This window comes from Stegodyphus dumicola, chromosome X2 (genome assembly GCF_044657685.1).
Source record: "Stegodyphus dumicola isolate Sdum_Otavi_A_Nest chromosome X2, ASM4465768v1".
Lineage (NCBI taxonomy): Eukaryota > Metazoa > Arthropoda > Arachnida > Araneae > Eresidae > Stegodyphus > Stegodyphus dumicola.
Genome location: NC_140781.1, coordinates 139,269,802 through 139,413,980, shown reverse-complemented (window position 1 = coordinate 139,413,980; position 144,179 = coordinate 139,269,802). Strand labels below are relative to the sequence as shown.

Below are 144,179 nucleotides of genomic sequence, written 5' to 3'. Positions count from 1 at the left end.
GAAGGAAATCACATCCGGTAAATGAGTAAAATATAATTGTGATGACATATAGCTGTATTGTAGATATTCAGTCATAGGATAAATACAAGTAAGAAAATAATTATCTTCCAAAGAGGCTATAATGTGAAGGAAACTTTTTATTATGTAATAATTTCTGTTTAAAGAAAATAATTGTATCAGTTACTTAAAACACCAGCCTGATAAATGTTTTTAAGAACTCAATATAAGTAAGTAAGTTGACAAGTGGTCACATGGATATAAATGTCTAAATCACCAAATTAAGAAATTGTACTCAGTGTGATTTGTATTTTAATAAACTTTTTATTTGGTTTAAAATGTATTGCCTGTATGAAACCCATTATATGTAGCAGTATTACAGGCATTCAACCTTCGGGTAAATGCAAGTAAGAAATTAATTTTTCTCCAAAGACGTTACACTGTTAAGGAAATATTTTATTATATATGTGTTTAAGGAAATTAACTGTCACTTAAAACACCTGCCTGCTAAATGTTTCTAAGAACTTAATATGAATAACTAAGTTTACAAGTGTTCACATGCATATAAATGTATTATCAGGTTCTGCGTTCCTCCTTACTTGCTCAGGGAACATTGACTGTCCTGACTCGGAATAGGGAGCTTACTAAAGCTATGTTCAATAAATTTGGGAAGTAGACAATACACACAGGAAGGGTATACGAAACCCTTTATTTTTCTTTCTTTACAATGATTTCTGGACTTCGGAATACAGAGGCCAACCACTTGTGGTCTGAACGTAAGAATATAAAAATATTAACTAAACTCTAACTAAACTAACTTTGGATTAATCAAACAAGTGCTTAACTCCAAGATTGGCCGTATATTAACAAAAAGCCGTATGTAGTACAGAGAGCTGCTAACACTACGATACGTTTAAAATTATCAAGAGGATTAAACCTCTGGCCTTGAAGGCAACCAGCAACCGAGTAAAACTACTATGGCAAGCGGCCTGCTTCTAGTAACTCCTTCCTCTCTCTTGCTTGGCAAAAAGCCACAACTTAAGTACTTGGCGTTCGCAAGACAAATTTGCATAAATAAGTTAAAAGCTTTTAATTCTGGTCGGAAGTAGAAAATAAGAAGTGATAGTAAAGATTTAAAACAAAATAAACGTTAGTAAAACATAGGATCCTTACATACTTCCCGCCAGAGTTAATTAGTTTGAAACTGAGGTCTAAAACGACCTTGTTGAAAACTTTTAGCTCTAGAATCTAACGCTAGGCCAATCTTTTACAAGCATTTCTCACTAGAAACTAGAAATTAAAAAAGTCGTTTTTACATTATCAACTCCATGGACAATTACTTTTCATCTGTACTTGCATCTAAACAGGAGTTCTTAGTTGAAATCTGGTTCCTTCCAGATATCTGGAAGGAAAACTAGTATAATGAAATGTTACACAATTAAATGGCAAGTAACATGAATACTTATATTTCTATATTAACATTCTTATTTCATTCATGACGTTATTTAATTATCTTCCCGTGCTCTCTGACATGTGTTGTAAAGGAAAACACCAAACACGAACGTGTTTATGTACAAGTGTTCAACACTACCGCCTGCTATCAAAACACTAACGTGTTAAAATTCAACATAAAAGGACCTCAGAACACACCTTATATTCATCTCTAAACCCTGAGGTACTATTCTGAAAAGTGGCTAACTCTGAAGTGTAGCGTCAGAGAGCCTAACTACATTCATTCAACCTTAAACACATATTCACAATAATTTGCTCTTTTTACAGTCACACGAATAAGTTAAAATTTTTGGCATTACTTTCACTTTTAACATATCACAGTATTTCTTAACGTTTAAAATAACAGTTCACATTGTATATAAGGACATATTAACATGCCGTTAATTTTACGCATTTTAAAACATACATTAGTAGTACATTGTTAACACTACATTTCAATAGTCTTTCAGACTAAAACTTCTTTCTTGCCAGAATCTTTTAACTAAAATTTTATACAATAACTTTTACAATTTTCTTAAGGTACCTTTCTCAAAGATTATCAATGCTTTTACAATATTCAAGTATTTACACATTCCTCTTATACATTAATTTTAGTTTTACTCGCGAGTAATTGAAAAACATAATACCAAAATAGGTAACAACTCATTTCTCGCCTTTTTAGCGATAAAGGTAGACCTCACATGAGGTAAAACTTCTTGAATTCTGTCATTTGCAGTAAGAATGAAAGATTAACTTAAGGTTTCAAAGTAACATAAAGTTTTACTTATCTTTGTGATATTCGGACAGTCTTCTTTCTGATCAGTCCTGGAAGGTAGCGAAGACTACGGTTTGGTTTATCTTCCTTCTTGTGCGGGTTCGCCCTTCAGTTCCTTCCTCCATGAGCTTTCTTTTCCTTCCAGTCTGGTCAACCTTTAAGACCTTCTTTTTAGCCTCTGCCTGTGGTCTCGGCCGTTTGATGGCAGCTGGTCTTGGCGGAACCGGGACAACTCTCTCTCGTTCCTGCTTGGATCTCGTTGCTGGCTGTTAAAATTTTTCTTGCATCTTTATATCTGCAGCTGGTCTTCCTTCATCAATTCGTCGACATTTGCTGCGTAGACTCCTATCCGATGGGTAGATCTTCCGTTTGGGAGCCGGGTTATAGTTGCCGTCATTTCTCCTGGCTCTCTTTGCATTCGTCGTACTTCTCCCTTCTTCATTCTGGGGGTGGTCGTGCTCTCTCTTTTCTGGTCGGTGGAACGGCTTCTTTTTCTTGTTACCTTCAATTTTCCAACGGGGAAACTTTCTTTTCAATTGCTCCTGCCTCCTAATGGCTTTCCCTTGTGATTGTCGTTGTTCCACCTCTGGAGCTTGTGCCTGCAGTGCCTGCCGTGGCGGATCCTGCAAAAGATCTTTAAATATTGGCATTTTATTATGATTATAGAATGGTTTTCTCTGGTCAATGTTTGCGGAGCATGTTTCACGATTCCTGGCTTTTAACACCACTACAGCCTGAGTTATTTTTTCTATGACATATGGTCCTTCAAATCGTGGAAAAAACTTGGCAGTTTTATCTTCTGGTGCTGAAGAAAGTGAATGCTTAATTTTTAACACTTCATCTCCTACTTTATAAGTTACTCCCCGTCGTTTCATATCATAATAAAGCTTCTGTTTTCTCTGTGCTACTTCAGTGTTCTTTTTTTCTTCTTTAATTAATTTTTCTATATCACCCATTTTAAAATCCGGGACTCTTTTTTGAACATAAAGTAATTTATCTAACGGCGTTATAATCTTTCTGCCTAAAAATAACTCAGCAGGAGTTTTGCCCGTCGTATCGTGTTTTGAGGTCCTAAGGGCGAAAGCTAATTCATTGACATAGTTATCCCAGCTTTTATGAAAATTTTTAACATAACTACGCATAATTTTCACTATATTTCTATTGACCCGTTCCGCTATATTTGATTGCGGCCGATACGGGACCATTTTTAAATGACGTATGTCCAGTTTTTGGCACATATCTTCAAATATATTACTTCCAAATTGAGGACCATTATCCGATATAACTTTTAGAGGCGCCCCGTATTTTAAAATATATTTATTTAAAATAGAATCAGTAACTAATTTCGCGGAGGCTCGTTTTAAGGGAACAATTTCGGTTCACTTACTAAAATGATCAACCATAACAAGGAGATACCGACTTTTATTTAACTTACTTTTTGGGAAAGGGCCCAATAAATCGATGCCAATTATTTCATTTGGAAATTCGGATTTAATGCTATTTAGAAACCCGGCCGGGCGGAAATTAATATAATTAACTGCTTGACATGTTGGGCAGGAGTGGACATACGCCCTTGTTAACTTTTGCAGTTCAGGAAAATAAACTGCTTCGCGAACGCTTTGGATGGTTTTTCGAATACCAGCAAGAGAAGCTAATGGGCAGTCGTGTAACTCCTGAAGTATATTTAATCTAAGACTAGCTGGGATAACAGGTCGAAATTCGTTGCTGGAATTCGTAGTTTTTGTATAAAATAATAGACCATCTATTAGTTCGTAATGGGCCGCCCTATTTCTTATCGCCACAATATCTTGGTGGCTAAAACTTTCAGGATCCTTTAAATACTCATAAATATTTTTAAATTCAGGATCCTTACCCAGTTCGGTTATTACAGTTTCTCGGAAATGTATCGTACATGCTGTGAGCATTGCCACCTTTACAGTATTACCTTCTTCATCTATTTTTATTCTGGATAGGGCATCTGCTACGAGATTTTCCTTTCCGAGGGTGTGCTTGATTACCAGATTATACTCTTGTAACTTGAGTGCCCATCTTGTTAACCTTGGGGATAAGTTTTTCCCTGAGTACAATCTAGTTACCGCCGCATGATCAGAGTACACTGTTATTGGCGCCCTTCCAAAATAGACTCGGAACTTTTGCACTGCTAACAGAACTGCAAGTGCCTCTCTCTCAGTCGCGGAATAATTTCTTTGTGTTTGATTTAAAGTTCGACTAAAAAATGCCACGGGCTGCTGATTTTGTGACAGTACCGCTCCTACCGCATAATCCGAAGCATCCGCTGAAATTTCTAAATTCTCATCATTTTCAGGAAATTTCCAAGCAGGGGCTTGCTTTAATGCTTGCTTTAATTTTTCGAAAGCACTATTGGCTTCGGCCGTCCACAAGAATCTTGCCTTTTTCCTTTTTAATTTTAACAATGATTCAGCAATAGCTGCAAAATCTTTTATAAAGGACCTATAATATGAACAATGTCCTAGAAAAGAAGAGAGCTTTTTCGCCGTATTTGGCGGCGGATACTTTTGCACAGCGATTATTTTTGATTCGTCTGTCTCGATTCCTTTCTGAGATATTTTGTAACCTAAGTATTTTAATTCAGGGGCTGCAAATTTGCACTTTTCGACATTAACTTTTAGACCGGCCTCATTTAATAATGAAAACACCTGTCTTAAATCCTGTACATGTTGGTCCAGATTATCACTCGTAATAATGATATTGTCTAAATAGATAAATGTGGACTTTCCAAGAACAGGCCTTAACACAATGTCCATACATCGCTGAAATGTTGCCGGTGCCCCTGAAAGGCCAAATGGCATACGCAGAAATGCATAAGTGCCAGACTTGGTTATAAAAGCAGTCTTAGGCACGTCCTCAGGCCTGATCCCTATTTGAAAATAACCATTCGTTAAGTCTAAAGTCGTCATAAATTTGGTTGATTTTATGTTCCTTAAAATTTCTTCTATAATCGGTAACGGATATACCGGATATTTCGTTATGGAATTTAATTTACGGTAATCAATAGCGAATCTCCACCTTTTTGGATGCTCCAAAGGATAATCATTATTTTTCTTACATAAAACCACCGGACTAGCATAACTACTTGAGATAGGCGTTATGATCTTTTTACGTAGCATATCGGTAATATGCCATTCTATAATTTTTTCCTTATTCTTATCATACCGGTATGCTTTGTGGCGAACTGGCAGTGAATCTCCGGTGTCGATACTATGGTTAGTAACTTGAGTAAATCCGGGAATATCACTGGTTTCATCGTCAGCTTAAGGGACGCTTTGTTAAAATCCAGCGTTGCTTCTGCCTCTGAAAGAAAATCTATCCCTAAGATGACATGTGCTTGCAAATTCTTTACGATAAAAAACATAATCTTTACTTGCTCGTCCTTGATACGAATGTATAACGGTAATTTACCTATGCACTTGCATCTTTCTCCCTGCGCAGCTAACACTGTCATATTATCCGAATTATATATGCGGTATTTACGGAAATACTTCCTAAAAAAATCTTCTGCCACACAGGAACACTGCGCGCCTGTATCCAGGAGTGCGGTGGCTGGGATGTTATTCACCAACACTTCAATCTTTGGAAGAGTCAAATTTTTCACCATCACTGTATTTAACTTGAAGGAAGAGGGGTTTTCTTGGCCTTCGGATTTCCGCACCCTCCCGTCAGCAGAAATCCGTTTTAGTTTAAATCTTGTTTCTTCCTTTCCATGCCTTCATTGACATAGTTATCCCAGCTTTTATGAAAATTTTTAACATAACTACGGATAATTTTCACTATATTTCTATTGACCCGTTCCGCTATATTTGATTGCGGCCGATACGGGACCATTTTTAAATGACGTATGTCCAGTTTTTGGCACATGTCTTCAAATATATTACTTCCAAATTGAGGACCATTATCCGATATAACTTTTAGGGGCGCCCCGTATTTTAAAATATATTTATTTAAAATAGAATCAGTAACTAATTTCGCGGAGGCTCGTTTTAAGTGAACAATTTCGGTTCACTTACTAAAATGATCAACCATAACAAGGAGATACCGACTTTTATTTAACTTACTTTTTGGGAAAGGGCCCAATAAATCGATGCCAATTACTTCATTTGGAAATTCGGATTTAATGCTATTTAGAAACCCGGCCGGGCGGAAATTAATATAATTAACTGCTTGACATGTTGGGCAGGAGTGGACATACGCCCTTGTTAACTTTTGCAGTTCAGGAAAATAAACTGCTTCGTGTACGCTTTGGATGGTTTTTCGAATACCAGCAAGAGAAGCTAATGGGCAGTCGTGTAACTCCTGAAGTATATTTAATCTAAGACTAGCTGGGATAACAGGTCGAAATTCGTTGTTGGAATTCGTAGTTTTTGTATAAAATAATAGACCATCTATTAGTTCGTAATGGGCCGCCCTATTTCTTGTCGCCACAATATCTTGGTGGCTAAAACTTTCAGGATCCTTTAAATACTCATAAATGTTTTTAAATTCAGTATCCTTACCCAGTTCGGTTATTACAGTTTCTCGGGAATGTATCGTACATGCTGTGAGCATTGCCACCTTTACTGTATTACCTTCTTCATCTATTTTTATTCTGGATAGGGCATCTGCTACGATATTTTCCTTTCCGGGGATGTGCTTGATTACCAGATTATACTCTTGTAACTTGAGTGCCCATCTTATTAACCTTGGGGATAAGTTTTTCCCTGAGTACAATCTAGTTACCGCCGCATGATCAGAATACACTGTTATTGGCGCCCTTCCAAAATAGACTCGGAACTTTTGCACTGCTAACAGAACTGCAAGTGCCTCTCTCTCAGTCGCAGAATAATTTCTTTGTGTTTGATTTAAAGTTTGACTAAAAAATGCCACGGGCTGCTGATTTTGCGACAGTACCGCTCCTACCGCATAATCCGAAGCATCCGCTGAAATTTCTAAATTCTCATCATTTTCAGGAAATTTCAAAACTGGGGCTTGCTTTAATGCTTGCTTTAATTTTTCGAAAGCACTATTGGCTTCGGCCGTCCACGAGAATCTTGCCTTTTTCCTTTTTAATTTTAACAATGGTTCAGCAATAGCTGCAAAATCTTTTATAAAGGACCTATTATATAAACAATGTCCTAGAAAAGAAGAGAGCTTCTTCGCCGTATTTGGCGGCGGATACTTTTGCACAGTGATTATTTTTGATTCGTCTGTCTCGATTCCTTTCTGAGATATTTTGTAACCTAAGTTGTTGCATCAGGTTCTTCTATTTACAATAAAATTAATGTAAAATTCCTTACCTGCTGCATCTTCAGTGTTCTCGACGCCAGGCTTCTAATAATCACGTTTTCCAGTAAGAGTTTCTATTACTGCTAACAAGCCATCTTGTCTTTTAATTATTTATTGAAATAAAAAGCTAATATACACTATTTACAAGGTAGGTGATAACTATTTTAAGACAGTACATTTTTAGTTCTGAGTCTTTACGCTCCTCTGAGCGGTTCCAATCTCTACTGCTTCTCGGAACTTAATTACAGCAAAAGTAAAGGAAGAGATGCCCGCCACCTAGTGGCAAGAATGTGACATCCTCCAACCTTTTGATTTTACCTCGATAAGATGGGAAAATCAAAACAAAATTTATCAATAATCAAACAAAAATTCAAGTACAACTTTCACAAATATGAAAAGTAACTAATGCTCTAAAATTAATACTTACAAAGAAGGATTACACATCTAAACATTTTCTACATTACATTCATACCATATCCAGATAACATGTTCCAATTGACAACTGTTAGGACAATTAAATTTCTAAAATACTGAAAAGAAACAAAAATTAGTATAGCAATTTAAAAATATGTAAGAGGTTTTACAGTTTTACGTCCATATCTAGTTTGATAGTTCATATCACTGTTACACTTATCGGCAGAGTTTTTTCTGTTCATGGTGAAGTCACTAAACAAGTTAGATCTATCAAGTTCGAGAGGATAAATACGTTTCACAAGTCTTAGGAGTTCACCCGTTGCAGTTTTCACTTTTACAACACGTACTTCGTTGTCTTTCCCAGGATATAGTTCTACAACACGACCTATTGGCCAATCTATTCTCTTCTTGTTGTCGCTGCCGACAAACACCAAGTCTTTTTTGTTGATAGTCCGAGTCGATCGTTTAGATGGTTTTTGCACTAGGATAGCTAAATATTCATCACGAAATCTTTTGCGAAAATGTTCTCTTAAGTTCTGCAAGAACTTGTATATTTTTGTCAGATTGATGGTATCCAGGTAGTCTAAGTCTGGTACTCCGACGTCGTGCACATCTTGTAGAAACATTGAAGGAGTTAGTACCGTCGTAAGATCATTTGGATCTTCTGAAAGGTACGTAAGGGGTCTTGAGTTAATCACTGATTTGATATTACAAAGTATAGTCAACATTTCCTCGTAAGAGACACAGGACTTGCCGAGAACATTTCTCAACATCTTCTTTACTGTTTGTACCAACCTCTCCCACCAACCGCCCCACCATGAAGCAGTTGGGCGATTAAACTTCCACTGTATTCTCATACTAGTTGAATTACATTCTATTTCTTTCCAATCTATCGATCTTAAAAGATTTTCAGTTCCAACGAAATTAGTGCCATTGTCGCTGTAAATAATACTTGGACGACCTCTTCTGGCAATAAATCTCCTTAATCCCAATATGAACGCATTTATTGATAAACTTTCTATCAGCTCAAGATGTATCGCGCGATAGACCGCGCAAGTAAAGAGCAAGATCCATGCCTTTTTTCCTTTTCGTAAATAAAGAGGACCGGCTACATCGACTCCGGTCACTTCAAACACCAGAGCATCTCTAACTCGATCTTCAGGGAGAGGTGCTGGAACAGTCTCTATATTCTTTGCGCTATATCTTCTACAGCGAACACACTTCATAAGAACTTTACGTACTGTTTTCCTTCCTCTCAGGACCCAGAATTTCTGTCGAATATTGGCTAGTACGAATTGCACACCAGCGTGGGATAGTCGCAAATGGTAATCTAAAATTAACCTATGAACTAAGTTATGATTTGAGGGCAATACAATTGGACAGAGAAAATTTTCTTCTTCCTCTCTTCTAGTAATCTTGGTCTTTAACCGAATAAGGCCATCTGAGTCAAAAAAGGTACAAAGGTTGTTAACTTTAAGTTCTTTGCCAAATGCTTCTATTTGTATTATCTTGCATATTTTCTTTTCTACAGTTTCTATTTCAGGGACTGTGAGTTCTCCTGATTGTTTAGAATCTGGTCTTCTGCAGTTGTTGATAAATCTGCATATCCAAGCAGTTATTCTTAACATTTTATGGTAAGATGAATATTTCTCAAAAAAATGTTCTACCCTTTGCGTATTTAGTGCAGAAATGACTGATTTCCTTTTTTCTGAATTCACTATTTCCATGTCCGGTATTTCCCTTTGTATAGGCCATTCTTCCTGATTTTTCTTCAGCCAGTCGGGGCCCTCCCACCATCTAACTGCTAAAAGTTGTTTGGCGGTGCAACTTCTTGATGGAAGGTCAGCTGGATTTTTTGTTCCAGCAATATGTTTCCACGTTTTTGGATCCATCAGTTTCCTAATCTCCCTGACTCTGTTTTCCACAAAGACAGCCCAGACAATCTCTTCCCTTTGAATCCATGTCAAAACTGTTGTAGAATCCGTCCAAAAATGCGTTTCCATATTTTGCCATTGCAAACCATTTAAAACAGAAGAGCATAGTCTGGCACCTATCGTGGCAGCTATCAATTCCAGACGAGGGATCGTAATAGATTTTACGGGAGCTACTCTAGACTTCGATGCCAACAGATGAACTTCAACTCCAGAATTCGTCACAGTTCTCAAGAAAACTGCAGCAGCATACGCATTACTACTGGCATCACAGAATGTGTGAATGCTGCAGAACTTCCTATTGTCCTTGCTGGAATGTATCCAACGTAGGAGGGATATTTCTTTTAAGAGAAAAAGGCTTTTATGCCAATTCACAAAATTTTGTTTTGTACTCTTGTCGACTTCAGTATCCCAAGAAATTCCTGTTTTCCATAGGTTCTGCAACAATACTTTAGGATACAAGAGAACAGGACTCACAATACCAATAGGATCAAATATTTTGTGTGTTACAGCGAGAATTGTTCTCTTCGTTATTATACCCATTTCAAAATCTTCTAGCCAATTCAGATTCAAAGTTAAATTATCTTTCTGACAGTTCCATAACAGACCCAATACGGGTGAAATAGTTTCCTGTTTCAGGTTATCTCCATTATGTAACCAACCTCGAAGATTAAACTTTCCTTCATTCATTATTTCTCGAGATTTTTCGATGAACTGAATCATCTCGGATTCTTTGTCAAAACTGGCAACAACGTTATCTACGTAGAAGCTACGCAAGAGTTTAGCTATTATCTCCGTATCATATGAAGAATTTTTCCTGTACTTTTGTAGATGGAATTCTATAACAGCTGCCAAAAGGAAAGGACTACTCTTAACCCCAAATACTACCCTAGTATGACGAAATATTTTCGTTTTCCTTTCTTCCACATCATTCCACCAGAAAAACCGAAGCCAGTCTCTATCTTGAGGCCTTACACTGATCTGTAAGAAAGCCTTTTCAATGTCTGCTATAGCAGCAAACTTGCCTTCCCGAAATCTCAACAAAAGAGATGGAATTAGTTCTATCAAATTTGGTCCACACTCCAAACACTGATTTAGAGAAGGAGACGATTGTTTCCTCGCAGACGCGTCAAACACCGGTCGAATTGGTGTTGAGCCATTTTCTTTGATCACCGGTCTATGTGGCAAATAATGTCCATAGTCAACCGCAATATTTTCTTTAACTTCTTCGATCACTCCTAAGTTACACCAGTCATTAAAAACTGCATTGTATGAAGAAAATAAATTTTGAGATAAAAGTTTCTGGGTGGCAGATTGTAGACGTTTCAACGCTAAATCCTTGTGGGTGGAGAGTGGTACATGATTCTCCGCCCACGGAAGTGCGACTTCATAACGCCCTTCTTCGTTTAGAGATACAGAATTTTCGAATTGCAATTTTGCTTGCAAATCCCTTTCCTCTCTAGCCTTTTTTGTAACTGGATCTGTTATTCCGATAACATCAAGCCTCCACAGTTCTGACAACGTGGCATCAGAAATATGTAAAGATAACGAAAGCGTGGAAAAGGAATTTTCTATTTCATAATTGTCAGTGTTTGCTTTCCCCATGACTGTCCACCCAAGTCTTGTACTTACAGCAACTAATCTTCCCCAAGGAAGAACTTCGATTTTACCTGTAAATAAATTTGCAGCAACATCTGCCCCTAACAACAAATGAATCTCTTGGGGGTTCTCCTGGAATAATCTGCAATTTCCATTTTCAAAAACATCACTGACGTAAATTCCTCTTCTTCTAAGTTCCCCAATCCAGTGTATATTTTTGATTTTAGGGACCGAAGAACATATTTTTCTTTCATCCAATACATTGATTTCGCAATTATACCGTTTATCTACGCTACCCAATTTTATTCTATAACGTTTATGTTTTTCCGAAACTTCTATGCCACCGAAAAGTCCGTGGGTTACACTTTGTTCACCTAAGCTTCTTAATTGTAACCTTTCTGCTGCATACCTGCTTATGTATGAGTTTTGACTTCCGGTGTCAATTATCGCTCGAACAAATTGGTTATTCCCTCTTCCATATATGCGAACAACTAAAGTTTGCAAATATACTTCTGAACATCCTGCTTGATTTGAAAGTACTTTATTTTCTATCTGTTCGTCTTTTTTAATTTCCGAAACCTCGACAGAAGGATTTTGTTTATTACACATAATAGTTGCATGTTGTTTTTTACAAATAGAACAAGTTATTTTTGTTCTGCAGTTTTGAGCCAAATGGTGTAATTTTAGGCATTTATAGCAAGCACATTTTCTTTTTAAAATGTCCCTTTTTTCTTGTAATGATAAGCCGGAAACGAAACTACAGTCATAAGTCTTGTGAAATTGATTACAGAAGACGCAGTTCATATTTTCCTCTCTGCATTCGGATTTTGTAAACAAATCTGTAGCGGTCGGAATCTTTGGTTTATTATGTCTATTTGAGAGACCATATGCGCTTTTTGCAGGGGGGGGGGGAGAAGACTGTCGCCGATCGGATACTTTTTGCTGTTGCGAAACCGTTGACCTTGTGCGTTCACGGGATGAAAGTTCTGCGTGTAAAAATGACATTAAATCTTTTATGTTATAATCGGTGCCAACATTTTGTGTTCTATGAAATTCAAACGTTAATTCTGAAGGCAATAACTTCAAAATCATCGGACACAGCAAAGCGCTGTAAGATTCCGATACAACATCTAACGCTTCGAGACATCTAATCTGCGTTTGTACTTTATCATACAAGTTACGAAATGTTTTTATGTGATTTGCATTTTTTAATGATTCAATATTCAGCAAATTATTCATGTGCGCATTAATGAGAATGTCTCTCCTTCCAAAACGGTCGTGTAAGATTTGAATTGCTGAATCATAATGTTTTGGCGATAACGGAAGTCCTTGAACGCAGCTAGCAGCTGTTCCTCCTAAATATGCTTTCAGGTAATTAAATTTGTCTACTTTGTTCAATGATTCGTTATTATGTATTGAGGACTCAAAACTATTCCAAAAAGTAAGCCATTGACTACTGTTCCCATAAAATACGGGAATCGAAAGTTTTGGTAATTTAACATTAGGTGTATCTTTTATATTTTGCTGTGTGTTCGGTGCATTTAAGTCATGATTAAGTTCCTTAATCCGTTTCTTAAGCCTGAATTTCCATAACGTTATCTTCTCGCGATATTGTTCTGTAATTTCGAATTCATTTTCGAATTCATCTACACTCAGAATTGGTTCAACTTCCACATCGGCATTAGATAGCGTTTTGGTTTTAGCATTAAGCTGTTCTAACAATCCTTCGAGCTCATTAATACTACCTTCAGATTTATTTAATTCACTTTCGATTTTCTTAAATAGTTTTGTAACGGCAGTTCTTAAGATACTTCTTTTCTTTTTTAATTTATCTACTTCAGCCATTATCTTTCTTAGATTCAAACATTTACACAAAAAATATACGTCTCATGAAAAACAAATATTTAACTCTTACTTAGAAAACAAAATTATTCTTTTGCTGAATACTTCAAGAACAAGTATTAAAATCTTCAATTTTAATATTCAGCTTTTGAATTCACTTTATTAGAACTTTTCAAAAAACCTCGAGTCCCTGTTCGGGCGCCATAGAAATGTTGCATCAGGTTCTTCTATTTACAATAAAATTAATGTAAAATTCCTTACCTGCTGCATCTTCAGTGTTCTCGACGCCAGGCTTCTAATAATCACGTTTTCCAGTAAGAGTTTCTATTACTGCTAACAAGCCATCTTGTCTTTTAATTATTTATTGAAATAAAAAGCTAATATACACTATTTACAAGGTAGGTGATAACTATTTTAAGACAGTACATTTTTAGTTCTGAGTCTTTACGCTCCTCTGAGCGGTTCCAATCTCTACTGCTTCTCGGAACTTAATTACAGCAAAAGTAAAGGAAGAGATGCCCGCCACCTAGTGGCAAGAATGTGACATAAGTATTTTAATTCAGGGGCTGCAAATTTGCACTTTTCGGCATTGACTTTTAGACCGGCCTCATTTAATAATGAAAACACCTGTCTTAAATCCTGTATATGTTGGTAATTTACGATAGTGAATTGCAAAACGCCACCTTTTTGGATGTGTTACCGGATAGTCATTATTTTTCTTACATAACACAAACGGGCTAGCATAACTACTTGAGATGGGCGTTATGATCTTTTTACGTAACATGTCTCGAATGTGCCACTCTATAATTTTTTCTTTATTTTTATCATATCGGTATGGTTTGTGGCGAACTGGCAGTGAATCTCCGGTGTCGATACTATGGTTAGTAACTTGAGTAAATCCGGGAATATCACTGGTTTCATCATCAGCTTAAGGGACGCTTTGTTAAAATCCAGCGTTGCTTCTGCCTCTGAAGGAAAATCTATCCCTAAGATGACATGTACTTGCAAATTCTTTACGATAAAAAACATAATCTTTACTTGCTCGTCCTTGATACGAATGTATAACGGTAATTTACCTATGCACTTGCATCTTTCTCCCTGCGCAGCTAACACTGTCGTATTATCCGAATTGTATATGCGGTATTTACGGAAATACTTCCTAAAAAAATCTTCTGCCACACAGGAACACTGCGCGCCTGTATGCAGGAGTGCGGTGGCTGGGATGCTATTCACCAACACTTCAATCTTTGGAAGAGTCAAATTTTTCACCATCACTGTATTTAACTTGAAGGAAGAGGGGTTTTCTTGGCCTTCGGATTTCCGCACCCTCCCGTCAGCAGAAATCCGTTTTAGTTTAAATCTTGTTTCTTCCTTTCCATGCCTTCCTTCTTTTTCCACTGGCCTTCAGACTTTTTTTGTGGCTTACTATTGAACTGTCGACGTTCGCCGGTTGTTTTTGGATACTCGGGTTTCCTTGCCCACTTATTCGCTTTGCTTCCGTAGCTGTGTTCTTGACTTTCCTGTGGTCTTGGCGCACCAAATTGACTTCGTTGCTCATACTGACGTCTTCTTTCAATGTCCGCCGTTCTTCTACTTTCAAACTGGATTGCTAGCTCAAATAACTTTTCCAGTGTAGTCGGATTCCTTAATTCAATAAAGTCTTGTACTTGGGGAAGTAACCTCGGCAAAATCACTTGAATTATCTCAGGATCCGGTTTCCATACAAGAGTTTAAAGACGTGAATTTTTCTTAAAATAAAGGTGGAAAGATTTTCGATTCGTTGCTGATATATGCTGAAAAGTTCCGCTTCTAATCTTGCACCATCTCTTAAGACAGGGAAGGCTTTTACTAAGGCGGTCTTAAAATTTTCGTAAGTATAGGTGGGACTTCCCGCTTGACCCAAGAGGCTTCTGCCTATACATTTGAACCAATTAAGCGCTTGGCCCCACAAAGCGCTGGTAGCTAAGGTGACTTTCTGGAACTTATGTACTGGATACATCATGAAGTGGTCATCCAATTTTTCCAAAAATCTGGTTACCGGTGAGTTTCCATTAAATGTTGCTTCTGGTTTCATCGATGCGCGCATGGTCTGGACGATGTAACCAAATCCTTCCAGGGCGGCAGCTGGCATTTCTGGATTCTGAGCCGCTTCTGCAGGCAGCACAGGTTCTTCTTGAAACTCGACCATGTTTATTCTTCTTCGTCGGGCGCCACTAGCAGGTTCTGCGTTCCTCCTTACTTGCTTAGGGAACATTGACTGTCCTGACTCGGAACAGGGAGCTTACTAAAGCTATGTTCAATAAATTTGGGAAGTAGACAATACACACAGGAAGGGTATACGAAACCCTTTATTTTTCTTTCTTTACAATGATTTCTGGACTTCGGAATACAGAGACCAACCACTTGTGGTCTGAACGTAAGAATATAAAAATATTATCTAAACTCTAACTAAACTAACTTTGGATTAATCAAACAAGTGCTTAACTCCAAGATTGGCCGTATATTAACAAAAAGCCGTATGTAGTACAGAGAGCTGCTAACACTACGATACGTTTAAAATTATCAAGAGGATTAAACCTCTGGCCTTGAAGGCAACCAGCAACCGAGTAAAACTACTATGGCAAGCGGCCTGCTTCTAGTAACTCCTTCCTCTCTCTTGCTTGGGAAAAAGCCACAACTTAAGTACTTGGCGTTCGCAAGACAAATTTGCATAAATAAGTTAAAAGCTTTTAATTCTGGCCGGAAGTAGAAAATAAGAAGTGATAGTAAAGATTTAAAACAAAATAAGCGTTAGGAAAACTTAGAATCCTTACAGTATAAATCATCAAATTAAGAAATAGTGTTCAATATGATTTATATTTTAATAAACTTATAGTTTGGCTTGAAATTTATTGTCTGTATGAAACCCATTATATGTAGCAGTATTATAGACATTCAACCTTCGGGTAAGAACAAGTAAGAAAATAATCATTTTCCAAAGAAGTTATACTGTTAAGGAAACATTTTATTATATACTAATATCTGTTTAAGGAAATTAACTGTATCTGTCACTTAAAACACCTGCTTGATATATGTTTTTAAGAATTCAATATAAATAAGAAAGTTAACACATTATCATATAATTACTAAATGCCTAAATCACTAAGGTAATAAAACCTAAGCACATGTCTTTTTTCTGTGACGCAGCAACTAACCCTACTCGATAAGGTTCCCTCCCACAGCTGACCATTCCTCTCTCCCGGCCCAGAACTGTCATTTCCTCTACTTGTACAATCGTGCAAGTCCTTATGAACAAAAACTTTCTGAGAAGGATGTCGGTGAGTTTCTAGTGGTTTTAACAGTTCAATGTTTTTCTGTAGTTCTTTGGCAGAAGTCTTAGTGTCCAAGATGCTTTTTGGTTACCTGGTAACCTAATAGGTTTTCCGTACACCATTTGCGCAACGGTGTAGCTTGTATCACCACGCAAAGCCGATCTTAATCCCAACAAAACTATTGCTAAGGTTTGAGTCCGTTTGATAGAATTATATGCTCTGATTGCAGCCTTCCAATGCATACTTTCAATTTTCACATTGATCCTGGGTGATATGGCGTTGTGCATATTTTAAATTCACAAATAATAACAATGTTTTTGCATTGTGGGTGATCTGGCGTTGTGCATATTTTAAATCTACAAATAACACCAGTGTTTTTAAAACATTCGGTTTTAAAATGACTGCCTTGATTAGTGATTACACGGAACGGCATTCCAAAGCGCGAAATCCAGTGATAAAAAAAATTCTTGAGCAACAGTCACATTTGCTAAAGGAATTGCTTCGATCGAACATGCGAATCGATCAATGCAGGTAAGGTAGTACGTTTCACCTTCAGAAATAGAAACGGGCGTATGATATCAACATGAACAATACTGAATATATCATCTATTTGTTTATAAGTGGTAATTTGTGCACGCCGTATGTCTGAAAATTTTGTTTTTTTAATTAATGGATACAAGATTTTGCCCTTTGGTTGCTATCCTTTCGATGTTGAGCCAAAAGCTATTTGTTTAACTGTAGAGTTCGCACCAGGGGGAGCTAAGCTGTAAATTTTATGAAATATGTGCTTCCGAAAATTTTGTGGTATATAAGTGGGAGAATTCTGTTTTTGAAATGTCACACCAAAGTAGTTTACCAGAGTCCAAACGATATTAAAAATGTAAAGATGGTTTTGAGCGTAGTTTGTTAAGATCTTTATTATCGATTTGTGTATTCGCAATTTTACTATAACCAATTTCAGAGATAGATTCTATGCTGATAAGGAATCTTCAATAATATTTTCTTTTCCGCTAATGTGAAGAATATATGTTGAATACACTGATATATATTGCAAATAACAAAGCTGTCTAGGTGATGCTTTGTCTTTTTTTGATGGAAACCAAACATCAAAGGTTTATGCTTAGTGTAAATTGTAAATTGTCTTCCTTCTGGTATATGATTGAATTGTTTCATCGAGAGGTTTATGCCTAACAGTTCTTTATCGTAAGTACTGTATCCATTTTGAGCATTAGTTAATTTTTTAGAAAAGAAGGCGAAGGGTTTCCAACTGCCTTCGCCTAACTGTTGCACTTTTTTTACATTGCTCAAATTTTTATTTTGCTTTTTTGGTCCATGGTGTTTTACTCTTATCTTTTTTCTTGGCACTTTTTAAATATTCATGGACTATTGCCTGATTTTTGACAGCATCCTTGATATATTGTCTACAAAAATTAATTAGACCAAGAAAATTATGCAATTCGTGAATGATTTCTAGCAATCTGTAATTCAAGATGACATTTCCTGTTTCAGGAAGGGATTTCGACCCTTCCAGAGTAATCAGATATCTGATAATTTCTATTTGATTCACTCCCGTAACCTACTTTCCAATATTTATACAAAGACTGTATTGTTCTAATCGAGAGAAAATTAATTTTAGATGCTCTAACTGTTCGTCTTCGTTGGAGAAAATACTGAAATGTCCATTTCGAAAAACACTTCATTCATGAATCGTTGAAACGTAAATGGAGCGTTCTTTAACCTGAAGCTTATTTACATTAAATTCTTATAACTAAAATGGCGTTATTATTGCTATTTCCTCTTTATCTTCTTCCGCAATTGGAATCTGAAAGTAAGCTTTAAATAAGTCAATATTTAAAAATATTTTCTTTTGTTTTAATATACGGTGAAATTCCTCTATTCTAGGGATAGGATAACGAGAAGGAATTGTTTGTGCTTTTTAACTCTTATAGTCCCCTCACGGTCGCAAACTTCCATCCTTCTTAAAAACTAAATGAAGTGGACTGGCCCATGGAGATTTTGAAGGTCTAACTATGTCATTTTCTAACATAAATTTGAAATCCTGTTTGGTCAATTTTAGTTTATTTGCTTTTAAATGGAGAGAATAAACAAGAGGGCATTTAGTATCTACTATAGGGTGCTTTACGTTACGTTGTGAGTTGCAAATTAAGGGATTGGGTTTTGTTAAATTGGGATACTCTAATAGAATATTTGCAAATTTAGTATTTTTATCAGTCGTGCTTATGCTATCCGCAATTGTTACGCACGTAACATGACTTCAAATAGATAAACTTAGTGACGACATCTATTAACTTTCTGTTATGCATATCAATAAACAATTTAAATTTGGTTAAAAAAGCTGCGCCTAAAATAGCTCGATTCACTTTCACGATTACAAAAGCAAATTGGAATGACCGACGACGGCCTAAATCCAGGGTTAAAATTTTGGAACCGAAAGTGGGTATTATTGTTCCATTTGCAGTATATAATTTAAAATAATTACATATTTTATGGTTTGATGTTGTCGGAATGATTGATAAATCAGCATCTCTGTCCACAAGAAAGGGTACCCGGTTAGTAGTATACAAATACGGGTTCACCTGCACGCGGTGTGCGGTGTGGGCGTGGTCAACGACGTCACACAGAGGGCGGGACCAAAGGCAACGTCATCACACTAGGAGGCGTGGTTTCGAGTGGAGTTGAGTTGTTTTTAGATTGCTGATTGAGTTGTAGACCTCCTGCTTTTCATTTAAAGTTAGTTTTTTTTTAAATTGGCAACGGGAAATATTTTCTGCATCTTAATTTTGATGATATAGCGATGCTGCCCTCTATTAATGAAAAAGTGAATTATATGTTTTAGAAATATATTTTTTAAGTCTGGTGTTAAAATTATTCAATGTGCGACTCTGAAAACAATATAAAAGAAACAAATATAAAGAAAAGACTTTCCTTTAATGAAACTACAAGATAATTTTTTTTTATTACTCAATTTTATTCTGATACTTTTATTCTTTCTAGTTTTCCATGAAACTTTAACTTATTTCTCAGGTTTTCTGTTCATAATAACATATTTATTTACTGTCATATTTTTTTAATACTTAACGTTTCTAATTTGTAATATTTTATTTAATTTCCACATACTATTTTTTTTTCATACCTTTCATACCATTTCAGCATACCCTGATTTTTAACTTATATATTATATTTCACAAACGTTCCCGCACATGCTGTTTATTTGTTACACTACTTAATTTTAGATGCAATTTCACACTTTTTTTAACGTTATAATGTTCAATATATTCTGAATTTTAACTTCATTTACTTTTTTTAAACCATTCTAGTATTCTATACACACTTTAACTTAGTGGTTTGAAATTCTATTTAAAAAGAAACGTTTATTTTTCGTGATCTTAGTTCTTTTACTAAATTTTCTACAGAATTTCTAATTTCTTTTACATGTTTAACAATATCTTCCTTACATTACCGAATATTTTTTTAAAAAACTTAAGTCTATAACTGTTAATTGCGTTTCTTACGTTCATGATTTCCCTTCTGTGTTTATATTTCTTAATTCTAGTTTAACTTATTTATTATAATGTTTTTATTTCCTTCTCATCACTCGTAATTCCAACATTTTATCCCTTTTTATTCATTTTAACGATATGGATTGTTTTCATTTACTCCATATTCAAATATTTCCTTACAATTTTTAAAATACTTGTTTTATTCTCCGATCATAATAGATCATCTACAGGTTTTACTCAGAAATTTCCATTCACAACTTTACAGTTTAATACCATTTATATCTAAATGCATTTCTTTCTCATATAGTTTTACGATCTTCAAAGTTTCTAACATCATGTTTAGTTTTAAATCCCTATTACCTTTATGTGTGTTGATAATTTTCATTTCTAATTTTACAACCACGTTCAGTGTTTCATCCACACATACCAAAATATTTCTTACATCTTCTGGTATTTAGTCTATGTCATATTTCAGTACTTCAAATGAATTTACACTGCTCACACTATTATTTTTTCATGTTTTAGAGACACTGACTATATTAATTTTACTATTTTTCATACACTAATTGCATCTATGTCAGCACTCATGATAAAGTAGCAATTGTTTTGCATCACATGCATAAAGAAATTCTTAAAACCAACTTTTTCAATATCGTATTCAAATTACTGTTTTCCAGATGGGAATTACCAGTATTCTTTGGTTTTACTCTGTTACATCTTTTTAAATTTTAACATCTTACTTTTAATTCTAACATACATCTTTCGAACAGTTTTTTCTTTTAATAATAACCTTACCTTATTTGTTCAAATTAATTCTTTATTTCACCTTCTTTACTATCTTTTAATACCTTCATAATTCACTATGCAAACGCAATGTCTTTCACTGACATTCTGTTTGATAATACCACAAGTTTCCTTAATTGACAAAAAGCGAATTATTTCTCATTTCAAAATAGAACTACTATATTTTTGCACAAACATTACCTTCATCCATTCAAGACGCCCCTTAACCTGTAACTGATGTAGCGATAGGAAAGGAGACTCTTATCATATGCTCTTTCGACATTTGAGGTTTTTAGAACTTCTTTGGCAAGTATATCAGTACCATCAGAAAATATACTTGACATTTTTACTCAGTTTAAAGGCAACATACTGTTATAAGAATGGTTTTAGTTAAATTTATAACACAAATAAACACATTTTGTGCTAAATAGGCATAAACATTTAGATTCAGAATATTTCTTTTTAATCCGATGTAAGACTTGAATTTCATTCATGATACGGATTGTCTCTTGACTTTTTTTTTTTTTTTTTTGTTTATCTTACACTAATAGAAAATTTTTATTTTACAAGTTCAGCTTTTAACGAAATAGAAATAAAAACTACGATACACCTGCTGTTTTTAAGAAAAGGAACTTTGATATATTTCTGGAAATGTAAATGCTTTTAGAGTTTTCTTTCAATAACGTTGATTTTCATTACTTTACTAACTTCAATAATTCTCTTATTAGCTAATATGAATGAAAGAAGATTGTCAAAAATGTGACACAGTATAATTCTTACGAACATATGTACCTTTACCAGCATACAGATATTACGGATTGAAATGAAGAAAGATACAGATATTTTACTCCAATCTACATTAAATTTAAAAAAAAAAAAATATTTAAACTTTCATACATTCCAAAGAATAAACAATAGATATTGTTATGTTTGTATATATGAGATAAAAGTTTTATGAATGGTATCTAAAGTAATGCTTAGAACTTCATAAAAGCGAACATTCACTGAGTGCTAGGGACTCGGCTTGGAAGACTGAAGCATGATTGCTTAGACGGAATTGTGCTTGATAAATTTCTTCATTGTTCGAAAAGACCGTGAACGCTGTCCCTACTCGTCCTGAAATTTTTGAACCGTCAGAAAAAATCTTTCTTTGTTGTCCTGAGGGTGGCGATTTGCACCAGGAAAGGATGGGTAGATCTCTTGGGTGTAAGTCAGGGGGATCTTGGAAGCTTTCTATGCTGACATAAGATAGATGTAAATCTTCTTTAGTGTGAAGGTCCTCTTTGTAATGTAGAAGTCGATAGATTGATCTCTCTAATTCTGCTATTCTGCTTTTAGGTCGAGTGGGAGCGTGCCAGCTAAAACCTGATGTGCTGCGGTTGACGTGGTGCTATACGCACTGGTGATTTTTAACAGGATTACTCGCTGTATTTGATGTAGTTTTTGACATATTCTTGCTGTGCCATTCATCCAGACTTGTAGTTAAAAATATACGTAATATGATTTCCATATTTGGAAATGTCGATACATTTTTTGTTGTCCTTATAAATCGTAGCATGTCAGATGGCAAAGTTAAATTTTGGCTTTTACAAAGTAATAGAATTGTAATGGTTCCTCATCCAATTCTTTTTATCGTCTTCACTGTGCCATTTTTTTAGTAATGTTATATCTTCAGATTCAATTGATACATTGTCATTTCAGTTTGTATGAAATATTTTAAAAATCTCATTAATATCTTTGTAACTTTTGCTACGTGGTGTTTTAGTTCAAAAGAGATTTTGTCACATATTACGTAAAAGCAATTTTGTTCAATGGCTTCTTGACTCTGATTACATGAACTTTTGTTGTCCTCATCATTATGAACTGCATGAAAAATTCTTTCCGTTTTCGCGACCTTTTATTAGTATCGGAATAAGTTTATATTTCTGAAATGTTTAATGTCTCCGCTTCTATTTCTGAAAATAAATTTATTAAACTATTAACATAATTAAATAAATTGTCAAATATACTTGCCGCAAACGAGATTGACATAGTAGGGTTTTGTAAGAATATACTGCTTCCATTTATTCTAGAAATAATTTATCCCAAATAAGTGTTAATGAAATGAATTCTAAATTATTATTATTATTATTATTATTATTATTATTATTTTGCTATTTCTCCGGATTCCAGTTTTGCAGAACATTTATGAGATTCATTTAGAGATATATGAAGTAAAGCATTTTTTATTTCGTTGAACCCAGAGCGAATTGCATTAACTGCGTCAGCTCTACAAGACCACCTTAGTAGCAGTTTTTTTTTTTTTTTTTTTTTTACTGTAAAATGTTTGCTATTTTTTCAAAACTTTTTTCCATAAAGTATTCCGCCTACGAGTAGACGCCGAAAAAAATGTATAAATGGTATTCGATAAATTGTGTTTCAAATATTATTGCAAACATTATTCACTAGCACTACTTACTATCAGATTTAACGAATGTGAAGCACAAGGAACGCAATGGGCTGTTTGACTATGTTTTTTAATACGGTTTTGGAGCACATTGCATTTCCTAGCCATATTTGCCGCATTGTCGTAGTTTTGTCCTCTACATTTGCAAATATCCAGACCTAATATTTCAAGGTTTTTTAAAACTTCATTTTCTAATGATTCTCTCGTGTGCGAAAAAATTAGTAAAAATACAAAAAATCTCTCTGTTGGGATTCCGTCTTCGGATATATTACGCAATATAAAAGTTAACTGCTCTACGTGTGTTATATCAGGGGTAGAGTCAATTATAATGAAAAATAATTGGCAGCTTTAACTTACGATACGAATGTTTCTAATACTTTTTTTTTTTTTTTGTTCAATATTTGAACTCTCGGCCCTTATAAACGGTCAACTTTAACCATGTATACCTTCCAGTAATTTCAGAAATGGAAGGTACTGGAAATTCCTGGGCAGCCAGCGGGAATTGTATAGCACCGGAGAAAGCATCGGTCCTCTGTTTTTAGTTCAGAGTTGACATCGAAGTATTGAGAGATCTCCGTGAGAGTTTCGTTCTTTATGTAAACTTTGCATTGCGTTGTGTTTAACTCTCTTAGCAGTTTGAAATAAGTGCTTGTGCCCTATCATGGTGAGAAGACCAGTACGAGAACATTTGTGGAAAGTTCAAGAACTGTAAAATGTTTATTTTGGAAAAATAAATTTTATCAAGCTATCGCCATTTCCAGTGAGCATTAAATCCATTACGAACCCTTATGCACGCAACACTACCTTACAGCATTGTAGACATAATAAAATAATATTTATGGTTAAATTTTAAGAGACAGTAACGGGGTTTCTTCTTATGTCATATTTTAGAAATGCGTAAAATGAGGTTACAGATTCTACTAAAATAATGCAGAATAAAACCAATACCAAAGAAGTTATAGAATATTCTTCCCATAGTCAATAATCTCTTACAAAGATAAATTACTTAAAAAAGTGTTATATTATTGAAAGCATTGAGTCTGCCTTCTTTTATTTATGAAAAGAGATGTGACACGTAAACGGTGTTACAAATGAAATGAAGAGATATTTCCATACCGGGCTGAGCTGGAAACAAAATTTCTTAATTCTTCGCTCGGAAGTAGAGTTGGAAATTAAACTTTCAAAGCTGATATAGGAGAGGGTTAGGTCAGCAGTAAAACGTTCCCCATTACTATAAAATGCACCACAGCTATAGTGGGTAATAATTTTATCAACTTTGGATGTATAGTGCAAGAGTATGCAAATAAAATTAGGTCTGTTGAATGACACGCAGAGGCAAATTTGTTGGGATGCGTATGTAGCAGTTGAAAGAGGCACTGTGCTCTAAAGGCTGCTTTAACACATCCGTTTGTTTCCGAAGAACAACTGTTTGGAACAATTTTTGTGCTTTGTCACAACAGCCATTCACCACAGATCGCTTTGGGATTAATACAGGGAAAACTGGTTCTCCATTACAAACAAGCTGATAGCTGATTGGTTGAATTTTTTCGAAAGGAAGGAAAAAAAATTCTTTCATTAGTAAATCAGGCATAAAAATTGTCCGAAACAGTTGTTCGTGTGAAACAAATGCGTGTGTTATATGGGCCTCCCCAAATGTTCACATGAGACGGTTCTTGTGAGAGGAGTCGTCCATATCATAAATCCACTAACAGTGACGTGTGAATTTGGGTCCTTTGAATATCATCCAATTTTTACGACGCTTTATGAGGGGTTGCATGCTTTTTTTTTACAGTGGGTGTATTTCTATTTTATTACTGGGCATTAAACTATACATAAAAACTGAATTCCAAAGACGAAAATTAGTAGCAAGAGCAAAATTTAAAAAGACACCTTTCGAAGGCTTGATCGTACCTTTTTCTTTGATCGTGAGTGAGATATCTATGTGCTAATTTTTTTTTAACTTTAGCAATGCGCCAGACCATACAGGTTAATTCACAAAGTGTTATAAAGTGTTTCACTTAGTAATGCATGTAAAACAAAAATTTTCGAATATAGTTGTGATTTTATTAAGATATAGGCTGTCATATTAATAAGACAACGGTCCAATACACTACTAAATTTTATAAAAATTTTGTTTACTTCCTCAAGATGCAATTAGCAATGAAATTTGGGAAAACAGTCAATGCAAAGTCCAGTATTGCATAATTTGAAAATATTTGATGGATATTTCTAGCATGGTTTTAACTGGCATCATCTCTGGCGCCCCTGGGGATTTTTTATCAACACAGGTTCCCTGTTGAAATGAAAAAGCTCTTTATTATTTTGCAGTAAACTGCGTTGCTTGATGTTGTTCCTAGGTACTGCCTCGCCTTTTTAATAGTTTTTTGAAATGTTAAAAAGTCCTGCGTTTTCTCAGGACAAAACAGCTCGGAAATTTTCCTTGCTGCGCTGAGAACTGTTTCAAAGAAGTTCAAGAAAAGGGCCAGTACCATTTTTTTCCTTGGATAGATGTAAAATAACTTTCTACGTGGCTTTCAAATTAACCCACCCCATTTTTGAATTTGTTGTATGAAGTCCACAAAATGGAACATTAATTCCCTTCCTTCTTCCTTTCACCCCTGCGCTCCACTTTGTTTTTCTCTTTTGTTTCTTTGAAATTTGTCAGCATACACAGTACACGATTATCTTCAATGGTACTGCAGCTATTTTGTTTGCTTCATCAAACAGTACAAAAGAAAAGCCTCTAATGTTTTCCAAGGTACAAGTGAATATTTTGCCGTTCAGTTATCTCGTACAGTTTCAGATTCACAAAATTCTTTTTGCTTCAAACGAACAAGTAACGCATGAGATGTAAAAAACATTTTCCATGAATATCCTGCAAACATGCGGGTTTTACACTACCGAAAGCAAGCTTTCCACAACGCGCTCAGAAAGAGGTTCCTTGTATTTTTCTTGAGCCCCTTGGTAAGGAATAATATTTAAGGGGTGTCCATGATAAATGTTAGCATCCATAATTTGTGTTCGAATTTTACGGTTTTATTTTTCATGAACATCTTACAACCATGCCTAACAAAATAAAGCACCATTCTTTCATCGATTATTAGATTTTCTGAAAACATTCGAAACTGTTTTAAGGCAATATTCAATTTTTCTAACAGTGGTTCAATTTTGTCGTAACGATCATCTTTAACGATTTTAGAGTTTTCATTCAAATCTACATAACGTTTGGTATTACTTTATCCATTCTGGGCTCACTAAAGTTGTACCAGTGTAAAATATGATATCCACTGTTAAACAAGACACCTGGGAATTCCTTGAATTCACTTTCAGTGTCACTAAGAGAATGATCATTTGTTTGTTTTTCATACCGGTTAGTCTGTACTATTGTACGTAATATCATGTCTTCAGCCATCATGTGAAAAAACTCAGCTGGAGTTTTTCCTGAAACCCCATTTACAATATTTTGACAGTCGTGAAAAGGTATACAGTTTGGAGAAAGCATGAATTGGGGTTCACATTTTTTCCACTTAGGGGTTTTACTTCAAAATTAGGTTTTTCACAGCGTTTCGACAAAATTTCTAGCTTACGTCACCTTCTATTTCAGATTTATCGCATAGTAATTATACGTTACAGTTTATGACTGATTTATCTATTTGCTCTTCATCACTAACTGAATCAGGCTCAAGGGAAATAATAACCATTTCAAGCTCATTAATTTCCTCATCACAGAGAGAATTTATATATTCAAGAGCCTCTTGAGCTGTTAGACATTTTCTTGCCATTTTACAAATATTGAGCTTTCAAAATCTATTAAAAGTTTCACTTAAGTAATAAAGAGGAAAGTAACTGATCTAGTATCTGAAAGTAACTGAGAAAAAAGAATACTGGGAATTATTTCTCCTAAAAGATAAAGCGCATGTGCAGTTCTATGAAGGTTCATCTGAAGTCACAGAGCGTTGAATGCCGACTAGGTAAACGCTAGAATCCAAGGTCAAAAGAAACTTTCCGGCCTAATTTCTATTAAAAATGTTTATCTACTTTATACAAATTTAGAGCTTGCTTTTACTATTGCAAAGAACATACGTGAAACTTCTTTTAACTCAGAAAACCCTATTTGACAGGTTGGGTGGCATTTTAAGTTTTTAAAGTAATACAAAAGAAGCCCACAGAAAATTACAGAATAATCTATTTCCTAATTCTTCCACAAGTCACTCTAATGTCAGTGAATGAATAATCATAGCTCAAAATTTACACTCATGTCCATAAATTAAGGATAATTTGGAGTCACGCGGAAATCGAACTCTAAAATAAATATATCACCTGTAAAATCACTGCACACATCTTCAAGAATCATATGCAAATTTCAGGAAGTTACCAGATGACACCGATGGTACGTCACAATGACGAGAGTGTAAGAGAGTGATATATAAGGAATACAGGCAAAGAAGTAAAATTGTTCGCAGGCGCTTTATAAGCATTTCAGTGCAATAACCGAATAGTTATGACACAAAGGACGCATTTGGATGATTTTTTACGTGGTAGAGTGAGTGAGTGAGTGCACCGCTATGATGGCTTCCGACCACGGACATGAACCAAACGGAATTATATACCATCACGGCGGGGAAGACTCCAGAGTAACAAGGTTGAATATTATAAACTAATAACAGTTTTTACATATTGTTAACTGCAAGGCATTAAGCGTTATTCTGGTTATCTGCTTTAAGTTCTGAACTTTTGAAACATTATAATATTATCCACGGTTGTTTCTGCTTAGGCAGTGTTCTGAGATTTTCTCTATTTTATCAAGGGCTATTCTGTTTTTGAGTGTGTTAGTCGTCCACATTGCCCAGGCACAGTCCGCTGGTTTCTTCAAGTGCCAGGTTCTTGTATGTACACAATGGAAGTAATAATGGTCCGTGTCGCCTTCCTCTCCGCATTCGCAGAAAGGAGTATCCCTAAGTCTGAATCTGTTCAGGTATACTGGGAATGGTCCATGACCTGTCAAGAACTGTGTTAGGCTAGCACAGTGGGTCTTTATTTCCATGTTAACTTTTGGCAGTAAGCGAAATGTCCTTCGTCCTACCTCTGCCTCTGTCCATCTACTTTGCCAATTTTGTAGCAGACTTGTCAAAGTTGTTCGCTTAATATGAGACCAAGGAGGTTTAGTTGGTCTTTCTAATATATCCGTACAGTTGGCTGCCTGCTTGGCCAGTAGGTCAGCGGCTTCATTGCCTTGAATCCCTGTGTGAGCGGGAACCCATTTTAAAGTGGGTCTTTGCGAAATAGGCATTGTCAGAAGCTGTTTCTGAATTCTGTATACCAACGGACTACGGCTGTTTTGACTTGCGATAGCCGTTAGACTTGATGCAGAATCGCTGAGTATGGAGAATTTCTCCTGTTGACATGTGTTCGCATATCTAATTGCAGCACTGATAGCTAGAAGCTCTGCTTGGTATACCGAGTTGTTCAAGCCTAATTTCCTTTTCCACTCGAATGTTACAACTCCATTTTCTAGTCTACAGAAGGCGCTGCCCGTGCCGTTCTCAGTTTTGGAGCCATCTGTGAAAAGGTTATTACTGTACCTCTGAATTGGTTGGTCGTTTATACTGATACCGTCAGAGAGATTAAAAGCTGCTGGATGAAAGTTATTGCAGTTGTTTTGCTCCTCGTAGTCCGAGTGGTGATAACTATGACCCCAGAGTGTTGAAGTTTGACCCAGTCTGGTAACCCTTACGATAGCTGCCTCCCTTTCTACTATCAAATCTAGGGGAGGAATTCCTGCTAGTTGTTGTAGGGCTAGTGTTGACGTGGTACGGTAGGCCCTGCATACTTGAAGTAGCTGCTGTCTCTGAATAGAGAGCAGGGATCTTTTCATATGAGAGGTAAGTTCGCCACCCCAGATTGCTGCTCCATAAGTTATTAATCTTTCTGTAATGGTTCTATGCCAAATTTTTAGTAGCTTAGATGAGATACCCCATTTATGTGAAGTCATGCGTCTCATGTTGTTGCTTAGGATGCTAATTCGAGTCTTAAGATTCCTGACATGTGGCATCCAAGAAAGTCTGTTGTCGAGTAATAGCCCAAGATATTTCAATTGGGGGAAACATTTTACCGGTATCCCATGGAGTTTAATGCTTGGGTTGCGTCTTAGCTGCCTGCTGCGTCCTATGAGCAAAGCTTTAGTTTTCTCTGCCGAAATCTGAAGCTTATGTGCTCTGGCCCATTGGGAGAACAGATCAAGACAGTATTGAGATCTCATTTCGAGGTTACTCCTTCCTGCTACAACTAGCATAAAATCGTCCGCATAGGCTATGATTCGAGCGTATTCTACGCTCTCAAACTGACGAAATGCCGAGTTTGCCACTATATTCCACAGTGTTGGTCCAAGGCATGACCCCTGTGGGCATCCTCTAAAGACATTTTTGACATAAATGCCGCTGTCTGATGTTACTTGTACACTTCGATCTTGAAGGTACGAGCGAAGGATGGTAATAATGGCTGTTGGGCACGCCATGTTGTGCAGCAAATTTATTACGTCTGGCCACCAAAGGGAGTCAAAGGCTCCCTTGATGTCAATGGCTATTGCCAGTGAGTGCAAATTGTTATCCTTGTTCTGTTTGATAGTGGCCATTAAGTCTTTTATGGCATGTTCAGTTGAGTTGCCCATTCGGAATCCATATTGGTTGGGATGCAGAGCGTTGTTCCTTTGCAGGAAGAAGTCCAATCTGTAAAGAATTACTCTTTCCAATACCTTACCGAGCGCTGGCAGTAGACAGACTGGCCTGTAAGATGTAGGTTCTGCCGGAGTTTTGCCTGATTTTAGGAATAACGCCACTTCTGCCAACTTCATATTTTTAGGAAAGTACTGATGTTTCCAGCAAGCTGAAATGACCGCTAGGAATAGTTTTGGGAATTCCCGGTGTATCTCTCTAATGATGATATTATCAATTCCATCCGGACCTGGAGCTTTTTTGGGTGCCAGAGTACGTATGATGTTATCCACTTCCATTTGCGTAGGAGGGAGTTCGTCTCTTCTGGTAACTTGGCGAAATTTCATACTGTAGGTTTTTCTCGCTTCCTCTTGCTCCTCTAAGAAATCCTCTTCATCATCATCAGGAAAAACTGCATTTATGATCTCACTGATTACTTCGATGTTGGATGAGGCAGTGCTATTCACCATAGGCGAAAGAGTCGTAGGACGAAACACCTTGTTACATGTTATCTTTTGAGTAGGTCCAAAGGCTTTAGTGACATTACTACAGTAAGTTCTCCATGAGATTAACTTGGCCTCTTTAATTTTTCTTTTATATAAAGCTCTGGCTTTATTGTATGTTATCATTTTGAGTTGCCGTAGATATGGATCTACCGTGGATTGTGCTTTTCTGCGAAGTGCTCGAACTCTGCTCCTCTCTGTGTTAAGCTCTGGTGACCACCAGGATATCGAGTGTTTTGCCTTTACAGATTTCAAACGATATGCTTTGTGGGCGGCTTGCACTATTTTTGTAACTAGTAAGTCGTAGAGATTATCTAAGGAGTTTCTGTCCTGGCAGTTGTTGAAATCTTTGATAAATTTCTCTACGTGCGCTCGAATGTGTTCCCGTAAAACGGAATGTCCTCCAAATGCCGTTTTGAATCTTTTCTTTATTATGTAGTCTATAGGAGTATCCAGCCTGTAAGTAATAATTTTGTGATCACTGAGTGACGGCAGGTCACTCACTGTCCAATCTTGTATGTACGGAGTTGTATTGGGAGTTGATATTGTTAGATCTGGCCACCCTCGAGCTCTAGATGTTTCAAAGGTAGGCGGTGAGTCCTGAGCTTTGATGACAATGAAATGCTTACTGTCCAAGAATTCGAGTACCGCAATTCCCCTTCGGTTCTCCGAGTCAGCACCCCATAGTTGACTGGTGGCGTTAAAGTCTCCTGCTATGATACAGTGTGATGCCCCAGTTAGAAGGTTAGAATTAAGTTCCTCTAATAGAGAGGTAATATCTTCGCTCGGGGGTAGATACACAGCAATAATATCAATGCTGCAATTACTAGTGTCTAGTCTGATGGAGACTGTATGCTCTGTGATTTTCATTAGGAGAGGGGAGAGAGGGCCACTGTAAATAATCGCAGCTAGCTGATTCTTTGAGAGAAACGTTCTGCTGTGTGTTGGAACACTAGGAATCACTCCGTTGTAAACGTATGGCTCTTGGAAGATTCCGACATTGGCAGCAGTATGTGTCATTACTTGCAGCGTATTTATAGTTGCTGCATAGCACTTCTGCAAGTTACACTGTAAAAATCGAAGACCTGCTATATGTTTGTTTAGTGTCATCTTGGTTTAGTTCTTTGCAGTGGTCCTTCTCAGACTCTCGAAATGGGTTCCATACACTGGGCAGGAACTTGAAGTAGCTGGGTGATCTGTGCTGAAAGAGGTCCCTTTTTCTGAATTACTACTGCAGCAATTAGTGCAACTCACTTTTTCCGAGCTACACTCCTGCGTCGGGTGGCTGTTACCACACTTCGCGCAAACTGGAGCGTTTTTACAGTTCCTGCTATAGTGACCGAACTCCTGGCAGTTGTAACAGCGTATGATCCTAATGTACGGACGGAGAAGACAAGACTCAAAACCCACTAAAAGACGGCCTAGCTTAACTAGGTGTTCTGCTGACTTAGGGTCTATGTCTATCACCCAGTTTTTCCTTCCGCTTTGCCCGGAACGGCTTGCTCGTATTTGAAAAGCACTGGGATTGAAATTGGGCAGTTGGTCTACAAGTGCTGCTGTTAGATCTTCTTTTCCTAGATTCTCAGGTACTCCAAAAATAATTACACTTTCTCTTTTTGGCTTGGGCTCCCGAAATTCAAGTGTCTCTAGTAGTGCTGGCCTGTCCTCGATTGCCTGTTTCAGGCGTAGCAGGTGAGCGTTTTCTCGACACCGGATGAGAAGCTCTCTGGACCTCGTCGGCCGAATCTGCACTAAAGTGATCCCTAGCTGGGAGGGTTTCAAATCTGCCGAAAGTTGAGCTTTAATCCCTTCGGGTGTCCGTGTGGAGTTCTTTGACCTTAATAATAGAACTTGCTCCGAGAGAACTGGAGAAGATCTTGAAGGTGGAGAAGTTTCCCGCTTCTTTCGTGTCACCTCAGTGAAGGAATATTCTTTTGTGGACTGTTCTTCTGGGGCTGAGGATTCCACTGCTTGAAAAGACTCGGAATGTTGAGGATTCTCGTGAGATGGCTGTAAACTGTGTGCGAGTTGCTGTTGTTGTAGAGCCAAGACTTGTCTCTGTAGCTGGGCGAGATAAACCTCTTGTTCCGTTAACGTTATGCGAACGGTGTTCACAAAAGATGTAAATTGCTTTCTTTCAGAAGCATTTAGTCTGCGAGATTCCTTTGATTGTAAGATGAATAACTGGAGTTGGTAACAGATGTGGTTGATTGCTTCCAACCTGGAGTTAGGTGTCGATGTGCTAGCAGCACCTTTAACAGAAGGGGGAGAATGTTGAATATTATGCTCCGTGCCGGCTGGTGATGAGGGAGTATCCGAAGGCATAGTAAGTAAGAGAACACAATGAAGATGCTTTCAGAGCATAAAAAACGAATGATGAGATGAATGATGGATACACATGCACCTGCAATATTCCAGGAATACTCTGTTTACGCGATAGCAGTGTAAGGAAAGCGGAACACAATGAACACACTTCACGACGCTAAACTTGAATGAGGAGATGCACAATCAGATCGCATGCAGTTGGGCTAGAGTACTAAGCATGTACCGTAGCAATAATAGATTAGATAGTTGCGAGAACACAATGTGTGCACTTTCACGGCACTAAAGTGGATGAGGTGATGTATAATGAAACCTCATAAGCTAATAGACTTTCTTGTATATTGAGTATGGGCTGTAGCACTATAAGAGGAAAATATATATATATATATTTGTTTTATATAAAATGTGACGCACACATTTTAACCTTATATACTAAACAGTTCTAAGTAAGCACAGACTGATAATCACGCACACTATTACACAGCACTGAATAATAACAAAATGACTATTAGAACACGATGCACACACTTTCTAGGACTAAACTCGAAGGAGAAGATGCACAATCAAATCACATAAACTGACAGTAAAGTATGCACTATAGCACTATAAGATGAGATTACTGCAAAAACACTATACTTTCACAGCACTGAAAATTTGATTAGGAGATGAATGAAGATATCTCACAAATAAATTATCTTGCATAAATATTGAGTTTGCGCTGTAGCACTATGAAAGAAAAGATTTAAAAAAAAAAAAAAGAAAAAAAAAAAAAAAAGAAAAAGAAAGAGCAATAACGCATGCACACACTCACGGTAAGCACTGAATAAAAATTACGCGCTTGATGAAGAAAAGATGAATACTTGAGCACAATACACGCACTTTTCACTGCACTAAGTAAGTACTGAATAATATTCACACGCACTATATCAAAGCACTGAATAATATGATTAATACTGGAGCTCTTCGTAGCATTAAACTTGAATGAGGAGATGTACAATCAAATCGCATACACTGCCGATAAAGTATGTACCGTACTGCGAGAACACGATGCACAAACTTCCGCTATTAATAATGAATAAGGAGATGTATGGTGAAATTTCAAAAATCTTCTTTACATATATTGAGTATGTGCTATAGCACTAGTTCAGACTGGGGTATGTAAGAGGTAAATACTTCGTAAGCGTTAAAATTTCTTTCAAAATAAGCAATGCACACACTTTCACAGATATGAACTTGGATGAGAAATTGCATTAAGCAATGTACACACTTTCACAGATATGAACTTGATGAGGAATTGCACTGTAGCACTAATAGAGGAAAATACTGCTTGAGCTGAATGCAAACACGCACTTGGCAAGAATGATGTGTAGTACTAATAAAAATAAATCAAATACACTGACAGTCGTAAGATGATTACTACTCTTATGTGGCCAAAGATGGCGGTTGACAATCTTTTCCTTCTTGTTTTGAAGAAAAAAAAAAAAAAAGCGAATTTGGAAGGGGTGGATTTAGAGTAGTATTCGATTACAAGCGAACCCCTGCGCTGCCTGTGTCCGAGACTGAGAGGAGGGGAGAATGCTAAAGTTCCTTTTTCTTATCAGCAGAAGGAAGGAGGGTCGGGTAACCGCGTTACTGTGTTAAAGTAACAACGGTCAGGAACACAAGCCGGAACAGTAATACTTAGAAAATTAATTAAATAATCACTGAATAATGATGAAACTTACACTACTGAAGTCCTAGTGCTTTGCTGTAACTGCAGATACAAAAAAATCTCTTGTAAGGCTGAATATTCCGTTCACCGTGAAGCAAAATGTGGGAGCAAAATTCATACGACCTCTTATCTCTGCGTATAGACGCGCTCTCTTTATGTGGTAGAGTTATCGGTCGTCTGGAATGTGGGCGTACCCAACTGGTAGTATCAGACGAACTTGGAATTGCCCCGAGTGTCATCTCCAGGCTTTGGCAACGATTCCAAGATGATGGTAATATGAGTAGACGTTACAGCACAGGTCGCCCCAGAGTTACAACGCCGAATGAGGACCGGTATTTGGCAGTTACTGCCAAAAGAAGCAGGTGGAGCACAGCTTCAGACCTGTCTCGTCAGCTCTTTTCAGCCACTGGTACGACAATTTCAAGGCAGACCTTGTACAGACACTTAGGGCAGATTGGTCTATATGCTCGTAGACCTGTCAGATGCGTTCCACTTACTGCAACTCACTGTCGCCTGCGGTTAGCCTGGAGTAGAGAGCATGCATTGTGGACACCGCAACAGTGGGCTTGTGGGATATTTTCCGACGAGTCTGGGTTTAGCTTGCAATCTGATTTTCGCCGGACTTTCATATGGAGAGCTCCAGGTACCCGTTACCACCAAGAAAACATCCTTGAACGACACCGTTACGGTGGTGCAGGAGTGCTCGTTTGGGGTGGAATTATTCTGGGTTCCAGAACTGACCTGCATGTTCAAATTGGAATCATGACAAGCCAAATCTATCGGGACGTCATTCTGGAACAACATGTACGTTTGTTTCGGGGCGTCATGGGCGCACAATTTGTGTTTATGGATGACAACGCCCGTCATCACCGAGCAAACATCGTAAGCGAATGCCTTCAGTCGGAGGATATCACCCGTATGGACTGGCCAGCATTCTCACCGGACTTGAATCCAGTAGAGCACGTGTGGGACATGCTTGGCCGACGAGCTGCAGCCCGTCAACCTCCTCCTACATGTCTACCGGAACTTCGGAGAGCATTGCTTTTTGAGTGGTGTAATATCCCCCAAGATCAGATCGATAATTTGATACTTAGCATGCCTAGGCGTTGTACGGACTGTATTGCATCGTCTGGGAGACATACAATGTATTAACAATCACACCAACCGTGTAATATTGGTTTTTTGTAAGTAGGTTTTTTTGTAATTTGCTCCAGGGAGAAAAAAATCGCTAATTTTTTTAATAATATCAAACATATAGCATCTTTTTTTTGCTCTTTACCTTTTGTTTAATAAATAAGCTTTACAAATAAGTCAAATTTGTTTTGCTGATGACTCTTCCTTTGCCTGATTTTGCATTATCCTTAATTTATGGACATGAGTGTATTTGAAGGAACGTGAACTATGAATGGGGGGGGGGAATCGGACTGTTGTCCTGCTTACAGGACACCTATAAAATACAAACGAAATACCTGAAAAAGATAGCTTTCTTCATGGGTATTTTTATTTTTGCAAAAGGTACTATGAATCTACTAGCACAAATGTATACATGCGTTTAGAAAAATATAGATTTTCAATCCTAAATAACGGCTCAAAAATAAATAATTTTAAAGAGTTATTTTTAAAGTCATTTTTAATGAAATTAAATATAATAGGGCATTTTTTTATCCTGCGTATGAAACACACCTGTATTTCAAGGGATTTTTTTACAAAAGTTATTAGCGCAAAGGGCGTTAGCTCAGAAGGGCTATTAATTTCGTTTTGGCATTTGGCGTTGAAAACTTTAGATGTCGGTTCACTTTTCAAATTGTTGCCACCAAATATTAAACGATGATACCTAGAGCCATCAGATTTTGAATAACGTAATCTTCTACCGAATATGGGCATCTGGAAGCCCTAATTTGGAATCTGAAATTTTTTTTATTATCGATTTCATATTTTGTAACACTTCAACGAATTTTTGATTAACAAACTCAACGATTTCAAAGGGAGCAATGGAAAAACTGTACGAAAAAATAAATAAAATATTTTTATCTCCAGCGCGTTAGACTCTGTATCGGAAATTCTAAAGATATGCTCATTTAAAAATTACTTTGCGATATTGCTGTTGAATTGAATTTTATGATTTAAGGGTAGAGAACATTTAATAAATAAAGGTAACACACAAAAGGGTAAAAAAAGTTTCTTTGGGAGTAATGTAAAATCTGAAAGCTTTCAGTTTTTTTCTATTTGTTTAGTTTTATTTCCATTTAATAAAACTTAATTTGGCCGTCCTATATTTAGGACAGTCGTCCAATGTGGGTTAAATAGTGATAATAATGCCTAAACTTAATAATAAATTTCCTCAGATTTAATGCTAAAGAATGCAGTTCCACCTAATACGATTAGCAAACCGCATGCAGATAGGGAGAAATTTGCCAAATTCTAAACTGCAGGGGCAGGAAAGAAGATGATTTTCCTTTTGATCTTGTAAGATCCGTTGAGTGCGCCCAAGCTACACATATTCTTTTTTTTTTTTTTTTTTTTTTTTTCTAATGTAAGATTTGAATAGGTAAGGATACCTGTGTACAGTATTGTTCGTTTATTTAACCAATTATAGCAAAACACGCGATCGCTACGCGTCTAAAGAGGGAGACATTATCGTGAATATCTTTCCCTGTAAAACATATTCAAACCCAAGTTGAAATCAGTGTTCAAAATCTTATAGCTGTTGAGCCGTTGGTGAATATGATAACAAACTTATCATAGTATAGCAGACTGCTATGAAACTGAAAATGAATATCTGAAAGGTCTGGGTGCATGAATTTTTGTGTGTTTTTAATTTTCTTTCGTGTTTTTCCTTTACGCAACATAAACATAAATTAGTCCTTATAAAATTTCTATGTTCTTCTCCTTAGCAAATAGTCCTTGAAGGCTGCGTATCATTTAATTAATCGAAAGATTAACTTAAAACAACAACTTTGATTTTTTTCGGGTGACTTTTTTTCGTAATATTAAAATATGAATGTGGACGACGCAAGACGATAGACTCATATAATTTTGAATTATGTTGCACACTGATGTAAAAAATGAAAGGTTTAAGAGTATAGTGAATATATCAAGTGACAACAACTACCTAATCTGAATATGCTAACTATACTCCGTATTTATTTAGCAAGAATATTATTAAGATTAAATAAAGATTAAAATGTATAATAAAGTATACTGTAAAAGCACGGTATAATTTTGCTTTTAAAATGCATATAGAAGACCAGTTTGAATTGGTTTGCCATTAACAGCAGTTGTATATTTATTAAATAATTGTAACTGCTTCCTCCGCAGCTATGAGAGCTTAGAAGATTTAAAGTTGAAGATTTAAAGTTTTCACCCGCCTATCAATTTTGTACTGACTTTAATGTATACATTCAGCGTAGCTGAACAATTAAACATGTATTTTTTTTTAAAAAACAATAATGCTTTGCTTTATATAGGAACGCATAGGAGGCACTTTATTACTCAATGAATGCCTAAAAGCAGGTGCTTGACACGTTCCAGAACAATTTATTGCGTCACAACTAGGGCTATGAAATATAAAGATATCAACGAATGCTGTATGAAAATATAGAGAGTTCAATAAATAGTTTTATAATGTCAAAATGCTGTTCACTCCCCCCTTCCTGTAATAAAGCCGAATAGATTGAGAAAGCATTTAAGTTGCATCTCAGTTTTGTTAACTATTGAGGACATCTACTGCCATCTAACGTCATAAAAAATTATAGTTAATAATAAATAAGAAACATAATAGAAACGAATATTTATTAAGAAATTTATAACCGCAAATTATAACAGTCTAGTATTTTATCATCATATTCTTCATCATGTGATACTTGAAGTTCGTTAAAACGTGATTTGAATAGCTGTTTAAAATAATCATATTAATCATTTCCTATAAAATAATTTCTAAGATAATTCCAATGTATATTTTATTAAATTTATTACCACTAATTTTAAAACCAACTATAAGAAAATAGGAGAAACTTCGCAAGCCGATAAACATAATGTAGAGTAGCATAGTTTAAATTATTTTACAGCTTAAGTACAAAGTTTAATTTCTAGATCTCTAAATTTTTACAGTGCCAAGAACTCTGCCATTCATCCATCAAAACATTTAAAAGTTTTAAGAAGCATTAGAAAGCACGCGCAAAAACAAAAATTACGATGCGCGTAAAGAAAATCACAGTGATACTATGTAGGCATTAAATTTTTTGGCAGGAGCCATGAAACGCTAGACCGAAGAACTTCGATTTGCTAGACCAATAGCGGACATGATGTAGTACCGAAAAGCGCAGGCCACCTAGCGGTGCGTAACTAAAGCTTCCATAAAGCAACATACCGTTTTCATGAATGCGTTGTTAGGTTACTTTTCTTGTTTAATTTTCAAACTCTTAGGATTCTCCATCCCGCTAAGTTTGAAAGGTGTTCATCTTCATCGAGTGAATAGATTCTACAGGTAAAATTGTTTCAGAAAGTATTAAGCTTGTTTATCTTAAAATTATAACTCATTTATTCTTAAAAACATCGAAATTCCTTTCCGCGTTAAAATAAAATACATTTTTCTTTTGCATATTTTATCTAAAGCTGAAGTTGTATTTGATTTGTTAAAATATGGTAAAACATACTAGGTTATCTGTCAAAGAAGGATATGTACCTTCATGGTGGATTAAGGTAGAAATCTGAAACTGATAGCCCGCAGGCTGCATGCATCCTACGATGCAAATTTATGCGTCCCGCGAATATATTTCGATTATTTATTTGTTACAAAGATTTAAAGGTTTTAGTTATTTGATGTCTGAGATTAAATTGCATTCGTTATTATTAAAAGCGAACATAAATTACAAGCCAGAAAAATCAATAAATGGAGCTAATAAATTTACAGTGAATTTCAAATAATTACATCTTATTTAATTATTTGAAAATTCAAATCTGATTAACTTTTATGCTTGTAAAAAATTAATACACTTAGTTATGAATCTTTGCACTAGGAATTTTGGCTTTGCTTTTTGAAAATATATTTATATGTGAGCAACATTTCCGCAGTTGAAAACTAACGAGAAAATAATCCGATTGACGTTAAGCATCCTCAATCCGGGATGAAGATGATTTCTAATAGTTTCACTCCAAGGCTGCAAAGTTTATCTGAATGAAAAGGTCATCCCGTGTCAAGCTACTGTAAAAAAATAAAACTTATAGTTATTTACATTACAAACATAAGAATTTTTATCTGTGCGTCGAACAAAAAATTTGATAAATAAGAGAAAGAGACTAGGCTGTCATTATTTATTCAAGTCTTATCACAGGAGGAAAGTTTTCATAATTTGTTTATTTTTAGTTAAATAACTTACAGATTTTCAGATTGACATTGAAATAAATGGCAGTCTGAAAATATTTAACTGTCAGTATATTTGAATTACAAAGTGTAACAAAAAAAAAAAAAAAAAAAAGTCAGGCTGGTACCAAACTTTGAGACAGAAAATAAGTATAAATTTGATTTTTTCTCCTTTATTACTTATGTATATTTTGATAAAAATTTAGTAAACGAAATCTAAAATTTATTTAAAATACTTTTTATTTTGTTAATTTGTTTTTATTTTACGTAAATAAATAAAAAAAAATTCTGTCGCGTCAGGTGTTTTCAGATCCTGTATTTAGCTCGCATTCAGTTTGAGTATCGGACCACTGGACTAAGGGAAACTGGCTTGTATTTATGTTACACATGGAATAACTAATTTATGTTACACATGAAAATTCGAAGGTGTAAAAATATGTTACAGGATATGTAGACAAATAACTTGACATTTTTTATCTTACGACTATAAATTTATCTTCTATCAGAATATTAAAAAAAATACTTCGTCTATTTTTGAGCGTAGAATCTTATTATTTGTATTATATTCTTACTAATCAGTTAGTAAGTTTGGCATTATAGATGTATACCTCCTCTTATAACTACTAGAAAAATCATAAAAAGAAAGTTATATGCATTTTGTAATTTTTTGTAAAATTGGGGATTATAATTATGTTTAATCATTGCTTTTACACATAATTTCCTTAAAGTAGTACTTATTATTAGTTTACTGCACTTTTAACGGAATTTTTCAATCCTAATGGAAATAAATTCTTAAATCTTAATAGAAAATTACTAAATGGATCAAAAACATATTGTTTATTTGCACATAAGAAAAAAAGACTGTAATCAAATAGATTGGATTATTGATTGAGGACCGAAAATGGCTTATAGAATTGTATATAAGAAATCCAAAGTTAAACTTCTTTTCAGAAGCCTTAAATTTATGGCCATGAATTAGATCAGAAAGGCCTAAAGGATTATGTAACATTTTAGATATAGACTACTGTACAGTTATCCATAGAGATTCTGTAGGGATATGTGTAAATATTCTGTAAAGATCTGCGTACAGGTTTTATAAAATTTGTACAGTTTCTAAAGTTTCCGAGTATAGAATCCTGTGTATCATGTCTATGATCTGATATCATGTGATCAACTACATGAATCATACTGAAACTATTATATCCACTTCATAGCAAAATAAAAATTTTTGGAACAGATGTAATTTTTTATAATAATAAATTTTAATATAATTTTATTAAAAAATATTTTAATTAAATAAATTCATTTTAAATAATTAAAGTTAAGAAATCCTTTATACAATAATTAAAAACATTAATTTCAGAAATTGAAATTTTATAAACAGCATAAATTAGACATTTTATTTACTTTTTTGGATTTAAACTGATTTTATTTTATGCTTTTACATCTAATTTTGTTAAGCAATATTATATAAAATATAAGCAATATTATATGAAAATTTGCACAAAATGTTACATTTAGAAGCTAAAAATCTTTAAGCTGAAGGAAAGAACGCTGTTATTTCCATTAAAAATGATTTAATATTTATAAATAAAAAATGTTTATTTTTACTCTTTTATAAACCACACAGTAAATCAAAAGTTGAAAATTTGCTTTGATTACAGCCTGAAACTTTAGATATTTCTGAAAAACAATATAAAGTCTTTATTAAATTTCTATGAAATTTTGGATAGCAAAATTTCTGTGGTTTTCTAGTCTGCGAAATCTTTGTAAAATTTCTTTAGAGTTTTATAGGAAAGCATTTCTATAGAGGATTAGCTAATAACTTCTGTAGAAATTTCTGTATAGCTTTGGAAACCTGTATGATAATTTTTCGTAAGGGAAGTATACGATGACTATTTGCCCAACGGCGGAATGTCTTCGTTTAGAACTTTCAAATGATTAGATTAGGCTATCTGAATACCGCAAAGCACTCAAGAACTATCAGCCTAAGGCTAGGGATGCCTTCAAGAAAAATTTTCTAAAGAAAACTGTCTCGTTTTCACGCTGCACATGGGAAAAGCCACGAAAACACTAATGCAGCTAGACCGTTCGCCTGAGTTTTAATGGAACAATCCGTATTCAGGGAGCTTGACTACTTGGCCACTTATGAGGTTGACTTTCTAAGGGAAATTGAATCATATTTATTTTACAAAAGGTTACAAACCCTGAAAATCCCATGTCAGCCCATTCGGAATGTACAGAATCCAGGTCGATTTACTCGTGTTCAATGGTTTTGCCGCCTCCAGCGTTAGTGGGAGCTATTATTACAGGGATCTCCAGCCTTTTTATACGTTAGAGCACATCCCAGAATACCGCTGGGGCAGCGGACACGATCATTTTTCAAAATTAATTTATAGTTTAGCGTAGCTAATAATGCACGTAACGTACAAAAACAATTATTCCTAAATGTATAATTTTAAGATATAAAATTTGTTAGTTGCATTCTTATGTAAAATAAATAATTACTAATTGTAACACACAGAATTTTACAAATTCTTTCATTTACAGTTCGTTGGTATAAAAATTCATTGTAAATATTGTAATTCTTAAAGTCAGTGTGTTGCTTGGCATTGCATTTCATTCGCCATTGCTTCATAATTAGGGAAGTATGCTGACATTCCTGTTTGTAAGCAATCATTAAGATATTCTTCCGTAAGTCGAGATCTGTACTTTGATTTTATTATATTCATTGTTGAGAAAATTGATTCACACAAGTGTGTGAAACTAAAAATCGATTTTGTTTTGCATGAAGTTCTTTTCATGAACGGAAATTTGTTTCTATTAACTATATTCCAGAATATCATATCTGATGCAGAGCATTTTAAGACAATGCGATTTTGAAGATCCAAAATTTCTAGCACCAGATTTTCCGTTCTTGCTTCAATAAACTCTGCAATATTTGCAACTATTTAGGTTACATTTACTTGGCAAGTAAAAGAATTGATGAAGAAAGTGACCTTCGGCTTGATAATATGAAACGATTAAAATCTTTTTTCAGACTGGTCTTGAAGTAACAGTCAATTTCAGCTTTATGAAATGGAAAGTAAATGGCTGTATTCGAGGTTACAAGGGGAGATTATATTGTAAAAGAAAGTTGTTTATAGAACCCGTTCATAATCAATAGATCAAGAATAAAAACTAGAATGGAGCTACAGAGAGAGCTGTCATTTTTTCTTTACTGTAAGTCAATAGTTACCAAAATGTGTACATGGTAAAAAAAATAAATACAAATTACATAGAAGCGAAAGGTTTTGAAGTGCTCTCTATCCTTAATGTATTATTAAGAATATAAACACATTTGAAGAATAGAATAGAAACTTTTATGTATTATTAAACAGTTTAATAATACTTTTTTGGATAATTAATAAAGTGTATTTGCTTATCCTTATCAGATTTTATTGATTATATCTGTTTGCTTATTAACATTTCATTATTTCATTATTTTCGTCTAGGAATCCCCCCCCTTTTTTTTTCGCGCGAGCAATATAGGCATGTAGATCACGAGGCTAAAGCCTGGGAAACAGCTATAAAAATAATCTGTTCCAATTTTTCCAGTTGAACAGCACTAATTAGAATAAGCACGGCAATTGATTATGAAAAGTATCCTAGTTTTTAAAAGGCTTCTTGCCATACAACATGAAATTAATTACTTAATCATCTTGTAGAGACATTAGGATTTTTTGAGAAGCAGGAAAGATGAAAAATATGCAACGCCTTCGCAGGATATCGAACCTCTCAATTACGCGCTGAGTTTGCAGACCACTACACCACGAAGACTCGCTAAGAAGGCGGGAGAAATACCTTCTATACTCCCCTTTTTAAAGGGCGACTGGGGTTTTTAGGGGACCCAGTCGCCAAATTCTGGGTGAGGAGAATCATCATCCAACACCCTTTTAGTTCGGGGCGCCACTGTAGTGACATTAGGTAATTTTGGAAGCAGATAAGATGAAAAATACGCAACGCCTTCGCCGGGAATCTAACCACGGACCTCTGGACTACGCGCCCAGCGTGTCGACCCCCACACCACGAAGGCATGCCAAGAAGGCTCCCGCCTTCTTGGAAATACCTTATATACTCCCCCTTTTAAAGGGCGACTGGGGTATTCAGGGGACCCAGTCACCAAATCCTGGGTGGGGAGAATAATCATCCACCACCCTTTTAGTTCGGGCGACACACTGTGAAGACAGTAGGTATTTTTTGGAAGAAGGAAAGATGAAAAATATGCAACACCTTCGCCGGGAATCGAACTGCGGATTTCTCAATTACGCGTTGAGCGTGCAGACCACTACACCACGAAGGCTCGCTAAGAAGGCGGGAGAAATGCCTTATAATCTAAAGAATAAAGAGATATTTGTGTATTTATTTAATTGACTATGGCAAAAATATGAGGGCTGACTGTCAAAGGCGCATGGTTTCGTTTTCTGACCTTTATTAAAATTGCTTAAGTCAGCAACCTTTTTCATTACATGCGTACGTAGTTGACAAATTAATGCCTCATGGGTTGATACTTTGGTAAGTTTATGCTTATTTAGCCGTGTGGGCTGTAATAAGCTAATTAGCGTATAATCCTCTTTGGACATATATAATAGTGAGGAGGTGGAAATCTCAGATAAGACAGAGAGGAGTATTTAGAGTAGGTAAAAGGAGGAGAGAACGTTGTCTCACGCAAGTTTGTAAAGCAACTGAGAGCTTCAAACTAGGAGGGGAAGCGTATGCCACCTTTTATGAACTAAACGCGAAGGATTCAAAGAAAACCAAGGACAGAAAATACCGCATGAAAATGCAGGATCAAAATCAAAACAATGTTCAAGCTCAGACTGAACAACGTTGTTTCAAAATATTCTAAGATCTATAAATCGACATCAATCACTTTTAAAATGTAACTTTTAATATATACAATAAATACAGTTCATAGATCAAACATGGTGGTTCAGTTGACAAATAAATCTATATGCTTTCATAATCGAAAATCGAAATCAAATAGGAACCGAAGTGTTCCTAATCAAATAGTGTGCGAACCATCAGACATCCATCTATCGAGCTGCTGGTGGAGAGTCTATGGAAATTCAGAAGGCACGTCGCGTCTCGTTAACACGCAACGCTAGCGCCATCTATCAATTAATCAAATAATTTCCACACACTCCCCACCTGAACTCTGTCAAGAGTTCACATCAATCTAACAAGAATCAAATTTATAGCAATAAGTATTTTAACATATAATTATAAAACAATTGATAAGTATATTAAATGAATAGAAAATATATTCAAACTATAATCACTAAATTCTAAAAAAGGTATGTTATCATCAAATATAATTTGACACTCGGTAAATTTAAACAATTCTTAATCTAATCATATGAAACTAAATTATCAAAATAAACAATTGCATAAAACATATTCAAACATATTCATATTATTAAACAATAAAAAAATTTTTTAAAGTTCTAAAGGATATAATAATTGAACTGGTCGTTTTAATATTGTTCCATCAGCAGTTTTTAGTTCACAAGAGCGAACTTTGTTGTCACGACCACGAAAAACGTTTATCACTCTACCATAATTCCACAAAAGTTTGCACTTATTGTTGCCTTCAATTAATACAAGATCATCAACTTTTAGATCATCGTAAACGTTAGGATTTTTTAATTGATGAGCAGTCCGAAGATCCATCAAATATTGTTTTTTCCATTTAGTCCACAATTGCCTAACCAATAAATCTTGATAAATCTTTCTTTTGGTCAGAGAGGACTTGGTAGAGCCATCTTTAATAATGGAATTAAAGTTGATAGGTAATGTAGAATCTTTGTTTCCAAAAATCAAAAAATTGACTGGCTTTAGTGGCAACGGTTCCTTGTGGTCATTGTACACATATGTCAAAGGACGAGAATTCAAAACAGCTTCCACTTGTGCTAAAACTGTTGACAATTCTTCAAACGTTAGTAAAGCTTTACCGAGAATTTTTCGTAAGCACTCTTTCACTGATTTTACTAATCTCTCGTAGAAGCCTCCCCACCAAGCCCCTCGTTCTATTATAAACTTCCAACTGATTCTTTCATTCGACAGAAAATCATGGAATTTCTCATTCGACAAAATTTTAGAGAAATGTTCGAGTTCTTTTTTCCCTTTTTAAAAGTTTTCGCGTTGTCCGAATAAATTACTCGACAATTGCCTCTCCTAGATGTGAATCTTTTGAATGCCATCAAGAAAGAATCTGTAGAGAGATTCGGTACAAGTTCCAGATGTATGGCTCTAGTGATAGCGCATGTAAATAATGTTACATAGGCTTTTTGACTTCCTTCGATGTTTTTTACGTAAATCGGTCCAGCAAAATCTATGCCAGATACGTAGAATGGTGGTGTCTCATTGATTCTGTCTTCTGGAAGTTGAGAAGTGGTCTGGTCAGCAGACTTCAATGAATATCTTTTACAAATAAGACACTTGTTTATTATTTTCTTGATAAATTGACGTCCTTTTGGGATCCAAAAGCGACTTCGAATTTCAGCTAAGGTCGTTGCTACTCCTCCATGCATCATTTTAACATGTGCACTTTCTACTATCAAATTTGTTAGCCAGGAGTCTCTTGAAAGAATTGCCGGATGTTTTTCATCATGTGACAAACTAGAATGTTCTAATCTTCCACCTGCTCTCAGTATCCCGTTCTGGTCTTAAAATGGGTTAAAAAGATATAAAGCTGATTTCTTTTCGACTTTATTCGCTTTCTTCAGAGACTCAACTTCTTCGGGATAAAAACGTTCTTGTTCAGATCGAATCCAATAATTTTCGGCATCTACTATTTCTTCAATCGTTAATGGACCTGTCAAATGGTTTGTTTTCCTAATTTTACCAATGAATCGTTTCATCCAACCAGTTATTCTCAACAATTTTCTTAAATTACTATATTTTGAGATGTCTATTACCCTTTCTTCAACTGCCGTGCATACAAATTCATAAATATCATTAATATTTTTGCGGTATTCTAATTCTTCTTCAGTGACAGGTTTCTCTTCATTCTGTCGAGGCCACAACTCAGACGACATTCTAAGCCATTCTGGTCCTTGAAACCAGATAGGATTGTTTTTCAAATCTGGAAGTTTAGCTCCTCTCGAAGCCAAATCAGCGGGATTACATTTACCGGGGCAATAATGCCAATTTTCTGGGGATGTCAAATTTTGTATTTCCTGAATACGATTTTTAACGAAAAGCTTAAATTTCTTTGCACAGTCTTTTATCCAGAAAAGTGGGATTTTCGAATCAGTCCAGAAAAAACAAGAAGGTTGTAACTTCAAAACTTTATTGCCTAATTTGGCTGACAAAAGAGCTCTCATTAGTTCCAACCTAGGTAAGGTGAGCGATTTTAAAGGCGCTACTCTAGTCTTTGAAGCAACAAAAACCGTAAATATTTGTTCATTGCTAGAAATTATACGTAGATACGCTACTGTACCATATGCCCTTTTGCTAGCGTCAGAAAAACAATGCAGTTCAATTCTTTCCACATCACTATTACCGATTGCAGAAAAATAATATCGTGGAATACCGATTTCGTCCAAATTGGAAACTTCTTTGCACCATGTTTTCCAAACAGAACATAAATTTTCTGGTAGTTCATCATCCCAATCTAAAGCAAGTGTCCAAATTTGCTGCAATATGATTTTGACTCTAAGTACAAACGGTGATAATAGACCTACAGGATCAAAAATTCGTCCTATTGCTTGTAGGACGAAACGTTTAGTATTAACTTGTTTTGAGAGAAATGTTATCAAATTTTTTACATCAAAGTAAATTATGTCACCTTGGTTGTCCCAAGCGACTCCTAACACTTTCAATGGAGGATTTCCAGCTTCCGAAACATGACTAGATTCCTCGGATTCAATACCTTCTTTAATCCATAATTCGCGCAGTTCTTGAGAATTGGTGTGCCATTTATGTAGAATCATACTAGCATCTCTAAAAATGCTGACGCATTCTAAACTGGTATTGAAAGCAAGTTCAACGTTTTGGTGTCCTCCAATGATGTCATCTACATAAATGCGATCATTTAGAAATTCGCAAGTGGCAGGGTAGGTTTTCTCATATTGTTTCAAATGGTGTTTAATGGTTGCAGCCAGTAAAGTTGGACTGCTGTTTACACCAAATAACACACGTGTGAACCGATAAGTTATAAAATTTTGTGGATCATCGAATGGGTTTTTAGTAAACAGAAAACGCGTTACATCTCTGTCCTTCTCATCTACTTCTATCTGAAGAAAAGCCTGCTTTATGTCACTTGTAAATGCTACAGGATGAAGCCTGAAGGCCAACAGAAGTTCAAGAATGTCAGGATACAAATTTGGACCAATATGCAAGCAGTCGTTTAACGAGATTTCACCAGGTCCATGTGAAGACGCGTCGAATACGATACGTAGTTTACTAGTAGTTCGATCACTACGAACGATTTCTCTGTGAGGCGAATAAAATGTGTTTTGAGATTCACTACCAACAGTGTCTGGAACTGGTTCAATGATGTTTTGTTGTAAATAATCTTGTAGAACTGTTTGATACGAATAAAAGAGTTCAGGGTTATTCTGAAATCCCTTTACAAGTTTCTCAAATCGTTTCAGCGCAATCGCTTTATTGTCATGTAACTCATATTTTCTATCAGACTTCCATGGCAGCCTAACCTTGTAACGAGAATTTTTGTATAAAATTTCCGATTCGAATTTTTCCATTATGGTATTGTCTAATGGGTCAGATAATTCATTTTCAGGTTTTATACCTAAACTTCCAAGCTCCCAAAATTTCTTTATCTGATCAGATATTATATCTTCCTCAACTATGATATTAAAGGCTGTGGACGTGTGTGTTGTACCTTTAGTGTAACCTAGCAGAGACCAACCGAATAACGTTTCAGCAGCTACTAAATGTTTGTCTAAACGCTTAAGTTTCCCAGTTATTACATTATAATAATGATCAGCTCCTATCAAAAGAGTAATTTTTTCTTTGCAATCCCAAGAATCTGCGAGTTGTAAACCTTCTAACTGTTTGCCTAAAATGTGTCTATCCAGATTAGGAGGTGGTAAATCAGAACTTGAAATTTGTTCAGTCACGAGAGCTTCAATTTCGATTTTCAAATTCGGTGTTTCCTTGTTCTGTAATTTTATCTTAACAACGTCAAATGTTTTTCTAATGGGTGTTTTATTTCCAAACGTAAATACCGAAAGAGTCTCTGTTCGAATAACAGGAAGCTTCAATTTATCCGCGATTTCTTTTCTTAGGAAGGAACGCATACTACCTGAATCCAGTAGAGCTCTAATTAAAACCGACTGCGTAGTTGTTCGAAGTGTTACGCAACAAGTTTGAAGTGAAATAGTTTTAATTTTGCTGCGTGAGAATGCTGAAAGAACATGCGAATCTTCTATACTTTTATTTTTTTCATTTCGTTCTTTCTCAGCGCGAAAGCATATTGAACGGTTATGTCGACCTTTGCACTTGGAGCAGACGAGATCGCTTCGACACTGCTTTAGGCAGTGGTTTAATTTCAGGCAAAGGTAACATCGGGAATGTTTACGTAATAAATTTCTCTTCTCATCAACTGTCAGTGATTCACAGTCTTCAGTAACATGTTTGGATGTATTACAAAACAGACAGCAATTAGTAGTTTTGTTTTCTTTAACCGGCGCCAGCAGCTGCTGAGTGGAATGGACGATACTCCCCTTCCCACCCTTCTCTTTATAAACACAGGAAGTGCTTTCTGATTTATGAGTGGAGAGCAAAAGATGGCTTCTCTCGCGACTTTCCAATTCTAAACGAACAAAGTGCAATAATTCGTCAACATTAAAAAAGGATGACGAATCCGTTTTACGATTGAATTGTAAGGTTATATCAGACGGCAGAGTTTTCATTATGGCTGGAATCAACATATAACTGTATTTATCCGGTGTGACTTCTAATGATTTCAAGCTGCGTATTTGAGTTTCGATAGTGTCACAAAGTTTGCGAAGTTTTACAGTGTCACTGGATTTGGTTACTGGGGTAAGATTCAGGAGTTTTTGCATGTGTGAGTTTATAATTATATCTTTTCTGCCAAACCTGTTTTTAAGTATTTAGACAACTTCATCGTAATTTGGTTCCGAAATGCAAAAGCCTTCTATCGCGTTTGCGGCGTTGCCGCATAAGTACGATTTTAAATAATTAAATTTTTCGATCTTTGTTAAAGATTCATTATCATGGATTGCTACCTTGAAAGAGTTCCAAAAACTTGTTCACTGGGTGTAATCTCCATAGAATTTAGCGATGGTTAATTTTGGCAGACGCGTACATTTATTGCTTTCGATTTTAGAATTAGTTTCGTTAAGAGAGTTTTCATTATCCGAATTTGTTACTTTATTCAATTCTTTCAATTTTTTATTTGCTCTGAATTGCCATAACTGAATTTTCTCTTCGTATTCGATACAAGATAGAATTTCTGTTTCAAACTCTTCTGCCTCTGATTTTAAGTCACGCTCTATCTGAGCATCTAACTCACTCAGAGCTTTTGATTTCGTGATTAATTAATTGATCTAAATTTTCTTCTAACGTACTTGTATCAATTTCTTCTTTATTCAACTCCGATTCGATTTTTTTTAGAATCTTGGACACGGTGGTCCTGATAACTTTGCGTTTCGATTTTAATTTAACAACAGACTCTTCCGCCATAGTTACTCTACAAATTAGAAAGTTTAGCCTTACCTTTTTTGCCGACTTCGCACACTTGAAACGTGCTAAATCCAATTCTTGACGGCCTAATGCACCAACTGTTTCAAAATATTCTAAGATCTATAAATCGACATCAATCACTTTTAAAATGTAACTTTTAATATATACAATAAATACAGTTCATAGATCAAACATGGTGGTTCAGTTGACAAATAAATCTATATGCTTTCATAATCGAAAATCGAAATCAAATAGGAACCGAAGTGTTCCTAATCAAATAGTGTGCGAACCATCAGACATCCATCTATCGAGCTGCCGGTGGAGAGTCTATGGAAATTCAGAAGGCACGTCGCGTCTCGTTAACACGCAACGCTAGCGCCATCTATCAATTAATTAAATAATTTCCACAAACGTAAAACTAATTTCTATCAAGCTTTAAATAACATTCCCCCCCCCTTATTCCGTACTATCAACGTTATTGCGGCGACTGGTTGCATTCTTCCGGTGTAGGAATGGTCGCAATGTTTTTTTGGATCATGGCTTAAGATAGAAATTTAAAATACGAAGGAAACAATAAAAAGCTAAGTAAGGTTAAGATAACAGTTGAAGTAAATAAGAAGACGGAAAAATAATAGCTTTGGGAGAAAATTAAATAGATAAAGGCAAAAATTTTGAGCGATATACTTAGAAAATTATCATATAAATTTAAATTAAAGAAAAATGAATTGCAAAATTATTCAAGATAAGTTTTCAAAGGAAATTGAAACATACGTAAAAATTGCAATTGAAAAATATAAAAGTACCTTTAATTAATAAAAGATTAATGGAAACCGAAGACTGCTGCACCTTAGACTAACCTCTTATCTTTCATTTGCAGCTTCTGTTCCTGTCCATCTTTTGCTATGGAGAAATATATTGTGATTCATGATCACTATGGGTAAGCATTTTTATAAGATAGGTAAATTTTTATATTATTTAGCTTTATTATGAATATAAGCAATTGACTTATTTTTTATAACATAGCTAGTAGAACGGGTCGGCGTTAATGACAATTAATGTCAGCACAGTAATTAGTGTGAGTTTGCTTATGAAAATGAATGTGAGATATAGAAAAGTTCGCAGAAAAACCTTCAAAATTACATTTAAGCATGTATTACTTGCAGTGTATTGAAGTTTACAATAATTTCATCTTAAATATGCCATTAAGCTATATGCTTTTCATTTCTGGAACAAGATTGATCTACTAGTAAAAATACTCTAACAAATGGTAATTAGACAATAGCTGTCGGAAACTTTGTCATATATTTTGCTATTTTTTTTACGTAAAACTGATGCGAAGGAGAAGGTTTCATTAAGACATTTAAAGAGGATTATATTTACTTTGTGAAGATAGATCTGTTAGATACATTGGATGCAAATAAGAATAATCCAACCAGGGATCAGACAAAAGGAACAGCTCAATGTTCTCAGACATAATTTCTTTCTTAATGAAATTATTACACCAAAAAAAGGTTGCCTACAGAAATAACACATACATCATATTGTAAAGGCTTCAAACAGGTAATTGATTCCTCAAATGAAATTAATAGGGCGTCTTTTAGTTTTACTTTCTGGGAGCTGTGGAGCAATTATTTTATGCCGTATAGTTCATCGAAATTTTAAATCACTGTAGATTCGTTAGGTTACTTTTATATGGGAGACGAGAAAAATGAACATTGTCCTCACCGGGGCGCGAACCCTGGACCTCTCGAATACGCGCCGAGTGGGATAACCGTTACACTATGAAGGCATGCTTGGAAGAGAGAGAAAATATCTTATATCAGTACGCCGTGCTTAACTGCAAATCACTCTTCTTATTTGTTATACCAAAATAATCAGAAAGTTACTAAGTTTTATTTGTATTCGCATCTCTGTAGCGACGGGCGAGTAATATTACTGACATGCCAAAAGGCTTTTATTAGGAGTAATAGCTCCGTCGCCTTTAACGAGCTAGTTCGGATGAAGACAGCAACCATGAATAAAATATGCAGAACATGCATATACATGAAAAGTCTGCTGTAACTCTTCAACACAATGTTTGGTGAATGTATGGAATATGGCATCTTGTTGCAAACTGATAACTTTTCGCCTTTGCGACAATCACATCGGAGCTCATATTGAGCTTTAGTAATTATGTAGGTAAAAAAATTGAACTTTTCTGTGAAAAATGCTAAGCTGTTTCAAATACTTTTTCTACAAAACTGTTTAAAATCAGGTCCATCTGTTTCGATGACCCTGAAACAAGATATGACCTTAAACACTTTTTGATACAATTTTTCACTGCCTTAGGGCCTTACATATAACAAACAACACATCTGCTCGTTATTTGTCATTAGATATTTTTAACAATTCAATGAAGTTATTTTCACATCAAAAGCATTTAATGTGGAAAATAAAGCCCTTGTGTTTTTTAAGCAAAAGAAAGCTGAAGTAGTATCTGGTAAACCAAATATTGCATCTTATCTTACAATGAAGTTCCCTGACGCATCACTTTAAAATAGTTTAAGGGCTAAAAGCCTTGCAGTAGTAAAGGAAGTCGAGGAAGTTTGTACTGGAAGTTTGACAAAAGCACAATATATACTTTATCTTCATGACTTTGTAACTCAGTATGAGTGGAGAAAATCAGTTTCATGAAATAGAAAGCAGACTTTTCTAGCTTCTTCGTAGTACTACAAAACGTAAGGAGAGCACAAGCATCTTTGTTCCCTCGGGATAAGGTGGCCTTCTTGGGACGAACTGCTTTGCTTGTTTGTATGAGTTGAGAGAAATCCATCTGTTCCTATCGGATTGCAAGTGGGAATTCAGGGACAAATTTACTGCCACGGCTAGCTTCCTTGACACCTTCTGGCGGCCGGATGAACCTGAATAACGGTTTGCAAACAAAAACATTCTCTTCTTGTTTAATCTTGATACCTAATTGATTTTGGCAAATCAGACCAGGGCTCACACGATTAACAAATTATACACAATTATATACAATGAGTGCTGCATTGCTTCAGTATAATTTCTAGCGAAGTTGCCATAATTTTTAAGTAATCAGTACTCCGAGCATCACAGAAAATTTTCGAAACTATCTCTTGAATTGTCTCGATAATTTTGAATATAGATAACCTACTACTAATAAATCTAGCAGTTCATGTCGTGATATATAAATGTTGCTTCGGTCACATATTTCATCTGTATACCAGTCGAACTCTTCAGCAATGGCTGTTGAATCTTGAGCTGGTTTTCAAATACAGCCAAATCAAAATTAATAATACAGAAAAAAATATACTTATAACTACTGTAAAGAATTTATTTCAAAATACAGATGTAAAATTAATGTTTAGCGCTCCAAATTTCTACAGACATGTACAAATATTTGATTTGAAAGTCCTTTGTAACATGGCAGACGTCTAGACGCTCGTTTAGTTCCAGAGTTCTAGCCAGACGAGGTTCTATCCACCCTGTTCTGATTGTAAACTACTGGACCTATAAAGACAGACGGAATATTTATCGCCTCCCCTTAAAGTTCTAAGTAAAAGAACTGCGATTCAGTATTTTAAAATAAATCTTCTTTTTCAGTTGCCTGACTAAAGGTTAAGTAGCCTCTGTATAAAAAAATACGTAAATCTACACAGCTTGTGGGATCATCAAGAAAACATTTTTAATAAAATTAAAATGTTATGTTACGCGACAAAGGGAAAACACAAGCATTGTTTAACGTCCATAAACTTTCATTAACAGTTACGGCTAGCAAACTAGAGATGAAATAAGTAACATAGCTACTAAGAGAAGTAATAGAAATATGTTTTAACCCCTATTTTTAAAGAAGAAATTCCATCTCTTTATGCAAATAATCTTCACTGTGTTAAGTTCCATCAGGATTAGGCTCCAAGCCATACCTCTAAATATACTGCTCTAGTTTTTGAAAAAAATGAGAAATGAAACCGGAATTGAAGCTATTCCCTTTAAATGCATCCCATCTAAGTCCCCTGATAATCCATCCTGTAGATTTATGTATCTAAGTTTTCTATAAATTACTGTGCATTTGTACTTTTAAAACAAGCTTTTTGTAAGCGGTATCCCAAAACATTGGATGAACTCTGGAAGATTGTAATGCAGGAGTGGAATAAAATCAACTTTGATGTTCTAAGAAAAGGACTTTTATCTTCGAAATCAAGGTGTAATATGATAATTCAACAAAAGGGCTATCAGATGGAACATATTAGAAAATAAAATTCTAAGGTTTGTTTATATATAAATTTTTGCAAAATCGTTGCAAAAATCTGTGAACATTCTCTGTAATCTGGTAGCGTGATAGTTCCGTTTCAGACACCTTGTAGTTAATGATAACGATATTGTTTTACAATTTTCACAATATAATGTACTAAAGCAAGTCTCTTTCTTTGAAATGCAAAAAATCGTTTCAGAAAATATGATTAAACACGCCAATACGAACTGTTTGCGCAGACGATATTTGTTGTGGTGGGAAACTTTCGATAAACCCGATACTCTGCAAAGCGAACGAGTCTATCACCAGTGCAGTTCCTAGCGGGGATGCAGCACGTTAAAGTATGCGGGCAGTCAAAATCAGGAGCAACCGGACTCTCGCGATACCACGCCTAAATATTTTAAGTTCTTTGTAGGTACTTTTCATATGTAAGTACTTTTTATATAATTTGTCATATCTAAGTCCTTAGTAAGAATGAAATAAAAATTTTATTAACCATTGAGCATTTTTTTAAAATTTGGGTGCGCCAATCTTAGGAGGGCAGCTAATGTTCTAGGGACGACCCTGTCTATCACTTAGTACCTTGAAGTGTTTTAGTTGTTCCGAAATGTGTACCGTTCATTGCAAATCTGTGGCAAACACGCGAACGCCAACTGTTTGCGCAGACGATATTTGCGGTGGTGGGAAACTTTCTTTAAAAGCCACTATTTTGCAAAGCAAATGAGTCTGTGACTTTGTACTATGATGCCTTTTGGTTTCCCGAAATGAGTACCGTTCACTGCAGATCTGTGGTACTTTATTTAATTTAATATGAGAATCGGCATGTCTCATAAATGCGGGGTCCATTCCCTCCAATATCTATCCGAGTCTCGTAAACTCACATGTAAAGTCATAGTGACCTGGCGAGCCTTGCTCACCGCAATCACAAGTGTCACTATCCGTGAGTTCAGGAGAGCACCCTGCGGCGGACGGGTCCGAGGGTCTCCCACCCACCTTTCCCTACCACAAACCTCTAGAGAGGACTTTCGGCTCTCCGCGTATTGTGAGTGACCACACGCCGCAGAAACACTATACATTTACAAACACCCATGCCTTCTGCGGGATTTAAACCCGAGCCCTTCGTTACGGCACTCAGAGTGAATAACCACTATTTTAAGTTGGCTGGCAAAATATAAATAAATCCTACTTTTGGAATAGTGTAAAGCAATATCCTTAGAAAAAAATTTTTTACATATTACGTGCTCCGCCCTTAGACACTACACGGAAAGGGAGGAATGCTCCATGGAGGTCTTTTTAAGGGAAACTGGCTCGTATCCACGTTACGTAAAGCCACGAAAACGCTCATGCAGCCAGCCCGTTCGTTCACCGGACTACCAGTGTTCAGTGCCTTTTACCGCTCGGGGGTTTTAAAAACACTTTGAAGGTTAAAAATTGCAACTCAGCCCAAATCGACTACTTCCCGGCAGATGAATTTTGAATTTACATGGCGTTACCAACAGTGGGCATAACCTGAGTAGCAAAATGTCTTTTCTCCGAAATTTTAATTTCAAGTATCCCTTAACTCTCTACTTTAACTTGTTATTCCTCAATTCTATCTTTAAAAATAGTAAATGATTATAATGATCCGCTCTAAATGCTTCATTTCAAAGCTAAACCAGAATCAAGTAATTCCGAACTATGTTTTCCTATTGCACACGTAACGTTTCCTCTCCGTATTTCTCTCTAAGTAAATAACTGTCGCTGCGTCCTTTCTTACCGCAATATCTTAAAAAATGTAAACTTCTTTCATGAACGGCCATACTTCGCACCAATTCGTAACTTTTAATTTATTAACTATCTCTTGATATAACACTTTAAATAAACAATAGTAAGTGATACAGGAAATCGAAACAAAAATACTACTTTTGTTTTTGTTGATTCATTTTTATCTTTGTTCGTTTTTTCTCCATTTGTTTATAGGATAAAGTTATTTTGATTTATTGTATTAAAATTATTGCCCTTTTAATTATTGCTACTTTTACTCATAATTAAATATTTTTTATAGCAAGGCGAAATTGGTTTATAATAAATTTAGTTCTTATTAAATTAAATTTTTAGAGAATAACCCTACTATATATAATATATTTATTCGCAATCGGAAATGATATTGAATGGTTTAAGTGAAGTGAAATTCTTTGTCTTTTTTTTTTTTTGAAAACACGTTAATTTATGAAATAATATTATTCATAGTTATCTTGCAAAATGATATTCACTTCTATATGTTACATTTATTTTAAAAAATTGCATACTACCTATTAAAGTAGAGTTCATGAATCTCTAAGTTATTATTATTATTATGCTTGTTTTAGTGTTAAAATATATTGCATCCTTCGGTTTGATTTTAAATTGATATAATTTTCAGACATTCCATTGCAGTCCGAAGATCTTTGAGACTAAGCAACAAGTAATTATTTTTTTTTTCTTTCCTTTTAAAATTCATTTGATTGTAACAATGAAAAATATAAAAATACTCATGCAGCTAGTTCATTACTCAAAATTCGATCGCAATATAAATGACACCTTGCACATTTAGTACTTTCGAGCACAGCACATGGAGAAAACTCGTGGAAACAGTCGTTTGGCTGGGAATGGAACGAAGGTCGAACTATCAGTGCTCAGGGATTTTAACCATTATGCTACTAATGGGTTAAAACTATAGGCATACACCTTACAAACCATAGGTAGTTTGTCTTTAAATGTTTCCAAAAATTCAGTATGAGCTATTTTCATAAATAAAGTGACCGCTGTTGACAGACATATGCTTAGAGTTGAGCAGAAGCTCTAGAAAATTTCAGATGGTAAATCCTATGTTATCACTTCGTCCTCTCTTCCTTCTTTGAATCTCTTAAAACCTCTTTATCTATCAACTATAGTAGGGTTTCAAATGCACTGCATTTGATGCTGCCGCAGAAACACTAGTAGGAGGGAGGAGAAGGCTGAAAAGCCTTTTTTTTTTTATCCTCACCTAATGTTACGAAGAGCATTTAGATGGGAGATGGCAATGCTGGCCCCAGAAAACCTTAATTGAGACGTTATATATGGAGAAAAATTATATTGTTAACAATCCCAGCTGGCCGTGTAATGGAGGTTTCGTTCTTCCCTAAACATAACATTCTAATTATCGAAGATAAATGTGAAAGCTCGAGATCACACTCATATACTGGAATATATACTTTCAACATATATACACATATACATATTATATATATGTGTGTGTGTGTATTTAATTATGGCAAAGCACACTAGGGCTATCTGCCTAAGGGGAGGGATGCCTTCGTGGAGAACGTTCTAATGCAAACTGGCTCGTATACACGTTACACATCGGGAAAACCATGAAAACGCCCATGCAGCCAGCCTGTTCGAGGGATTCGAACCACGGACCGAACTACCAGTGTTCAGCGACTTTACCGCTCGGTCGCTGGTGGGCCCTATTACATATATGTTTTACCTATTTACTTATATTATATATATCTCTCAATAATTAATTTACTACTTTCTACTTTACTTTCAACATATATACATATTACATATATACTTTACTTATATACTTTCAAGTTAGCTGAGTGAAAGTAAAGCTTGCATGAGTTGGAAACGTGTTAGCTAGGCGTCATTTATATAGCTAAAGCTCATTTTGGGTAACTGATAATAAAATTATAAGAATAAAAGATAAGCTATGCATTTTAAATTCCATAATTTGAAAACATGACACTACTATTTTTAAATAAAGTTGTTTTCCTGTAATTTTTCTTTTCCTTTTTCTGTGCTTTTATTAGAGAGCTTTGTTTTACGCTGATTGCTGGTGATAGTCAGTTTTCTATCATTCCGCAATGAACAAATTTATCAACCTTTTTTTTTAAGTCATATCGTTGATCCGCTACCCGGTTTTCTGGAAGCTTATTGTACTCGTATATAACCGTTAAACTAATTTCAGTGATTTCTAAACATATACACTTTTCAATTTCTACATTTTTTTGTGCGTTGCTCTGTGTTAGAACTAATAGTTGTTCCTATTTGACTTCAAATTTATATTCTTTTCAGAAAAGAAAAAGGCAAAGTTCAGAAAAGAAGAAGTAAACAGAAGAGACGGTACATTACAATTTTTTTTCACTACTCTTCTTTTAAAACTGAATGTCTCCTATAGTTAAAAAATCTATTTCGTTTACGTTTCTTTCACTTTCCAGCGATTTTACTATTGTAAAACTTATAAGCTGAACAAAATCCTTTACAGACAGCTGAATTTAAAATTATGATAGCAAAATTTTAAAAAATAATTTTTTTGTGTGTGTGTGTTTTAATAATACGAAACCCTATCAATGTAAATTCGGAACGCAATTTACATCAAATTATAAATTATTGTTATTGTTGTCACTCCCTTATATATGTTACATTTATTTAACAAATTATATACTAACTGTGAAAGTAGGGTTCATTAATTCATGCTCTATGTTGTTATTATTATTATTATTATGCTTGTTTTAGTACTAAAATATAGTGTACTTCCTGTTTGATCTTAAGTTGATATAATTTTCAGGCGTTCCATAAGAGTCCGAAGATCTCCCAGATTAAGAAACAAGTAATTATTATTTTTCCTTTTAATATTCATTTGATTCTAGCATTAAAAACATGAAAATATTAATGCAATTAGCCCATTCTTCAAGATTCGATCCGAGCGTTCATGGCATCTTGCACAATCAGTCCTTTCGAGCCCAGCACATGGAGAAAACCACAAAAACGCCCATGGAAACACCCGTTTGACTGTGAATGGAACGAGGGTCGAGCTATCAGTACTCAGGGATTTTAACCACTATGCTACTAATCTGTTAAAATTATAGGCGTACACCTTACAAACCATACATAGCTTATCCTTAAAAATTTCGAAAAATTCGTATTTAGCCATTTTTATAAAAGACGCTGTTGACAGACATAAGCTTAGGCTGAGCAGAATCCTTTAAAAAATTCATAAAAGATGCTAAATATTATGTAACCACTTCGTCATGTCTACCTTCTCGTAACCTCTTTACCTATCAAATGACGCTGAAATGACACTACTTTTGATGTAGCCAACCCTGAAAGTTAAAAACCACAAATGAGTCTACGTCGACTACTTCTTGGCGGACGGAACTAGAATTTGCACGATACTACCAATATTTGGCATCATATGATTAACAAAATTTTTTTTATTGGAAATGCTAACCTTAATTCTCAAGTGCCCTAACTCTCTAGTTCAATTTGGTTAGTTCCCCATTCTGTACATAAAATTAGTAAATGCTTAAGATAAACCTCTCTAAAACGCTTCATTTCAAAACTTATCCAAGTCGTTATCTTCGATCACGTTAATGTGCACGTACCTCTTGTGCAAATAATAATTTAAAATTGTCAGGTCAAAACTAAATATTAACCAATCAAAATAAAACTAAACTAAAGCCAAATTAATATAAACCGAACTTTAGTACTGGACATGCCATAGTCTCTCTCCGTTTATACCTCTATCTAAATCAGTGTGTCTGCTTCTCTCCTTACCGCAGTATCTTAAAAAACATAACATTCTCTCACGCCGATTCGTCAGTGATGCATCAAAAATGCTCATAGAAATAAATAAATAAAAGTAACCATTATGCCAAGAAATAAAAGAGTTGCTCTACTCGCTATGTTTGCTAATAAGTCATTCTCTTTTTAAAAATTTTGTACCGGCGCTCATGGATATATATATATTATAAGTAAAGTTGTAAGAACAATACAAAAAAAAAAACAATTTTGGTCACAATTTTTTTTTTTTTTTTTTTTTTTTTTTTTTTTTCCCGCAATGTGCTGCAAAATTAAGGAAATGAGAAGAGAAATTGTAGTTAGCTCGCCAAAAAGTTACCAAAAGCTGTGGCTCCAAGAAAACTCCAACATATGCGTATTCAGTGGTTATTTACAAGTTCGAATAAAAAACTGTATGTTAAATATTTTCGGAAATTTTAACACAGTAAAAAAAAACTAATCAAATTGAATGAAGTAATATATTAGGCTACATGCGAAATAAAATGTAAATTATAAAACACAGCAAAATACTAATCGATGGAACAAGTTAAAGCCAAAAAATAAAACACAGTAAAAAACCAATCGATGGAACAAGTTAAAGGCAAAAAAAATTAAAAATTAAAAAGCGGAAAATGGTAAATTAGCCCAATTCGAGGTCCATTCTGGCTTTTCAAGGGAAACTTCTGAGTGAACATCGAACTAAGCTAACTCCATTACGCATTTCGCCGAAACAGACAATTGAAACTTTGCGTTACAAAATTTTTTAATTAATTAAATAAACTGTCCAAAAATTTTTTTTAGTCTCAATTCTCTGTTCCAATTTCCCGACGCGTCCGCACAAATTGACACATTAAGGTGTAAAAAATGTAAATGCAATTCCGATGTACAGCAATAATAAAAATAAAAATAAATAGCGGTATGCTATTAGTCAAAATATACAATAACGTACGGGCTGGGCCTGCAAGCTTAAAGAATTAAAACTTTATAAATGCATCTGAAATTAAATTTAAAGGAAGAAGGAAAAAATAAAACAACCAACAGCGTGGGTCTTGCTAAGACCAAGAAAATTTTTTTTAAGAAATATTAAAAAAGAGACCTGTAGCAATGCTGTCTTCTCTGGTGAGGAGTAAAACAAAAAGGGGTTGTATTTCCCCTCTGCGCTTTCATCGCTATAAATGATATTAAGTTATTATATTATATAAAAGTTATTATAAATTAAAAGTACATAGCCAAATTAATTTAGAATCCCAAACCTATATAGGTACTTCCCGACATGAATTGCGCAAACAAACCAAAATAAGCGAAAAAACTAATTCTAAACATCATAAAAATTGCAAGAATAATAAATGAAATATAAAATAAATACAATCTAAAATAATATAAAAAGGCAAGTAAATAATTAGTTTCGATTTAACTTACTATGTTACCACATAATTCTAATATAAATTATATAAATTATATACATAGTTTAAAAGTAAGAAGAGATCCAACTCATCAGTAAGAAGACATGAATTCCACCGTGGTGTGTGTGATAGAAAAAAACTTAAAAGTAATAAACAGCAGGAATTTTGATGGCATAGGAATGTTGATCCATAAGGAACAGGAAAGTGGCAACCGACGTAGGTGAAATCTTCATTTTATTTCAGTAAACATGCTGCGGCCACAAACAAGTCGGCACATTATTTGTGCCTATTTCAAGAGCTTTACATTTTTGATAATTTTGCAGTAAGTAGGAATCATCAGAGAGCCATCCAGCTAGGCCCAAGCTAAGCGAGCGAGCATTTTATGTTCAGATTGAAATTTTAATTCAGACCGGGTTAATTTAGATTCTCAATCCATTTTGATTGGATAATTAATTTTGCCGTAAAATTATTATTGGCTGCTTGGGTTTTAGTTCCATTTACATCACCAGAATTTTGTAAGAGTCACAGGACATGGTTTAGTTTCGAAATGACGCAGTGCTAAACGCAGTGTCGAAATGACGCAGTGTCGCAGTGCTGACGCAGTGTCGAAATGACGCAGAGATTACTATTTTTAGAATAGAGAAGGAAAATTAATTAACGCTGCTATTTAAGTATTATCTTTTACATATTCTTTAGTTTTCTTATATATTGTAGTAGGATGACTTCGAGTAATTTGCAACAGACTGACGATGGTTCTCTGCGTTATACCCTGGGGAGACTTTGTCAGGACGTGTTCTATGCCTACTCTTGGCAAACATAATGGTGACAGTATCAAGGTCCTGATCACGAACAGTAAGCTGAATGCAGCTATGTTCTTGTGAGTGCTAGAAGAATTACAACGTAAGAAGGGTGTAAAAGATCCTTTTATTTAAATCACTATTTACAGCAACTCCCAGCTCGGGAGTGATAAGAGAAAAATAATGACCGCGCTTGGGTTTAAACTGAATAATCAAACAATTTAAAGTAAAGCTTCAGCAAACATTTAAATAGTCGCTGTTCACAAAGCTTAAACGCGAGATTGGCCTATTTATGGTGCGTAGCAAGCCTTTGCTAAGTACTAACGCACGTAAATCACTTCAATCAATATTAGAGCAATAGCGCTAAGACGTAAGAATTTAAATACTAACTAGTCTGGCGAATGTCCACCGAGCCGACATGGTCTGAGACTAAAAGCTCTCTCACACCTGAGAAGTTTCTCACTAACCTTTAAATACAAAACTTGGCTCAAACACAAATTAGCATAAAGCTGAACCGCGCGCTCATTCTGAAGGGAAGTTGAAATAAGAGTTCACAGGAAAGGGTAACTTAAAAGAAATTTGGTTAGTTTAACTTAAAACCTTACAACTTTACTGCGAAGTTAGAAAGATGATACTCGAAAGAAAGGCTTGTAGACAGATGTGGCCGAATTGAAGAGCACATTTATTGGTGGATAAGAACTAATTATCACAAATATATTTTTCATCACACTTGCTCATGGGCGCAATTCGCACCCCCACAATTTTATGTAGAGTATCACATATTACACTCATGTCCATAAATTAAGGATAATGCAAAATCAGGCAAAGGAAGAGTTAGAAGGAAAACAAATCTGACTTATTTGTAAAGCTTATTTATTAAACAAAAGGTAATGATCAAAAAAAGATGCTATATGTTTGATATTATTAAAAAAATTAGCGATTTTTTCTCCCTGGAGCAAATTACAAAAAACGCCTATTTACAGAAAATCAATATTACACGGTTGGTATGATTGTTAATACATTGTATGTCTCCCATACAATGCAATACAATCCGTACAACGCCTAGGCATGCTGAGTATCAAATTATCGATCTGATCTTGGGGGATATTACACCACTCAAAAAGCAATGCTCTCCGAAGTTCCGATAGACATGCAAGAGGAGGTTGGCGGGCTGCAACTCGTCGGCCAAGCATATCCCACACGTGCTCTACTGGATTCAAGTCCGGTGAGAATGCTGGCCAGTCCATACGGGTGCTATCCTCCGATTGAAGGCATTCACTTACGATGTTTGCACGGTGAGGACGGCCGTTGTCATCCATAAACACAAATTGTGCACCCATGGCGCCCCGAAACAAACGTACATGTTGTTTCAGAATGACGTCGATAGATTTGGCTTGTCATGGTTCCAATTTGAACATGCAGGTCAGTTCTGGAACCCAGAATAATTCCACCCCAAACGAGCACTCCTGCACCACCGTAACGGTGTCGTTCAGTAATGTTTTCTTGGTGGTAACGGGTATCTGGAGCTCTCCATATGAAAGTCCGGCTAGAATCAGTTTGTAAGCTAAACCTGGACACGTCGGAAAACATCACACAAGCCCACTGTTGCGGTGTCCACAATGCATGCTCTCTACTCCAGGATAACCGCAGGCGACAGTGAGTTGCAGTAAGTGGAACGCATCTGACAGGTCTACGAGCATATAAACAAATCTGTCCTAAGCGTCTGTACACGGTCTGCCTTGAAATTGTCGTACCAGTGGCTGAAGAGAGCTGACGAGACAGGTCTGAAGCTGTGCTCCAGCTGTTTCTTTTGGCAGTAACTGTCAAATACCGCTCCTCATTCGGCGTTGCAACTCTGGGGCGACCTGTGCTGTAACGTCTACTCACATTACCATCATCTTGGAATCATTGCCAAAGCCTGGAGATGACACTCTGGACAATTTCAAGTTCGTCTGATACTTCCAGTTGGATACGCCCACATTCCAGACGACCGATAATTCTACCACGTAAAAAATCATCCAAATGCGTCCTTTGTGTCATAACTATTCGGGTATTGCACTGAAATGCTTATAAAGCGCCTGCGAACAATTTTACTTCTTTGCCTGTATTTCTTATTGTAACAGCTTTAATATCGTTATTAATCTCTCGTGCATTTGAAATAGATGAATAATAAATAATGTACAGATTACTGGCAATATTGGAATGCAGGCTCGAGAGCTGCATGCATTTTCTCGCACGAAGCATGTAATTATTATTTTTAAATAAGTTTATAGAATATGTTTTCTTTTCTTGTTTGTATGTCGCCATTTTTTTTAGTGTTAAATAAAAGTTATTGCTGTGTTCCATCATTGGAGTTGCTTCATTTCGCCAAAGAAGCATCACAGTCTTAATTATTTTGGAGGCACCGACGAGATCGAATAATCGTGCGTATTTTTATTTTATTAGTTCATCACTGAACGCAATATTAGTGATACCAGGTTATCACTTCCTGTTGATATTGAATTGCCTTATTTTATTAGTTCATCACTGAACGTAATATTAGTGATACCAGATTATTACTTCCTGTTGATATTAAATTGCCTTATTTTATTAGTTCATCACTGAACGTAACTTCCTGTTGATATTGAATTGTCTTATTTTATTAGTTCATCACTGAACATAATATTAGTGATACCAGGTTATCACTTCCTGTTGATATTGAATTGCCTTATTTTATTAGTTCATCACTGAACGTAATATTAGTGTATCAGGTTCAATGTTTCTTCTAACCTTCTTCGGAAACATACAATGACCTGACTAGAAACAGAGAGCTTACTAAAGCTATGTTCACTAATTGTAGTAAGTAGACAGGATACAGACGAAGGGTATAAAAGACCCTTTATTTTTCTTTATATACAATGACTTCCGTACTTCGGAATACAATGACCCTCCACTCGGGGTCTAACGTAAAAGGTATAAAAATAAAACTAAACCCTAATTTAACTTTAGAATAAGATTGGCCTTATAATAACAGGAAGCGTATGTAGCACAGAGACTGTGAACACTACAATACGTTTAATTTATCAAGAGGATTAAAACCTCTGGCCTGGAAGGCAAATAGCAACTGCGTAACTTCTAAGGTAAGCGGCCTGCTTCGAACTCACTGCTTCCTCTCTCCTGCTTGGCAAAAAGGCCACACTTAAATACTTGGCGTTCGCCAGACAACTTTGCATAAAATCCTTCACGCTTATAATTCTGGCCGGAAGTAGAAAATAAAAAGTGATAGTAAAGATTTAAAATAAAATAAACGTTAGTAAAACTTAAGATCCTTACATACTTCCCGCCAGAGTTAATTTGTTTGAAACTGAGGTCTAAAACGACCTTGTTGAAAACTTTTAGCTCTAAAAACTAACGCGAGGCCAACCTTTTACAATCATAACTTAGCTAGAAACTAGAAAATTTAAAAGAAAGAAATTTGTTACAATAGCAGCTCCCGGGATATACAACAATCTTTTTTTTTTTTTTTTCATCTGTACTGCATCTAAACAGGAGCTTTATTCAATTCTGGTTCCTTCCAGAGATCTGGAAGGAAAACTAGTTTAATGAAATGTTACAGAATGACATTGCAATTAACATATAGAATATACTTCTCTTAACATTCTTATTTCATTCATGACTATTTTAATTATCTCTCCCCGTGCTCTCTGACATGTGTTGTAAAAGAACACCAAACACGTATGTGTTTCTGTCTACGTGTGCCACACTTCCTCCTACAATCAAAACACTAACGTGTAAAAATTCAACATACGAGACCTCTTAACACACCCTACTTTCAACTCTAAACCCTGAGGTACTATTCTGAAAGTGGCTAACTCTAAAGTGTAGCGTCAGAGAGCCTAACTACATCATTCAACCTTTAACACATATTCACCATGATTTAATCTTTACAGTCACACGAATAACAAATTTTTAACATTACTTTCACTTTTACCATATCACGGTATTTCTTAACATTCAAAATAACAGTTCACATGTATACAAGAACATATCAACATGCCGTTAATTTTACACATTTGAAAACATACATTAGTAGTACATTGTTAACTTCTATTCTTTTCAAAGCAAGTGCCAATTCTTTCTACATTGAAATAATACTACATTTCAAAAAGTCTTTCAGACTAAAACTTCTTTCTTGCTAGAATGTTTTAAATAAAATTTATACAATAACTTTTTACAATATTTAAGTCTTTACACAACGCTATTATACATCAACTTTAGTTTTACGCGCGAGTAATTGAAAAACATAATAAGAAAATCGGTCACAACTCATTTCTCGCCCTTTTGGCGATAAAGGTAGACCTCGCATGAGGTAAAACTTCTTGAAATCTGCCACTTGCAGTAAGAATGAAAGATTAACTTAAGTTTGTAAAGTAACATAAAATTTTACTTATCTTTGTAATATTCAGACATCCTTTTCTGGGCCCAGTCTTTAAAGGTATAGCTGATAGTAGCTTGGTTGATCCTCCTTCTTGTACGGGCTCGCCCTTCAGTGCTTTCCTCTGGAAGCTTCCGTTTTTCACCAGTACGGCCACCCTTGAACACCTTCCTTTTGTGCTCTGCTTGTGGTCTTGGCCGTTTGAAGGCAGCTGGTCTTGGTGGAACCGGGAAACTTCTGTCGTGATCCTGCTTGGACCTCGTTGCTGGCCGTTCAAATTTTCCTTGTAACTTTTCCTCCGCCGCTGGTGGCCCTTCCGCAGTTCGGCGACATTTGCTGCGGAGAGTCCTGTCGGATGAGTAGATCTTCCGTTTTAGAGCCGGGTTATAGTTGCCGTCATTTCTCCTGGCTCTCTCTGCATACGTCGTCCTTCTCCTTTCTTCATTCTGGGGGTGTTCGTGAGCTCTCTTTTCTGGACGGTGGAACGGCTTCTTTTTCTTGCTACCTTCAATTTTCCCGCGGGGAAACTTTCTTTTCACTTGCTCCTGCCTCTTAATGGCTTGCCCTTGTACTTGTCGTTGTTCCACCTCTGGAGCTTGTGCCTGCGGTGTCTGCCGTACCGGATCCTGCAAAAGATCTGAAAAGATTTTCATTTTATTACGATCGAAGTAGGGTTTAATTTGATCAATATTTGCGGAACAGGTTTCACCATTTCTTGCCTTTAACACTACAACAGCGTGAGTTATTTTTTCTATAACATATGGTCCTTCAAAGCGTGGAAAAAATTTGGCAGTTTTATCCTCTGGTGCTGAAGAAAGTGAATGCTTGATTTTTAAAACTTCATCCCCTACTTTATAAGTTACTTCCCGTCGTTTCAGATCATAGTATAACTTCTGTTTTCTTTGTGCTACTTCCGTATTCTTTTTTTGCTTCTTTTATTAGTTTTTCTATATCACCCATTTTAAATTCTGGGGCTCTCTGTTGCACATAAAATAGTTTATCTAACGGTGTTATAACCTTTCTGCCTAGAAATAACTCAGCAGGAGTTTTGCCCGTTGTATCATGTTTTGCGGTCCTAAGGGCGAAAGCAAATTCATTGACATAGTTATCCCAGCTTTTATGAAAATTTTTAACATAACTACGGATAATTTTCACTATATTTCTGTTGACCCGTTCCGCTATATTTGATTGCGGCCGATACGGGACCATTTTTAAATGACGTATGCCCAGTTTTTGGCACATGTCTTCAAATATATTACTTACAAATTGAGGACCATTATCCGATATAACTTTTAGGGGCGCCCCGTATTTTAAAATATATTTATTTAAAATAGAATCAGTAACTAATTTCGCGGAGGCTCGTTTTAAGGGAACAATTTCGGTCCATTTACTAAAATGATCAACCATAACAAGGAGATAGCGACTTTTCTTTAACTGACTTTTTGGGAAAGGGCCCAATAAATCGATGCCGATTATTTCATTTGGAAATTCGGATTTAATACTATTTAGAAACCCGGCCGGGCGGAAATTAATATAATTAACGGCTTGACATGTTGGGCAGGACTGGACATACGCCCTTGTTAACTTTTGCAGTTTAGGAAAGTAGACTGCCTCGCGTACGCGTTGGATAGTTTTTCGAATACCAGCATGAGAAGCTAAAGGGCTGTCATGGAGCTCTTGCAGGATATTTAATCTAAGACTAGCTGGGATAACAGGTCGAAATTCGTTGTTGGAATTCGTAGTTTTTGTGTAGAATAATAGACCATCTATTAGTTCGTAATGGGCCGCCCTATTTCTTATCGCCACAATATCTTGGTGGCTAAAATTTTCAGGATCCTTCAAATACTCATAAATACTTCCAAACTCAGGATCCTTACCCAGTTCGGTTATTACAGTTTCTCGGGAATTTATTGTACACGCTGTCAGCATTGCAACTTTTACGGTATTACCCTGTTCGTCTAATTTAATTCGTGATAGGGCATCTGCTACGATATTTTCCTTTCCGGGGGTATGCTTGATTACCAGATTATATTCTTGCAGCTTGAGTGCCCATCTTATTAACCTTGGGGATAAATTTTTCCCTGAGTACAATCAAGTTACCGCCGCATGATCAGAATATACTGTTATCGGCGCCTTTCCAAAATAGACTCGGAACTTTTGCACTGCTAACAGAACTGCAAGTGCCTCTCTCTCGGTCGCGGAATAGTTTCTTTGTGTTTGATTTAAAGTTCGGCTAAAAAATGCCACGGGCTGCTGATTTTGCGAAAGTACCGCTCCTACCGCATAATCCGAAGCATCCGCTGAAATTTCTAAATTTTCATCCTTTTCAGGAAATTTCAACACAGGGGCTTGCGTTAATGCTTGTTTTAATTTTTCGAAAGCACTATTGGCTTCAGCCGTCCACGAGAATCTTGCCTTTTTCCTTTTTAATTTTAACAATGGCTCAGTGATAGCCGCAAAATCTTTTATAAAGGACCTATAATATGAACAAAGTCCTAGAAAAGAAGAGAGCTTCTTTGCCGTGTTTGGAGTCGGATACTTTTGTACAGCGATTATTTTTGATTCATCTGTCTCGATCCCTTTTTGCGATATTTTGTAACCTAAATATTTTAATTCAGGGGCTGCAAATTTGCACTTTTCGACATTAACTTTTAGACCGGCCTCATTTAATAAAGAAAACACCTGTCTTAAATCCTGTATATGTTGGTCGAGATTATCACTAGTAATAATGATATCGTCTAAATAGATAAATGTGGACTTTCCAAGAACAGGTCTTAACACAATGTCCATGCATCGCTGAAATGTTGCTGGGGCGCCTGAAAGGCCAAACGGCATACGCAAAAATGCATAAGTGCCAGACTTGGTTATAAAAGCAGTCTTAGGCACGTCCTCAGGCCTGACCCCTATTTGAAAATAACCATTCGTTAAGTCTAAAGTCGTCATAAATTTGGTTGATTTTATGTTCCTTAAAATTTCTTCTATGATCGGTAACGGATATACCGGATATTTCGTTATGGAATTTAATTTACGGTAATCAATAGCGAATCTCCACCTTTTTGGATGCTCCAAAGGATAATCATTATTTTTCTTACATAAAACCACCGGACTAGCATAACTACTTGAGATAGGCGTTATGATCTTTTTACGTAGCATATCGGTAATATGCCATTCTATAATTTTTTCCTTATTCTTATCATACCGGTATGGTTTTTGACGAACCGGCAATGCATCTCCGGTGTCAATACTATGGTTAGTAACCTGAGTAAATCCTGGAATATCACTAAATAAGGAAGCAAATTCACTTACCACTTGTCGGATTCTATCTTGCTCGTCATTAGGCAGGTGGTCAAGATTTAACATTGGCGGTTCAACCTTTTCTACACGCACTGGTTTCATCGTCAGCTTAAGGGACGCTGCATTAAAATCCAGTGTAGCTTGTGCGTCTGAAAGAAAGTCTATTCCTAGGATTAAATTTGCTTGCAAATTCTTTACTATAAAAAACATCACCTTTACTTGTTCGTCCTTGATACGGATGTACAAAGGTACTTTACCTACGCACTTACATTGTTCTCCTTGCGCCGGTAATACTGTTGTATTATCCGCATTATATATGCGGTATTTGCGAAAATACTTTCTAAAAAAGACTTCTGCCACACAGGAACACTGCGCGCCGGTAACCAGGAGTGCGGTGGCCGGGATATTATTTACCAAGACTTCAATCTTCGGAAGAGTTAAATTTTTCACCATTACTGTATTTAACTTGTAGGAAGAGGGGTTTTCGTGGCCTTCAGATTTCCGCACCCTCTCGTCAGCAGAAATCCGTTTTAGTTTAAATTATTTTTCCTTTCGGCGCTTTCCTTCTTTTTCCACTGGCCTTGAGACTTTTTTCCTGGGTTGCTATTGAACTGTCGACGTTCGCCGGCTGTTTTTGAATGCTCGGGTTTCCTTGCCCACTGATTCGCTTTTTCTCCGTAGCCATGTGCTTGAGTTTGCTGTAGTCTTGGCGTACCAAATTGGTTTCGCTGTTGATATTGGCGTCTTCTTTCGACGTCCGCCGTTCTTCTACTTTCAAACTGCATTGCTAGCTCAAATAACTTTTCCAGTGTAGTCGGATTTCGTAATTCAATAAAGTCTTGCACTTGGGGTAGTAACCTCGGCAAAATCACTTGAATTATTTCAGGATCCGGACGGTTTCCATACAAGAGCTTGAAAACGTGAATTTTTCTTAAAATAAAGCTCGAGAGGTTTTCCATTCTTTGTTGATATATACTGAAAAGTTCTGTTTCTAATTTCGCACGATCCCTTACAACAGGGAAGGCTTTTAGTAGGGCAGTCTTGAAATTTTCGTAAGTATAGGTGGGACTTCCTGCTTGACCCAAGAGACTTCTGCCGATACATTTGAACCAGTTAAGCGCTTGGCCCCTCAAAGCGCTGGTAGCTAAGGTAACTTTTTGAAACTCGTGCACGGGGTAGAGCATGAAGTGGTCATCCAATTTTTCCAAAAAACTGGTTGCCTGTGAGTTCCCATTAAACGTTGCTTCTGGTTTCATCGAAGCGCGCATGGTCTGGACGATGTACCCAAATCCTTCCAGAGCGGCAGCTGGCATTTCTGGATTCTGAGCCGTTTCTGCAGGCAGCACAGGTTCTTCTTGAAATTCGGCCATGGTTATTCTTCGTCGGGCGCCACTATCAGGTTCAATGTTTCTTCTAACCTTCTTCGGAAACATACAATGACCTGACTAGGAACAGAGAGCTTACTAAAGCTATGTTCACTAATTGTAGTAAGTAGACAGGATACAGACGAAGGGTATACAAGACCCTTTATTTTTCTTTATATACAATGGCTTCCGCACTCCGGAATACAATGACCCTCCACTCGGGGTCTAACGTAAAAGGTATAAAAATAAAACTAAACTTAAATTTAACTTTAGAATAAGATTGGCCTTATAATAACAGGAAGCGTATGTAGCACAGAGACTGTGAACACTACAATACGTTTAATTTATCAAGAGGATTAAAACCTCTGGCCTGGAAGGCAAATAGCAACTGCGTAACTTCTAAGGTAAGCGGCCTGCTTCGAACTCACTGCTTCCTCTCTCCTGCTTGGCAAAAAGGCCACACTTAAATACTTGGCGTTCGCCAGACAACTTTGCATAAAATCCTTCACGCTTATAATTCTGGCCGGAAGTAGAAAATAAGAAGTGATAGTAAAGATTTAAAATAAAATAAACGTTAGTAAAACTTAAGATCCTTACAAGTGATACCAGATTATTACTTCCTGTTGATATTAAATTGCCTTATTTTATTAGTTCATCACTGAACGTAACTTCCTGTTGATATTGTCTTATTTTATTAGTTCATCACTGAACATAATATTAGTGATACCAGATTATTACTTCCTGTTAATAATGAATTGCTTTATGTTATTAGTTCATCACTGAACGCAATATTAGCGATACCGGATTATTACTTCCTTTTAATATTGAATTGTCTTATTTTATTACCGTATTGGATATTATTTTTAATATTCATTTTAGTTGTCCAGACAGTAGATATATATATTGCTCTATGTTGTTATTCTTATTTTAGTCACCATTAATGTGGTAGAGAGAATGAACTTCATATAATTTAAATATTTCATTTTTGAGGTATACGTATTTAACAGAGTGCATTTAATTTCGTGATTCCTGACTGCATTAATTAATTAAAGTAATTAATTTGAGCTATTTTGAGGAAGTATAAAGAACACAGTGTTCGTTAATTTTAAACATAGAAACAATGTCTTACTTGGGAAGAGCTCGTAAGGAAGATTTGCAAAATCTCGCGGCTGAACTGGGAGTTCATGTGACTGCAGATTTGAAAATAGTCGATTTAAAACAGAAAATTGTTGAAAATAGAGATTATGATGAGGTATTCGTCAAATGAGTCTTAGACACAATAAGAGAAGAACGGAAAGCGAGGGAGGAAAGAGAAGAACGGAAAGAGAGGGAGGAAAGAGAAGAACGTAGGAGACAGGAAGAAGCAGAAGAGCGGAGAAGGAACGAACAGTATGAATTAGAGAGATTAAGACTTGAAGCAGAGACAAAGTCTCAAAATACCGGACAGATCCGGCCGAAAACGGAGCTGCGTCACCTTATGCAGAAATTCGATGACAAGAAAGGAGATATCAGTCTATATTTGCTATTGTTTGAAAGGCAAGCAGAATGGGCTAAAATTGATAAAGAAGAATCTGTATCTCATTTACTAGGACTACTTCCTTACGAAGTAACCCAGTTAATAGCTAGAGAACCCTCCGATAAAGCTAAAGACTATGAACACGTGAAAAATTTATTGTTAAGACGGTTTAAACTAAGCTCGGAAAAGTTTAGGCAGAAATTTATGAAACATCAAAAAAGTACCGAATCCACATGGGTGGATTTCAATTATGAAATAGAAAATTATTACAAAGAATGGGTGACTGGTCTAGGAGTTAAGACTTTTGATCAGTTGCTAGATTTGATGGTGCTTGACCAACTTAAGCGTCGAGTTCCTCCTGAAATTCGAGATCATTTTCTTGATGAATGGGTAGAGATGATTTCATCGAAAAAATTAGCTGAAAAACTTGATGCCTATGAAAACGTTTGCGGAAACTTTCAAAAGAAGCCCGTAGTGGATCGGCAGAAAGAAAGATACAATGCACTAACTCAAGGTAAATTGAGTTCAGATAATAAAAATAAAACTGAAAAAAAATTGTCATCAGAATTTAATTCGCAAAGCTGGTTTCATAGACCTAGAAGTCCACGTCCAAATGATAAATATGAAAAACGAAAAACGCCACAATGCTATCAGTGTGGGTCTTATCAACATTTAAGACCCCAATGTCCAAAACTTAAGAATAGTACTGAATCTCCTGCTAATCTTAACAGAATTAGTGCAAAACCAGAGGATAAATTTCTATTACCTTATACTAGTATGGGTTACGTAAATGGTCATAAAATTCCTATATTAAGGGATTCGGGTGCTAGTATTGATATAGTTTGTCGCAAATACATCACGCCGGAAATGCTGACTGGTAAAAATGTGTGGGTGCAACAGCCATTAGATTTGAATCCAACCTGTTTACCATTGGCTGAGATCGAACTAAATTGCGATCTTGGACGAGTAATAACTAAGGCTGCCATTATTAGAAAGGAACTCGACAAAGGAAGGTATTTATTAGGCAATCGAACTTTTGCACTGTTGAATAAACAAGGAAAGGAACCTGATAGTAGTCCTCACCAGGTTAATGCTGTTTCTACTAGAGCTCAAAAGAAAAGAGAAATAGCCGAAGAGAAGATCTTGGAACCGATGAAGGAAGAAAATAAAGCATCCAGACATGTTCTTGAAGAAGAAGATAATTTACTAATTAGCTAAATTCGGAAGATGAAACTCTCATGAAACTGGTAAACATTGACTCAGAAGAAATTGCACAACTTCAGCTTGCTGATAAGGAACTGTCTAAAATCATCCAAGAAGTTAAAGAAGATACATGCAAAAATGAGAACTATAGTCTGACAGGAAAGGAACTTTTAGTTAAAAAAACGACGGATAAAATGGGCTTTGAAAGACAGCTTGTCGTTATACCTGAAAAACTCAAGCCGTCAATTATAAAGATGTGCCACGAAGGAACTTCTGGTCATTTGGGTGTCAAAAAGACCAAAGGCAGACTTGCTAGATATTTTTACTGGACGAGGTGTTACAAAGAAACTGAAGATTTTGTAAGAACCTGTGATGCTTGTCAGCGCGCTGGAAAAGGAAATGACAAAAAGAAGGCTCCAATGACATTAGTACCAGTAATTTCCGAAATATTCACTAAAATAAATGCCGATGCCGTTGGTCCGCTACCTATTTCAAAGACTGGAAAAAAATATATTATTACAGCTCTGTGTATGTCGTCCAAATATCCAGATGCTGTTGCGGTGACAGACATTTCTTCGCCATCTGAGATTGATGCTTTCTTACAGATTTTCAGTCGTATGGGTTTCCCAAAAGTGATCCAAACAGATCAGGGGACCTCTTTCGTCAGTGCTTTGACAGAGGAATTTTTGGAGCGTTTCGGCATTAAACATGGAAGAAGCTCTGTGTATCATCCGCAGAGTAATCCCGTTGAGCGATTCCATAGAACGCTAAAAAGGGTGTTAAGAGTCGTATGTATAGGAGCGACTTCGGATTGGGAGAATTATCTACCATCAGTTCTTTTTGCTCTCAGAACAGTCACACACGAAAGCACTGGTTTTACACCAGTTTTTAGTTCATGGCAAAAACCTACGAACGCCAGTCACTTTACTTTATGAGCAGTGGTTAGAACCGATTGAAGAAAGTAATAATGTTGTCAGTTACGTTTTCGAACTTATTAATCGAATGAAGAAATGCCAAGAACTTGCCGTGGAAAACATGAAAGAAGCTTGACAACGGAGGAAAACATGGTACGATCGAAACGCAGTGAAAAGAGAATTTGCTATAGGAGATTTAGTTCTTGTTTTATCAACGAATCGTCAAAATAAACTAGAAGTACAGTGGAAAGGACCTGGAAAAATACAGCAGAAAATTTCAGAAACCAATTATATTGTAAGTTTCGAGGAACAAAATGAGCCAAATCAAGTATATCACATTAACATGCTTAAACCATATTACAAAAGACCAGAAATGATTAATATGATAACTGAAGTGGAAGGAGACTTAGAAATGGACATTCCTCGTTTACCTTCCAATCCAAGTATATTAAATTTTTCGGACGTCATAGAGGAGAATGAACTCGAGAAAAGGTTGAAATCCGAGCAAATAGAAGATTTACGAAAGATTTTATGGAAATATTCTGGTTGTTTTTCAAATAATCCTGGACTAACAAACTTAGTTTGTCACGATATTGAGCTATTAAATAACGAACCAATACAAATAAAGCCATACAGACTGTCACCCCGACAGACTGAAATTCTCAAAAGGGAAATACAGATAATGCTCGATCTTAAAATTATAGAGCCAGGAGAATCGGACTATACATCTCCCATGATATTGATAGAATTTTCATCAAAGGATCCTCGGCCTTGTATTGATTATCGTAAATTCAATGCTGTTACTAAAACTGAATACTATCTTTTGCCTAATATTGAAGAACGTATCGAAACTGTAGCAAAAGCAAAATATATTAGCCTATTAGATTTATCTAGAGGCTACTGGCAAATTCCGTTAACAGAAAGAGCCCAAAGATATGCAACATTTGTAACTAGTTTTGGAAGTTTCAGGCCTCTACGTTTACCCTTTGGATTAAAAAATACCCCAAAATTTTTTAGCAAAGTTATGACTAAAGTCCTGGCTGGATGCGAAGGTTTCGCTGTACCATACCTGGAAGACATTGCCATTTACTCAGAAAACTGGGAAGAGCACCTTAAAAACTTAACTTCTGTTCTAGAGAGAATACAGAAAGCAAATTTACGACTAAAACCATCAAAATGTAAATTTGCACAAGATCAAGTGAGATACCTAGGCCATGTTGTGGGACAAGGACAACGAACCCCGAATGAAGTAAAGATCCTGGCTGTAAAGGAGTATCCTACACCTAAAACTAAAACAGAAGTACACTGCTCAAAAAAAAAAAAAAAAAAAAAAAAAAATGGGACAGTCCTATATCTCCCGATCTACTGGGCCGATTGACAAAATTCAAATTGCGTTCTTCATGTCTCGAAAGCGCGACTTAGGATATACATTAGATTTATATATAGCACTATTCTAACATAGGTATTTTGATATTTTGACACAAAATCGGACTTTTTCTGAAATAACATACCAATTTTTTTACATATTTTGATTCTACGGCTCAAATTACGCGTAATATGAAATTTTGTAAAATTTGGAGCGAAATTTACGGAGAAATTCACAAATTTATGTTGGCACTTTTTTGTCAGTTTGCGCCAAGAATACTTCACTTGGCGAACTTCTTAATATATGGCAACCTAGTTTCCTTTCCCGTGAGAGGAAAAAAAGTCACCATCGTTCCTTTTTTCCAAATAATATTCTTTATATTATAATTTTAATTATAACTTATTATTGTAAGTAATTTTTTCTTTTTTGAATTTCATTTTAATTGTGCAAGTTGCACTTTTTTTTTTTTTTTTTTTTTTCGAATAACTGTTTTAAAAACTTCTATTTACCTATTCGAACTGCGTAAATAAAGGTGCAGCGTTTATTTTTTTTCAAATAGTTTTCTTTATATATATTTTTCGTCATAGTTATTATTTTAGATAATTTTAAATTTTTATACTTTTACTTTAGTTGTTTGTGTTGCATTGTCTCTTCAGATAATTGTTTTAAAATTTTCTATTTATTCCTTCGAACTGAGCATTTTAAATATATTTATTAATATCAATTTTCCAGAATGTGATTTTATTTATTTGAATTGCGTTTCTTTCGGAAGAATACTTTGTAACCCAGACTACGATGAGTTTGAAAACTGCATACTATATTAAAAGAGAAAATACAATAAAGCACAGTTTTAAAAATACAATAAAGCCTTTCAATGTTCCGTTCATAAAAGATATATATAAATAAGAGAGATGTATAACCGACATTTTAACTTAGGATGACTTGCATACACTGCTTTAAACAGTTTTATCATTGCTTTACACAATTTTATCCTACATTTGGTTTCTTAAAATGTTATTCATATTTTTGTCAAATATTTTATTTTTGAAATCGCAAAAATCAAATATCATAACATTGAAAAGTTTAAAATTAAAAAAAACTACAAATACTAAATTTTACGAAAAAATTTATTTTTCTTCTCTTTTTCTTTAAGCATTCTGAAAGTATATTAAAAAGTATCCAACTTTTCGAAACATTTTGGTATTTCTGACAAACATTTTAAATAAAGTTATCGCCTTCCATTTCATAAAGGCCCACAAACGGCCGGGCGGTAAAGACGCTGATCACTGGTAGTTCGGTTCAAGGTTCGAATCCCGCGAACGGGCTGGTTGCATAGGTGTTTTCGTGGTTTTCCCGATGTGTAACGTGTATACGAGCCAGTTTCCCTTAGAAAGTCCTCCACGAAGGCATCCCTCCCTTTAGGCAGATAGCCCTCGTGTGCTTTGCCATAATTAAATAATCCAATCCAATCCAATCCAATCCTTAATTAAATATAATTGATTTGTAACTTCTACTAGAACTGACGTTAAGAATTGAAGTGCAAATAAATAATATCGTGTGCAATCTTGATTAATATAAAATTAAAAATATTTGCACAGAAAAATATTTGCATTCAGACAGAATGTTTTTTGAAATATTTGCAATTACTTTATAAGAAGGATTTATTAATAACCGTAATAATTACTTATTATATTACTGATGATTAGCAATTAGTTCTTGACAATTACATTCTAAATTAGAATTTTAAGAATTATTAGAATTTTAAATTAGAATAATGAAAATACGCTACGCACAAAAATACATTTTAGGATAAAAAATGAGATTTTTTATGTTTTAAAACTTCTTGAATTCATTTAATAAACATCGTATCTTCGTTGTTAATTGAATTCAGAATGTTGGGTGTCGTTTATATAATTATTTTTACTTGTCCACGGAATCTGCTGACTTATCCAGCGATTAAGTAGCTGCAGATCATTTCTACATAACCATTGAACTTCCATTAATTCAGTCTCTAGAGGGTTGTATATTTATATCATAATTTGACTTTTATAAAAATGATTATTCTAAATCTTATGTCTCTATAAAAATATACTGTGCTTTAAAAATATGAATGATAGTACCAGCCGCTCTTTCAGCCACTTAAAAAGCATCAGTTTGTTTAGAAATAAATTGTGCAGTTAATGTCATAAAATTCAAATAAACATCAAACGAAAATTCTCAGTTTTAGACAATTCGATTTAAACGAAGTAAAGTAGCAGACGATAAAACGCTGAAGGTAAAAATTTACTCTTAGAAAAATTTACTCTTATTAAAAAAAAAAAAAAAAAAAAAAGATAGAGAGAAATTTAAAAAAATATTAAAAAATTTATATAAAAAAATAGCTTTTCATATAGTATTAATAAATATTTATTACGCATCATTGAGGGAAAAAATGTCATATAATTAGTTCTCCGAAAAATTTTACTTGAAATTTAAGGTTAAAAATAGCTGTGGCAATACAGTGTAACAAAAATCCATAGACCACATTTGGCGTTATTATCGCTCAAAAAGAAGATGCCAAATTTCAAAACGCGAAAATATGTAAATTTGTGTATATCATAGAAAATTTTGAATAAAAAAGTCTAATTTTTTGCAGATATGCTTAAAAATATAACTACTTTAAGATGATGGTAAAAATTTTATAGGTTATAATACAAAATTTTTTTCGAAAAATTTATAAAAATTATTTAAAAATAGAAATTTAAAAAATAAAACACAAAAAATGGGTAAATTTTATTTGGAATGAACCTAAATTTCGAAATGTGAGAGAAAAAATCAAAAAAATTTAATAAAAAAAGAGATATAAATAAATATTTGCCAAATTCAATTAACATTGAGGAGCTAAAACTTTGAGAGCTAATATTTCAAAAACTACTCGTACGATTTTTACAAAACTTGGTATTCTGGCATAATTTGAGTCGTAAAATCGAAATATGTAAAACATTTGGTATGTTATTTCAGAAAAAGTCCGATTTTTGTGTCAAAATACCTATGTTAGAATAGTGCTATATATAAATCTAATATATATCCTAAGTCGCGCTTTCGAGACATGAAGAACGCAATTTGAATTTTGTGAATCGCCCCAGTAGAACGGGAGATATAGCACTGTCCCTTTTTTTTTTTTTTTTTTTTTTTTTTTTTTTTTTGAGCAGTGTACGTGCTTTCTTAGGACTGGTAGGGTATTATCGCCAGTACATACCGAGATTTTCGGAAATTGCTTCACCCCTCACGGACGCTTTGAAGGGGGTAACAAAAGAAGGAAATATACAATGGTCTGAAATATGTGACAAAGCTTTTAAAAATTTAAAAGAGTTGCTATGCAAGAAACCAATTCTGTATGCTCCCGACTTTGATAAAAGGTTTATTATACAAACCGATGCCTCAGACAATGGCATGGGTATAGTACTATGCCAATTAGATGATGAACAACGTGAACATCCTATCTTGTATATAAGCAAAAAATTTGCTAAGTTTGAAAAGAATTATTGTACTACTGAAAAGGAGTGCGCTGCTATCATCTACGCTATCAAGAAACTGCATTTTTATCTGGATGGTCAGCAAGAATTCTTGATTCAAACTGATCATAATCCTTTGGTATGGCTACAATCCAACGCCAAATGTAACTCTAGATTGATGCCCTGGGCACTTTCATTACAACCTTATAATTTTAAGGTCATTCATCGCAAAGGATCTTTGCACAAGAACGTAGATGTTCTGAGTAGAATTAAGTAATGTAATAACTCTTAGTGTATGTAACCACGTTCAGGATTTATTTATTTATTTAATGTATACTCAACTGATGTATTTGAACGTTCTCCATTCTTTTTCTTCCTATTTAAATGTGGTGTAAAAATATTTGTTTAAAACTGAAAAATTTTGGCCTGAAGTTTGGAAATTTATCAGAGAAGTTACCTTTTCTCTTTAAGCAAATGAGCAAGCCGAGCTTATTAAACTGTCAAATTTTACAGAACTTTTCCCTTCGGAAAAAGTCTCTCCGTTGGGGGAGAGGTTGTAACAGCTTTAATATAGTTATTAATCTCTTGTGCATTTGAAATAGATGAATAATAAATAATGTACAGATTACTGGCAATATTGAAATGCAGGCTCGAGAGCTGCATGCATTTTCTCGCACGAAGCATGTAATTATTTTTTTTAAATAAGTTTATAGAATATGTTTTCTTTTCTTGTTCGTATGTCGCCATTTTTTTTAGTGTTAAATAAAAGTTATTGCTGTATTCCATCATTGGAGTTGCTTCATTTCGCTAAAGAAGCATCACATTATATATCACTCTCTTACACTATCGTCATTGTGACGTACCATCGGTGTCATCTGGTTACTTCCTGAAATTTGCATATGATTCTTGAAGATGTGTGCAGTGATATATTTATTTTAGAGTTCGATTTCCGCGTGACTCCGAATTATCCTTAATTTATGGACATGAATGTAGATAATGGTATAGTCAGTAACACGACAAAGCAAAGAGAGCGAAGTTGCATCTTGACCGCAGGAGAGCTAAAGCTAAAAGTGCGCAGTTATCCAAAATAAAGGCTCACCAAGAGAAGGTTTTGGTTTAGATCATAAAAGGTTTCAATTCTTGAAATTTTGAATTCAGGTTCCAATTTAGCTACGTCATTAGCGTTGCCATGCAAGATAGTTTGAGTTTGATCGAGAAATGACGCAGTCCAGAAAAGTTACGATTTTTAGAATAGAGAGGGGGGAATTACGGGGTTAACTTTGATTTATGTATTTATCTTACACAATTGGAAATTATATTGAATGGCTTAGATGAAAAGAAATTGCTTTCTTTTTCTTTGAAAACACATTGCTTTATGAAATAATGTGGATTACATACTAAATATTAAAGTAATAGTCATTCATTTATGCTGTAAATTGTTATTATAAATTTTACCTGTGTTATTATTAAAATTATTCTTTTGCCTTTTTTATGTTAAAAGTTTTAGACTTTTCTGCTTAGTTTTCAATTGATTTGATTTTCAGATATCCTCTCGGTGTAAGAAGGTCGGAGAGATTAAAAAAAAGGTAATAAGCTTTCTTTTTAAAATTAATGTGATTCTATTAAAAAACATTTCATACAGCTAGCCCATTTTATCAATATTCGAACCCAGCATTCATTGCATCCTGCATATCCAGGTCTTTCGAGAACAGTACTTGGAGAAAACCATGAAAACGCCCATGCAAACAGCCCATTCACTGAGAACGGAACTTGGGCCGAACTATCAGCGCTTAGTGACTTTAACCACTTAGCTAATAACGAGTTATATATGTACACTGCTCAAAAAAAAAAAAAAAAAAAAAAGGGACAGTCCTATATATCTCCCGATCTACTGGGCCGATTGACAAAATTCAAATTGCGTTCTTCATGTCTCGAAAGCGCGGCTTAGGATATATATTAGATTTATATATAGCACTATTATAACATAGATATTTTGACACAAAATCGGACTTTTTCTGAAATAACATACCAATGTTTTTACATATTTCGATTCTACGACTCAAATTACGCCTAAGTATGAAATTTTGTAAAATTTGGAGCGAAATTTACGAAGAAATTCACAAATTTATGTTGGCACTTTTCTGTCAGTTTGCGCCAAGAATACTTCACTTGGCGAACTTTTTAATATATGGCAAACTAGTTTCCTTTCCCGTGAGAGGAAAAAAAGTCACCATCGTTCCTTTTTTCCAAATATTCTTTATATTATATTTTTAATTATAACTTATTATTTTAAGTAATTTTTTCTTTTTCGAATTTCATTTTAATTGTTTAAGTTGCACTTTTTTTTTCGAATAACTGTTTTAAAAATTTCTATTTACCTATTCGAACTGCGTAAATAAAGGTGCAGCGTTAATTTTTTTTTTTTTTTTCAAATAGTTTTCTTTATATATATTTTTCATCATAGTTATTATTTTAAGTAATTTTTAAATTTTTATACTTTTATTTTAATTGTTTGTGTTGCATTGTCTCTTCAGATAATTGTTTTAAAATTTTCTATTTATTCCTTCGAACTGAGCATTTTAAATATATTTATTAATATCAATTTTCCAGAATTTGATTTTATTTATTTGAACTGCGTTTCTTTCGGAAGAATACTTTGTAACCCAGACTACGATGAGTTTGAAAACTGCATACTATATTAAAAGAGAAAATACAGTAAAGCACAGTTTTACACGCCTTTCAATGTTCCGTTCAGAAAAGATATATATAAATAAGAGATATGTATAACCGACATTTTAACTTAGGATGACTTGCATACACTGCTTTAAACAGTTTTATCATTGTGCCCATTGTTTTACATAATTTTATCCTACATTTGGTTTCTTAAAATGTTATTCATATTTTAGTCAAATATTTTATTTTTGAAATCGCAAGAATCAAATATCATAACATTGAAAAGTTTTAAATTAAAAAAAAATACAAATACTAAATTTTATAAATTTTACGAAAAAATTTATTTTTCTTCTCTTTTTCTTTAAGCATTCTGAAAGTATATTAAAAAGTATCCAACTTTTCGAAACATTTTGGTATTTCTGACAAACATTTTAAATAAAGTTATCGCCTTCCATTTCATAAAGGCCCACAAACGGCCGGGCGGTAAAGACGCTGATCACTGGTAGTTCGGTTCAAGGTTCGAATCCCGCGAACGGGCTGGTTGCATAGGTGTTTTCGTGGTTTTCCCGATGTGTAACGTGTATACGAGCCAGTTTCCCTTAGAAAGTCCTCCACGAAGGCATCCCTCCCTTTAGGCAGATAGCCCTCGTGTGCTTTGCCATAATTAAATAATCCAATCCAATCCAATCCAATCCTTAATTAAATATAATTGATTTGTAACTTCTACTAGAACTGACGTTAAGAATTGAAGTGCAAATAAATAATATCGTGTGCAATCTTGATTAATATAAAATTAAAAATATTTGCACAGAAAAATATTTGCATTCAGACAGAAAGTTTTTTGAAATATTTGCAATTACTTTATAAGAAAGATTTATTAATATCCGTAATAATTACTTATTATATTACTGATGATTAGGAATCAGTTCTTGACAATTACATTCTAAATTAGAATTTTAAGAATTATTAGAATTTTAAATTAGAATAATGAAAATACGCTACGCACAAAAATACATTTTTGGATAAAAAATGAGTTGATTTTTTATGTTTTAAAACTTCTTGAATTCATTTAATAAACATCGTATCCTCGTTGTTAATTGAATTCAGAATGTTGGGTGTCGTTTATATAATTATTCTTACTTGTCCACGGAATCTGCTGACTAGTCCAGCGATTAAGTAGCTGCAGATCATTTCTACATAACCATTGAACTTCCATTAATTCAGTCTCTAGAGGGTTGTATATTTATATCATAATTTGACTTTTATAAAAATGATTATTCTAAATCTTATGTCTCTATAAAAATATACTGTGCTTTAAAAATATGGATGATAGTACCAGCCGCTCTTTCAGCCACTTAAAAAGCATCAGTTTGTTTAGAAATAAATTGCAGTTAATGTCATAAAATTCAAATAAACATCAAACGAAAATTCTCAGTTTTAGACAATTCGATTTAAACGAAGTAAAATAGCAGACGATAAAACGCCGAAGGTAAAAATTTACTCTTAGAAAAATTTAATCTTATTTAAAAAAAAAGAAAAAAAAAAAAAAAAAAAAAAGATAGAAAGAAATTTTAAAAAATATTAAAAAATTTATATAAAAAATAGCTTTTCATATAGTATTAATAAATATTTATTACGCATCATTGAGGGAAAAAATGTCATATAATTAATTCTCCGTAAAATTTTACTTGAAATTTAAGGTTAAATATAGCTGTGGCAATACAGTGTAACAAAAATCCATAGACCACATTTGGCGTTATTATCGCTCAAAAAAAAGATGCCAAATTTCAAAACGCGAAAATATGTAAATTTGTGTATATCTTAGAAAATTTTGAATAAAAAAGTCTAATTTTTTGCAGATATGCTTAAAAATATACTTACTTTAAGATGATGGTAAAAATTTTATAGGGTATAATTCAAAATTTTTTTCGAAAAATTTATAAAAATTATTTAAAAATAGAAATTTAAAAATAAAACACAAAAAATGGGTAAATTTTATTTGGAATGAACCTAAATTTCGAAATGTGAGAGAAAATATCAAAAAAGTTTAATAAAAAAAGAGATATAAATAAATATTTGCCAAATTCAATTAACATTGAGGAGCTAAAATTTTGAGAGCTAATATTTCAAAACCTACTAGTACGATTTTTACAAAACTTGGTATTTTGGCATAATTTGAGTCGTAGAATCGAAATATGTAAAAAAATTGGTATGTTATTTCAGAAAAAGTCCGATTTTTGTGTCAAAATACCTATGTTAGAATAGTTCTATATATAAATCTAATATATATCCTAAGTCGCGCTTTCGAGACATGAAGAACGCAATTTGAATTTCGTGAATCGCCCCAGTAGAACGGGAGATATAGCACTGTCCCATTTTTTTTTTTTTTTTTTTTGAGCAGTGTACATCTTACAAACCATAGAATGTTTATGTTTCAAAGTTTTCAAAAATTCAGTTTGCTCAATTTGTATAAAAAAGCGACCTCTTTCGACACAGATGTGTTTACAGTTGAGCAGAAGCACTACAAAATTTCAAATGGTAAATCCCATGTTATCACCTCGTTCTTTAATCTCTCAACACCTCTTCATCCATTATTTATCTATTAACTGTAATAGGTTTTGAAATGCACTACTTTTGATGCTGCCACTCCGAACTCCTGTAGAGGGAAACAGAAAGGCTGAAAAAAGATCTTTTTTTTTTTTTTTTTTTTTTTTTTAAATCCTCATCTAATGTTGCCAAGAGCATCTCGATGAGACATGGCAATGTGTGGTCTCAGAAAACCTGAGATGTGTCATTATATACGGAGTAAAACCTTGCTATCAGTATAACGATCGCAACTGGTCATGTAAAGAAAGTTTAGTTCTTCCCTGCAACCAGCATTCTAATTAATGAAGGAGTACTTTGAAATGTCAAGATCCCTCTTGTATACTAGGATTCAGTTATAAACCTTTCAAGTTAGCTGAGAGAAAGTGAAAATATGGAACTAGCATGAATTTGAAACTTGTTAGATCTGAATAGAAGATAAGAGATAGATTTTAAATCTTAACCTGTCATTCGTAATTTGAAAACAAGCCACTGTAATATAAGAGTAACGTTATTATCCAGTACATTTTCTTTTTCTGAGATTTCGGTAGACAGTTTTGTTTTACGCTGAGGGATTGTCATAGTTAGTTTTTCTTCGTTCCGCAATAAACAGCTAATTTTTTTTAGACATTTCTGTTCATCCGGAACTGGACTTTATTTAACCATCAAAATGATTTTCAGTATTTTGTTGTCATATTCACTTGTCAATTTCAACATTTTTTTTTTTTTTTTTTTTTTTTTTTTTTTGAATTGCTGTATGCTAGAACCTAATGATGTGCCTGTTTGACTTCAAAGGCCTGAAGTAATTATAGCTCGAAAATCAAAATACGAAAGGAAGCCACATTAGGTTACAATGATTTTTCTTTCATTCTGCTTTTAAAATTATTTATCTCCAGTTAAAAACATATTCCGTTTACATTTCTTTCGCTTTCCGGCCTTTTACTGTTTAAAAATTATTAGGCTGAATAAAATTCTTTTAAAAGAGCTGAGTTTAAAATTATGCTAATAAAATCTGAAAGAAGTTTTTTTAAGATAGTTTGGAATTCTATCAATGCATATTCCGAATGCATTTTACAGGAAAGTACAAAGAAATCCCCCCTTTTTTTTGAAGTTATATAAAGTTAATTATTTTATGCGCTTTAAATTATTTTGACACTTAAAAATTTCGTTTGAGTCCAAATCGACAATTTCTCCGCAGACAAAGCTAGAATTTGGATGGCAATACTAGCAATGAAATGCACCTGATTAGCAAAAGGTTGTTTTCTCCGAGGAATACCTTTTTACTTTCTTGTACGAAGTAAAAAGGAAGTATTGTAATCGCGAAAAGTTTCAGGCAGCATATTTCAACGAAAATATCCATTTTGACCGCTATCGAATGCAATTTAATGATGTTTTTGCGTGATATCTGTACGTAAGGACAGAATAAAATACTCTTTTCCTTCAAAAAAATTATAAAACTGCTTTAAAATTAATTCTGAAGAGAATTTTTCGTGGCGTCTGTACGAACGTATGTACGTACGCGTACGTACATACGTATCTCGCATAACTCAAAAACGAGTAGCCTCAGAACGTTGAAATTTTGTATATAAGACTGCTATAACATGTAGATGTGCACCTCGTATTTTGGTTGCAATCGGCCGCACCAAACGTATATAAATATATTTATATATATATCCACTCTGTTACCCGGCTCAGTGATCTCAGTTTCTTTACCCTTATATGTTTTTAAATTGTACATTTTTTGCTTTAAAAAATTATTGTATTATGTTGATTTTATCTTCCGGTTAAGGTTTTTATGCCTTTAGTAAATCTGTATGCAATATTTTGAGAATTATCAACAATTTTAAAGTTGTCTAAGTGCCGCTAAGCCTTTTTTTTATGGCTGCCATTGATGTTTACATTTGAAACAGGAGACAAGTGGATTTGCTGCCAATCTAGAGAAACTTAGCTTCGCAACAACAAAGATAACGCATTCATTTATTATTGCCAATTAAATCATGCTTAATTCTTTCTGGAATTTTTTCGAGGAAAAAGTGTTTGAGATTTACTTCGTGATTTTTAATATAGATATTTTGAGTTTTTATGTATTTTTGCCTTCTCGCGAAGTGAGAACTAAATTGATTAAATGAGAAATACTCAATCGTCTGTGAAAAACTGTTTCTTTTTTGTTTTGTTTGCTTAATTTCTTTTATACATCATTCTAGCTTTATTATAGTATTTGAACATGTGGCAACGATTAGATAATTCTATTCTTTAAATGATATAAATTTTGTGCATTATGAGTTATAATATGAACGAAATATATAAGTTAACTCTGATATAATTATTGGATTATATAACAGTTAACTTAGTTTCCGTTTTATAATTATTATATAAGTTTACTGTTATATAATTATTAATACTGTTAAGTGAATCTAGCGCCGTTGTGTCGCTATGGTAAACAAATACTAGAGTGAATTTTAAAGAATGCATTTATTCTATTGTGGTTTATGCGCTGTCGGCGAAGTAGATTTAATTCAATCCAATAAGTTTAAATGAAATGCAAGAAAAAATGCGTATAATTTAATATTCCGTACAAGGAAGTCATGTGGTGTAGACATCAGATTTTTTACTTTATCCAGACGACTAGATGTTGGCGAATTACTACGAGGAACTTCGAAGAACAAACAACGCTCAAATATTAGTGGATGAATACAAGCTGGAAGAGTTAATGTTATGGTCCGGAGAATGTTTCGGTGCCATTTTCTGAGTCCACTCATTATTGTCGATGACAGTATGGATCGTATTAAATACGCATTAATCATTGGAGGCCACGTAGATTCACCTGTACATGCTGACGTTTTCTCTTGGGGATAAAGGCATCTTCTAGAATGACAAAGCGATGCATCACATAGCTAGGAATGTATGTAAATGTTTGGAAGAGGATAAGGAAGACTTCTGTTCTTCTCTGACCCCCGAATTACCCAGACTTTAAATAAGTTTAGAATCTAAAGGAATCACATCAAACGAGTTGTTTATTCTACGGATTCTCCGCCACCAACCTCCAAGCAGCTGTCAACTGCGCTGCTATCAACATGATTCTGTATCCTTGTAACTACTGTTCAGCACCTTGGGAAGTCTCTCCTATGTCGTTTAGCCGCTGTCCGCACTTTACATAATGGTTATTTTAGATTCGAACGGAAGAGCTAGATTTACCATTCCATCAAGGGAAATGGGCACAACAAAAATTGCTTAGGGACTCAAAGAAAGGGAGCACTACAAAAATTTCACATTGCCGGTTTTATCATCGAATGTATCTTGCAATTAAACAAGACCAGGTGTCAAGGAATATGAGAAATTGATGTTATGGTAAGGAGGAGTTCCAAATTTTTTAACTGCTTGGGGCTTCTGAAGATTTTAATCAGCCTGTGTGCCGACTGGAGGACTGTGGAGACTTTCAAACGAAAACGTTCTCGTAATGTCTTTAACATGGAAAACAATAAAAATGCGCATGCAGCAAGGCCTTTTGTCACAGTACAAAGCTAGGTCGAATTAATGGCATTCGATGGTATTATTCATTTATTCACTAGAAGGCACATGATATTAAAACGATCCTTTCAGTGCTCCCACCTGTGCAGTTCAAGTTAACAAAAAGTTTTAAAAAGCAGTTCCCTCTTCGTCTTGAATATGTGCTTTTTGTAACTATGTAAATTAATAAGGAGGGAATAGGAAAATAAAATTGCCTCCCTCACGTATCATGCCTGCTCACCTCATTTCCTAATGAAATCAATGACCACCAGCGGCCGGTTGGATAAAATGGTTGAGTGCTGCTAATTCATTCCGAGTTTGCTTCTTATCGAACTAGCTCCTGTATAGATTTTTAGAAGTTTATAGGGTAACTATGAAACAGTTTCCCTAAGAAAACCCTTCGCGAAAGCATCCAGCATTCCTCTTTGGTAAAAGACCAACCAGCTCAAATAAATAGCTGTAAATTGTGCATGCTTATTGCTGCATTATTCGTAGTCGGACAGTAATAATCAATTAATGGGTAATTAAATTCTTAATTTCTCCATATTGCTAACTGAATCATTTTTCAAGCTTGATCTTAACTTAACTCAGCGTAACTATTTTTATTAGTTAATAAAGTTGTAGAAACATTAGGTATTTTTTGGAAGCAGAAAAGATGAAAAATATGCAACCGCCTTCGCCGGGAATCGAAACACGGACCTCTGAAATACCGGCTCAGTGTGCAGAACCACTACACCACGAAGGCACACTAGGAAGTGGAAGAAATACCTTATAAAGTGACCAGAAGAATAAATTATTTGCCAATTTTTAATTAAATTAAATTACTAATTATTTAAAATAGTAATTTAATTATTAAAATTACTGTAGGTTCATGCAATTTAAAGACATGTAAATTCAGTTATCTAGCGTTCGAGTGACTTACATACTTGGTTTTTTTAAGAACACGTTGTTACAGAAGTTACTCTGTTTTAGCTTGTTTATCATGTATAAATATGGCAGTTACATGTAGTGAATAATAAGACATTGCTTTCAAATTTATCCGGTTATCCACGGTTTCGTATAAACTCGGTATGTCCTAGAACGAATTACAGCGGAAACGAGGTTATTACTGTAATTTTTTTTAAGAAAATATATCACAAAAGTAACTGGATATCATGAGGAGTATGTAAAGGACAAAATTCATATGTTATCCCACTTTTAAATCCGAATTACAACACATATGGTTGCATGAAGGAAGGTCGGAAAACCAATTAGAGAAAAAGAGTATCGTGATTGGATAAAGACTAGTTACTTTCAAGTGCTATGAATCTTTAATAACGAAATTTTGAGAGCGCCGGACTTTTGAACACGGAATGAACACCGGAGTGCTGTATTTCCAGGAATAGCACTCCAAATTAGCACAGGAGCTATATTCCGGTGTAGTGTATGTTTAAAAACAAACAGTTTCAGTTTATTGACAGAATAATAAACAAAGGCATAAAAAGTGAAAAACCTAAAATTTAGAATATCAGTACGGATGAATATATGTTTTTAAATATTCCGCTACCCTTACCCTACTAGCTTCTAATTGAGAAGTGGCAAGCCCTAGGAAACGATAAAGTTAGCAAGTAGTTAAGCATACAAACAAAAAACTTATTCAAAAGCTATTTAGAGAAAATTCAGGATTATTAGTAGAAATGTATAAGCCAAGTTTTGGAAATTCGAATGATAAAAACATGACAAGACATTTTTCTTCTAATCCTGAATTTTCTTCTACTTGTTTAGGTTATTAACGGTGACAGGTTCAAAGAAAATTATCAAAATATTTTCGAGATATTTTGTAAAAATGTATCCATTCGCTGTACACAAGTTTCTTGTATGTGGATCTGATATGCTAACCTTTTCCTTGTTACTGATTGGTTAATTAACAGAACAGGCTCAGGAATCGCGAAATAAATATTAAAAAATTATCGTGAATACAATGCAAGGAAATGGGTTCAAGAACACTGCAATGAAGATATTTTCAGCATAATTTTACTGAGTTCTGATCCCGTTATAACTAGCAACGTTCCCTTTATAGCTACCTAAAACAAAATTGAAAAATCTTTCAAAACAAGCATTTAGATTTATTAGCATCTTTAGAAGAGTGATCATTGTCAACTCATCATTCACAATGATGAGTTTTTTACCAGACAAATTTTTAGTTTTTGCTAAAGTTATATTATTTGTGCTACGCGAAAAATTAGCTTATAATATTATTTAATAAAGAAGATCATGAAGCTCCTTTTTTTTTTTTTTTTTTTTCCCGTGTAACTTCTGTCTTGTACCAATTATGCGCTGTGTGAAAAAGCTTTTTTTTATAAATAATTAAATACTTGAAAATGCCTTATTTGCTTCATTTATAGGTAAAATATAATTTTAAAAAATGTAATGCGTCTATTTTTGTTTCTTTCCCGTCCGTGCTTCTCTTGCGCAGAGTGGGGTACTTTAAACAGGTTGCTAAATCAATGCTCGACCTTGCTTCTGTACCCATATTTGTGCTTTCCTGCAAAATTTATCAAAATCAGTTCACATTTACTGTGAAGTTCTTGGTACATTGTCACTTCCACTAAATTAACACATGCCGAGTGTGAAATAGAAATTGGAAAGGTGAGAGTTCACTACAAACCGGAAAGAAGAAAAATTTTGACAGGTTTAATAGCAGGTCACACTTGATTCACGTATAACCAGCTTTCAAAACGAGATAATGAACCTGTTTGCAAAAACTGCAGCATTCCTTTGACCGTGCGTCACGTCTTACTGAAATGCCAGTCATTTAAAAGCCTTCCTTTTAAGATTTCTGGCGGTTTTGACTTGTCATTAGATATTTTAACAGGAATGCATCCACATTCTGAGATATTTCAGTTTTTAAAAGGTACTAGTTTTTACGACTTGTTTCAAATTATTTCAGTATTTCTCAGGGAAAAGATGCATTTTAATAATAAATGTTTGATTACTTCACAATCATCGTCCAGTTTGTATATATTTTAACTTCAACCACTAGCACTTTATATGCTTTGTGTTATAGCAACGTCTGTTTATCTTAACTTCAAGTATGTAGAAGTTCTCTTCCATTTTATTATCATTATTTTCTGCTTTTCCTATCATTATAACCGGTGTTTTCTGAATTAAATTTATTTCGTTTTGTACCTTTCATTATAAATTTGGGGCTTACAAATTTGTCACATATTTTACCATCTGGTTGGCACAACTTAACTTTACAGTCTCAGTGGTGGAAAATAAATAAATGCGCTATACAACAGTAGCAACGCATTTTAAGAGCTGGGATTTGCCCGCGAGCCTTATAGCTTTTTAATAATGTATCCAATCGCACTTCCTTCTCCCTTCATGGCATATTTGTTATCTGTTATTGGCCAAGAGAAAATCCAGGTATGACGCTGTCGCCAACAGTATTATAGGAAACTAAGTGACTGTTCGAACTGCGCCAGTGACGCCAGACGCCACTCCCTTTTTCTCTTTTCTTTTAATATTATCTGTTAAATATGCCTCCAAAAATAGAAAATTAACCTTTCAAAATCACATCAATTATATCTGCAGGAAAGCAAACCAAGCTATTGGATGTGCTTATGCATTAATAGCCAGACACTCACCCCTTAGCATCGCTACTCAGAGAATTTTATATTTGCAAGCCAAAAGACCTATACTACTGTATGCTTCTCCAGCCTGGGCGGCTACCGCTCGTATGAACAGATTAAAATTTCAAAGAATACAAAATAAAGCCTTGAGAATCATAGCCAATGCTGCCTGGTTCGTAAGAAACTCCACTTTGCATCATGACCTTAGGATTAAACCTACAGATTCAGAAATTCTAAAATTCTCGCATAAATTCTTCCTCAAATCTGATCAACACAGCAAGGAAATCATTAAGAAATTAGGCAATTATGACAACGTCATAGAACAAAACCATAATAGATCTCCCTTTATCCATCACAATTCTAAATGGTAGGGTATGTATATATTATCTAATATTTTTTCATTTACTTCATTTAAACAAGTTTTATATTTTATTCATATTTAACCAAGTTTTATATTTTATTCATATTTAACCAAGTTTTTATTTTCTTACCTTGTAAAAAAGATTTTTGTACCTGATATAGCAGCTTTTGTGGACTGTATTTGTATATATATATTGTGTGTGAGTGATTATGGCAAAGCCTTGAGGGCTATCTGCCTAAGGGAAGGGATGCCTTCGTGGAGGACTTTCTAAGGGAAACTGGCTCGTATACACTTTAGACACGGGGAAAACCACGAAAACACCCATGCAGCCAGCCCATTCGCGGGATTCGAACCTGGAACCGACTACCAGTGTTCAGCGACTTTACCGCTCGGCCGCTGGTGGGCTTATATATATTGTATTATATTCTATATGCGACAGCTCTATGCGTAGTAGATAAGACGAACAATTAGAAACTTCCCATGACGGGTTCGAGTCCCGATAGAATTGTTTACGCACATATAACCTGTATAAAATTGTTTCTCTTTTTTGCAACTTATTTTTATGCTCTTCACTGTATTTATGCCAAATAGAATTTGTCTCAAGAAACTATCTCAAGGAAAATTTACGTGTTTAAAGTTATACCATAGATATGCCATTGCTTATGCTTTGTCCTATGGAATCAGATGGCGCCACATCAACGTCACTCCAAAGATATGCAATTACTGAAGATTCTACTCAAGTCAATAGATGGCGTCGTCCTTCTTTCTCTTATGAGATCCGCACCCAGTGCTTTAAGACTTTCCGCTTATTTGAATTTTTTTTCTCATCTTTATGCCATTAGGAACTTAAGAAATACAGACTGGTAAAGGCCTCAACAGGCCGTATGCCTTTTACACGAATGATGATCTGTGATGCCACCGAAATAAAATTTCTGCTTGTTAAAAATTTTTCATATATCTCATGTACTCTTCCTTCATAGTTTTACATTTTCTGAGAAATGGAACTCTGTAAAGGCCACGACAGCTTTATTTCAATCTTTGCTTTGAAATGGTTTCGCTGTTAATGTTCTTTATCTATTTATTCACCTATCTTTTCTTTTGGGATAGTGTTTCCTTGCACAAGTAAACGTATGCATAGTTGCTGATGTGTCATCTTATCATCTTCAGTAGGTTAGGATGCCCTAATAATAACAACAGTAACAGAAAGTAATGCTTTATTCAATCAAAAGACGCTTTGCTCTGGAATAATGAAGACGAATATGCAGGTTGACTACCCGGTAAAAATATTTGATACTAATTTATGCCTTCTCTTCAAAAAGGAATAAACTATCTGGAAAAAAGTACTGAAATTTTATTTCGTTTTATTTGTATGCGGGATAATTTAAGATATTATTAGTCAAATACTAAAAGGAACTTAATGTCAAACTGCTATTTAACACACGCGAGGCAAGAAGAAAAGCATATGAAAAGAGAAAGGTCAAAACTTACCTCATTGTAGTCTACGAGAACATGATCTGCAGTTGTTACTCGTCATAACGGACGTCCCATTTGTAAGTCTAGCACTTACTCTGTGTGCATTAATTGCAGTTCTAATATTTATAGTGTAATTTTAATTTCATTTTAGTGTTGAGACTAATGTAGCCTTCAGTTTCCATTTATTTAGTATGCTGTTTATATACATATATATATATGAAGAGCTATTCACCAGAAATATTTATTCTTCAGTTTAGCAGATTTTACTGTACAGATTAACTGTTCAGGAATAATAAAACCTGAAGTTTATTCAATATTTCAACTTTTCTTTTGTCAGGAATCTTTTCGTCAAAGGAGTTTATAGTTTATATAGTACTTTATTCTTATTTATTGTCACTGATGAACATATTCTTGCTCTTCATAACTATTTTTTTCAATAATTTGGAATATTTGTTCTGGATAGAAGTATTTTATAAAACAATCTAATTGAAAATCAGGGCACTTTTGTTTTTCCCAATTAAAGAAATGCCACATCGCCTGTTTTAAAGAATTGCAATAGTGAATAGTTAATTAAAATTCCTATATAATAAGGTATGAGTCCTTATTTAAATTTGAAATATTTTCAACAACTGACCGTTTGCAAAAATTCTACAAAAAACATTTACAAAAGGATACATAAATTACACTATGCGTCAACAAAAATGTCGCTAATATTAAAATATTTTTTTTTCCTTTGCTTATCATTATCATAATTATCGTACAATGCACTAGACCTGCTTGTATAGGAGTTTCAAAGAATTTATTCTCATTGACTCGTTGAATATCAATCGAATTGTATGAATATGGAATTGGAGGGGTAGAAGTTTACCGAGTAGGAAATGAGTGGGGGAGGATATGATAAACTATGTTTGGATGACTGTATGTGACATATGAGGCGATGAGAGAAAAAAGTGTTGCGAATGTCACGAGCTGTCATTGTTGTTAATATCATCATTATAAAAGAAGAAAGTACTAAATTTATTCGTAGGTATTCTAAAACACTAAAAATTATGAAAGGTTCTAGAGGTGGTCACATTGCAGATATATACTATGAAAGAACGTTTAATTCAAAAAGTGTTGTTTTACCATATTACGTCTTACTATCATTGTTGTTTAATATAGGATGTATATGTAGTAGTAATTAAGTATGCATGTTGACTAAGCAATTTTATTTTACAGTTGATTGTGATATTTTATGTTTCAGAGTTTAACTACCATAAAGAAAATATAATTATGTTGTGTATTCATCAGTTTTAAACAGGATCACTAATAAGTTTTTGTATGTTTAACATTTTTAATTTTATTTAAGTTTTGTGCTTTAAGGAATTAAGGTTATTCGATCTGCAAAGTATAGCAGTATTTAACTGCATATAACATAACGCAGTATCTATAAAATTACGTCTCACCATAACATAATGAAGTACAATTTTGCGTCAAACAAATTTTAATACCCACATTTGAGTGTAAAAATACTGTATTGCTATTAGCTTAGTAAATCTATGCATTATGTTTTATTTCTTATGTACAGTTTCCGGAATTTTAATGGATGAAATTTATTTTAATTTTATTTGTTGATGATTGAATTAAGGAAAATTAAACAACGTCTGTCTGTTAAAGAAATGATGTTTTTGTGGAGGACATAGTCAGGGAAATTTGCTAATGTTCACAGTGCATAAGAGAAAAGCCTCATGCAGCTAACTGTTTTACCGAGAATTAGAAACTGGAACGAAGTACTAATGCTTAAAGAATTTAGCCACTCGATCACTGGTGGCCGTGCACTTAAGTTTTACACTGATCTTTGTCTGTAATACACTGATCGTTGTCAGTCTTAAATCGATTAGGGTCCTTAATTTTTGGTTATGATTTCATTATTTTAACAATCATTTCATTGAGCAATTTGTGGAAAAAACTGTTAATTTTTTCATATACTTATACGTGTATGTTAGTAATATATAAGTAACATTTCTTTAAGCATAAGCTTGTCTTTTTTCCCCCATTTTAAATTTCAACAAGTTAAAAATTTTTTTTCTGCATCTCAAGACATGTTGAGAAGCTTTTAGAGCATTTCTTAAAAACCTGCTTCCTAAGAGAAGGAGATAGCTTTGGATAAATTTCTGAATGAAAATGGCTTTTGTTTACATCATAATCAGGAAAAACTTATGAAATCAGGAATTTCTCCGAGATTTGAAAGTGGATTGAGCTATAAGCGTTAAGTTGTCTTACCTATTGGATAGTAATCCAATAGATAAGTGAACGTAAATCTGAGTTTTCTAAGGAAAGTTATGAAATAATCCTAAGATCAAACTTCTTCGTGGTGAAGTTCTACAGCTCAGAAATGTACTTAAAAGTATGCCTGAAGTTTAATATTGGCAATACTTTTTATCATTAGTTCTCGAAAGCATGCATTGCTTTCGAGATACATACTTTCGGCAACAATATGGCTAATTCGTTTCATGATGCATGTAATTCGCGTCATTAAAATTTAGAAGTCCGTTTTTTTATTGTTGCAACTCAAAAATGTTCAAAAGATAATTAGCTAGTATTCTTTAAGATGGGTGACAGATTGAAGGCCATTTTTCTAGGCATCGCTTACAAGATTTATACTCACTGCAGCAATATGAATGATTAAATGTGCTCATGATGCATGTCTTCGACCTCGTTAAAGGTTGGAAATTCTTTTCTCTAAGTAGCGTTGTTGCTCAGCACATTGAAAACTGTCATTAGCGATCTCTTCAAAATGGGCGGTGGATCGAAAATTTTGGCCTTTTTTCTCAGAAAATATAGCCCTGCTTGATGTTTTTATTAGTTTGTTGAAGGCAATTAACTCAAATTCATTTAAAATATAGAGTAAGAATCATTAGGAAGATGTGGAGGCGTACAGTAGTGACTTTTGAAATTCTCTTACTCCAGTGTCAATAAATCAAATTTTAAAACTGTAAATAATTTAATTTTGTATGCCCTGATATTGGTCCAAAAACAAAATTATGAATATCTAATTTTGGAATTATGTTATAAGAATCAGGATCAGCCTCTCCAGTACGCTAAATAAGAATGACTTGTTTGCAGAAGTGGGAGAATATCATTTAATGAAGTACTTTTTTATGTTTGTAAACAAATGTAACAGTTCAAAATAATTAAGTCCGCGGACAGTATTGTGGCAAAAAGATGTGACAGCAATCACGTCGCGTAGCATGGCAGCCGTCACAGCCGTTATTCATTGGAATATGGTAACGAACCCAACAGTTGCCTACTGCAGGGTAATAAAGCCTTCGTGAAGGACTTTCTATGGAAAATTGACTCGTATTCACGTTAGACATGGGAAAAGCCACGAAAACAAATCATGTAATCAGCCTATTCATCTGGGATCAAGTCCGGGACGAACATTCAGTACTCAGCGGTCTTAACTACTCGGTCGCTGAGTGAGCCCACAATTAGAAAGACAATGATTAATATATATGCACGACTGTAGTGACTGAATACCTATGCGTCACATCACGTAACTGAAAAGGAAGTCGTATTGGATTACTTAGATAATGAGAAAGAAAAGAAGAACTATTTACCTAATTGGAGGAATGCTTTCGGAAAGAAATTTTTTTAAAGAAACTCTATCGTATTCACGTTACACATGGGGAAAATCATGAAAATTCCTATGCAGCCAAATTATTTGCCTGGATTTTAACGGGGATTGAATTATCAGTGCTTAGCGGTTTTCCCGCTCGGCCGCTAATGAGTAGAAAAATGAATTTAAACTACAAGCACATGCTATCCAGTATTTTTCTAGGAGAACTGAAAAATGCACTAATAGAAAATAGAAGCGAAGCTGTGCAATAAAAACACACTTTTCCTTTTGTGGATTTCAGCACTTTGCCTATCTTCTGACGGTAAAAGGAGTATCAAGCATTGAAATCCATAAAAAATTATAAAAATTTTAAGTGAAACTCATTCTTCATTCTTTGATGATTTTATTTCTGAGTTGTTGAGCGCGAGTACTGCTTGATAAGCATATGTAGTAGGTAAGTGCTCACCAGCGTTTCGATCAGTGTCCACCAGCGATGAAGCAGGTAAGATCTCTCAACAGTGATGGCTCAACTCGGTCTAAATTCCTGCCAGACGACCTGGCTGCATAGACGCTTTTGTGGATATCCGCATATTTAATGTGGATACGAACCAGTTTGCCTCAGTTTGTCATCCAAATGTATATTTTTCCTTAGGTAGATAACGCTAGTGTGCTTTGTAATAATTTAATAAATCCCAGCGGATTTCTTTTCAGTCCCATAATGAGATTGTCTGCTTGCTGTCTAGTGCCATATGCGCGTTTTCATTTTATAACGGTTGCGACGGCTTCACAACCAACTAGCGTTTATTGCTGATTTTTTCCATTAAGCCTGTAAGGTATGAGTAGAGGAAATGAGAGTTCTGGATCGGGATCTTAGGGATCTGGAGTTGAGGGAGATCCCGAGAAGGAAGGGTCAGCCGTGGAAGAGAGGCTTATCTGAAAATGGGGAGCCTTATCAGAAAGTGGATGCGAGTAGAGTAGTTGCTACGTCACAGAAAAAGGACGCGTGCTTAGATTATTTTCTTTTTTAATTTGGTGATTTAGGCATTGAGTAGTTATATGATAATATGTACTTATTTATATTGAATTTTTGAAAGCATATATCAAGTAGGTGCTTTAAGTGACTGATATAGTTCATTTCCTTAAACAGATATAAAATGAAATGTTTCCCTCACAGTATAACCTCTTCCGAAGATAATTATTTTCTTACTTGTATTTATCCTATGACTGAATATCTGCAAAACTGCTACATGTCATCACAATTTAATAAGATATTATATTTTACTGATTTATCGGAGGTGATTTCCCTTCTAATAAATTTTAGCCTTTGTGTTTTTTCTTCGTATTCCAACTGTTTTACTATGTATATGATGATTATCTCCTAGTTACCCTGAATGAGGATTATTTTCGAATTTAATGACTGAGTGATCCTATACACTCAGAATTTTACCTTATTTCTTAAATATTCTGTTCATAATATCACATATACTTTCCGTAATCTTCATGACATTACTGATTTTTATTCTTAAATTCATTTTACGCAGAGATTTTTCAGACTTGTTAGGCAATACTTTTAACTTATTCGTTATATTTTATGAGCGTAATTACTAAAACACGCATTTTCGTGTATTATATTATTCAATGTTAGACGTAATTTTTAACTTTTTTCGTTCTTTCCAACGTTAGCGATCTTCAACATATTCTGTATTTTAACTTATTTCATACATTTTCTAATCATATAGATGACTTGTATTTAATTTTAGATGTAACATTTCTAGCTTGTTTTGTACATTTTAACCTTCACACTATTTAATATACTCAAATTTTTAACCAGTTTATATTTTCACACTATATACATGACTTTTACTTGATTTCTCGCATATATTTTAACCTCCATGATTTCCAATATAGTCCTAATTTTAACATAATTCCTGCATTTTCATATCATATACCTGACGTTTATTTAATTTTATGTGTAAATTTTAACTTATTTTCTATTTTTTAACGTTTTTAGTTTCCAACATACTCTGAGATTTAACTAATTTGCTATATTTTCACACTACGTACATGACTTTTACTTCATTTCTCTTATACATTTTAACCTTCATAATTTCCAATATAGTCCTAATTTGAACATAATTGCTATATTTTCACATGATATACCTGACTTATTTAATTCTAGATGTAAATTTTAAATCCTTTTCTATATTTTAACGTTTTTAGTTTTCAACATACTAAGAATTTTAACTAATTTGTTATATTTTCACATCACTTTCATTTAATTTGTAACGACTTTCATACGTTTCAACCTTCCAAATTTCAAACAGGCTCTTAATTTTTTAAAAATTAAATTAAAATGTTTAAAATTAAAGTTTAAAATTCAAAATTTCGAAGGTTCAGAATGTACGAAACAAGTTGTAGGGTTTATATTTATTTTAACTAGCATTTATTTTAAGTTTAAACTACCTTTCCTGTCAAGCCTTACTTTCCCCTGGAACTGCCAATGCCAGAGTATGTAAATTTTAGTAGAACGCGCAAGGATTCAAATTATCAGCGGAAGTATCCTGAGTTAAATAGAGAGGAAACGAGTTCGAGGTGTGCTGTTCTTACTTCACGAGCGCGGAGGTAGTTAGCCAGAAATTGAAGAACCCCGCGTTTCGGCCTGTGTGTTTGCCTGGAAGAATTGTTAATCGTTCAAGTGATCTTCAAGTTTGCTGAATTAGCAGCGGTATTGTAAAACGCGGTGAGGTTAGTTACTTTTAGAGAGCCTCGTAGTTAGAGTCTTGTCTTTAGTTTCTTTTCAGGTTATTATTTTTATTTTACCGCCGAGGTGGCGTAGTTTGTGAGCGTCAAGAGCACGCACTTGTAATTTATTACGTTGAATAAAAAGGGACTTAAACCCTTAACAAGACTCTGTCTTTTATCCAGTTTCAACAGTCACCTCTTGGTTGCGTGCAAGTTGGAGGCGCGCAACGCTACATTGGCGCCCGAACTCTTATCGAACTGAAATGGCCGAAAATTGGATGGAAGCCGCTGGACAACACCAAGAAATGACAAGCCAATTGGAAGGATTTGGATACCTGGTCCAGACTTTGAGAGCGTCAATCAAGCCAAACGTCCATTTCGACGGAAAAAATTCGGTGGCGGTATTTCTAGAAGGTCTAGAAAACCACTTTCAGCTCTACCCTGTTCCTGAAAGACGAAAAGTTGCCATCGCCACATCCGCACTAAGAGGACAGGCCGCGCTATGGTGGAAAAATATAGGCAAATTTTTATTAGGGGAATTTGGAAGCCAGATATATACATTTGAAAGTTTCAAAAAATCGTTAGTAAAGGCCTTCCCCATAGTGAAAGATCGAGCAAGGCTGGAAGCCGAACTATATAGTTTCTATCAACGGGATATAGAAGATTTGACGGACTTTATTCTACGAAAATATAAGCTGACGGATATGCTGTATGGGAAGAAACCCGATGCGAAGATTATTGAAATAATCTTACCAAGATTGTTACCCGCTGTTCAAGACTACTTCGAAATTAGAAACCCAAGCACATTGCAGGAGCTCTTCGAATTGGCGGTGAAGTTTCAAAATCGCAGAATAGCGGAAAAAGCTAGAGGAGCAAAGTATTCTCAAAGTACCCGAAGGAAATCTTCAAATGAGGAAACCAGAAATGGAAATCGCTCTTATGGGGGAAAGAGCTATCAAGCTAACTCATCGAAACTCGAAGGTCAAGGCCCAAAAAGAAAATTCGAAGATAAAAATCCGCGTACCCAGAAGGCACAACTTGAAAGGAAAGCTTTAAACGAGTAGAGGGGCCTGTGAAAGAGAGGGTCCAGACCCCGGAAGTTTTAAAAAAACCCTCAGACGTTTAAATACGGTCATCGTAAAAAACTCACATCTACCAATTATACAAGTCCTGGTTGGCGATGTACCAGTAGAAGCCCTCATCGATACAGGAGCAGAAGGAAATTTTATGAGCGAAAATTTCTTCAAAAAGAATTTTTATAGGGTACGATTATTTAAAACCAAAAATACGGAAATTATAGCGGCGCAAGGAAAAACATGTCACTGCATCGGGAAATTATCATTAAACATACAGGTAAAAGAGGAAAGCCTCAAAGTATTAATTTTTGTAGTGAAGAATCTGCAAAATCCTCTTATTTTAGGTATGGAGTTTTTAAGGGCCGCGAGGGCCAAATTGAATTTTCAAGACAGTTCCGTGGTGCTTAAGATGGACCAGAGGGTGGTGGAACCTGCGGAGAAACCGCAAGTGGACCTTAGCCATCTGAATGACCATGAAAGGCAAGCAATACAGCAAGTGGTGAGTAATTTTTCTAACTTGTTTTCAGAAAAACCGGGAAATTGTCAAATAGTTACGCATAAGATACAACTAACTGCCGAAAAACCTTGTAGGACTAAACCTTATCGGTACGACAAACAAAAAGACGTAATCATCGAAGAACATATTCAGGAGATGTTAAAGAATAAAATAATAACGCCCATAAATAGTGAGTACGCGAGTCCAGTCGTACTATGTAGGAAAAAGAACGAGTTTCCTCCTTCGGATAAAAGGGCTTGGAGATTTGCTATCAATTACAGAAAACTAAATAGTATTACTAAATTTCCAGTTTACCCTTTGCCGGTTATAGAGGAAATTATTAGACAGATCAAATCGACAAGATACATGTCTACTTTGGACTTAACGTCTGGCTACTATCAAATAGCTATGAGACCCGAAGACGTACATAAAACCCGCGTTTATAACAAAATCGGGCACTTATGCATTTTTACGCGTGCCCTTTGGGTTGTGTGGGGCCCCATCAACATTCCAGAGAGCTATGGACATTGTTCTAAAGCCTGTCCTAGGAAAATCAACTTTAATTTATTTAGATGATATAATTATAACGAGTAGTACGTTGGAACAACACATTAATGATCTAGAACAAGATTTTAAATTATTAAAAGAGGCCGGTCTTACAATTAACGCCTCAAAATGCAAGTTCGCAACTAAAGAACTTAAATATCTCGGTTATAAAATTTCGCAAAAGGGTATAGAAACTCAAGATTCAAAAATAAAAGCCATCAAGAATTTCCCACTGTTCTTACTATCGGTCTTTCATAAAAGATTTCGCTAATATTGTTGAACCACTCTTAGTAATCAAAAGAAAGAGAGGTAAATTTACGTGGACAGCGGAAGCAAATACAGCTTTTGAAAGATTAAAAGAAGCGCTCATTAATGCCCCTGTTTTAAAATTCCCGGAGGGGGACGAAAACCTGGAAATTGCAGCAGATGCGTCAGACTATGCGGTGGGTGCGGTTCTTATGTAAAATAGCCATCCTCTGGCATTTTTTAGTAAAACATTGAATCAGACACAAAGGAATTATACAGCTACAGAAAGAGAAACATTAGCCGTATTAATGGCTGTACACAAATTTCGAGTTTATTTCGGCAAAGCGCCAGTAACAGTGTTTTCGGATCATGCGGCTGTTGGTAGACTTTACTCGGGGAAAAACATAACGCCCAGGTTAATAAGATGGGCTTTAAAACTCCAAGAATATAATATCAGAATAAAATATAAACCGGGTAAGGAAAACAATGTAGTTGACGCACTTTCTCGTATAAAACTGGACGATGAAGGAAATGAACTTAAATGCGCTGTGTTGACTTCAAAAATTTTAGATTCTAGAGATACGATTATAACTGCACTGAAAGCTGATCCTGAATTTGGAAATATCTATGCATATTTGAAAGACCCCGAAAGCTTTGAGCACACAGATATCCATGCTATAAGAAATAGAGCAGAAAACTATGAAATAATAGATAATTTATTATTTTATACGAAAACAACAAACGAAAATCTTGAGTATAAACCAGTCATCCCAGCCTCGCTTCGATTAAGCATTTTGAAGGAATTACACGACGCGAAAACAGCGGGTCATTTAGGGGTCAGAAAGACTTAAAAAAAGGGTACGCGAGGCGGTATATTTCCCGCAATTATACAAAATAGTAACGGCGTATGTCAGGTCCTGCAATCAATGTCAGTTAATAAATGATATTAATTACAGCCCGGCCGGGTACTTAAATAGCATTCGCGCTACATTTCCGAATGAAATTTTAGGCATAGATCTTCTTGGTCCCTTCCCCCAGAGCGAGTTAAATAAAAATAGTTTTCTTTTAGTAATAGTAGATCATTTTTCAAAATGGACAGAAATTGTTCCACTTAAACGCGCGTCAGCCAAAACAGTCGCAGATGCATTCTTACACAGATACATTTTAAAATACGGTGCACCGATAAAAGTCATTAGCGATAACGGAAAACAATTCATTAGTCACATATTTGAAAACATATGCAATGGACTTGGCATACGCCATATCAAAATGGTTCCGTATAGACCACAGGCAAACATAGCAGAAAGAATCAATAAAAACATAGTAAAAATAATTCGCAGTTACGTGAGCACACATCACAAGCGCTGGGATGGCTACATAAATGAATTAGCTTATGCTTTAAGAACGGCAAATCACGATACTACGGGAAAAACCCCAGCAGAATTATTTTTAGGCAGAAAGTTAATTACGCCTTTAGATAAATTATTCTTTGTGCAACAAAGAGAGCAAGAGTTTAAGCAGAAAAATGTGCAAAAACTTATTGATCAGGCGCTTAAAAGCTCGGATACGGCAAGAAATAAGCAAAAAGCATATTATGATAGAAAACGGCGTGAAGCAGATTTTAAAGTTGGGGATAAAGTATTGAAGCGGAAATTTTCTTTATCAAGTGCCCCAGACAATTTTACGGCAAAGCTAGCTCTAAAATTTGAAGGCCCGTATGTAATTCAGGAAATCAAAGGTGTCGTATTATATCTTAAGAACGAGAGAGGGGAGATCTGTAAAGCAAGTCCCGACCAGGTGAAAAAATACTATAATCCAAATGATTTTGAAATCCTTAAAAGTTTCTTGCAGGACTCAAGTCTAAACGAAGTAAAAGGTCCAGAGATAACAACAACTGTTCCACCACCCAAGAAGCAGAGAACTGAAGAGAGACCTAGCCCTTCTACAACCCGGACGACGGTACCAAAAAGAAAAAATAAAAACTTTCAAACTCCAGCATTTAAGAAAAACAAGAATACAGATGCACCGCGTAAAGAAACCGTGGTAAAGAGCAAAACACCACCTACAACGGATCGCAGGAGAAATTATACATCAAGGAGAACGCTCCCAGGGCCAGACAGGCAGGTGCCAGCAAAGCCGCCGTTCCGGAAACTGAAACGGCAGCAGGAGGAACAAAAATACCAGGAACAACAGAAGAAATTCAAGAAGGACTCCAGACCGGAGGACGTCAAGACCAGCCGTCCCATGGAAAAACGGAAACGACAACAACCCGACGATTACTCCGCCAAGAGGCCATCATGTAGAGGACGCAAAAGAAAAACTAATGTGGACGACACTCGGAGGTCAGTAAGGAGAAGATTGACGTCCATGAAACCTCTAACTTGGGAACAATATTGCCAGAAAAGAATGACGGAGTTTCAATCATCGAAAACTCAAAGATAAGTTAAAATCTTCTATAAAAAATTTTTTTTCTCTTTTGTTCCGAAATGTTATGCATAAGTACGAAGTTCTATGTTTTGACGAAAGTCAATATGTCTCGGTTGAGACTTAGTTTTGTTTTACTTATTTAGCTAAGGCAAAAGTATTATATTCTTCAAGTATAAAAGTTAAGAACAAGCATTTTCTGTTGGTCGAAAGACTAATTCTGTTATGTTAAAGCCAAAATTTGGCCGAAAATAAAAATAACTTCGTATTCTTGTATTAATAAGAATTTTAGTTTCAGTGCCGCCAGCTTGGCGAAGAATGAGTAAAGTAAAAATTTATTTCTCTTATTCATTTTATGGTAAATTGTAAAAATCATATGTATTAAAATTTTGTAAATGTACGTAAATACTTGAATGTTGTGTAAAAGTAGAATTTAGTCTAGAAGCATAAAATTTTAGATGCTAAAAGTAAAATGCTCAAAAGCAATGAATTTAAAATTAAGTATTAAACTGTAGATAAAGTCATGCTTTAGAGCGAAAGCCTGCATGTTTAAAGATGAATGAGGGGGAAATTAGAATGAATGTGTTTTGTAGGGTTCTCCACCTACACTTGAATTTTTAAGAATTTTAAAGTAGCTCATCGAGTTGTAGAATGTCGAGTAAGGTGTGTCTATTTGGTCGTTGAATTCTAACAAATCATGGTGGTTAGGGGAAGTGTTGTAAGACTAAAACACGAATATTCCCATTTGACACCACACATGGTGGAGAGCCAGAGTAAAGTTAAATTAATGCTTGAAAAATTGAATGAATGTGAAGTAAGCAATAACTAAGGAAAACGAATCGTTTAAAAACAAAAACTTATTGTGTCAAGAAAGTGTAAATTATAATGTATTTAGAAAGATACTGATACTTATTCCTTTCAGATGCTGGAAGGAAAAGACCAAGATTGATTGATGAAGTCCAGGAAAAGTTGCTGTAAGAAGAGAGAGTTATAAGTATACACAGAAATTTAGTATACAATTTGTTACATAAGATTTTTTTTTTTTTTTTGTGTGTGTGTAAACGAGGTTCTCGAGAGTTAGTTCAGAATTATAGAAACTTACAACAGGTCGTTTGTAGGACCTGCTTCCAAGTTTTCCAAATTCTGGCAGCGGCAAATGTAGGGTTTATATTTATTTTAACTAACATTTATTTTAAGTTTAAACTACCTTTCCTGTCAAGCCTTACTTTCCCCTGGAACTGCCAATGCCAGAGTATGTAAATTTTAGTAGAACGCGCAAGGATTCAAATTATCAGCGCAAGTATCCTGAGTTAAATAGAAAGGAAACGAGTTCGAGGTGTGCTGTTCTTACTTCACGAGCGCGGAGGTAGTTAGCCAGAAATTGAAGAACCCCGCGTTTCGGCCTGTGTGCTTGCCTGGAAGAATTGTTAATCGTTCAAGTGATCTTCAAGTTTGCTGAATTAGCAGCGGTATTGTAAAACGCGGTGAGGTTAGTTACTTTTAGAGAGCCTCGTAGTTAGAGTCTTGTCTTTAGTTTCTTTTCAGGTTATTATTTTTATTTTACCGCCGAGTTGGCGTAGTTTGTGAGCGTCAAGAGTACGCACTTGTAATTTATTACGTTGAATAAAAAGGGACTTAAACCCTTAACAAGACTCTGTCTTTTATCCAGTTTCAACAGTCACCTCTTGGTTGCGTGCAAGTTGGAGGCGCGCAACGCTACAAAGTTAAAAATAACATCTAAAATTAAATAAAGCTCATATACATGGTAAGAAAATAGAGGAATTAAGCTAAAATTAAGAGCCTGTTTGAAATTAAGAAGGTTGAAACGTATGAAAGTCGTTACAAATTAAATGAAAGTCATGTGAAAATATAACAAATTAGTTAAAATTCTTTGTTGAAAACTAAAAACGTTAAAATATAGAAAAGGAGTTAAAATTTACATCTAGAATTAAATAAGTCAGGTATATCATGTGAAAATATAGCAATTATGTTCAAATTAGGACTATATTGGAAATTATGAAGGTTAAAATGTATAAGAGAAATGAAGTAAAAGTCATGTACGTAGTGTGAAAATATAGTAAATTAGTTAAAACTCAGAGTATGTTGGAAACAAAAACGTTAAAAAATAGAAAATAAGTTAAAATTTACACATAAAATTAAATAAACGTCAGGTATATGATATGAAAATGCAGGAATCATGTTAAAATTAGGACTATATTGGAAATCATGGAGGTTAAAATGTATGCGAGAAATCAAGTAAAAGTCATGTATATAGTGTGAAAATATAAACTGGTTAAAAATTTGAGTATATTAAATAGTGTGAAGGTTAAAATGTACAAAACAAGCTAGAAATGTTACATCTAAAATTAAATACAAGTCGTCTATATGATTAGAAAATGTATGAAATAAGTTAAAATACAGAATATGTTGAAGATCGCTAACGTTGGAAAGAACGAAAAAAGTTAAAAATTACGTCTAACATGGAATAATATAATACACGAAAATGCGTGTTTTAGTAATTACGCTCATAAAATATAACGAATAAGTTAAAAGTATTGCCTAACAAGTGTGAAAAAACTCTGCATAAAATGAATTTAAGAATAAAAATGAGTAATGTAATGAAGATTACGGAAAGTATATGTGATATTGTGAACAGAAGATTTAAGAAATAAGGTAAAAATCTGAGTGTATAGGATCACTCAATCATTAAATTCGAAAATAATCCTCATTCAGGGTAACTAGGAGATAATCATCATATACGTAGTAAAACAGTTGAACTACGAAGAAAAAACACAAAGGCTAAAAATTTATTAACGAAGGGAAATCACCTCCGATAAATCAGTAAAATATAATCTCTTATTAAATTGTGATGACATGTAGCAGTTTTGCAGATATTCAGTCATAGGATAAATACAAGTAAGAAAATAATTATCTTCGGAAGAGGTTATACTGTGAAGGAAACATTTCAGTTTATATGTGTTTAAGGAAATGAACTATATCAGTCACTTAAAACACCTACTTGATATATGCTTTCAAGAATTCAATATAAATAAGTACACATTATCATATAACTACTCAATTCCTAAATCACCAAATTAAAAAAGAAAATAATCTAAGCACGCGTCCTTTTTCTGTGACGTAGCAACTACTCTACTCGCATCCACTTTCTGTTAAGGCTCCCTGTCCCCATTTTCAGATCAGCCTCCCTTCCACGGCTGACCCTTCCTTATCGGGATCTCCCTCAACTCCAGATCTCTAAGATCCCGATCCAGAACTCTCATTTCCTCTACTGCTATGTTTTAATTTTATTACAGTTATTTTAATTTAATGCATCTTTCCTATCTTATCTAATTTCAACTTAAAACTCCGTACCATAATAAGTTTTTAGAATCGCTTTGAATGCAAATGAGGAGGAGTCAAGTTCAACTATAAGTATTTAAGTAAAGTTCAACTGACTTCGACAGAGAGAGTTAGGATTTTTGAGTAGCGCGCGTGTACCTTTTAGCTACGTATCTCTAAGCTGTTGTTACGCTCGGCTGTGTTACGTGCCTTTTTATAGTTCGCTAGCTAATTTAACATTACGGGCCAACTAGTTTTGAATTGTTTTCGCTTCAACTAAATCTCTTAGTTGTCATTGGTTAGTTCTTATTTCTTACTTTTGAGTTTAGGCCCGAGTTGAGGCTTTGCTGTACGCCCAAAGAAAGGGGGCCGATTGTTAATCTTATTTTGAGTGAATAAAGAGTAACTAACTCTTCTTGAGTTTACGTTTCTGTTCTTGGACTTAAGCGATTATTCGCTTAGCGGTTCACTAGGTTCCTCGACACTGAATTTGACATAATAAAAGAGAGGCACTCTATAAGATTTCATCTCATATTTTTATTCAAAGGCGTTGGTCTTCAGGAAAAGAGGTATCCGTCCCATTACTTGGAGCAGCATTTTCATAATTTAATCTTCGATGATAGGTTTATTTACTGTAATTTAGGACTTCTTTATTATCTAATTCGTAATTAGTTTCTAACAACTGTACTAAAAGTAATGAAAGTGTGAATCCAGCAAAACCATTGCTTTTTTCTATCATTATTTATACTGCGGGACTGCATCCCAATAGTACGCTGCATAGTCTTGCGAAAATGTACTATCCCCACTCCCTAAAATTCATCAAATCTCTACTTATAATAAAAGGAAGAGTCTATCAGTCTATGTGTGTCTTTCGTTCGTGCAGCGCGTAAGCTAATAGATCCACAGCTACGAAATTTGGTACACAGGTGCATCTAGACAAGAGCCAGTGCAGCTCGAAGCGATTTTTTTCAAAATTCGATTATTTAGTTTTTTTTTATTATTTTATGTGTTTTGATGAAATCGCGTCAAATCAATAACTATCTCTCATTATATCAGCAACAATGGTGCGCAGCCATTATTGCTGATATATCACTGTTGCCGTTGTTGCTGATATGAGCACTGTTGCCACTCGGAAAAATGAGGTCCATAATTCTGTGCAGTTTTTAAATTTAATGTTTGGTGTTTCGATTTAGGCATTTTCCCTGTACATTTGAAAGCCAGATGAAGGCTGGCCGCGTAGCGGCTTGTTAGTTATATATCTGTTATATACTATATAACTAATTTGATTCTTACTCGGAAAAAAGACGAAACTTCGCACTTAATTTGGTTATTGTTAATTGATAGTAGATTGGTTTGTTTTTCTTGACAACTCAATTAATCTGTGATCAATGACATAGCTACATTTTCAGTTCTTTAAATTTTAATTTTAATATTTAGAATTTTTATGGTTAAAACTTTTTTCTATACAGATTTTAAATAATGTGTACAATAATAGAAATCTAAGTAACTTTAAACTTACTAAAAATACTTACTAACATTTTTTCTAATAATTCATAGCTTTAATTAAATTTCTTTTCCTTGAAGATAATATGAGAAATGAATTAATTTAAATCGAAATGAAATTTTAATACTTGCACAATAGCTGCAAAGTAATATAATAATAATTTATTTACTAAGGTAATATTGAGTATATTATCTCCTAATAGTATTTTTAAGGTAAATTGAATTTTAATCATGACAAATAGAAATGTAAATTTTTTTAAATGAAAATTAATAAACTAAGTAATTATCGTCATTGATCGGAAATTGGTTGACTTTTCAAGGTAAAGACTTTGAGTAAATGATGAAAAACCTTCGTATTTATTAATTATTTTAATTGAATGGGAGCTGGTTTGTTCCCCTTGAAAGGTCAACCAATTTCCGATCAATGACGATAATTACCTAGTTTATTAATTTTCATTTAAAAATTTTACATTTCTATTTGTCATGATGAAAATTCAATTTACTTTAAAAATACTATTAGGAGATAATATACTCAATATTTAGTAGATATATATATATAGAGAGATATAATTTATCAAGTAAAGCAGTAATAACAATTTTTGTCAAGAAAACATCTTGCGCAATATGCTGCAAAATAAGTAAAAAATAAAAATTGTAGAAAGCTCGCCTAAAAGTTACCAAGAGCTGCTGCTCCAAAAGGTTAAAGACGTTTTTAAAAATTAATACACATGAAAAGCAAATCATTAGACATGTAAAACATAAATACAATAAAATTAAAATTAAATAACAGAAAAAGTTAAAAAGTAAGCGGAAAATGGTAAATTAGCCCAATTCGATATCCAAACAGGCTTTTCAAGGGAAATTTCAATTATTTGAACGTCGAATCAAGCCAACCCCATTACGCGTTTCGCCGAAACAGACAATTGAAACTTTTTCGCTAAAAAAATTTTTGACAAAGTGTCTTGGAAATTTTAATAGTCTCAATTCTCTGTTCCAATTTCCCGACGCGTCCGCTCAGAAAGACACATTAAGGTGTTAAAATATGTAAATCAAAAACAAACTTTCTAAATCTAGTCTAAAATTAAAATCAAAACGAAAATAAATAGCGATGAGCTATTAGTCCTTAAAATACAAATATATTCGGGCTGGGCCTGCTAGCTTAAAGATTAACAATTTAATTTTTAAACTGTAGATTTTATGAAACTGTAAGAAAACCTGTAGTTAATAATCAATATAAAATAAAATAAATATAAAATAAAATTGAGAAAAGAACAACTCAATGGGTCTTGCTAAGACCAAGAAAAAGTTGTAACAAAAGAAACAAAAAAACTGACCTTTGGCGATGTAAAGCTGTCCCTCTGGAAACATGCAGTAAAATGGCTGTTAAATTCAAGCGTCTTATTTTTGGATTGACGTAGGTAGGGGGGAGCGAAGCGTTGTGGGCGTTTAGCCAATGCGAAGTGATTTTCGTTATCTGTAACTCGTCTCCTATTATCGGAGGGGGCCGGAAACCTCGTGAACCGTGTGAAGAGCTCAAAAAAATGGCGCTTGGCTTGTAGAAGGATGGAAAAAATTCTTTCGAAGTGAAAATGGCAAATTCAGCTAAAACTATAAAAACTAGGCCATTAAAGCATGAGAAAAAGGAAAAAACAGTAATTTGTTAAAAAAGTCGTAATTCTTCAAGCTAGCGGGCGATCAAGCTACTATGAAAAATGAAAAAAGCTCGATTTGTTAATAAAAGCAGTAATATTGGCCACTAAAGAAATTTAAATTTACAAATATGTACATAATAGTATTTAAGATTAAAGTGCCAAAATTTTTTAGGAGGAAAGAGAATGAATAAACGAGAATTTTCTGTACATTTTTACAATAGATTTTCTGAATTAGTCATCCTTCTTAAACCGTCCGAAGCTTTAGGTATAAAAAATCATTATCTAACTCAAAAAATCTATAATTAGGTAAGGTTAATGCCAGCTTTGGTCAGGGAATTTTTAATTATTTTATGTGGTATTTGGTTACTTTTTAAAATAGTTACGAAGTATAGTATTTCTTCTTGTAAGTGATCCGCAGTATTGCAAATTCTTTTCATTCTAAGTAGCTGAGAATAAATTGTGTTGATTATTACTCTTTTGGAAATATTTGAATTCCAGTTAGTGAGTTTAAGTGTGGAAAAATTAAATTCTCTTCTTTTATCGTAAACTTTAATAAAACGGTAATCAATAATATGCAAATCAAGGTAGACTATATCATGCTGTTCTGTATTGGTTTTATTAAGTTTTAAGCAAGCAGGGTAGATATTAGCGTTTTCTATTTTGTTGTAGTTATTAAATGCTATGACATCATCAATATATCTATAGATGTGTTGGAAAAAGAGACTTTCTTCCGTTCTGAGTGAACGTACATAGGTTAGTTCTTTAGTGAACAGGAATAATTCACAAACTGAAGTTGAAAAATTCCCGCCCATAGGAATTCCCTGAACTTGTTTATAGATGTAATTGTCAAACTGAATAAAATTATTGAAGAGAACGCTGGTAAGGAATAGCTGCCATTTTTCGTTGCTGAGAATGGTAGAAATTTGTGGAAATAAATCTGGAAGAGCAAGTAAACTTGTAAAAATTTCTTCGAGTGGTAGAGATGTATAAAGGTTTTCAAAGTCGTAGCATTGGATATGTTCTATTTGAAGAGAATTCAGAGTTTTAATAACTTGTTCATATATATATAGAGAGAGAGAGAGAAAGAGATTTTTTTTTATTATTATTATTATTATTTTAAAACCGGTACGAAACAAAATTTTCTATTCTGCTCTTCTCTCTGCTCTTTACTCTTGCCATATAACAGCTCTAACAATGGACAGAACTAAATAAAATCAAATAATAGAAATACAAGCCTCAAATAATGATTTTGTTTCGTACCTGCTTTAAAATTAACTTACGTGTGTGTCTTTTGGTTTGGTTTATTTAATTACGGTGAAGCACGCGAAGTTTATCTGCCTTCGAAGAGAATTTTTTTGGCATAATGCCGTATCAAATCTGTAGGAAAAATTATTTATCTTATGCATGCTTAGTTTACATCCCTGTTGTCGAATACAGTAGTCACTAACCACATGCGGCGAATGAACATTTTAAACGCTGCGCCTGCAACAGGGGGCGTTTAAAATTTAATGTTTAATTGAACCTATAAAAACGTTTTAAAAAACCGGATTCTTTGCATGTTTTATGTCCGTCTTTCAATTTATCACTATCCGCTTGCATTGTTTAGAAAGAATATATGAAAATTTGAAAAGTAAGAAGAAAAGTTATCGAAGAACTAAAAGAAGCAAAATATTTTTCGATGCTATTCAACGATATACTTGATATTTTTCATAAGAATCATATGAACTAAGTTTCACGCTATGGTAAGATTGATATAAGACATCAAAATAGTGGAATCGATCGCTGGGGCCATTAAAACAACGATAAAATCCTTGAGAATATTTAGCTGCGATTTTATAAAAATTAGGTAAATGACGGAGTTTAAGCTCGTAGCTGTAGAAGAATTCGTCAGCGGTCGGCAAGTGAAGTCTGCTGGGTACTTAGTTTGACGTTAATTCAAATCCTGGTGAATGGGCTGGATGCACGGGTGTTTTCATGTTTTTTCCCATGCGTAACATGATTACGAAACACTTTCCTTTCAAAAATCTTCCACGAAGGCATTCTTCCTCTTATACTTTATAGTAATCGATTAAATAAATGATAATTTTGCAGCCTTTGGCGCTTTATGATTTTAAACATAAGGACATTGAAAATTGAATCAGCTATTTTGAGTAACCCTCTAGGACATGTTACAGAATTAAAGGTAATAAAAATAGAGAATTAATATTTTGCACATAAAAATTTTACAGAAAATATGACATTTTGGATTTTTAAGTATACTTTTCTTTATATTTGTAACTCTTTTTTTTTTTTTTTTTTTTTCAGATTGTTTCTAGAAGTTCAAGAGAGAAGAATTTTTTGGTCATTCCTGGAAAGAAAATGAACAGAATAAGATTTTTTTATAACCTGCGATCATCATTAAATGAAAAATTAAATCTTATCAATTTGTATTGAATAAATAGGATATAGATCATATTTCAAGATGTTTTTGTTGTTAATACCAAACAACTGATGAATACATTAACATAATTTAGTGAATTAATGAACTGCTATTTTATTCTGTAATGTCATTGTTAAATAGAATAATAATATCATTTAACTATTTTAACTCTTAAAACTTAGTTTTTTTATTAAATAAAACTAGGTTAATTTTTAGTTTCTCAGAATCGTGATTATTCCGAAGGTTTCTAAGTCAACTTAAGCACTCGCATATTTTTTTCTCATCAGAGATTGCATTGACATATTACACTACCCTAGAAAAAGGTTTTTATTATTACCGATAAATTTCTCCTTCAAATAGTTAACTCGTAACCAGCCATTTTCGTTTTCCCAGCTCACTTAATATATTTCTGTTATGATTTTATCTTTTTTTATGTGTGTTCTGAAACTTCCGGTGATAATTTAAAAAATCTTAAAAAGCAGAAATCAGTGTTTTTATTATTCGGTGTATTTCTTTATTTAACCTAATTTTTCATTAAAAAATATTAAATACAGCGACGGTTCAGGCTTCGTTATAAAAACTATTAATAAAGAGCTTTATGAGTATATATATATATATAATGTATGTGTAACATAATGTTCTAAGTTTAATAACTCTTTAGGTCTCCTTTTTAAGTTTGTTTTTCCCTTTTCTAGTACAAAAATGTTAAAAGTAACTCCCTGTCTTGTGACTTTTGTGCAATGCTATGAAGCATATATACTTACATTATGACACTATATGAAATTGGAAATATTTGAGTGTAACTAGTTCACATTATAGCTATGCATGAGTTTTACCATATGCCAATTAATTCCGTATCACGAGTTTTGGTGAATGGGGTACAGTGTTAACGTTCATGCAGACAAGAACGCTAAATAAAATCAAATTAGTTTTTAATAAATCTATACTTGACGCCTTACCTTGAAACTATAATTACAAGCTAAGAGTCTACTTGATTGGTCACTAGTTGCAAAATAAGATCAGAATCTCGAAGAATTCATTATGCAATTTAATCAAGGAGGAATCTCAAATTTTTTAGTGGATAGTCACACTTTTACTTTCAATTAACGCTTACCATTTGGATAACAATTTCTGTGAGCTCTTCTCCGGCAGCCTGGTTAATCATCAAACATAGGCCAATAGCTAATTGAACTCCAAGTGCGGCTACATTGTTTCTCGTTCGCTCCTCCACTCGTTCGCCGTCTCACTCAGACATATTTCTATGGTTCCGATTAAAATGTTTATACACCTACTCTTACCACATGAAAATCTAGATCTTTGTGGAGAGAAAAATCTGCCCGACTGAGTAAGAAGGGGCAGTAAAGATGCAAATTAAAAGTAAAGCTAAACAAATTTAAGTTAGACTAAGAAGAACTAAGCAAACTAAATTGCCACAACATAGCGGCAAAAATGAGACTGAAGTCTTTTATCCAATGGTAATGGAATATATTTAGACCAAAGCCTATATTGAACCAACAGAAATAAAGCGATACTATAATTTCACTGTTCTTAGTCTAATATATGTAGCGTAATTGTCTCTCTCCTGTCTCTTTGCGCCGCTAATGTTATTTCCGCCGCATCTCTTTATCACGGGTAGTAATGCTATAAATATGTGAACGTACTTTTATAGTTATGAAATACTCAATTTATACCTTGCGTCAGTTTAACTGTATGTGTTTAAAGAACGTTATCCCAACAATAAAGAAATTAATCAACCAGCCATGAATGGATCTTCATTGTAACAATCCAACTGTTATGATCATAAGACAGACTCAAAATTTTTATTACAAATGGTATGTTAAAATAATTTCAATTCGAAAGCTTGTGTTGCGGTGTCAAGAGCTTACAACTTAATATCCTCAAGAAGAATTTACCCTTATTTTTTTTGCGGGGGGAGGGTAAACATAAAATTATCAAAGTACTAAAATTTTATATTACCATTTGAATAAAAATTTAAAAAGGAAATGTTTATAATAAATCACATAAAAATTTGCAATTGATTAATTAGGAAATTATTTATTTATCACATTTATGGTATAAAATACGTTGCTAAATCTCTAAGAAATACAGGTAAAGTAATTATTTAAATCATCCACTTCAGTTACTTAACGGATAAAGATAAAATAATTAATGATTACTTAACGCTTAAACGATGAACATAAAATAATTAATGATTACTTAATACTTAAACGATGAAGATAAAATAATTAATGATTACTTAATACTTAAACGATGAAGATAAAATAATTAATTAAACTGTTCACTTTTTAAGAAATACAGGTAAAATAATTACTCAATTCAAAACGGCAAAGCAAGTGAAGGCTATCTGCCTAAATGAAGGAATGCATTCGTGGAAGAATTTCTGAAGGAAACTGGCACTTACTGATGTTACACATGAGGAGAAACAAAGAACACTTACGCAGCTAGCTCACTTCCTGGAATTCAAACCCGTGCCTAACTATCAGCCTTTAGCAATTTTATCCTCTTTAACCACTGAAGAAGTCTGCCACGTGTTCCTGATGATTTTTTGCAATGGACAAGACTAAATAGCTAGTTGAAAAGAATAATACCTCTTCGAGATGCTAAGAAACATACTCCTTCGGCACTTTAACGCTGTTCTTGTATTACGAGCAAAATTTTAATTTAGTTTCGGACGCCATTCAAATGCATAATGAATTATACGAACCTGAAACGCGTTTTTACGTTTAAATAAATAATTAAATAAATAGGTGCTACAGTTATTCTCTAGAACTTGAATCAGTTTAAAAAAAAACACTACACATTTTATAGTGAAAGACGTTTTTTTAAACAAAACATTTTTTTGGGGGAAACAAAATTGCTTTGACAATTTAGCAAACGAAATGCATTACATTTCACTTGATACACACCTCTTTATTTTTCCGTAGTACATTTAAAATACACGAAATTTGTACAGAGGGGTATTTAAACATTTTTAGACAGATTTCGATAAAAAAATTTTAGAAAAGCAATGTTTTGCAATAAAAATTTATTGCAACAGTTGATTATTTGAAATGAGAAGTAACGTCTGCTGCTTTTTCTCTTAAAATGCGAAGAAGCTGTCTATTGAAGAATATGTTTTTGCGTTTTCCGAGGACATTAGGTTAATTTGAAGCAGGAGAGATGAAAAATGAGCAAGGCCTTCGCCGGGACTCGAAACACGGGCCTCTCTAAAAATATAACAGAAGTGGCAGTTTAAAAAGCATAGCTGCTTTAAATTATCAAATATAAACAATTTTCCAGCAATGTAACCGGAAATTAAAAAAAAATATCAATAAAGAAAAATCGTTATGGAGGCACTGGGTAATAATAATGTCATTGAGGTAATGGCTCATCAAGTTCCTTTTTTGGCTCCAGTAAAATCGAAACTACATTTATAAGACTGAATACATCCAGCATATTATAATAACAATTTCTAATACAGAATTTTACTCTTAAAATGCCTCACTTCTAATATATTACAGATATTTCTATTTTACCATATTTATTATTTCGGAACAAAAATGAATATTATGATTCTACGGTTCTCGCGAATGCATTATGTGTAAACAAAAATCAAAGAATTTCTCAATCATTTCAAAATGACATAATATTCATAAAAGATTTATATATATATAGTATTTACTAAAGAAATATTGACTATATTATTAAAAACTCATTAAAGTATTTTTACGTTTTCATGTTTAAGTATTTGCACGTTTTCAACATTAAGAGTTTAAACATTGCTAAAGATTAATGCTTAAATGCAAAATAAATGATATCATTGAAAACTATTTGTTACTTAAGTTATCATAGTAGCAGGAAAAAAATTCATACCTGACGGGCGAGGTATCCCGTCAGATATGAATTAAGAAAGTTTTGTGAGCTGGATCCAACGGGTGTGGATGCAAGTACTGTTTCTGAAAAAGAAACTGAGCAAAAGCCAAGTAAAAAATCTCAAAGTTGAACATTAAAGTTGGGTGTCGAATTATGAGGTGGGTCGTTTTGGATGGGGTCATAAAAGAATCCTTTATAGTGTAACAATAATTTATTACTAGGTTTAAGTTACACACCGACATTACGTTTTACTTTAAGTAAATTACAGAACAAGAGGCTGACACAACTCATCAGGTTAATGGCTTTTACTGAAGTATTTCACAATAGTACTGAAGTAATCACTTTACTGAAGTAATCACTTGTCTTTTACTGAAGTATTTCTCTGGCTACTCACCAGAGGGCACCCTTGTTGCTACAGTTAAGCCAACAGTTTATATTAGCAGCAGAGTTTATATTAAAGGATTGGTTACAGCACGCGAATAACCAAGCCTTTAGAGGAAATCGAAACGGCATGCTAGTTTTGTTTATTTGCTTATGGCTATGGCTAAGCACACTAGGGCTATCTGCCTAAAGGGAGGGATGTCTTTATGGAGGACTTTCTACGTAAAACTAGCTCATATCTATGTCACAAGGAGAAAACCTCAAGCTCGTTCCTCCGGAATTGACCCCAGGTCGAACTACCAATATTCAGCGCCTTTTAGCAGCTGGTGAAACGGTATGCTGGTGTTTGGGCTGGTCAGCTTCTGCAAACTACTATTCCCTCCCTGAATACTGTTTAGATGGTTAGGTTAGGCTAATTAGTTAAAACAAAGCAATGCAAGACTTGTATATGTATGGAGAGGGATAACGTCGTGGAGGATAGACGAAACTTTGCAGTGTCCAGGTGGGTAAACTTCTATCTGGATACAGGAGTAGCAGGAAACTACACAGAAGAAAGGGTTCAAACCCTTTATTAACTCTTTAAAATTTACACTGCGTCAACTCGACGCTTACAAACTTCGCCTCTGCTTGGGCGGTAACTGAAAAGTAGGTAATTGAAAATCAAAAGTTGAAATGTTTAACAAGTGCTAAACTAACCTACAGGGCTCAGCGAGATCCCGAACTTCAACCCCCTTCTAAAACTAGTGGCAGCAGATAAATGCAATGAGCAAACGTACCTACGAGCAGCGAGACGACAGCTAGAAGCCCAACTCTCTAACTTCCCTTCTAAAACCTCGGTATTTAAACTCTCCTCCTCTCCTCCTCAAGGTAGAAATTGCATTCTTCCACGCGAGCTACAAATTTAATTATTCTGGCACTGACAATTAGGGGAATGAAGGGTTATAGGAAAGTCTGAACTAAAATTAAAATTATCAGTTAAAATAAATATAAATCCCTAAAACTTGCATATATTCAGGTTACACACGGGCAAAATATGAGAACTCTCATACAGCCAACAGTTCGTCCCTCTTCCCCCCCCCTCCAAGATTTAAACCCACTAGTGTTCGCAAATGTTATCCGCCCGGCCTGTGCTGAGCCATGGCAATTGTTCAACTATTAAACTTATTTGCTAGTTACATAGAAATTTCAAAGTTGATCTCACATAATCACTGGAAAGATTTTTAGAATAAATAAATACTGCAAAAGTAAAGAAACTGCCAAAAATACTGCACAATTCATAACAAGGCAAAAAATACAGCATACCAGCTACTTCAGAGTACTTTCAAAGGCTTGCATCAGCATTGATGCCATATCTGTAACAGGAAGATCTGTAATAACTTCTGAAAAGGAAAACCCTTAAATTATGGCAATGTGACTAAACTAATATAGTTTTAACACTCAAGAATAATTATCGTATCTGATTGCTGGGCAAAAGTACCAGATTACAACTAGTTCGTAAAGGTATAACTTTAATTTTAGGAAAAATTAATAGGGAAGTGGATTTCTTATATAATAATTGACTGCTACTCATTGTATAACTGCGATTAAGTAAGCGAGAAATAATTATTCTTCATCCATCAGTTAGTATAAATTTACGGAAAGGGGTTATAAAGCTACTTAAATAAAATCATCATATTAATAAAAACCATTTGCTTAGATTTTATTTAAAACCTAAACGTTTAATTGAGCTGCCTTTTTCTATGAAAATATTAAACAAAATTGTTTTTTGAATAGCTTGTTTACCTTATTAGGCATTTTGTGATAGTTGCCCGCCATTTTATAAAGATTTCGGCATTTAGCTCCACACCACATATAACGAAGTTTCGCAGAATGTTAAATCGTGATTGAATTCTAGCTCTTTTCAAACTAAATTTTAAAATAAGTTAATTGCAAAAGAAGTCTCTTAATTGTAATTAGCTCATCAGTATCTTACCACATCAAGTCCGTATGCATATGTCAAACCTAAACGTCATTAAACAGCAAATTTAGAAGATGAGCGGGAAGAAAGTAGATCTGATTACTGAAAAGTATCTGAAAGTAGATTACTGAAAAAACTCTGAAGCGAGTTCTGACCTCATTCGTAGAAGCTGTATGTTAATACGTCTTAAGTACTTCGAAAGGAAGCGTTTTGTTAAAATAAAGGCCAGAATCAAAAGATATAGTATCGGAAGCGTAAAGAATTTGTACTGTCATGAAGGCATTTTTGAAGCAGGAGACGTGAAAAGTGTACAATGCCCTCGTCTGGACTCGAATCTAGACCTCTCGAATACTACTCGCCGTGTGTGCTACCGTTACACCACGAAGGCACGCTGGAAGGAGGTAGAAAATACCTTATAAAATAATTCGAAAGTTAGCCTGGAAATGCCTCCTATTAATTAAAACCTAGGTGGATTGTTCAAAAGAGACATTTTCTCAACGTTTTAATTCCTTTTACTCGTGTGTCAATACATGAATTTTAAATGTAGCAATCAAAAAGTCCATTTTACTACCCGAAGAATCAGTATAAAGAGATTTTTCTGCCAGAAATTGCGGCAGTTAGATCGTGAAATTCGCGTATTCTCAACAATCTAGAAGCCATGGTAAAGTCAAGCTGTATCCTGAACAAAGGAATACAAATGTTATTTAACAAAGGAAATTAAAACGTCGTATTTCAACCTATTTTGAATCGCTGTAAAACGAAACAAGAAAAAAAGGAGGAAGTAAATTACAAACTACTAAAAACCGAGCTAAAAGTCACGAAGATATTTAAATAAATAGCTTTGCTGTGAATTTACGCCTACCAGTGGCACTGAATATTGCTAATCCGGTTTGGGTTCAAATTCTCGGCAAATGGGCTGGTTTCATGAGAGTTTTTATAGTTTTCTCCATTTTTAATGTCAATACCATTCAGTTATCCTTACACAGTCTAGTTCCTTATGAAATAACAAATACTAGCATCCATTATTTGTGGGGTTGTAGGAATTCAAGCATTTAAAGTAGCAGACTACAAAATCAAACACTTATTTAGCAACTCGACTGCGCCAATGGGGACAAAATATACTATGCTCTTAACAAGTGCAAAATTCAGTGATACACAGGTCCGCTAGGTGGAAAGTTCACCATCCCAGATTAAGACACAGTACTAGGTGGTTGTTTCAGTACTCTCTAAGCGAGTCAATCTGAAGAGATTCACTGGTGGGTTGTATAGGAGGCGCCTGGCGGATTGTGAAGGAACTCAAAAATTACAGAATGCTCATGTGATCTCACATAACTCAAAAATTACAGAATGCTCATGTGGCATTGCAGCTTCAAATACGAAACGTTTTTATCTTTAATAATTTCTAAACTTGATAGTCATCTTTAATAGTTTCTCTATTTCTGTTGTTCAAAAAAAGGTTTGATTTATTTGATTACGGCAAAGCACTCGAGGGCCATCTGCCTAAAGGGAGAGATGTCTTCGTGGAGGACTGTCTAAGGGAAACCAACTGGTATACACGTTACATATGGGGAAAAACACGAAAACGCCCATGCAGCTAGCCCGATCGCGGGATTCGAACCTCGGGCCGAACTACCAGTATTCAGCGACTTCATTACACTGCCGCTGTTGGGCCTCTAGAGAAGATTAAACAATATTTTAGTACTATCCGTATATAACCGAACACTACTTTTATGACTGAGCAAATTCCAAGCTTTAAAATGCAACAGGTAAGAATGGAATCAACATTGTCAAAAATCTATTATATCGTTGCTTGGGAAAGAACAACTTGATCTCAATAATGATTATTCTTTAACTCCCTTCCCCTATCCCCCCTCAAAAGTAAACTGAAGCTTAAGAATATTTATCACTCTATTCAGTCTCACTACAGGGAAAGGAGAGAAGGTGAAGGAGAATAAAAGAATCTTGCCAAGAAAACGAAACTTGCTTGTTTAAAAAAGAGAGAATACCGCAAAGTGCATTTTACCTTGAATTTTATTTGTTGAGATATTAATGGTGACACAGAAGAGTAAGATTTAAAATTTTTAAAATCCTTAGCTCGCAAAATATTTTGAATTTATTGCTGAAGAAAGAAGATAATAAATTCCAAGTCTAAGAAAGCTTTTTTGGAATAAATGAGCAACCTAGTGCATGGAAAAATAGCAGACTGTTCAAAATAGGTTGGATATTCAAACTGTGAACAAATGATATACAAACCGCATAAAGATTAGTTGTGGCTTTATCTTTCCCAGAATACTAAATATATGCTAAAGGTTATGTAGACATTCTGTGAGTGAAAACTATTATGCTAAACAGACCCATTAAAGACCCTCTTTGAGGCTCTGGCAACCATTCTTCCATGATGATGAAAACGACAGCAACCAACAGCCCATTTAATGCCTGTTTCACAATTTTAGAACTTCGCAAACTTTATATACACTGGTGTGCAAAAATTAAGGACGAGACGGTTTTTTCAATATAACTTTGTACAAAAGCTTTCAAAATCAACACATTTAATACCGTAAGATCCCCAATACGTAAGGACATGAGTAATGTAAACAACACTTACTAAAAGAGAAATCAGAGGGATAAAAAGAAGCTTTATTGAAAAAGTAGCATGGAGCGCAATGCGACTGAAGGCCGAAACATCCCTGTGATGGGTGTCCAGCAAGAAACATCCGGTCTTTAATAGGGAATATGATCTCCCCTGACTGCTAGGCAGGTTTCACAGCGTCTGCCCATGCTGAAAATGAGGGTGTCAATGAGTTGTTGAGGCATTGCTGCCCATTCGTCTTGCAGCGCCAATCGAAGCTCCGGAATCGTTACTGGTGATAAGGTACGAGCTGCCAAGCGTCTGCCTAGAAATTCCATACATGCTCGATGGGATTGAGATCCGGAGACCGTGCCGGCCAATCCATACCTTCAATATCCTCACTCTCTAAGAGCTGTTCGGCAGCTACTGTGCGATGACATGGTGCATTGTCGTCCATGAAAAGGAACTGCGGACCCATAGCTCCTCTAAAAAGACGCACATATGGAAGAAGAATCTCGTTACAATAACGGGTCCCGTTGACTGAACCTGCGTCGAAGATGTGAAGGTATGTACGACTACCAAGCATGATGCCTCCCCAAACGAGATCACCGCTACCTCCATACCTGTCCCTTTCAATGATGTTCGAGGGATGATTGCGGCTTCCCCGCTCTCTCCAGATGAGTATGCGATGAGAATCGCTACTCAGACTGAATCTGCTCTCATCTGTAAAGAGTACTCGTCCCCATTCATTGTCTCTCCAATTCCGGTGTTCCCGGCACCACAGAGAACGCCCCGGCGTTAGAGGTACACACCGTACAGGGCGTCGTGCAAACAGACCACCACCGTGCAGTCTTCTGGCCACGGTAAAACGCGATATCGGTCGTCCAGTCGCCTGTGTCGTGTGTCTAGCGATTTCTCCCGCTGTCTGCCGCCTGTTTCTTCTGGCCTGTAAGGCAATATACCGGTCATCTGCGGGCGTGGTTCCTCGTGGACGACCACTACTAAACCCCCGGATAGCTGTTCCTGTAGTTTGAAATTGTCTCCAAAGTCGTGAAATGATGCTGTGAGCAATTCCGAACTCTGCAGCCACACTTGTCACACTGCGGCCTTCCTCCAACTTCCCAATGATTCGACCTCGGGTAAAAGCATCCAGATGTCGTCTAACAGATTGATTATTTGCCATTTCTCGCTGAGGCAGCAACTCGGTGTGATTTTAACTGCTATACGGCGTGCAATCTCTTTGCCAGAAATACTGATCTTACACCGACAACATGCTTTATACTACTCAGACACTCCCCCATTACGTCTACCTGCATATCTGCGCATGTGCTACCGTACATCACCTTACTTAATCTCCTGATTGGTCTTTCTGTCCGCTCTGCCTCTTCGTTCAGCTGATATGCTAATTTTTCGACTTCGTCCTTAATTTTTGCACACCAGTGTATATCGCTTCCATTAGGATCATGTCAACCGTGAATTTGAGTAAAGAGTTCAACTATTATGTACGAATACAATGTCTAACGTCCTACATAGACACAGATGTTGCATACCAAGCTATGAGTCGACGTTTGCACGTATATATTCCATATGCTTCGAACTAGGGAAAAAACTCCCTTTTTTTAGTAACAAAAACAAACAAACAAAAAATTAAAGGAATTCATATTTTAACGTCGCACCAGAGGGTTTATTAATTTTAACGTCGCACCAGAGGTTTATTAATTTTTTATGCTCTCGCTGAGCTCGCAATTTTCTAATCTGCCCTTGGACCCACTCCAGCAAACTCATATTTTTGGTCTCTTAAACTTTAATGTTAAATATCGTTCTCTTCGAACTTACGCCACATTGAATTTAACAGTAAAATTACAAACTATTTTAAAGAAATATAATTTTAGAATTCTCGATAGAGGGCTAAGCGTTCCCATACCTTTTCTTTTCTCAGTTTATCATACCATGCTCAATTTTCTTAACAAGATGAACGGTACAACGCTTTTTTGCCTTTTTAACTTTATTTTCTTCACATTTACGCTACATAAAATTCAACCGCAAAATCACAAAATTTTTAACAGCAGTATAGGTTTCGAATTTTCGATACAGTATTAAAAGCTCCGCCATTAATGCTTTTTCAGTCTTTTCTCAGTTTATCAAATCGATATTTAGCTTTCTTAGTAAGATGACGTGCACAGACAAGGTTGTTGTTTTTTTAATTGTAATCCGAAAGAAATTTTAGTCTCAAACTACAATTTTTCGTTGAATCACGTTTCGGATAAAGAGATGCCCCCACTTCGGTCAACAGAAGAGGAAAGGCTTTTATCATCAAAAAGCAACTGAGAGGGCTCGACAACAACAAACAAAATCGGAACAGCAAAGAATAGCGGTATAAAAACCAAACGGCTTAGAAAATAAAGTAGTAGAACATCCATTGTCAGAAAAAAAAAAAAAGAGCTGAGCTTGCGGGAAAAAGGAACGATTCCAATGTTAAAATTAGGTTGTGTTCCATTTCATGCTTTCCCAGTTGAGGCCTTTAAAAAAAATTATGCCTTTTCAGCCCATGTTGATGTCTCATTCACGGTCAAAGCCAAAACCGAAAGCGTGATAGGTCAAGGGACTATCAAGTATGTGTAAAGTGATGTCTCAATGACTCTAGAAATTGCTCTGATAAAACATTGATGGCACTAGTAAATGTACCTAATACAAGAAACTGAAATAGTACGATTTTTGACATTCTCTTCATGAACATTTGCAGAAGGGAGGAAAAAAAATGCCTGAAATGGCATGATTTTTGTTACCACTTCTAGAAAGCTTGAATTGCGAAAAATGAGATCATGAAAATCTGAACCATTTCTGATTTTTTTTAAAAACTTCATTTAATTTTTATAACCTATGTTTAATTTTTTATTAACTTTCTCTCATTTTTAACAAACATCACTTTCTTCGCAGTTATACTACATAAGCTACAACAGCAAAATAACACAATATTTAAAAACAGCATATCGTTCAGAATTTGGAAGCCTTTTGTATTTGAAAAGTGATATGGACAAGAAAAATGAGTTTTGAGACTAATAGAACCTCTGATATTTTAAAAAAATAACTGTCAAATACTACAAAGGTAAAGTGGATGCAATTACGTAATTACAAAAAAATATCTTTTCAGTGTTTTAGGATTCGCGGCGGAATGTAATTTCACACTGTATGAGAGGGGATATAAATTGTAGAACGAGGAGTTCAATAAAGTTGCATTATCCTTTTAGGATGATAAATGCTGTCTTTTTGGTTGTATTAAAGGTTAGGCCTGCGTGCATTATAATACGCGTGTAATTTTTTAGTGGAGCATTTAACATCTCCCCCCCCCCCGAATAATTTCATTCTGCATGTTCCCGCAGTAAAACCTTTCTAAGAAGTTTTCTTGCTTGAAAGAAGTTTATTTCACAAAGTCCCAACTATTTTGCTATTTCGAAAATGTTACATTTTCAACATTTCAGCGTGCCAATATTTTATTTTGAAAATTCCTCCCCTGAGAAGTTTGCAATTAACTTTCAGGATAATAGGTTTTTCCCCTATATTCTTATAAAGAAAACCTACTGAATGCACTTATTTATTCACTTTGAACTATAGAAACGAAAGTCGTGAATCCTATTTTTAGAACACTGATAATTTTTTTCTCTTGTTATCAATATCTTTCGACTGACCACATACCATTTGCCTATCATCAAAAAGATTAACACGATCTCTAAGCGAATTGAAAGATGTCTAAGTTTTGATCCATTTCCTTTCATTTTTCTCTTAGAATATAAAGCATGGAAAAGAGGTCTGCTTAGATGAGAAATAAGAAAATTCTTGTCAGTCTTTTACGTTTCTTTTAAAACACTATTCTACGTTTATGAGACTTTAAATAACTTATTTAACTAAATTAATTAATAGATTTTTCAGATTAAAAAATTCAATTAATGAAAAATTTGAAGAAATGTATATTAAAAGGTCTATGAAAATGGTAAGTGATTGTTTTCTCTGTTTTGCATATTAGTTGAAATTTAAGATGTTGCATACAAAGAAGCTTTTTCTATAGCTTTTAAATGTATCTTCCATTTCTGAAACTTCATAAAGCTTATCTTACAAAATTAATGAACAGATATTTCCCAATAAATGACTAAAAGTTTTAATTAATGACAGATTTGAAGAAACTCATATTAAAAAGTCTGCAAAAAAAGCATGCGATTTAAATCCAATTTGGTGCATTTAGATTAAATTTAGGAAATTAAATTCTGAAATAATTTAATTGAAATCAATTTCATTTTTAAGTAGTAACTGAATTAGGAAATAAAATTTAATATGAAATATTTTTATTTAGTTAAAGGGATTTAATTTTAAAACAACTACTAAAGTTATAAATTTTATATTATATATTTATTAACATTTATGAAAATCTATTATTTGTAAATATCTCTGATTTTCTGAGCAAGATATTCCTGTTCAAAGAGCTTTCTAGCTTAATAAGATTTTTTTATTTGGGTTTCCGGAAACCTTCTCGAGTTTGTACATAAAACTGTGCTAAGGATTATACAATATTTCTCCCACTTCCCTAGGGTACCTTAATGGTGTAGTGGCTTTGCACACTGAGCCGGTATTCCAGAGGCCCGTGGTTCGATTCCCGCTGAAGGCGGTTGCATATTTTTCATCTTTTCTGCTTCCAATTAACCTAATGACTCTTCAAGTGGCGCCCGAACTAAAAGGGTTGTGGATGATGATTCTCCGCACCCAGGATTTGGCGACTAGGTCCCCTAAAACTCTAGTCGCCCTTTAAAAAGGGGAGTATATAAGGTATTTCTCCCACTTTTTAGCGTGCCTTCATGGTGTAATGGTAGCACGCTGGGCCGGTATTCCAGAGGTCCGTGGTTCGATTCCCGGCGAAGGCGGTTGCATATTTTTCATCTTTTCTGCTTCAAATTAACCTAATGACTCTACAGGATAAAGTGCATTTCATTTCGTTAAAGGAATGTCTTCTTTTAATCCAAACTTAATTGTAGAATTAGTGACAGTATTGAAAATAAATTTAAAATCCATGTTCACTGGCTTTAAACTGCTCTTATTGCCAACGACATAAGCTCTTTCTCCCTCTCGCTCTCTCTCTATATATATATGTATATATACATATATATGTAATTTAAAGTTTCTAGAAAAATTAAACAACATAAAGAGGAAACAATTAACAAGTAAATAAAGGCTTAACATGAAATCTATTAAATACTATTATTATAATTTTTAAATTAGTTACATATAATCGTAAATTTTAAATAAATTTAAATTATTAATTTTAAATTCTAAATGAATTAAAAGGTGGTGTAGTGTGGTGTATTTAATTATGGCAAAGCACACTAGTGCTATCTGCCTAAGGGGAAGGATGCCTTCGTGGAGGACTTTCTAAGGGAAACTGGCTCGTATACACGTTACACATGGGGAAAACCACGAAAACACCCATGCAGCCAGCCCGTTCGCGGGATTCGAACCTCGGACCAAACTACCAGTGTTCAGTGACTTTACCGCTCGGCCGCTGGTGGGCAAACGAATTAAAAGGAAACTTCTGAAACTCATCTAGGAAGGAAAATTAAGGAAAACTGCCTACGGATTAATATATATCCTTTCATAATGCAGATCAAATAATTAATAAGTTATCTTATTCTTGGTATACCCTGTTCTTTAGTTACTACCGAATTAGAAAAAGTAGTTTACTTTATAAAAATTCTTCTTCTCCTTCTTCTTTATTTACTTTATAAAAATTCTTCTTCTCCTTCTTCTTTATTTAATTTTAGTTTACTTTAGTTTATTTGTTTCTTTATTTTAAGCGTATCTTGAGATTTCAGTAAAAGATAAATCTTCCAAATAATGTTTAAAGAAGCTCGTCAATTTAAACGTTTGAAACATGATAGATAAATTTCGGAAATAGCATGGTAAGTAAATTAGATGGAGTTAATCCACATTTCAGCGTTATTCTTACGACTGAAAAAACTTACGGATTACTTGTGATGATTATCAGTCATACAAAAAGAGTTAATTTCTGTCCTTATTGTTTTATTATTAAAGGGATGTGCAAAGAGATATGATAATACATAACAATATATGTAATAAAAATAAATATATGATGTCGTCTAAAAAGAAATGGATGAGCAGGAAATTAAAATCTCGCATATGTATATATGAAGCTAGAATTTTATTTTTAAATTACGAAAATGCTGCAGACAACCATTATTAATTGGTTATATTATAAATTAAATGTGTTTCAAATTATATCAGTTAGGGAAGTAACTGAAAATCTGAACAAATGGTTAAACGTTTCTAATATCAAAATATAGAGTCTTGAAAAAAGTTAAATAATTTTTAAAATAACATCTTTGGTTAAAAAATGAAAAGGTAAATATATTGCAGTATTTAGAATTGTTTAACAAAAGGATTTTCTCTATTTAATAAAGTAAATTTTTTTAATTAAAATAGAACTATTTACATAAAATGGTAAATTTAATACTATCTAAGAAAGTTTATTAATATTTATATAGAAAAGAAAACTTGTGTAAGCAATGCCACAAATTAACGTTAGTGTCATCTCTAAAACTTATATTCACTAATTGGTTATATATATATTTAAAATAGCTGGTTATTATAAAATTTAACTGTCAAAACTGGTGCGTACAGGTTAGTAATGGATTGAATGCACACAGAACCGATGACAGTTTGATAAAATTTATTTTCAGAAAAGAAACACTTTGCAGTTCTAGGACTTTCCATAAAAATATTTATACAGCTCTTCTCAATATCACACAGCACAAACAGGAGTTACCACTTTAAACTACTGAGAACGTTAAACACCATGCAATGCAAAGAGCGAAGTTCACACGGAGATCTAACTCTGAACTAAAAATTGAGCGCTGATGCTCGGTTTAGGGCTTATATAGAGTTCCACCGGTCGCCGTGATATCTCTTTTATTTCCCATTTCTCGAACTTTCTGGAAGGCATATACGGTTAAAGTTACATATAAAGGCTGGATATGGTTACAGCTACATATAGGTATCAACTACAGTAGTAATTACATTTATACAGTAACTGGAACAAAATGTCGCCAAGTTTGGCTACAAAAATTACTCGCCACAACTGCCGTCAGCGTGGCAGTATCTCGCCAATTTAGTTAGATAGCCATTTACCTCAATGTTTAATAGACTGGCCCCTGTAATCTTACTTTTCCGACAGAGCTTAACTCTCTCTTCTAACTTTTCATGTTACATTATGCAAAATTCGTAAATATATATGTATGTGTGTATGTATTGCTTTCCATTCTTGTTCTAAAGCTACTACTTGTTTATAATACGCATATGAATCTAAAATGCACCATTTCAAAATTCATCCGCCTCATACCATCTTATGTAACGCGTAGCAGTGTGGATATCTTTCATCCTGTCGCAGATCAAAATGTCAACAAAGAACCGACTCTGTATCTCTCACTGCTCCTGAATCAGTACTTACTTTCTCACTTTTCTGTTTCTCCTTCGCTCTTCCCAAAACGTTTCGCTCGCCTCTCTGCTTCGTCCATTGTGCAAGATGTAAATTTCAAAGAATGTTATGAAGATTGGGTGCATGTTCCGCCAATGGTGATATGAGAAGAAGAATATGTGTATCTGGATTTAGTTGTCCAGCAATAAATTATGTTTTGTCTTCGGCCACATTTGTCTATACATGTCATCTAATTGAAGGCTTTGAGATAGGACCTTTGTCATGTCATCTAGTGCACTACTGACTCCTACCAAATCTTCATACTAATAGTGTGACTTCTGGGTGTCTTGTTGTATGGTACTAGTGCTCTTGTTATTATCCGATCTAGGAATACTGACTTTTGTTCGAGTCATGATTACTAATATTTTATTGTATTTTGGACGGTTTCCCAGGATAATTTAAAAAGCCTCCATATCATCCTGTAAGTCTTTATAACTCTGTTTCTCCCTCCGGAAAGAAGAAAATTCAGCAATGAAGGCTGAATACTGCACTCAAGGCTCCTAATCGAGCCGTCCCCATATTTTTACCTTTCACTATTACTTTTTTTCAGACATAAGTTTAAACTTCCTTACCACAAATTTTAAAGTTCTGTTTGAATTACAGAGTTACTAGAATACCATTATAAGGAATTATCGCATTTCCCGTGGTAAGTGATTACACTTGATTGAAAACTGGGAGATCCGGGGTTCGAACCCCAACGAGGGCATAGTTGATATGGTTTTGAATAACATAGTAGTCTCAGCTTGTATCTCTTCTCAGTCGCCCTTTAAGAAAAGGAATTACTCCATTTCTCCATGCGTGCTCTCTGGTTGCAAGTAATTAGCACCTCCAACTACTTTGGAAAATCTGTGAATCGTGGGGAAGGGAAAGTTGATTTTTCTCCCCCTGGTTTTGAAGAACTGTCTATACTCTATGTAAAATGCGTTTCAGTGTTAGGATATCCTTAATTACATGTTGCATCAATGCAGTATTTTCTATGTTACTACGACTGTACAACTATATCATAATTTAAAAATGTTTTTCTAATGAGTCGTGGATTTTCTTTCACGCTTTGAGGAAATTTCATGCAATTTGGAAGAATTAAATGCTCTTTAGAAACTAACAATTTCTTAAGTGATTTACAAGAATTAATTTTGTTTTCGTTTCAGAAAATAACTTCGCCATTTCTGTCAAGGAATGCGTAAAAGCTAATTTATGCAGATCATTCAAATTAATAATATCAGTAACAATTTCAAAATTTCAAATGCATTTTTTAATAACTGATAGGAATTACCAGGAAATAAAGACAAAATATATTATGGTTAGTTTATTGGTTTATTTGATTTTAGATAATCTACCCAAGGGAAAGATTGCCTTCATGGAGGACATTTTAAGAAAATTGGCTTGTATCGCTGTCACACATGAAGAATACAACGAAAGCGCCCATGCAGGCAGCCCGTTCGTCTGAAATCGGTGTCACTAAAATGTATATTAGACTGAAGAATTCTGGGAAGGTAAGCTGCACAGAACTGTCAATTTCAAGTCCAGGTTCTTTATTCGTTGTTCGTTGTCAAATTCCAAATCACTTTCGTTTTGGATTTGTTATGTGAAATCATAATGAAGACGGAAAACTCCAGACAGTTATAGATTACACTAAACTAAAAATAGGAAAAAAAATATTTTTAATAAATTGTACTAACCGTATACTGAAACATGGGCGATAAAGCGATGGCCAACTTCAGCCATACTTAATCAAGTAATTGAAAATGAAAGGTTAAAGTCGAAAACATGGGTTACAGCCGAAAACATCGCGGACGAAAACGTCCCGGAGAAAACAACGCAAGACGAAAACATCGCGGTACAAAACATAGTGAGCGAAAAGAAAGCAAAGAGAAAGCATCGCAGTTCTAAAATAACGAGGTACAAAATATCGTGGTCGAAAATAAAGCGGTGCAAAAACTTCGCAGTTTAAAAACATCGTCGACGAAAATATCGTGGTAAAAAATAAAGTACCTACAGATCATAGCATGACGATAACATCTCACACATGGATTTTTCAAATCACGTACTGACATATTATGTAACTGACTTAAACTAACAAATCGGCATCCAAAAAACTGATTGGACGCTATATATGAAAATGTTAACTACACTTTAAGAATAAACGGAAAATATAATTTTCACTAAAACAATATCAGATTAACAAATGTGAAAAAAAATAGTTTGATAATTAACTACGCAATTTTTATAGAGATAACTTCATGGCGTTATTTATCTTAATTTTTCTAAGCATTTTTAGACTGTATTCTTCATAAAAAGCTATCAGTAAACATTTATAAAAAAAAGTTAATTTATTAATGACCTTTGTTAACTATGTAAATTTAAAATTCTATTAAGTTCTATAAGTTGCATTAATTTTATACTCACTTTCAGTTTTTAAATACTTGTCTCCTTCTTATTTTTTCAGCAGAACTTTATTAGTTCATTCACAAATATGAAATATAGAATTAAAAAATCCATCTTTCCTTCTTGCGCTCCCAAATCATAATGAGAACATGCTTTACAACTTTTAGAACCTGAAAAGACATGTGTGCGATGGTACAGTCACCCGATGATTTGTAGATACTTTATATTTTACCACGATATTTTCGACGACGATGTTTTTAAACTGCGAAGTTTTGAACCGCTTTATTTTCGACCACGATATTTTATAATACGATGTTTTCCCTTTGCTTTCTTTTCTCCCACGATGTTTTGTACCGCGATGTTTTCGCCTTGCGTTGTTTTCTCCGTGACGTTTTCGTCCTCGATGTTTTCAGCGGACACCAAATGAAATGCTCTGATTTTCTTCATAAGCTAAGAAAAACTGAAAAATCTCTGTGAAGTACTGTAGCATTCCCCTCCTGTGTAGTGTTGTAATGTAAGTAGTTAGCATGTCTAAAATCAGAGAGTCTAGGGTTCGAATCCCCACGAAAACACAGTTGATTTTTCATATCCGCATCTTTGAAATATCTAATGATCTACACAGTGGCACCCGAACTAAAATGCACTAAAAGGTAATTCGGAGCATCCTGCGTTTGATCGAATGGATCTCCTAACTACAACCCGTCGCACTTTAAGTGGAAGAGAAAGGAAGGCAATATCACATTGCGCCTGTGCGTGATTTCCTGAAGTAAGAGGTTATGAAGTTCAGCTAGCATTGGAAGATCTATGGTTCAAATCTTGATGAGCATGCGGACTTTTTGTGCTTCGTTGCTTCAAAAATAGTTTCTACATGTTTTGATGTTAATCATCATATTATCCTGATGACACTTTCACAAGAACCAGGTTGAGATATCTAAACTTAGAGGAATGTTGAAAATAAAGATCAATAATTTAGAATAAATACGTGAGTATATATTGGTATTGAGCATCACCTTTCTAAGACGACCACTTGCAAAGATAAATTTTTATTTGCAGCTGGTCGCCTTAGAGAGACCTCGTTGTGTGTGGTGTATATGATTACTGTTATAGTTTCCGAAAAAAGATTTTAATCAAATAAATAAGCATATTTAGTAAAAACCCTCTCTAAAACGACCACCTGCGTTTCCAGGTTAGTTACTCTGATGGTCTTAAAGAGATCCTGTTTTCATTCTGTTAATTTTATTGTTTACAAAAAGTCTATTAACGTTAGATAGAAAAATAGCATAAACCCATATAAACCAACAGAAGATTTATTATTATATTGATACCAGTAAGAAAACCAGTAAAAGTCAATATAAACCAATACAAACCAGTAGAAATTTCTGACATTGATGTTGGTTGTATGGATGTCAGTTGATACCAGTAAGGAAAACCCACAAAGACCAACAGAAACCAGTAAAAGTCAATAGAAACCCATAAAAACTTATGGGTACCCATAAAAAGTTTTACTGGTTTCTATGAGGCATTTTTAGCAGGGTTATTACTTATAATATATTTTATTTGTAAACAAAGATTTTCTGCTATGCAGTAATAATAAAATGAAAGCCAAAAACTCTTTTTTAACTTTTTACGTTTCAAAGAAAAATGATACTTAACCTTTTAAAATGATGTAATTAACATACCGTTATTACTTTTTTGAGAAACTATTTATTGGTTATAAGAACAGAGTCAGATTATTCACATTGCACCAACAAAAAGTAAAAAAGTACGTATGTCGACGTGGGATGAGTGACATAAAAATACAACAGTATTGCAACAGTTTTCTAGAAATGCAACACTAATGCATCAGTTCTGTTTTAGATCCTTAATTACTGATACTTAGTAAATAATGTATAATTATGAGATAATTTAAGTTAAATTCAACCGCGATTCACTCAGTTTGAAAGTTTTCATCATTTTTAATCTCTATGTTATTTAATCTTATTTTTAGTCTTATTTTATGAAGCAATTTTATTTAGCAAATTTTTTTAATATTAACGGCCCTTCAGCTGCAATAGTTCAACACTGGAGGAGAGACGCATAATAAAATCACAGTCTTAAGGATGCAAAGGACACTTGCCAATGTAAATTTAGATAAGGTAAAAAATAAAAATAAAAAAAAAACTTAGCTTAATTAAATATAAAATTTTGAAAAAAAAAATACAAATTGATCTTTTCTTAACAAGAGTGAAACTGGTAGATTTTTATCCAAACATTTAAGGCAATGTAAGATATCTTTTGCCTAATTTTTACAAAAAATCGCAGTATTTAAGTTATGGAGATCTGGATGACCGTTCACACAGAAAGTGCCGAAGCAGAACTTTATTTTAAAAACTGCTGCATTATTTTGAGAAGAATTTTGCTGCTTGAAAAATAAGATCGCTGGCACTTTCGCTCAAAATGCATACAGCACATTTGTGTGGGGTGGGGCGCAGTCTAAGGCTCTTTTTCAATAATTCAATAATTTTATGTTTCTTTAGGAAATACGTGACAGATTGTTAACTAATGGAAAGTTCTTATTTAATAGCCGTAATTTTCCAAAATTTCTTTGGATTAACCCATTAAACACTGATTTTGTAAAAACTTTAACTTTTAATGTTTCAAAATTAATTCGATTTGATTCACATCATAAAAGTTTGAACTCTTAACAAGATTTCGTTTTTCTTGCAAGAAAATAAAACATAATGACATGCTTGACTTTAAAAGGTTTATTAATATGTAACTTCATAAAATTGATGATAAAAATTGCGTAATGTTGTATTATTACTGGAGCTAATTCTTCCATCTAGTATGTAGCTATAAGATGTAAATATGGCTACAAATGTATCAATTTTTCATTATTACTTAAGAAATATTTTTCTGGCTCAAGTTAGTATTAATTAACTAATTAAGTATTTTTCTAGTTCATTCATGTTACATACGGGGAAAACGGAGAATATATTATTTCAGTTTTAGCCCATTCGCTGATATTCAAACCTAGATCGAGATACCAGTGTTCGGCTTCGTTTACCCATTTGATTAGTGGTGGGTTTTAACTTAGACGGATTAAGTACATAAGATGAAACATAGTGAGATAGTTAATCATCTTATTGCGTTTGATCTCATTATGCCCACCATGTGAGGGGCAAATCAGAAACTGAAACGAAACTGGGCAAAATTTCGTTAAGGATCCTCGGTATTTTGATTTTATATCGTATTTATTTTATTAAATGGGTATTTTGATGAAAAACTGTTTCGCAAATCAAGAAGTAAATGCTGGGAAATATCAAGAAACGTGAGATTCTAAGAGAAAAGAAGAATCTACAAATCTCATTAAAGAAAGTGCCAAACTTAGACGGACCTCATTAGCTCAAAGCGGCAGTACTACACATCATTACGGAGCTACACCTTATTACAATTCTGTAAGAGAAAAAAAAAAAAAAAAGGAGGGAAAATTGTTGCCAACCGTCGCAGGTAAGCTACAGAACTTTGTAAAATTATGTATAATTGTTTAAGATTATTTAATTTGATTCTGTGGTTTCATAAATTCTTGCGGATTTTACGAGTAATAAATCGACTTTGATTTTATTCGTCTGAAAGGAATATATGAAGAACGTCAGGAAAGGATAGTATCAAAAAAAAAGTGAAATATCAAATGGATTAACAAATCAGTTTATTTTGTGAAGTGTCCAGACACGATACACAAACACGAGCACTACCCAAAAAAAAAAAAAAAAAAAAAAAAAAAAAAAAAATTAGTGTATTGCACGCTGAAGTTTGAAAGATTAAAATTATAATTTGCTAAGATATTCAAGTAAATTTCAGTATTCAATATTCAGAATATTTTAAAGAATTTACAGTTTTAATTTTTTGTTAATTAAAGATTTAATTTTAGCTCTTGCCATACTGAGGATTGAATCTATCAGCTCGATTTATTCGAAGTAACATCGAAGTTCTTTTTAGTGGCTGTTATTTAAATTGTTTTACGTTTTCTTTGTGATAGGATATATATCGGATAGACGCAGCGCGGTGTTTTTACCATTTATATTCCCTGTTTGTTGAATCATTACTGTAGCACTCATAAAAATTTCTATGCGCAATGACTAAACTAAAATACTTTTGAATAGTCTTCCCAGATTGTGAAGTATTAAGTACCGATTTTGGAATAAACTCGAGATAGACACGACGATGCGTAAAATACATATTATCTATGTTACTAAAAAAGAAAAAAAAAATTGCGGTGATGCTTGTATTCAGAAACGCGTATGGCAAACTATGGGAAGGCCAAGACAGTTATATGCATTTTAAACTATTTGGAATCCCAAATAGTTTTTTTTAAATGCATGTTAAATGTTAATTCATTTGTACCTTAAATATATAACTAAACAAATATACATTGTAACGTATTTGCATTGCGACGCTACCAACATAGTTCCACAAAGAAATGTAAATTACCGCAAACGATTATCCGCAAAGAATATCCGCAGACGATGCGCGCGCTTAATAATGTTTTTTTTTTTTTTTTTTTTTTTTTTTTTCCAGTTATTCTGTATGTTTTGACTAATAAAGTTTGTTGTTCATTCAAAAATGGCAAAAGTTCTTTAAAACTTCATTACAATATTCTTGTAGTAACTGGTATCCAAATGAAACAGAATAATATTTTTTCCTATATCTGTTTTAATATTTATTACAATATATATTCCATTTATTATACGTAATGTTTTAAGGTTTCATCAGATAATTATTACTGAAGTTCAAGATGTATCCGCTACGTTATTCAAATCTAAAAGGTTTGAATATATATATAATAAATACCGAACTCAGCTTTACTTTCAAGGAAAAAAAAATAGGTTTCAAAACTACTGCAAAGTGATGAAACTATTATGACCTGAGGCTTTGACTGATTGGAGATATAGAACTAATTGATTTCCTGATAAAAATAATTAGCTTCCTTTCGTTGTTTATTCACAGCTTTTCAAAGACAGAATTCTCTTTCGAGACATTAAAAACTATCGTTATCTGATCTGCAGACTCTTGCGGCATAAAGAAGAGGCATAAATACGATAAGCAAATAAATAAATGGTTCGAGTAGTGATTTACATATTGATTGAAGATCAAAGCGCAGTTGCGACTCGAAAAAGTTGATCTCAAGAGCCTTTTGATGCCTGGTTTGAAACGTTAAGAATTAAATTAAGTGTTTTCGGACCACTACATTAAGTGAATTTACCAGCAATCTCAGTTAAATATATTGTTATTTTAATAAAATGCTTTTAACTTTCAAGATAGGTTACAATACAAATTGTTTATGATTTGCTAATTAAAATAATTTTAGCCAACTCCCAATTTAGAAGAAAGAATTAATCAGGTTGCGGATTAACATCGGGCTCTGCCTAGGAAAAAGTTAAGTTTGTTTTACTGTAGAACTGTACAAAATTCATATCACAAGCCTTTACAAAAACAAAACTGTGTACAGAAATTTGAAGAAATACGTAAAAAGAAAAATCCGTTGAATAAGAGAAGTGTTAGTCATAGTATTTGAGAGTTGCTTTCATCAACAACAGTATGTTATTCGGGATATATAAACTTTTAAAAAGAAAGAAAAAAGAAAGAAAACTGAGACAAAAACATGTAACTGATATCTTTTACTTGAGTTAAAACTCCATAGCATTGTTAAAGTTTTCTTACAAATATTATTTTTAATGCCGTTTATAACTTGCAAGATCTGACTCTCTTAGCTATCACAAACTGAAAAGGATTTTACTAGTAAACCTGGTAACTTCTTGCACATACCAGCACAGAAGAAGGGGGAAATAAATCCTTCATGATTCGTCAAACTCTTAACACAAATGCACGTACTTCGTGCTTACAATAACACCGACGACTTGCGGTGGAACTTAAGAATAATATCACAATAAATTCAAAGATGTAGTGCGGGACTAACAAATTAAGGCTAACTAGGCTGACTCAACAACCTACCCGATGATATACTTATTAAATGGCCAAAAAGGCGGTGTCCGCCGATAACAACGCGGCAAAAACATCGCGGACGAAAACGTCGCAGAGAAAACAACGCAAGGCGAAAACGTCGCGCTACAAAACATCGTGGGAGAAAACATCGCAAAGAGAAAATATCGCAGTTCTAAAACATCGTGGTACAAAACATCGTCGTCGAAAATAAAGTGGTTCAAAAACTTCGCAGTTTAAAAACATCGTCGTCGAAAATATCGTGGTAAAAAATAAAGTATCTACAAATCATCGCGTGACGATAACATCGCAGACATGCTTTTTTCAGACTTTAATAACTGTAAATAGATATTCCCATAATAATTTGTGAGCGCAAGATAGAAATAAGGATAATTTGTTTTTCATATTTTATATTAACTAATAAATTTTTGCTGAGAAAATAAGAAGGAAACTTAAGCATAGAAAATTAATGCTACTTATAGCACTTAATAGAATTTTAAACCGACATAGTTAACTAACAAAGACCATTAATAAATCATTTTTTATAAAGTTTTTACTGGTAAGTTTTCAGGAAAAGCTATAAGTTGCATTAATTTGCTATGCTTATGTTTTCTTCTTACTTTTTCAGCAAAAATAAAAAAATGTTAAAGTAAAAGCTATCCTTCTTTACATCTTGCGCTCACAAATTATTATGGGAATATCTATTCACAGTTATTAAAGCCTGACAAAAGCATGTCTGCGATGTTATCGTCATGCGATGATTTGTAGATACTTTATGTTTTACCACGATATTTTCGACGACGATGTTTTCAAACAGCGAAGTTTCTGAACCGCTTTATTTTCGACGACGATGTTTTGTACCACGATGTTTTAGAACTGCGATGTTTTCTCCCACGATGTTTTATAGCACAACGTTTTCGCCTTGCGTTGTTTTATCTGCGACGTTTTCGTCCGCGATGTTTTCGGCTGTAACCAAAAAGGCGTGTCAGCAACTCAGCGTAATAACAGCAAGGAGAAAATGGTAACGTGCGCTGATTAGCGAAATCACACTCTGAATAAACTCGTTTCGTTTGACTTTAAATTTGTATCCAGGTGAGAAAATGTGCCGGGAAAATTAGAGATTCACGAAAGGTACCAAACTTAACAATTTGTTATGCAACTTAAGAGAAACCCTAAAAATAATTAGCTCAAAGGAGCGTTAGCTCAGAAAGACTGTTCATTTCGTTTTGGCATTTTGGGCCGATTCACTTTCTGCTTTGATTCACTTTTCAAACTGTTGCCACCAAATATTATCGCCCTGTGCTTTTTTTTTAACGAAAAAAAAAACCCTCTTTTTGCGTAATATAAAATCGGAAAGCTTTCAGATTTTTTTAATTAATTTTTTTTTATTGTATTATTTTAAGTTGGTTTATTTTTTAATTTTTTATTTCTAATGATGTTCTTTCTTTCATTATGTACAGTATGTTCTTTTTGTTTTGAATACCGATTCAATATGCGTAATTAAATGAACTTATTCCGTAGATTCAAATGCTTGAAAATACAGACAAGTTGTATTTTTCGGTTAACTGTAATATGGATTATTCCTCTATGTTGCGTTTTTTAACTGCTCTCAGATAACCACGATCCTATTCCGGTAAATTTAAACAACGATCCAGATGTGTAGAGACATTAGGTTAATTTTGAAAGCAGGGGAGATGAAAAATGAGCAATGCCTTCGCCGGGACTCGAGAGAAATACCTTATATAATCCCCCTTTTAAAGGGCGACAGGGTTTTTAGGGCACCAATCCCCAAATCCTGGTGGTGAAAAAGAAATAGCCTCATATGCGGTCAGGTCGTAAATTTACAATCCCTTTTTTCAGGGGGAGAGCAGACAAGGAGCGGACAATCTCGCTCGGGATCTTAAGAAATTGTGGGGGTTGTTTAAGCATCTAACTTCTCTACATTCAGTTTTATACAGAGGAAAATACAAATTGAATTCTTCGAATGAATGCAATTTTGTACAATGAAAATGTATTACTTAACGATAAACTGTAAGATAAATAACATCTTTTTTTAAAGCCATAGGTGTAGAAAGACAGATATTTGTTACACGAATGAATTTGTAGTAAATATTGAGTTTTTCATTTCGAATGCTATGTTCCATGCATGCGAAGTAGCTGAGAATGTGAGATAATAGTCATAACCGAATGGCTTTCAACCTTTTCACGGCTAAGGACTGTTTCTCAATTACATTGTGGTCGCTGCTTTTTATTTAATTTTCTAATGGCATATAAACAATAATTGTTTTTATTTGAGACTTATGAATAAAATAACGCAAACTAGACTGCAGAAAATTCCTAAGAATGAAGTTAAATAATACTGCGAAATACATTATTGATGCACTTTTGTGTTTTATATGTAGTAGTATTAACTACTACTATAAACCTTAAACGGAATCCTTAAATTATATATATCTATGTATAGGTATATATAAATGGCACAAAATATAGAACAAGGTATAAAATATCTTTATTATACAATGTTCATTACGATACGTATATTTACGTAATATCAATATAAATAGTTAGTTAGGTTTCGTACATATATAATTAATTTTTATATTTTGCATTTCTTGTATTAGATTCAGTATTGTATACATATCTGAAGTTTAATTTGTTCTCTTTTTGGGTTACGACTTTAAGTGAGAAAGAATTGTTAGGGCCTTCATAGGGATTACATTATATACAATCAGTTAGGATCCGACTTTTCCTTTCTTTTAATCATTATATATATTGAAATACTACTTAACAAGTATACATAAAATATAGCAGTTTTTTAAGCTACTTATTTATATATCTATTGTTTGGTCTGGTTTGTTTGATTATAGCAAAGCATTCGACGGTTATTTGCCTAAGGGTAAGGGTTCCTCGTGGACAACTTTCTAAGCAAAACTGACTCTTATGCACGTTACACGTGGGGAAAACCTCGAAAACGCCAATACAGCCATCCCCGTCGATCCGGATTCGAACCCCGGATCGACCTGCCAGAGTTCAACGACTTTACAGCTCAACCGCTAGTGAGCCACACACACACATCCACACATATACATTATATAGTATTTACATGTCGTTTATAAAGTATAATTGAGTGCAATTTAATCATAAAGAGTTAGAAAATATTCTACGGAATTACTTCACTTCGTAGACTTTTTGTTAAGCTTCACCATATTTCTTAAAGAGAATCTCAATGCTAGTTCCATTTCCAAGCTGTTTATGTACCTTATTTTTCATGCTTTGAATTATATTTAGAAAGTTATTTCACTTGGTTATAGCTGAAAATGCAGTTTTTTTATTGAAGAATTTAAGGGTAAAGAAGATAATTATGCCCTTTTCTAATTAATTATTCTTGAGGCATTTAAATTTTTTTAAAAAAACGCACATTAATACGGATCACTGAACTAGAGTGGTCGCCACAGGACAGATGAAAAAAATAAAAGAATTACAAAATATTGCAGAAATTACATAAAATAACGAATAAACTTATTCGGCACAAGCTCTCTAAATGTAAAACAGATTATACAGTCAGAAAGCTCGCCTTGTCGAGAAATATACTGTTCATCGGGTTTAAAGGTTATTCAGACTAACGTGCGAAGTACAGTGAGTAACTTGTATTTTCCTTTGAATGTATAAACTAGCCAAAAAAATTGAGCACTTGACAATTAGATGCAAATTTAACAGATGGGAGCACTTGACAATTAGATGCAAATTTAACAGATGGATTGAAGGAACCCTACTGCAACGTACCACCTTGTGTAAGCATTTTCGTGGATTTCCTTAAGGTATGTAAATATGAGCCCATTTTCCTTAGAAAATTCTCCATGAAATCCTGCCTAGCCAACCCTCATATGTTTTGCCATATTCAACACAAAATCATTCTTAAGATGATTAATTAATTAATTTTATGTTAGATGATACGAAGCTTTTCAAAAACTAGGATGCTTTCCGTAAACAATTAATATTAATAAGCGCTGTTCAACTGGAATTGGGTTGAATTATTTGTTTATAGCAGTGCTTTCCAGCCGACTTACATGTACCTGTATGTATTGCTCAGAGGGGGGTGGAAGGAAATTCCTGAACGAAAACAATGTAATAATGAAATGTTAATAAACAAATAAATATAACTTTTCGTATCGTATGTAATTTGTCTCCATTCTGATACCATGTGCATCATTTATTTCTGATATACTGATACTGAATGAGACCTAAAAACACTTTTTTTTAAAATATATCTTCCCTTATGATCCCTGACACAGCCGTTTACTTGACCCTTCCGTAATTAACGTCAGTCTCCTGCTCTTGACCGCATTTCCCAAGCCACCGGTGAATGAAAAATCATCGTTCACCACCTTTTAGTTCGGGCGTCATTAGTAGAGACATTAGGTTAATTTTGAAAGCCGAACAGATGAAAAATGAGCAATGCCCTCCCCGGGACTTGAACCACGGACCTCTCGAATTCTCATCGAGCGTGCTGACCACTACACTACGAAGGTATGCTAAGAAGGTGGGAGGAAATGCTTAGGCAATGCAATTTGCTTATTTTGCAGTTTTCGTCCTCTTTATTTCTGCTTTTTTTCCGAAATCCTGGTTTATTTTAAAAACTTACACAGCTCTATAATTACATGCTTTCTACATATTAATTAATCATTTGTTTCACTTTTCAATAATATAAATAATTGGTAAAAAGGAAATAGAACCTAGTTGTGATTTTCTAAATAAAGAAATATTTAAAAATGAAAACTTAATAAATAATATTTTCAAATAAAAATAATATTAATAAAAATTATATTTTCAAATTTCTTAAATTTACAGATTTTGACGCAATTGTTGAGTAATATATATATAACTTAAATAGCTAAATAAAAATTAAGAACAAGATTTTAAACCGTAGTGTTAAGTACA

At 34.4% G+C, this 144,179-nt stretch overlaps 1 protein-coding gene and 1 non-coding gene across 2 annotated transcripts; one reads left to right on the top strand and one right to left on the bottom strand.

Moving 5' to 3' along the window:
- Positions 1-39,017: 39,017 nt before the first annotated feature.
- On the top strand, positions 39,018-114,592 carry LOC118194276 (uncharacterized). Its single transcript, XM_085809729.1, has 7 exons — positions 39,018-39,143; positions 51,610-51,669; positions 57,386-57,427; positions 59,062-59,109; positions 59,555-59,596; positions 81,856-81,897; positions 114,449-114,592. Exons 1-7 carry the CDS (start codon positions 39,034-39,036, stop codon positions 114,504-114,506), a joined length of 402 nt encoding a protein of 133 aa, XP_085665855.1. The 5' UTR covers positions 39,018-39,033; the 3' UTR covers positions 114,507-114,592.
- Positions 114,593-143,697: 29,105 nt separating this feature from the next.
- On the bottom strand, positions 143,698-143,770 carry TRNAS-AGA (transfer RNA serine (anticodon AGA)). The gene has a single exon. It is a non-coding gene; the product is annotated as a tRNA-Ser (tRNA).
- Between the last annotated feature and the right edge of the window lie 409 nt (positions 143,771-144,179).

Bases quoted from the DNA above. Each gene is read 5' to 3' on its own strand.
- LOC118194276 (XM_085809729.1), top strand. From the start codon at position 39,034: ATGAATGCGTTGTTAGGTTACTTTTCTTGTTTAATTTTCAAACTCTTA. The intron at 57,428-59,061 runs GTAATTATTTTT...TATTCTTTTCAG, and splicing joins TCTTTGAGACTAAGCAACAA to AAAAGAAAAAGGCAAAGTTC. The intron at 59,110-59,554 runs GTACATTACAAT...TATAATTTTCAG, and splicing joins AGAAGTAAACAGAAGAGACG to GCGTTCCATAAGAGTCCGAA.